General features: G+C 39.9%; 6 protein-coding genes across 9 annotated transcripts; 3 read left to right on the top strand and 3 right to left on the bottom strand.

Annotated features, from left to right (window-relative positions):
* Window positions 1–19,135: 19,135 nt before the first annotated feature.
* LOC116445466 lies at window positions 19,136–40,361 on the bottom strand. Its single transcript, XM_032112053.1, has 8 exons — window positions 40,115–40,361; window positions 29,333–29,454; window positions 28,113–28,251; window positions 27,192–27,268; window positions 25,337–25,447; window positions 21,884–21,990; window positions 20,406–20,496; window positions 19,136–19,358 (listed from the first exon to the last, which is right to left on the bottom strand). The coding sequence occupies exons 1-8, from the start codon at window positions 40,359–40,361 to the stop codon at window positions 19,242–19,244; spliced, it is 1,011 nt and encodes a 336-aa protein (XP_031967944.1). The 3' UTR covers window positions 19,136–19,241.
* Window positions 40,362–40,532: 171 nt separating this feature from the next.
* LOC116445465 (translation initiation factor IF-2-like) lies at window positions 40,533–42,339 on the bottom strand. The gene is made up of 2 exons (XM_032112052.1): window positions 42,318–42,339; window positions 40,533–41,230 (listed from the first exon to the last, which is right to left on the bottom strand). Exons 1-2 carry the CDS (start codon window positions 42,337–42,339, stop codon window positions 40,533–40,535), a joined length of 720 nt encoding a protein of 239 aa, XP_031967943.1.
* Window positions 40,659–56,129, top strand: SRP54 (signal recognition particle 54). The gene is made up of 16 exons (XM_032113290.1): window positions 40,659–40,791; window positions 44,308–44,416; window positions 45,858–45,949; window positions 46,518–46,602; window positions 47,528–47,632; window positions 49,273–49,339; window positions 49,425–49,482; window positions 49,813–49,963; window positions 50,850–50,998; window positions 52,374–52,474; window positions 52,584–52,670; window positions 53,081–53,154; window positions 53,406–53,514; window positions 54,283–54,453; window positions 54,929–55,024; window positions 55,664–56,129. The coding sequence occupies exons 2-16, from the start codon at window positions 44,339–44,341 to the stop codon at window positions 55,753–55,755; spliced, it is 1,515 nt and encodes a 504-aa protein (XP_031969181.1). The 5' UTR covers window positions 40,659–40,791; window positions 44,308–44,338; the 3' UTR covers window positions 55,756–56,129.
* A 3,379-nt stretch (window positions 56,130–59,508) lies between these two features.
* FAM177A1 (family with sequence similarity 177 member A1) lies at window positions 59,509–76,182 on the top strand. The gene is made up of 5 exons (XM_032113293.1): window positions 59,509–59,787; window positions 63,776–63,952; window positions 70,897–70,963; window positions 72,653–72,750; window positions 73,569–76,182. The coding sequence occupies exons 1-5, from the start codon at window positions 59,524–59,526 to the stop codon at window positions 73,779–73,781; spliced, it is 819 nt and encodes a 272-aa protein (XP_031969184.1). The 5' UTR covers window positions 59,509–59,523; the 3' UTR covers window positions 73,782–76,182.
* A 555-nt stretch (window positions 76,183–76,737) lies between these two features.
* On the bottom strand, window positions 76,738–90,449 carry PPP2R3C (protein phosphatase 2 regulatory subunit B''gamma). Of its 2 annotated transcripts, none has more exons than XM_032113292.1 (13): window positions 90,340–90,449; window positions 89,506–89,633; window positions 88,281–88,385; window positions 87,567–87,679; window positions 86,666–86,763; window positions 84,203–84,273; window positions 83,333–83,465; window positions 82,180–82,235; window positions 82,032–82,107; window positions 81,300–81,436; window positions 79,587–79,724; window positions 77,891–77,950; window positions 76,738–77,178 (listed from the first exon to the last, which is right to left on the bottom strand). In XM_032113292.1, the coding sequence occupies exons 2-13, from the start codon at window positions 89,596–89,598 to the stop codon at window positions 76,990–76,992; spliced, it is 1,269 nt and encodes a 422-aa protein (XP_031969183.1). In that variant the 5' UTR covers window positions 89,599–89,633; window positions 90,340–90,449; the 3' UTR covers window positions 76,738–76,989. The 2 variants fall into 2 exon arrangements, with proteins under 2 accessions (XP_031969183.1, XP_031969182.1); XM_032113291.1 differs by having other exon boundaries at window positions 90,336–90,448.
* Window positions 90,450–90,489: 40 nt separating this feature from the next.
* PRORP (protein only RNase P catalytic subunit) lies at window positions 90,490–131,887 on the top strand. 3 transcript variants are annotated; one of them, XM_032113285.1, is made up of 8 exons: window positions 90,490–90,577; window positions 91,076–92,479; window positions 93,580–93,627; window positions 96,976–97,108; window positions 108,099–108,206; window positions 128,832–128,980; window positions 129,596–129,791; window positions 131,489–131,887. In XM_032113285.1, exons 2-8 carry the CDS (start codon window positions 91,479–91,481, stop codon window positions 131,615–131,617), a joined length of 1,764 nt encoding a protein of 587 aa, XP_031969176.1. In that variant the 5' UTR covers window positions 90,490–90,577; window positions 91,076–91,478; the 3' UTR covers window positions 131,618–131,887. The 3 variants fall into 3 exon arrangements, with proteins under 3 accessions (XP_031969176.1, XP_031969178.1, XP_031969177.1); XM_032113287.1 differs by lacking the exon at window positions 90,490–90,577 and adding an exon at window positions 90,648–90,696; XM_032113286.1 differs by lacking the exon at window positions 90,490–90,577 and adding an exon at window positions 90,680–90,757.
* Window positions 131,888–133,921: the final 2,034 nt, after the last annotated feature.

Below are 133,921 nucleotides of genomic sequence, written 5' to 3'. Positions count from 1 at the left end.
ACATCATGTGTGAGGATTTTAATTTTTTAAGTTACACAGCTCCCTTAATCAGCACTTCTTTCCATCTCATAAAAATCAAAGAGTCTGGACTGGGAGCTTCTCACATGTTAAGGCCTTTAGTCCAAACTCCATCTTAAGCACTGTTAGTAAGATCCACACTGGGAAGATGTAGCTCTGCTGATTTCTGAGTGGTATTTTCCCTTGGTTTTTTTCTTCCATTTTAATACATTTATGTAGAACTAAGAAGATAAGGCTCTGTGTGGTATGCCTCGACATGCCACTTGAGTCACTCTGGCTTCATCAAAGCACTGAATTGACACCCATCTTGGTTTACAGTTCTTCTTGTCGCTGCTGAGTCCTCCTTACCGCAATTATTCCACAGCCTCATAACTCAACAACCTGTCCTTTTTCCTGTCAACACAGCTTTTCTCTAAAGAATGCTGTTGACCAAACAAATACCTTCAAAGAGGATGAGACTGCTATTGCATGTGTAGCTTTTTAAAAAAATCAATCATCTGCTGAGGTGATGAGAATTTGGGGAATTCTGTGTTATAAATACACTGATGTTTATAGTACATGTATGGCTTGCTTGTGAGACTTCAGCATCTAGATAGAGCTATAAACAGGTGATGTTTAGTTCTGTCCTAGTGAATTACGTACCAGACACAGAGACTGGAGGTTCTGAGGATTACTTTTGAACAGTCAGGTGTTTGAGTTCTACACCATTTTAAATGCTCAAGGTGAAGCAGGGGCTGGAAAAGGCAGATTCTGGTGGCAAAGGGGAACTTTTATATTATATTGCTGCTAGCCTACAGTTTTCACTTATTGCCTTTAATTATTCTTGAATTGTATATTAGGTATGGCTTATTCAGGTGTTTCTCAAGGGCAATGAGTGTTTTGTTTCAGCAAAGTGTAAAGGTTACCAGAAGAGTGACTCCTAGAAAGTTACAATTAAGTACAGAAATGTAGATTCCATTTACAGGAAACTATTTTTAAGATGTGTCATCACTGAGAGAACAGACTTGGGTTAGTATAAGCTAGTTATTAATGGCTTTCTGATGTTAGGCATGGTAAAGGTCTGAATGTGATTAAGTTAGTAGGAATTCTGCTGCTCTTTGGTGACAATGACGTTGAGTCCTGAACTGAAAAATAAGAACATCTTAGCAAAAGAGTAGCTATTCTGAATAATTGAAGTAAAATATTAGAAAATTTCAGGATAAATGGAAAGAGCAGACCTCAGCATGAGTAATTAAAAAGAACTACAGTTGTTAAGATCTAATTATTATGCAAAACCTGAGAAGCTTAAAAATCCTTAATGTTACAGTTACATTTTCAGTCTTTTGACCACCTTATTTCTAGGTGATGGCATGATTAACATCTGACTATGAAGGCAGCTCAAATTACTTTTAATACTGCTTTACTGTAAGTAATACTATCAGCCCTAGCAGAATCTCTAAACCTAGTTTTCAGCCTATTAGTACAGGAATCATTTGTTTCTCAGCTGTTACTTTGAAACATATTGATTTTTCAGCCTACACATGCTTTCACTTGTTTGTGATCTTATCTTACTCAAATTTCAGTACCACACAATTCACTGCTAAGATAAAGAATGCAAAATTATTCACCTAGTTTGGCTTCAGACAAACAAATGGAACTCAACACAAACAAAGAGAGTTGAATCCAAGCATTATTTGCCTGTGTTCTTAGTATTTCAATACTTTGTAGAAAAAGCAAGTTGGGTAACAAGCTGTTTTGACTTCGCTTCCAGTACACTTTCAGGTTTCTCTAGTCTCCAAAGCCAAGAATCCAGTCTAAAGATGCCACAAAGCTTCAGAATGCTTCAGGCAAGACAGTGCCGTGTTCTTTCGACCTTTGTTGCTATACTTTGGAATAAAATAAAAGTTTTGCTGTAGGTAAAAATAAAAGCAGTCTAAGATGCTACCTAAATTCTTTTACACTTATTCCATATGTGATTTATGCTTAGAGGAAAGAACCTTGAGTTGGAACTGGTTACATTTGTGTTTTCTACTGAAACAAGTTCTGAGCTTGAAGCATGTCATTGGAAGCACCCTGCTTTGACAAAATTTCAGCAATCAGAGCTGAAGCCAATCTCCCCAAAATGGGGCAGTACACTGCCCAGATCTCTGGTGTCCAACCTGTTGGCAAATGGTCTGTGCGTAGAGCATCCAGATCATCCATCTCAATACCAGCTGACACAACTTCCTCAAAGAACAATTGTGATTTTTCCAGGAAAAGCACAAGTCTTGCAAGTGTCCATGTTGGCATGACACTGTTGCTCCACTGCTATGAAGGAAACAGGACCAGCTTTGTAGAGAGCAGCCTCTCGACTGCTCTGGGTTATTGAACTGGCAGCTTGAAAGCCAACCTCCTGCAGCCTGAGAAACATCCTGAGAGTTTGCAAGCCTGAACTGTGGCCCTGTGAAGGACTGCACTTTCTAGCTAAGTAAAATCTTTTTGATTCATTGTCTTCATTTGGTAGCAATTTGTTTGTCCCCATCAGTACCAGAGGACAGGACCTGACTTCTTGAAAAACTTTTGTTTGTCCCCAGCAGGACTTGACACTCCTTGCCCATGTTATGCAAGCCTGGCCTACCCTACACGTGACAACTGAGAATTGTCTGGCAAGATCTACCACCACCTTTCTTGAGAAAGGGCCTTTCTGAGACAGGGCCACTCTTTCAATGCCAACTGAATGGAAAGTGTTTGTCAATTTCTGTTTTATTTTAGTTTCCTCTGCACAGATCTGGAGAGTACCTGCCTATAAATACTTGCTTATAGGGTACTTGGGAAACCACTGTTTTCTCCAGGGATCATGTTTTCAAGTCATATCCTGCCATGGAAACAGAGGGGTAATAAAGGACCTGAATTTAATTTTTCTGCGTCAACATCTCAGTCATTCATTCATTTGACCAGGTGGAAAAGCTGTATCACAAAATAAAGTCTGCAGTCTAAAATGATGGTTTCAGAGAAAGCAGCATCCCAAAGCCAAAGGGCTCACAGTGTAATAATAGAGGTAAGCAATCTTTTCCAAATCAAAATAAGTAGTGTAGTGATAACGACCAAATATGATACTCAAATTTTCAAGTCTTACTATAAAAACTTTTCCAGTCAATTCTGAATGTGTTTCAGACTGGCCTATGAATCAAAAAATATGTATTAAAACAGAGACTAGAATGTGTGACTGAATTCCAATTCAGTCTTTGCAACTGAATTCCAGACATCATAGAATGTTTTTCAAGATGTTATTCAAAGCAATGGAATACGTATCTTAAAGCAAGCTTAATCTTGACTGAATTTTGAATGAAAACATTTGGAAATTCATGCTAATGCAATTTTTTATTACACTTCAATCTTTTACAGTATTCAAGAAAGCTATTGGAAATTAAAGGCTACAATCCTGCAAATATCACCATTAACTTTAATAAAACTACCAGCATGCTGTTAGGAGGGGCTGCTAAACACCAAGAATTAATAAATGTACATTTTCTTAAAAGTCTTTGCTGAACCAGTACAAAACTATGTCAGCATTAACAATGAAATCATTCCAATTTTTCAAGATGCTATTGAAATTATCATTAATTTCTGAATATACACATCAATCAAAACAACCAGTGAAAAAAATTAAGGTTTTGGGAAAGACCAGATCTTTATTTGACAATGTACCACACTGAAATGCCTAGAAGTCCCTGAAATGGATGTAAAAGATTTGCTGTGAACAGCTCGCTGTGCTTTTGAGAAGTACAAGAGACAAAGAGTATTCCCAAAAAAATCACCATGTGTTTCACAGCCCCCAGAGAACACTGAAAAAAGACTTCAGAAATCTGTTTGTCCAGGGAGAGCACATAGTTTCCATCATCTCTGGTAAACCTTGTAACAAGTCTTGTTGTAATATTTTAAAGATTATTTTAAAAAATTAATCTACAATAGTACTTTACAGTACTGTCATTCCTGAGTAGGAATGACTAATTTCTTGGAGCTCTTGATATATGTTTGCTAATTGGAGAATGGTGATCAGAGAGAATGTCAGAAACAATTTTTTTTAATCTTGCACTTTGCTTAGCCCTCTTTCCTCTTTTGGGTGAAAGAGTAGTGGTAGCATTTCATTCTTTGTCCTCATTACTCCAGGAAATTATTATTTTGTGCTTGATCATCTTTCAGTCCAGTTTGTACCTCACTCATGACACCAGGGTAGTAGGAGCATTCTGACAGAAGGGAAAAAAAGCTATAGAAGGACTATCTAAGTGAAAATGTTTGAAAGTCAAAGGGAGGGCATGTTTGACTTCACAAAAGAAAATGCCGGTTTCTGTTGCAATGTTGGTTACACAATCACATAAGGTTTTATTTTTAAAAGCAAGTAAAAAAATCATAGTGCATCAGCTCCTTGACTGGTGTAAATCAAGATGATTTTATTGACTTTGATGGAGCTATGTCGATTTATACCAGATGAGGATTTGGCCTACTGTATGGAGATATTTTTATTTCTCTTCTCACTCTATCAGTTAAGGAAAGGGTAATAATCAGCAAGCTGGAAGCAATTATGTGTGTGTGAGGAGGGGGTAGTTTCATAATAGCTAACTTAATATTATTTCCTGTAAAATGCATCAGGAGAAAAAAGCCTGGAGCCTGCTGACCAGTTTGTTTTGTAAAGAAATATTTGTTCAAATCTGTTTATAATAATTTGTCAAATTATGGGCAGACTCAGCTCAAGCACTTACCTTCCACTGACACCAGAGGCAGCAGTTCTGGAGCTGATCAGGGCACCAAGTGGCACCCATGAGGAAAGGCCCAGGCAAAATTTGGCTTTCACTTGCATCTGCGTAAATCTGGAATAATTCTACCAAAATCAGTGGAAATATTTTCTATTTACAAGTGTGCCTAAAAGCAAAATTTGGCACAGTCTTCAACTGAGCATTTATAAGCTGTTTCTGGCAACAAATGAAGATGGGGGAGGGGAAGATTATTCATTGCAGATGCTTTGTAAGATTACCAGAGGCTTTCTGGTGACAATAAAATCTACTAACATAGTCACTTTTGGAAAATGCTTTTGAAAATGTGATTTGAGGGGGTTTTCTGTCATCCTTTAATTCTTAGATTGTTTCATGGTGGTAAAAAATACTAACCAAGACCTCAAGTGAAATTCTTAAATTTTTCTCCTTATCCTGGTGAGGCAGATAAGTCCCAACCTGCAATTCCAAGTGGACTAAAGCAATCCATGGGAAGCTGTCTTCTTCATGGGAAGAAACCATCTTGCATAAATGCATTTCATAAGATGCAGTTTAATTATTGTTAAGCAGCCACATATTGACAAGGGAGCTGAGGACAAAATAATCACAACTAAAATAAATTGAAAGATTAATGAATTTATTTTTAAGTTACAATGCAGATTATTCTAAAGTACCAACATTAGCACTATAAACACTAAAGTATTTCAACCAGCTTTTGCAATATAGCTCATTCATCTGTTATCTTTGCTCCCAGGAATGATTTATACACATTTTTGTGATGTTTTAACTTAAGAATATAATTAAAATTACTTCCTACCCTGCTGGGGTGAACACAGTTATACTAGGCTAACGATGCTTTTAGCACTATAGCTTATACCCATATAACCACCTCTTTCTGAACTGATCTACAGGTAAATGAATCCCAAAACCAGCATGTAGGTGAACCTTTAAGCAGTAGCAGACAACTCATAAAAGACTGGAAAATATGCAGTTCAGAAATTATTATGCATGAATGCAGTTCTTGTCCCAGCTAGGGAGAGCCCCGAGGAGCTGCGCAGCCCCTCTTCCCTGCACCGGCCCTCTCCAGCCCTCGCTGCTGTGTCTCCCTGGGAAAGGTCAGGTAGCCTATTAATCAAGCTCTGGACTTAAATTTGGAGTATGTATATGTCTACCATTTCCTGGATCCTTCTGAGGCAAGGAAGAATCAGCAAATTTCCAGGGAAAGTAGGTTTACTTATTTTGGGATTCTTTTTTTCAAGAGCTCGAATGCAACAGCCTTAAAACCGAAATAAGGTGTCGTTTCAGCTAGGGCAGGTGATGGCATTCTGACATTGAATTTAAATCCACCTTCCTGTAGTAGAATATGTAACTTTATGTATAAAGTGCTGCCTGGTTTATTCTGTGTGTTGGTTGCTACAATGCATCTTTTGCCCGTTTTCTTACTCAGCTTTTCAGCTATGCATGGAAATTCATGAGGTGTTTTTTCCCAATGAGTTTCAAATGTATACGCTGTTCTACACTGAAAAAGACAACTGCAAGGCCATTATCATCTTTTCTAGTGAGAACACAGAATAGAAAAAGAAATGCATTAATGTAACCAGGAGCTACATTGATTGACTGAATTTCTATGATTATGTGTGTGTATGTAGGGGCATGTGTTATATGTATAAAAGAATTATTCTATTTTTTATAAATACATGCACTGAATTGTTTTTACTATGTAATATATTGCACAAAATATAACTGCTTACAGACAGTATTCCTAGAATCAATACCACAAAATCAATTCACACTAAGAATAATTTAAAAGGATGAGAAAACTTTGATTATTTTTCTGCTTAGGTTTCAGATCTTTACAGAAAAAAAAAATTAAAATATCTCTTTCAAATCTGGTGTATGCTGCAAAGATGATGTCCTAGCTAATGTTGATGTGGACAGAGGTTATGACTGAAGTCAGGAATACATAGAAGACTAAATTCTAAACCATGACCCTGTTTTCATGGAAATGTATTAAAGAAACAAAATAGAATGACATACCTAAACCAAAGCATTTCTAAGGAAGGCATCTGTCAGATTTTTCCATGAGGTATAGGCAGTTTAAGATGTACTGTGATGGTAAGATTGCTGCATTTTAGTGTTGCTCAGCTTTCAGGGTAAGAGTGGTCCAAAGCCTGGAAATGAATTTCAGAGATAAGCTGAACAGTAGCCAGGAAAAAGGTTAATATCACAGTTAATATTAGATTTATATGTGTCAGCTAATCGCTAACTTGAGAAAACACTAGAAGAGGTCATCATTAAATCAAGTGAAGCTTGAAGGTATGAATGAATTTGAGTTTGGTGTTAAACTACACAGAGGATCAGGTACTACACCAGTATCTAGTGCTGTGCATACTACTGGAGTTGGTGCTTAGTGCAGCAGAACTTCAGGCTGTAAGCACAAGTTCTCATGGGGAATATTTGTGGGATGCACTGCATGCCTGTTTTGTCCTAATCAGGGACCAAAATAATCCTGTCACCAGGATCTGTCATCTGCTGAGAGATCTCTGAAAGCCACCTCTTGGGGTCCTGCAGGAACCACTGCTCATCACTTGAGGCTTTGTTCACTTGCTGTTACCCAGATGCAGGAGAGAAGTGACCCAAGTACCAGCTCAACTCCCTAGACAGGCAGGACTAGGGTAAAAACTGACAAAAGTACCAGATTTCCCTTCCAAGTGCTTTAGCCTGATCTGAGAAGAAACAGTAATCATATCTTTACTGTCTAAAATAGAGAAATAGTGTTCAGCAATTCTGAGGTACATATTTAAGGTTCTGGAGGCCTCCTAAGCTTTTTTTGGGGTTATTTTTTGGTTATTTGGTTGGGGTTGGTTGATTTTTTTTTCCCTACACATGTAGTTAACTTGTTTACCAGCTAGGAATAAATCTTTGGAAGCAAGAGGCACCCACCACTTTTCAGTCATCATTTTCCCATGGATATTATGAAGAGTGGAACAAATAGGGCTGGATGGGGTCTCTGAAGGTCATCTATTCAAACACAGGTTGAAATAGCAAACATAAAATTGCTGGAATATTTTCATTCATATTACCTATTTCTAGTGTGTAGCCTGGATCTGACTCTACTGCAAGGTTTTACAAAAAGGATTAGTGTGGGACTTAAGAGTTCCTTGGGAAGAAATGCAAACAGAAGTGGAAGTAACAGAATGACTTCTAAAATGCAGTTGCTCAGCTTGGCCTCCAATTGAGTATCAGTTTAGGAGAACTTTTAATTAAAAAATTCAATTTCATTAGTCTGGTTAGTCCTGAAATTTAAGAAGCTAGTGTCAAGGCCCATAGAGCTCGAGACCAACTACAGTCTAATCACCAGACTGGAATTTTTTAATTACTACAGGTAAGAGTATTGGGGGAAAACTGTCATGATTCAGAATTCAGAAACCACATCCTCCCTATTTTCTGGCCATCCCACTCAGCCTCTGAGAGGGAGAGTTCAGAATGTAGTAAGTGAAGGCAGATAACCACATCCCCAATCTTCTGTCATCCTCAGACAGCAGAATTTCCGATGATGTGCCTCCTGCTTACCAAAAACAAGTGATGAAATCAAAGAGGGTTTAAGTAACCTCACTTGTCAACAGTTGCCTTTGCTATAATTATTCATAGTTGGCCTTTTGCCAACAGGCAAAATTTCAATTAGCTTTTCAGCAAATTTCTGCCATGTCTCCACTTAGAAAACTCAAGACGAATCAGCTAAAATGTGTACAATTTAAGACATCTTAAACTCTACATAGATCCTCTCATTCAAGAGCAAAGGGTCTGCAAAACTCTAATGGATCTCCCCTTCTTGCGGTATCATAGTCACAAAATGTTAGTCTCTTTTGCCAGGTAGCAGAGCAGGATTTGAACATTTGTGAGGGATATCCTCATTTACAGCTTGGTGTTTTTGCACAAGGCCACCATTTTTAATGGCTTGAGACAAAACCCTGGGCTGTGAACGGGAAGGGATGAGGTGTGTTACCCATCTTGTTCGACTCTGCAGGGAGGAGTAGCAAGTTGGTTATGCTAATGCATTGAACTGCTTAGCTAGATTTGGCAGACGTGCCTGTCCAAGTTTTTGGTTCATTATTAGCAGATCCTACTAAATAGCATCAAACTAAAGCCTCTTGTTTTGTACTGGGACTGAATGCATTTTAAAGGCCCTGACAGATAGGCTCTGATGAACTGAACAGCAACAATCTGTAACGCTTTACCTCCCCCATGTCTGCTGTGCCCTCTCCCAGTGCCGTCTGTCCCAGCAGCAGTCCCAGCAGCAGGGGAAAAAAAAGCAGATGCTGATAAGGGCAATTTCTCCAAGTCTGGCTGGTGGACTGTGCGGGCTGAGGCAGCAAGCCCCTGCTTTGGCCACTGCTAGTGCAAGGACCCCGGCAGTGAGGTGGGGAAGATGGGAGGTAGACAGTGTGTAACCATCACTGTTATACCTGACAGGGTTCCACCAGGATGTCTCACACTTGGCTGATTTGCCAAAACCTGCTGCAGCTGCCTCATGTGGCACCTTCTTCACATGCATAATTATTTGACCACAGTCAAAGGTTTTGCTTAAAGCAAAGCATAAGAGAGTGCTGGTGCAGTGCAGGAGGAGAGCAGAATGTGTTTTAAAGCCCTTTCACAGCTTTGATCTGAAACTTTTTGGGTTCCAGTTAAACCCATTTGGCCCTGCCAGCAGCAATCCCCACAAGTACACAAACAAGGGCCCTGTCTCCTCCCTTTTGCAACACTCACACTCCTTGTGTCTGGGCTTACCTGCCAAATTTTGTGCATCTCTGTGTCTGGCACCTATGCAAATTAAGCAATCTGTATCTAATGTATATATTGTCATAAATATGGCTTCTGAAAAAAACACTGGTAGGGGTGGTTAAAAGTATTAGGCTGAGCCTAGGCTTCGCAGAGAGAGCTCCCTCAAAGACCAGGGTCTGAGTGCAGTGGAGATGGAAAGAGCCTTCTTGATAGCCAGACTGGAAAGCCTTTCTGTGGCAAACACAGGTAACAGGTGCACTCAATGGTTCTTACGGGTCTCTTCCAGCTCAGGATCTTCTGTGGCCAATGAGCATAGCAGGGGAAGACCAGAACTTGACAGAGGGCTGTTCCCCGTGGAAGGAGGAGAACTAACTGCTATCCCATGCTGCAGACTCATCAGGTGCTGCCAGTCCTCTGCTGGCTTCTTGCTCCCTCTTCCCCCTAATCTACCTCTTCCTCTTCACTGGATGTCCAGTGCCCTAAAACTGTCCTGGGAATGGGGAGCACACAGAGGAGAAAGGGAAGGCTGTCCATCAGCTGTACATCACCCCAGCTCCCAGGGATAGATACACAGACTCCCTGCCTGGAGCAATTTTCCCCTAATTCTTTCAGAACAAGCCTTGCTGCTCCTGATTTCTCCTACTTTTCCTTCTTGCCTTGCCCCTTTCCCACCTCACAGAAAGTCTGGTTGGGAACCAGCATCCAGGTGAACCAGTTTGGGCAGAAACAGATCCCAGTCTATTGACTTCTGTAGTCCAACTTCCCTCACCGAGGGGTGAGGCAATTGGATAGCTCATGTAAATTTCTAAAAACATTGTAGGAAGAGTAAAGGAGGGAACATGATGGGGGGAGTTGGGATGGTTCTACAAGGCAGGGCAGAGAAAACAGTCTGGGTCATGCTAGAAGCAAAGCGGGAATCTATGGGGAGAAGTCCTGACTGACTTAGCAAACCCAGTGGCTGCAGCAACAGACAGATGGCTGCTCAGGGCTGTGAGTGATGGAAAGGGCTCAGCTGTGGCACAGTGCTGAACAGGGCTTATCACTAGGCTCAGGTCATCATTGAGTCTGCAGGCTTTACCTCCTCTCTGGGGCACCAAGCAGTGTATGACTGCTTTTCCCACCAAACAGCCACCAGGCTGCTCTGGTGATGCTGAGAAATTTGCACCCTGTTTCTCCTGTGCTGTGATCCCAGAGGTAAGGTTAGCCCATTCCCATGCGCTGGAAATACTTGTTTTGGAGCCTAGATATCTGTCAGTTAATTTAGGCTGTGAGCAGGGACGCCATGCACACGTACTGGATGTTTGTCTGCTCTCCTCTCTGCCAAGGTCCTTCATTACTATTAAGGCCTGCATGGGGAGGGGACAGAATTAGTTGCTGACCAGCTGTGCCTTCTCCACTCCCTCCATGCCCTTTGCAGCCACTTGCAGAAAGGACGAAGGAATAATCCCAAGTCTGGGTACCATAACACTGTAGCTACAAGGCAGTAAAATAAAGTAAATCCTTATTACTGAAAGGCCATTAGCTCTGGGTTGAATGGTCTGCTTCAAAGTCTCAGTGAAATAGCTCTTTCTAGCTACTAAATACTCATCCCTATTATCTGTGAGAGCTAAACCATATGCACAGTTACGATTAAATGTGGGTGCTGCAACTAACTTCTGTTAATTCAGAGCATGACAAGCAACTCAAAGCAATAAGTGGTAAGAACATCCTTCTGTTATGAGAGTTTCAGGGTGGCATCACCTGTTCTGCGTGGAAAGTTTGGGTGGAACAGTTGACCAGGAAAGAAAACCCCACTGAACAAAACCAAACACAAAAACAAGAGACAAAACCAAGAAGAGCAGAAAAAATTAATGCAGTGGTGGATTTTATATCATACATGTACTGTAAAAGAGGATCAGTTTGAAAGAGATCAGGAAATTTCACAGAAACCATCTTGTTATCCATGCAAGTAAAACCAAACCTAATTATCAGGCTTGCTCAGTCATGCTGTTCCTGTTAGCAAAGCCCTCTCAGAAAGTGAACAAAAACCAAGTAATTTTAGGGTTCCTCTTACCTGGAGAAAAATCTGAGGACGGAAAGGAAGAAAATAGCAGCCTTAAGACGTACTTTCAGCCTTCCAGACATTAGCTGGTAGTAGAGACCCTGGGATTGCTAACCAGCTCATGTTTGGCTATTCTGCAAGTTAAAGTATTATTTATTTTAATCAGAGCAAGCAAAATAATACAGATAAGGCAGAAATTCAAAGGTACCTAAATCCATTTTTGTACTCTCTCAGCCCATATCTTTGGCTGTAGCTCAGGATCTGACCATCTGTGCATAAACAGGCTTAAAGATCCATCTTCAGAAGTCTCAGTGCTCAGAGTTGAAGGTGGAGAGCCAAATACTCAGATGATGAGAACTGGAGGAAATTCAGTGAAGTCTTGCACACATGGAGTTACACCAGCAAGCAACCAAACCAGCTCCATATCCCTTTAATTTTATCTAACAGTTCCAATGCTCAGGACCATCTAATGGGTCCTGGTGGCTCTTGTAAAGGGAAAATGCTTAAATTGTGTCAATTTTGTACTGCAGAGACACTTCAATTCACTCTGTTACCTGATGGGAAGGGATGAGAGGCCTGCAGCAACCTCATTTGCTGGTGCCAGCCTTTTGGTACGTAAGCTGGCAAGTCTCCCTTTCCCACGCATGCCTGAGGCACTGGTTCCAGGGCAGCAGTGCAGCAAGCCTCATTGCAGAGGCATCTTAGTCGAGGCATGGACCAGAACACAGGCTAAAAACCTCTGGGCATGAGCTGAGGCTTCTCTCCAAAGCTGTCACTCATCAGCAAGCAGTAGGCAAGAGCCTGGGGAGTCAGAGTTAGAAAAAAGCCCTGTAGAGAAGCAGAACATAGCAAAGCTGGCAGCAGCCAGGGACATGCCAAGAGGCAGGATCACACCAGTGGATAGGAAGAGCTGAAAGAGCTGGGACCATGCAGCAGCAGCATGAAGTCGCCCGAAAGCTGGATCTGGGAGAAGATGCTGTACTCAGAGCCTCCATGAAAAAAAAAAAAGCTGAAAGGTAGCTCCCCAGCTTTATTCCCCAGCTGAGCGTGTGCAAGTAAAATGGCAGAGGCAGCACTAGAAGTTGGTATTAACACCATCACAGCTAAATGTCAGAAGTAGCCTAGAGAGGGAATTTCACTCTGGAAAATGCATAGCTGTGAAATCCATCGACAAAACTGATGTCTGCTTCTATTAGTACCACAACAGCAGTTTGACCTAAATAGTAGTTTCTGTTTGGCATTGAAAGACAAACAGGAATAAGGTCCAAAATATGAGTCATTAAAAATAAAAAAAGGCCAACAACATGTACTGTACTCCACAATTAGCCCCTTCCCAAAAGGGGGCCAAAATCTGTACACATTTTGGATTCTTCCATAGCAAATCTTACTGCCACTTCAGAATTTTTGGCTGACACTTTGATGACACTGAAGTAGAGTCAGTCTATGACACAGAGATTTTGACTAAACAGCGGTGGTCCTTACTAATTCCAGTAAGTGCATTAGAAACACAGGCTCACAGTTTTGCAACACCACTTGTTGTACTCACACATGTGGTAGTTTTGACTATAAAATCCTTGAATGCTTGGTGACCCCCTCAGTGCCTGGCTCTGGTTTGGATTTTTTTGCTGATGACCTTTTGGGTTATTGCCCTGGCAGGAATGGAGTGCTGACAATGACCTACCAGTCACTGGTCCAGTCTTTCTAATATACACAAGTGGGAAAGGATCAGTGGGAATGCCTGAGATGTTCCTGTGTAGACTTCTTGAGAGTGACACCCCTAGTGCAAAATATGTAGCACAGTAGTTCAAGATTACTTGAGCTCACGAGCTCAAATAATTGTTTTCCCCAATTGCCACAGCTCCTAACTGAAATGTACTTACTATTCAAAATGCTTTCAAAATTACAAAGCAAATGTGTGTGTTTACTTACATCCTCAGCATGGACACCTTATACAGGACTGAAAGAAAACATGTAGGCATCTGTGATCTCTAGTAGAGAATACTGTTCCTCAGCATCCAACCCTAGTTAGTTGGAAAGTGCTTCTGCAACATCATGCTTAGTCTCATTTTAAAATGCTAAGTCCAATGTTTTGTTAGCTTTCTCTTTAGCTTACTTTTAAAATTAGTAATTTTTCCTTTGTTAGTTTCTTTGTTCAAGCAGTTGGAAGCAGGCAGCTCCACCCAAATTCTTCATTACACCAGTGCCCTTACAATGTTTATCTGTGTGTCAGCTTGGTGCTTGTATTCTAGTGTCTTGTTTTGCCAGGAAGCCGTCAGTAATGTTCTGTCTCCCTCCTTTACTTCCCCCAGTAAATTGTGTACTATTTATCTTTTTAATGCCATTTTTAAAATAGAGATTATTTATTTTAACAGCTATGTATTTTCATGCTCCCAATTTTAAGTCCCTAAAAATACTGACCACAAAAAATACACTCAGCAACCCTACAGACCATGTGCATGCAATTACTTCATTTACACAATCACAATAACCACACAAAATTCAATGCCCCATCTGGTAGATAGGAAATATTATTTCCTTTCTTCTACCTTTATTCATGTACATAACCAACTCTCGAGGATAACCAAAGTCTCATTTTGTGGGTGGATATATATACACACACATACACAATACATACGCTCACACAATACTGCAGACAATCGGGGCCTGATCTCTGTTTGGGCTACTACCAACTCTGGTAAATTATTGGGCTTCAAATTTTGGCATGAAATCGCTTGCCAGCTTTCCCCATCCTTGCTATTTCCAGCTCAGGCTGACAGTTTTGGCTGGCTGCCTTCCCTGCTTGGGCAAACCTGGGGAAGCACAGCAGAGCAAAGACATAGAACCTGCCCCATACATGTTTGGTGGGGCTTGAGCCAGGTGATGGAAAGTAAGCCCTCAGACTCATTTTCACAGAGAAAGGGGCAGATCAGGAAGAACCTAGGACTCTGATGCACCCTGTGATGAAGAATAAAAACTGTTTTCCTCTCTTTCTGTCCCACCAAGTGGAAGGAGTCTCCAGAGAAGCATGAATGCAAAAATCCCCAAGACAGGGTGTCCAGGTAAAGTAGTATCACAACTGCAGGAGGAGCTGGGACATCACACGAGTCATGCAGCAGAAAAAAAGGGGGGAAGCAAATGCTTAGTACAAAAGACTTACAAGGAATAGTGAATTTCTGGGCTTGGGGTTTTAAGATCTCTTCATTGGATGGGGAGTGACTTCACCATGTGCTCACGCAGAGAACTCCTATGTTACAAGCAACAAGGGACTCTGGAGGTGATCTGTTCTAAGCCTTCAAGCATACTGCTACCTTGCTCTTGTTGGAAAAGACTCACCACTAGGGCGACACAAACATGGCAGTTTTTTAAGAGATACAAGCTGCACTGAGTTTCAGGAATTTAAAAAACGTTTGTACTTAAGCACGATGTTCCATCCCTCTTCCTTCCCCAAAACACTGTGCCACATTAATCTGGTCTCAAATAATGAATGAGTGAAAGTATAGACATTTCCAGAAGGAGCATTTAACATGCATTTGTTGGAAAATAAGCAGCACTGCCTTCTTCTCCCACTTATTTCTACAAATACAACCCCCTCTACTGCAGAGGGCTTGTGACAGCCCAAGGGCATATGAGAGGCCATTTGATAAAATGCTGGCAAAGAGTACTGGCATTGTGCATGTCAACTCCTGCTTTACCGAGGGTGGGCAGCAGGCAGCCAGAGCCTGAGTCTGTTGTGAGGCCTCAGAGATGAGATGGAGCAGCTTTTCACGGGAGTCCCCACCAGGAATTCCTGGAGAGCACAAAGCAGCCCCTTAAAAATGTTTCTGCCTGCAGCGAACCCTAGAAGTTGCTCAGCTGAAGTTACCGGTCACATTTTCTATTATTGTCTTCCAGTAACAGAGGGAACATGCAGGCTGCTGCCACACTCAAGCACAGCTCCTGCTGCACCACAGGCTGGTCCTGGCACTGGCAGCAGGGAGAGAAAATATAGCTGGTAAGAGACAAGAGACAGAAGCAACCTAGGAAAAGAGTAGGATACAGATGCTGAGGAATGAAGGAGCTGGATTTGGGTTTTCCCAAGCATGGGTCATTAGCCCCTTCCGGTATTGCTTGCTGTGAAAAAAGACACAGGGAAGATGACACACCTTTGAGGGCCGGGCTGCCCTTATTAGGCATTTGGCAACTTTTTGAAAACGAATCCTCAAAAATATTTGCAATGTTTCCTGTCTGCAAAGTGAATCTATCATTCTTACAGCTTAACAGTTTTGTGCTTTTACAGAAGATCCAGAAAGTCTTTTTTTTCTTCTTCTTCTTTTACTACTACAAAAGTAGTTCTTGATGGGTTTAAATTTCAGATAGCTCTTCCTGCAGAAACCAGGGTACTGCATGGGAAGTTATGCTACTTACTGTGGAATAGCAGAGCTGCTTTCCATGTGTGACAGGAACTCCTGGTGATTACAAGCACTGCAGATGTGCACCTCCCTCATTAATTTTTTCTAATTCAGGCATACAATAGTGAAATGTTGTGATTTACGAGTTGTTCATGACCACAGTGTACTGCTGTTGTAGCTGGGGTTGGGACCTCTGTCAGGCCATACGGAGCTGTGTTTCACAGGCACTCGCAGCACACACCAGCCGTGCAGCCCCAGAGCTGTGTGGGGCAGCGAGCAGCGAGGGCTGGCAGCTTCTGGCAGCCACCGTGACATCTGCAGCAGCTGTCACAGGGCTGCCCTGCATGCAGACCTGAAAATCTGGGTGCCAGTGGGAGTTTGTTTCTCCCCTCTCCCTTCCTCCCAACACCAGTGGCCATCTAACAGCAAGGGAAATGTAAAAACTGAGAGCACTAGGAAATAATTATTTATGCATTTTCAGCACTGTACTATGGTTAATCTGTGCTTCCTTTTCAATGCTGTCAGGTGTAGGAAAGAGCCAGAAAAGTGTCTCAGAGAGGTACTGGTATTTTTTTTGCCTTTCAGGTCTTTTAAATTAGGTCACTTTACAAAGAAGAGTTTCGCTGTTTAATGTTTTTTATATGACAATCTCAAAGCAATTGATATTCAGTTAATTCACAACCTTGCTCTGACTTTGTTGTTCTCATTTTCACTTGGTAGACACCACGGAAAAGTTCAATCACTGGCCAAATACCATGCAATTCAGCAGTAGCAGAACCAAGAACAAGGACTCAACATGGTGAGTATACTCTGGCAGCTTCCTCAAGCTGAACAAGCAAAACCTGACTTGAGGCAGTACACACACTCTCTGGAGATTTCAGCTGATGTCCGACGCCTTCCGAGCATGCACAGGGAGGACTGATTTGCCCCCTTTTACACGAGGTTCTGCTTCATACTTTACCTTTGCTACTCCTGTGTGTGGGAATGTATAACAGGACTAAAAGGGGCCAGAGACAATTACTACCTTCATTCATACATTTGTTGTTTCTACCTCTTCAGTAGGTGAGTCCAGCAGGTCATAACATCCTTAAGAATGGCCCTATAATCTCTGGCCCTATGAAGTCAAGTTAGGAAGAGGCTTCTAAAAGGACAGAGGGGTTGTATTTCTTAGTATCAGTTTAATCAAACCAAACTGAATTACCACCTCCTCTTCTCGGTGAACGTGTCAATGTGAGGGTTTTAACCAAGGACCCATTAAGGGCGAGAGAGGAAAACACACATTTCAGCAGCTCAAACTTACCTCTTGAGTTTCTCCTGATGTCTAAAAAGACAGGGGGACCTTCCCTTTTGCACTCTCTGTTGCATATGAGCTCCAGATGCGTGCATGCTATTTTCAGAGTCAGAGGATACAGATGTCATTAAATATGCTGGTGATCTGCTCCAGTCTACTGAATTTTTTTTTTATCTGAGATCAACACCCAAAAAAAGTATTTGAAGACTCAGCATGAAGAGGGGAAACAACTGCAATGAAAGTTGTAATTCCCATATTACCAAAACAAGGTGCAGGGCACAGATCATACCCAGTATCATGAGCCCTAAGTCCTGACAATTGATTCTGGAGATCTTGCAGGACCTCTGGAAAAAGTAAAAAACATTCCAACATGGTGTTTTCTTCTCACATGGTAGTAGGGTTATGAAGTAACTTTTTATGACCCATTCAGTCTTCCTTTTATAGCAGCCTATTTATACACTCCACTTCAGTCACAGCTTCCACTGTACTGATTACTACAGTGCTCATTTCCTCATTCTGAACTGCGCATGCATTTCTTTTCTCAATTTTTATTCTCTCCTTATTAGATCTATTGGCCTTGCATTACCCCTCCACCCTGTTGCTTAGCCTCTCCCAGGGTTCCTTTCTAGGGGCACTTGTTTCTCTGACAACAAAGTAACCAACAGTTCAGTTATTGTACTTTAATAAAATAAATGTTTTAAGAAAAGCTTTCTATCTTTGTTCATTTTTAAATGCATGAAGATTAGATTCGACACAGTATTTGAACAGCGGTTCAGTATCACTCAAGTTAAAACATCCTTTTCCACTCCGAACAGGCCATGAAAGTAAGACTTCTTAAAACTCACTATCCCTTCTACAGTCCCAATTATTTACTGTGTCGGTGAGTGCCTAAAGGTCACTGATCCTTTTTGCTTACAGCATGTATTATCAAAGTCACTGACCTGTACATCATTTGAAGACTGAAATCCAATTTAATGACTTCCCATTTACACTAGACATAAATTGTGCAGCAAACTTTTTAACAACGCTTCTAAATTCACAACACACTTAGTCCAAAACTCCTGAAGTTAATATTTTTGCACTTGGGATTGTTAATGTTTGCTAAAACCCGAAACATACTTCAGCTGACTAAAAGCTTTACATCCTTAGAACGTAAAATCTAAATATAAATGTGGTGGGCGTATGTGGATATTTTCTCTCTGAGGAGGCTCTGTTACAAATTTCCAATGTTTTACGCCACCACCAAGCCTCTGCTAAGCTGTGACACCTGTTCAGAATTTTCAGCTTCTTAACCCCTTATTACACTTCCTACCATCTGCAGCAGAAGGTGGAAAAGAGTTCCATCATCCCGGACTTGCTGTATTAATTCTCAATGGCTCCTTGGTGTCCTTCAGTATTTTATATTAATATCCACTTTAAGGACAACTAACTAAATGGATGAACTTGCCTCTCTCATAACATATGCCAGTAGATAATCTGGTTATCAAGCAGACCCTGGGAAAAAAACCTACAAATTCCATAGGAGGAACACCAAAGATAATATTGTTAATAATAAATGTTATTACTGATAATAATAAATGGTTTAGAGCAAAATGGAACAGCACTAATCTTTTAACATTATGCTAAATGCATTCTTATCATTCACATTAATAAGGATTCACTATTCTTAGGTTTGATATATTTAGCAAACATTGGCAGTACACAATGCTACTGACCGAAAATTCTTTTAGCATTACTATGTAGACATTCATTCTAACATTTCTGAAAAAAATAAACCATGAGGATATCTCCTAGTTAAAAGTCAAAATACCCTGTTGAGACAAAATGCCTCTGTAAGAAAACCTGTTTCAAAAGACTCCTTTTAATTAAAAACTACACACGAGTCAAATTAATCACAATATGAATTTTGACCTGATTTATTCATACAAATCAATCCAAATTCATTTTAGGCCCAAAATACATATGATAAGGATACTAGTAAATTTTTCCAGGTACTAGAGAATCTTGTATAAATGTATCTGTTCGAGTGCTTCTCTGTCAACATCCTTTTCCATATACACATCATAGTTCAGCTGCACCTCTTCGACCCATTGACTGAGCTGTACATCTGTCTGAAACAATGAAAGCAGAGCCTTAAATCAACACCATGTTTAAAAACAGCAGGAGTTTCAAGGTCAATACAACATTAAGAAGGCAAGACATAATATGAGAGATTAGTCATTCCAAATTATATGGCAATGATAAATGAATTTCTGGAAAACCCATTTTAATTCAAATAGGAGATAACAAAGATAACTTTAAAAATTATCTCAGTCAATAGTCTAGATATTTTGTTAGCATATTCCAACTGCCTTTCTGTATGCATTTGTGTAAGCCTCAAGCATCCTGATCAGAGAGCAACACTCTGACAGATGTGCTGAGGGAGCAGCTAACAGTACCATGGAATAATTGCAGGTATTTTCTTGTTTTACACCCAGGGAGTATTGTATTAAGGCTACAAAGGGCTTGTCAGCTGCTGTGTGACTACAGCCTGCTCCAAGAAAAGTTCAAATGACACCATTGCTGCTCTTGGGTCTGAGGATCTACTTCACCCATCAGCATACAGGCAACAAGTAATTCAATTTCTCTAAAACTAACTAACTACTGTGGCGAGCAAGTCACTTTATACACAACCTTGTCACATCTGATCAGTGTTTTGTTTCCTAACTAAAGCTAGACCACATAATTTGACTAGGTATCACATACATGATCTACCAATGAAAGACGGCACTGTTGTTGTTTCCAACTGCCATTTAAAGCTATGTAACTGATTCAGGATGCCTGATGGTAGTCACATGGCTAGCTGGGAGACCACATCTCTCACTAATCTGTACTTCCAAAAGCTCCTACTGGCATATTAATACACATGATAATACAATGATTCATGCAGACTACTGATACAGGCTGGGATTTTCATTTTCACATGAGGACAATCGAAGCACAGGAAGATGTGTTGGTGGTCAAAACAGAGTCCAGAGTCTTACACCTTTTAATCTCTGCACAAAATTGTATATCCTTCCTTACAGCAATACTGGCAAGCAGCTTACTTCAGCTACAGAGATGCCACTTTGATAGAAAATAACGAAGTGTGTCAGCTAAAACTGGCTGAGGGAACTTACCTGGAGCTTTGAAAGTGATTCTTCAAGACTTGGAACTGTCACTAACAGGGACCCTCTTTTCCTTACATTACAGGCAATAAATTCCCAAGCTCTGAAACATATTTAAAGGTAGATGACCAGTTTTTTGGGGAAAAACCACCCATATTTGATATACAATGAATCTAACACTTTATTTAGTTTTTTGGCCAGAGGTAGAGTAAGCTTAAAGATTTGCAATACATGCTTATCAGTCATTATTAATATCTAAGCAAATGTATTTGCAGGAATAAAACCAAGCTTTGTATTAAAAACACAGGGAATATAAGGTCTTAAAATGTTAGATTTTGTAACTTTTTATTTCCCATACATACATGCATATCATTTGGTATTGTGGAGACTTTCACTTTGAACAAGGGTTAAACACTGACATTTAGTCCCTTTAAATCTTTGGGTTTGAAGAAAATCCAGTCCTGAAGTGCAGTCTTTTATTAAGCTTCACAACAAGCTGCTCTTTACATACATACCTCGTGTACAGTCGTGACAAAGTACTTCTCTTAAGACATTAGTAATCAGAGTATTTAAATATAGCCCCCAGCACTCCTTTTTTTTTGATTTTGCAAGTAAGATAATTTCTCACACTATGGTAATTCAGACTAAAGAGAATTTAATTTCCAGCATTCTTCAAATGTCATTTGTCTTCATGCTACTAATGCAACACTAAACCACTATCCCCAAGTTAAGACAGAATCAAATGAATTCTTAGTCATGTGCCTGGAAACATATCTCTTGGCATTTTGAAACACCCACTATCCTTCACCCATCCACTCTTTGCCTCTCTGGTTGGCATTACCATCTGGTATCCAGGGCAGCAGGGCAAGCCTTAGCTGAAATTGGTACAAAATGTCAGACTTGGCTGGGACCAAGGGGAGACACAGGTACTCCTTCTTTTTGACTGCCCATTCTAAACTTCAGATGATCAAGTTATTTACATTTTAAATGGATGCTGCTGGATTAGCAAAAGCTCATCTGTGAGTGTCTTGTACCTGAAAGAGAACCTTAGCCACATGTTTGTTTGCTACCACATCCTTATGAGTATCTATTAGAAATATAATTAATAACCATGCTTTGTAGTCTGCATATATTACAGCTCTGACATCTGCAAGTCAGTGACCCATCTTACTTCTGAAGATTGAGCTTTATGCTGATACAAAAAAAAATTTCAGATTCTTTAGCAGCAAGATACTATTTTAACATATCAGTGCAAGGATTCAAGCCAAGGTTTGGGTAAACAAAGCAGCAGGGTTTAGTGGGTTTAACAATAAGCAACTGCCAGAACACCTTAGCAGTTAACTATAACAATTAAAAGTAGGCAGTCTGAAACAATTTCCTTATATAAATTATGTATGTGCCCTCAAAAAGCACAACCTTAAGGTTTTCCATAATTCACAAGGTTACACACACACTCCCAAAGAAATAACTTGTTTGGACACAGAGCTTACCTGGCCTGTTCCTGTCTGTCAAGAAAATATTCAAAGACATTATTCATTACAACAACATCAGCCTTCTGCAGAAGTGAGGGCTGAGTACAGATGTCTGCATGAATCACCTGAAGGAGAAAAATTTCCCAAGGCATAAGTTAAGAGACAAATACAGCCTTCAAGTAGTCATGAAGCCTGTCAGCCTAATACAGCACCTGCTACCACCCTTTTGAACCAGCCACAAAACCAGGTATTTCACTGGCTCCCCAGGAGATAAAACTGACATACAAAACCATAATAACCTTTCAAAAACAACAAAAACCCCAAAATCAGATTTAACTCTTCTAAATAAAATACTCAATCCATTATGTTAAGTAAAATAAAGTACATCTTAATTTTGGTTTAGAACTGTGTGCCATAAAAGAGGAGATGATGTATGTGATGGCTGTTATATTCCACTTACCTATATTTTATAACAAATGTCCAGTGATTTCAGGAAAGATGTTAAGCTAGTTGAAGCTATTTTGAGGATATTAAAAGGTATCTCACAGGGTCAGTGGGTTACTGAAGGATTATAGCTAGAAAAGACATAAAGGACCCAGATTTGACAGCCGAATTCTCACAATGCATATTGGGACTGGGAATGCTGGAAAGGCAGGATGCTCAGCAGCACTGGAGGATCTTACTAAACAACTTCCTCTCCAGTCAGCACAGGAGGAGCTGTTTTGATTTCATCTAACTTCACCTACCAAAAAGGATATTAGCACATCATGTCATTTTTCAAAACAAGTGAGATGGGAGAATATGGATGCTCATTAACACTCTGATGTGTTTGATTTCCTCTTAAAGACAGAAAAATCTATCAGTCTGACTTGATGATCTATATGGGTCTTTTTCAACTCAGGATATTCTATTATTCTGCATCCCAAATCTGATGAGAAATGTAAATTGGAATATCTTTTGAAGGGGTAAGTGCTAGTCAGCATGAATTCACTAAAGGTAAATCATGTTTGACCAACCTGGCTGACTTCTGTGATGAACCAACTGCCTGGATGGATGAGGACAGATCAGTGGATTTTGTCTACTTTGATTTCAGCAAGGCCTCTGACACTGTTTCTCACAACATCCTCACAGGCAAACTCAGGGTGTGAGGACTGGATGAGTGCACAGTGAGGTGGATTGAGAACTGGCTGAACAGCAGATCCCAGAGGGTCATAACCAGTGGCACGGGGTCTAGTTGGAGGCCTGTCACTACTGGTGTCCCCTGAGGCTCAGTACTGGGTCCAGTATTGTTTAACTTATCCATGAATGACTTGGATGAAGGGGAGATGCCTCCTCAGCAAGTTCACTGAGGACAGGAAGCTGGGAGGTGTGGCCAATACCCCAGAGAACTGTGCAGCCCTTCAGAAGGGCCTGGACAGGCTGGAGGGATGGGCAGAGAGGAACCTTCTGAAATTCAGCAAAGGCAAGTGCAGGGTCCTGCACTGGGGGAGGAATAACCCCATGCACAGGATAGGATACTAATGGCAGTCTTAATATTTTAGGCCACAGTTCAGAGAGATGCTTGAACTATAGGCAAACTTTGACCGTAAGTTGATGTTTCCTTGACTTGAATGATACTTAAGACTTGACCTAAAATTACTCTGCATTTACAGAGTGGGTGAGCATACTGACCAAAGTGACCTAAGCACCTCATTCTCCCCAAATACATCCTCATTCCTGTTAGGGAATTAGGGACCACATAAGCATGTATGGTTGCACAGTGAGCCAGACCCAGGTACTGCTCTAGTCAAAACTCCAATATTGCTGGGTCCAGTTTCAGCTCAACCAGTTCTCTGATCTGCTTGGCTGTGTGCTGGCACAACAGAGGAAGCAGCAACTGATTTTAAAACTGCCCTGTTGTCCAATGGAATACACACCAAGCCTTTCATGATTACAGGCAATTTCTGAATTGAGGTCACAAGTTTCCTAAGATCTGTTGAACTGTTTACTTTCCTCCCAGTATTTGTTTCCTCAAATGGCAAAAGATGCTGAGCAACCTTCTATGTACTTTAACAAACCAAGTGTTGATCAAAGAAACACAAGGATCACTCAGAGCCACTAAAAATATCATTTCACTTTGCTATCCTTTAGGAACGTATTCTAATAAAAATTCAGAGTATCTTGAGAAAAACAATCTCTATTTAAGAAGAGTCTCTTAAAAGTTTTTCAAACTTGTGTCATGAATTATGACCAGCAAATGGATTCTCACAATTTTTCAAGCTGATATGTACCTCTAGAGAGGATTCATTTGGGGGTGAAATAAAAATCTAAGATTTAAATGTTCAAAGCAGTGTGATAACAGGAGTCACATGACTAAATTAGCATTTAATGAGATTCAAATAGCTAAGTCCTCAGGCACTGCTTTGAAAACCTATTATCTTATCTTTATGCTCCAAAATTAATACTTCAGCAGAATTACAAGGTGTGAAGAAAAACCATAAAAGTTTATAATAAAAAAATACACAAGGCTGAAAAGCATGCTTACAGATCTCCAGCTCCACTGAATTAACATGACAGAGTTCCTAACTGTACTTTCAGTTTCATCACAATAAAGTGTTATGAACACAAAACATATGCAAAACCCAAAGGTTATGGATAAACTGTCAGCAACTGCGATTGAATTGAGCAACCCAATGATACTGCTTACCCTGTGTTAAATATTTTATGTTTATTATTTCTTTCTAGTTTAAAATTGGGTTACCTTAATTCCAAAGAAATTACTATACTCAGCAGTTTGTGTGACTTCATTCAAGAGCACATGCATACAACACAGAATTAAAGCCAGTATTTTACCCAGCATATTCTATTTACCAATTTTTGCTGGTAACAAAATAATGGGTATTGTCCAGAAAGGATTTTTTTTTTCCTCTTTAAAATATTAGTAGCTATTCCCATAATGAAACTAGGGAAATGGTTCCCATAATGATAGCACTTTGTTTGAAACCCATTTTGTTTGTGGAAGGTACATATACACAGACATTCTATGGAAGGAAATACTGATAATTCTAAGTCCTTTAGGAGTCCTTAGATGCAAATTTGCGAATCCTACAAACATCCTTCTGCTAACAAAAGTGAATCACAGACATATACTTTTGTATTCATGACAGAAATTCTTTATACACTCAGTTTCACAGAAGTGAGTGGCAATGATATCATTGATTTTACTGGGAGAATCAGCTAAGATATATCTGTTTTGTGTGAGCCAATGGGAAAGTCCAGTCAGGAAAAAGGCTAAGTGATTCATATTTTGATAATTTCCCTCTTCCTCTCTGCTATAAGATTTCTTTTTTCCTAATGCAAAGCCTTTGTATAGGATCAAAACAAGCAAAGGCAGAAACTTCTCAGAATGCTGATTTACCAGCCACTCACTTAAGCCAGATACCTTGTACACAGTGGTTAAAAATACATAAACTAAAACATATATTTAGTTACCTTTATTCTGTCAATGAACTCGTACTTTGTAATCATCATTTCTTGCAACTGGCAAAAGTCTGCATTCATTTCTACTCCGTGCAGCTGGGAAGCTGAGCTATAAAGATAACCCTACATTAGGAAAAGGAAATTTAGTAACTGTGATGCCTTTTAAACAAGTTCAAATTTTTAATTTAAAAAGAAGAGAATAAAACACAAGTTAAGATTTAAAAAAATTTTAAAATAGTGAGTTGAGAAATGCCTTTCAGTGGATGTGACATATTTTTCAGAGCTACGCCCCTGATCTGGCAATTCCCACTTATGTCGCATGAATTTTAGTAAGAGATCCGAAATGACATGTCAAAAAGACAAGAAGGAAAGCTCCAAGTTCACTTCAGTTGCAAAACATACGGAAACTAGTCTAGGAAAAAAAAAAGGTGTACCAAACAAGTTATGAAAATAGTGTGAAGGGAAAAGACTAAATGTAATTTTTGTTTCTTGGGAGAATTGAAGAAAGTATCAAGAGAAAAGAACAAAACCAGGAGACATAACATAGTCAAAGTGAGTGAAAATGGAGGACAATGTACCAATAATATAGTGGGATATTTTGATACCAAGTCTATATCAGCACCTCTAAGTTACTGTATTACTGACATTTTCAGATGCTTCATACAGGTACATGAGCAAAAAAAAGCTAAACTATGCCTTAATCTTAAGCCCAAAAACCAGTTCAGTTTGGACTAAGATTTTGAGAAGTTGTTCGAAACGTCAGAGAAGAAAAAGTACAAATACTTGAGCATACAGGGCCCGAGCAAAGATACTGCTTTAAGTACCACTGTCTCCACTGAGCACAGTTACACCTTGCCAACAATGGCAAAGGCAAACTGCTGAAGATACAGAATATCTGAGATACACATGTATTACAGCTTCATTATTAAGTTTTCTGAAACCATTCAACTCAGAGAGTAGAAAAGCAACCTGTGAAGGTGAAGTCACCCCTCCTCCAAGGCAAGGACATGTTACAAAGCAGAACCCTTTTTTGAAAGAGTGCTTTGAGAGTACCTTCTACTGTAATAATACAAGCATTTTAATACTTCAAAACAAATTCAGCCTAGCAAAAGTGTTACCATTTAAGGACCCAATGCTGCAAATATTTACAAATGGGAGTAACTTTCCTCATTTGAGTAATCCCAAAATTAGACTATTCAAATGAGTAAAATCACATGCTCAAGTGTTTCCAAGATTGAGCCCTAAACAGCCATTGACTTTTTAAAGAAAATAGTAATGTGTGTTTTGCATTGCTGTTGGCCATATGTTGCACCAGCCATGCCAAAAGCAATCAAAATTGCACTCAAGTTTCTCGATGAAGTATTTTATGTGCATTTTAAAACGCAGAGCAGGACAATATGTTTTTGGAGACAAATTCATATCAAAGTCTTCCTTTGTGTAATTTAACAGTTTGTCAGCTTCATAAAGGAATTTAACATAACTAATCTATATATAGGCATGGTCAAGACATAAGAGGACAAACTTACTTATGAAAGAGACAGCAGGAACAAGTAAAAGAGCAGCATGTGTGACAGCAATATGCTACTCTGTTGGACAACACAGTTTTCCTCTCCATAAGCAAGATCATTTGTCTTCCCTCTTGTGAGGAACAGCGGAAGAACTGAAATCGCTAGTAAACAGCACCTTACACTATTCAGAGAGTCAGATCAGAGGTGCCTCTCAGAATGACCCATCCAAGATTGAGTAATGAGAGTAGGCAGTCAGAAAAGAGGGAAAATGTTTGTCACAGTAATAAAATATGAATTCCTGTGCTGGAAGTTACCGCAAATAGCACTGCACCAAGCCTGGAGCCAACGTCAACCACTACCTTTCCTGTCAGGTCAGGCAGTACATGTTGATAAAGAAACTTCAGTTCCATGAGGGAAAAGGAATGCGAAATAAACTCTGGGAAATAAGAACAGAACAAAGGTGTTGGGTGGGCAGTACTAACTACAGTGTAATTAACTATTGAAATAGTAACCCAAAGAATTATCTTCACTGAAAACTTGTATGGTTTCCCGCCTGCACTAGCGCTGGGCACCCTGGAACACCAGGGTTTGCAGATCAGAGGTAATCTGCCAAGCAATCTGTCCCAAGTCTGGGGATTCTTTGCCTTACATGGAGAATTTTGAAATCCTTCATGAAACTGAATTACCTTTTTCTGCACAGTAACATATGTTAAAGAATACAAAACAAAGTAACTGGGAACTGTTCAACTGAAAAAGGAAATGTGGTATCCAAGGCTCAATACAATTTGTGCATAACGTTTTATGGGCAGACACCTTAATAGCTTTAATTTCAGCGCTAAGGTTTTAATGAATGAAATGTTCTCCATATAAACCATTCCTTCAGTGGCTGTGCTATACTGGCAACAGCACTGATCTGTACCACACCACACAAAAGCTTTAAGACAGATGGTGTTTTCTACTGTTTTTCAGCATGTGAGAGGAGACTGAGGCTACTGCATGGACTCCTACAGTGTTGTCTTCCTCTCCAGGGGTACATAGCCTGCCTCTTACCTGCTCAGTTTTTGTGGGCAACAACCGTCACTCATACACTGCAAATTAATTCAACTTACATGTGTAGGAGGCTCCTTCCACTGGTTATGGGAAATAATTCTGGCCTGTGTATTGCACCAGTCTGGACAGAGTCCTCCATCAGCTGGATGTTGTCTTGTCCAGCTGAGTCACTGCACAAACCAGTTTAATTAAACTCAATTTGTTTCTCTTGTTCCCAAAAGAACACTTACCTAAAGATGCAGTTTTGTATGAGCCACACTCTGTGCAGTAGCTCCTACTCATTTTCCCCTCCTCACACAATGAATCAACAACATCATCATCATAAAGGAATGCATCAACATGAATCATGGGCAGTGGATGCTGGTGTATCTGAGAAGAGGAATAAAACCTTAGAAAGGCATAACCAAGTCTCTTAATTTCATTTACACTGTCACATGTTAACTGTCCCACCATCCTACCTTTCCTAAATCTCAGAGATCCATGTTTTTCCCTATGCAACAATTACAAAAAAAAATTAAACAACAGAAATCCTACATGTAAACTGGGTCATCAAATTCCACTGAAATAACCAGTACGTGACAGTCGACAAATGAAAGCAAGCTAGTTTTGATACCTGAGCAGGGGCCCGATGTGAGTTTTGTCTCCTTAGTGCTTGCTTGGCTATAGAGAAGATACACGGTAAAGGAAGCTTTTCCTCTTCTTTTAATGAGGAGAATGTAACTTAAATTTAGGAGAAAGGTCAATTTGCTTCTCAGCCTCAACTGACTATTTTTAACATCATGCCTTATGCCTCTACCTAGAAGCACCCCTGATTAACATGAGTGTCACTTTCAATCAAAAGTACACCAGGTGGGATGCTTGCCTTCTCATCATTTCAAGGGATATGATCTTCATCCTCCTACTCATCTTTCCTCCCTTTTCCAGGCTTGCTGCATGTGGCCAATCCACTTTTCCCATTGAAGAGCCATACACCACTTTTCTGGGGAATGCATTAACTTTCCTTGTATACTGACAGCTCAAGTAGAAAAGGTGCACTCCCCTCCCACAGGACTCACAGCCCACCTCTTTCTGAGACATCAGAATCTGAAAAGAGCTGGATTATCATCTCTGGGCTGCCCACATTATGGCAACAGCAAAACACTGGCCCTGGGTTCCTGTTGCCTTTAAGGGGGCTGTTAGAGCCTATTATGGAGCCAGCATTAAAGAATCACTGTGACAGGTGCCATACCACACAGAATTAAAGCTATGCCAAATAACTCATGATCAAAGTATTAAGAACTATGAAGAAACTTCCCTGGAGTCATGCAAACACAGAGCAACAGACCTGAGAACCAAACTGAGATTTCCTACACTTCAATCCACGCTCATTCTCTATTATGAACTACTGCTAAAAATGAAATCAGAATAAATGATGTGGTTCAGCAAAAGCAGACCGTAACAGTTAGCTTACTTTCTGAACAGCTTGATGTTCCGAAGTGAACATTGCCTCAACGGATAAACGATTCCGCAAATCTTCAGCGATATTTCTGAGCACAACATCGCTGTTACTCACCACAAACTCATCAAAGTCATCTATAAATCAAGACAAAAAAAACCCCCTGAACAATCACATGCAGATCACGTGGACTAAGTGATGACCAGTACAATACAGTTGCAAGACATAAACAACACCAGATGGATAAAGTTTTTTATTTGAATGCATTTTTCAGCCTTTGTTAGCTTTTCCAGCCAATGACAGTTTTGGATTGTAATAACTTTGCCATGTAAAATAAATGCACTGCTTTTCTGAAATCTCAAATTATTTTCATATTTATAAATTTATAACTCACATATGATGGTCTGGGCTGCCACCAAAGTGATACTGTTTCAGCTTAAGATATAAAAAACATCAAAGATGTTTTTGAACTATTGGAGAAATGACAAAACTCGATAGTTGCCCGAATGCAGGCTCTTTTTTTTTAATACAAGTTTCTTTTTATACATATGATCTTTCTAATAAATTTACAAAAAAATCGGGGCTAATGCACAGTTCAACAGTTCAACTCACAATATATTTTACATTACCTAACCTATCAAAATATTTCAAGTGGGAAGGAAAATAGGAATGGATGTAAACCAATACATTTTTGCAAAGCCAAACTGTAAATTTTTGCTATTTTTCCAGGATATTCCTGCATTACTTTAGCACATTTTTTTAAAAGACATCTAGAAAAAAGATTGAGAAGGAAACCATGTCAAGTCACTAATCTTTTCTTCTTCCAAGGCTCAATCAATACTGTCATTACTTCTCCAAACTGTTCTTTTAAAAATGACTGTTAATCTGGAGACTCTATAACCACCCTTAGCCATCTATTTCAGTGTTTGACTACCCTTAATATTAGAAAGGAATACTCTTCGTAATTACTGATTTAGACTTCTTCTGCCACTACTTATTCCTTTCCATTATATAGTAACTATTTACTTCCCTGAAGACTTATCGTGCATCACATCAGTCTTCTTTCCAAGAAAAAACGAGATTTGCCTATCCAGACCCTTCCTGATTTTTTTTCTCCTAGAGTATGATCATTCTCAACACTTCCCTTTGGATCTTCTGGACTCTCTCATCCTTTATGGCCTGCAGTATTGAGTGCCAGACACACCAGCCAAAGGTTTACTTGCACTTACCAGACTTCACATCTTGCAGCCAATATCCTGCTTACACCCCCCCAATTTCACCTTGAGAGTATGATGCTCCTAACTGGCATTCAGCAGCTTTTCCTGCTATGGTTTCCTCAAAAGGACTAGATGAAATTCCTTTTTGTCTGGACATCCCACTGCTTTGAGGATGTCGAACTGGATCTAAACAAAGGCTCATCTCAGATCAAAGCTACATACCTGTAAAAGACAACAACCGCTACCACCAAAAAGCAATCACTAATCTAATCCTGAAAAAATACACCAAACCCATCTATTAAGTCACATCTAAAAACAGACATGTATGTCCTCTCTTCCCCACCCCTTCTGTTTTGTTTCTTGTTTTATTTAGACTGCCAACATGTTGGGCAGCAACTGGGCTTTTTCATGTACATGCATCACTCACAAAAAGAAAATCTGACAGCTTTTACAAGTGTTTTTAAAAAAAGCAGTGTTTGCTAGCATTGCTGTTCCAGGCGGCAACATTAGTACAGAAAAGCTTGATAGCAAACAGGCTCAAAATAAATCTACAGCATACACTACAAGTTTCTCCATGCTAATATATTTAATCTTTCCTGTGGATCATGGGAAATGCTAGAAAGAGTGAGAAATTTTAAGGCTAGTATAGAAAACAGAAACCTGCTAACCTTTTAAATGCTTCTGAAATGCTTTTTGCTTAAGCACTGTAGTGAGAACAGTATGATTAAAGAAACCATCATTTATTGGTGCAAAATGCTCTCCTCTTAACAGTGCAAATGTAAATGGTTCTTTCAACCCATCCCAAAATGGACTTGAACAGATAATCCTGAATCCCCCTTACGACTGCTGTGTAGTAAGCAGCAGAAACTTTAAATTATCCGTATTCCCTTAAGATGTATTTGGTTTATAATTTATTAAATGCATAGCAGTAATGCTCCAAGGCCCTGATGGGCCATTGCCATTGGTAGTTGTTATACTTCAGGAAGACAATTCACTGCTCCAAAGTGCTCACAGTTGCGTTCTCCAGAACCTCAGCTCCTAAAGAGATGCAGACTTTGCAGTGAGGAACACAGGAAGGATAGAGGCAGCAGCTGCAACAGCAGCAACACCAACACAACAGGTGCAATGTAGCAGCTCCAGCTTGTCAGCATTTTAATTTGAAACCTCTAATGAGCACCCATCCTGTTAAACTAGATTTGTTGTGAACATCCCAGCAGCAGTGAGTGATTTTTCCAATCAGCTCAGGGAAGATTTCTATGGATGTGACACAGCACAGAATAAACCCAGATATTATGGGAAAAGAAGGTGGGCAAATCTAAGTAGCTTAACTGGGACTATCAGCACCACGACATGCCCTCAAGAGTGCCAAGGTGCGAATTGGCTGAGGTGGATAACATCTGAGGAAGCAAGGGGAAAAATCATGCTAGAGACAGAACAAGAGACTAGAAAGCTGATATTAGCAGCTGAACAGATCAGTGCCTGTGGGCAATAAGCCTCTACATCTGGCATTTGCTTTAAAACAATACTATTACTATGCAAGAGAGCTCATCCAGCTGTTATAGTGCCTGTTAAGAGTATCAAATTCATATACAGCATTTAATGAAACGCAGGAAGTGTTCCTAGACCACCAGGCCAGCCACATCACACTGCAAATACAGAACTTCAGCTCTCTTCCTCACAGACCTAGTGCATCAATAGGATCTGCTTCCTCATGGCCTGGGTGACTTTTCCTGGCCAACATTAGTGACTGACAGCTCTCCAGACTATTCAGTGTTCCAGCTCCATAGCAGAGAAACACACACCTTCAGTGGGAGACAGGCAGCACATCCGTCTTCCTCTAATCCAGAATATCCCTTCCCTGCCTTGAGTTCTATCTGTATGCTACCTGTCACAACACTGACCATCTTGCATGGGGCCCTCTGATCTCTTCTTGCAAAACAAAGTAGGACACACACAGGTTCTTGTATGCTCTGTACAAAACAGGTCCTAAGGACAACACACATGCAGACCAATGAAAAAACTGTTGAAACACTGACACTGAAAAATAAATGATGAATGGAAATGCTCCCTTCTGACTATCAGTTAATGCTCTAAAACAAAAAGGAGAAGGACATCTGAACAGACTCCATCTGAGACAACAAAATGGCAGCTGCAGCAGAAGTTGTGTGCGCAACACTCCACACCTGTGTGTATAGTCTGTGACTGAACTCTGACATGGAGAGTCGACTCATTCCTGTCAAAGCAAGAAACAGCAACAGCTACCATAATAACTCATTTACTTTTGCAGTATGTAAATATTTGTAGATTGCCATCAAGTAGGAAAGACCAGTGCCAAATATGAAAATATGCATCTCTGCTGGTATAGTTTTATCAACTCCACCCTTGTGTTTAACAAATTGTTCACTCTTGAGAATCTCAGTATCACCTTACAAGGGATCTTCAAGAGGAAACAAAAATAGAAAACTATTTTATACATCATTTTTGCACTTGTTATATACATAAAATATATATAACATGAAATGGAGAGTGTGCAAGCCAACCTGTGTTCATTGAACAGACAACTAACCAGGAAACAATGTACAGTTCATGAAACACTGCAAGATGAATCACAATCATTTGTTTATGGAGGAAGTCTGAGTGCGTAGTGTTTGTATTTTACTTCAAAAACCGGTTCCACTGGATTTACTCAACATGCATTTATAAAATTTAATTAACACATTGCAAAAAGCCTCATTATCACCCTGGTGCTAGTCAGCCTTTCTACACAACCTAAGAAAACATCACAAAGCTTCACACCAGACAGAGAGCACCACTATACCAACATCTGAACACCCAGGCACTGCAAAATACAGGATTGAAGACAAGCAATGTGTGATTTCCAAATGACAACAGAAGATTACAGAAAGAAGAGGATTTAGCAAAGGCAACCATAACAGCAAGCACCTTATAGTCTTCTAGATATATTCTCCGACTCACAGAAAAGCAAATATTAACAGCCATGTTACTTAATACGAGGTTAATTTAGTAATTCAGCATGTTTTCATAATACTGGACAACCCAGTCAAGGAGGAAGCACCACATCCCTAAAACTTTAGTATCGCCCTTTTTGGCTAAACCATTTGAGAAGCAATATGTGACCTCAGTATATCAAGTACCTCAGGAACTCTAAATATTATTTCTATCCCAAAGCACACATAGCCACTAGTAGAAAGTAACTGGCTTTTCCCAACAGAAATATAACGAGAGCTTATTTTGTTAGTTTAAGTCTTTTACATTGATTAATTGAAAGAAGCTTTAAAGTTAAATTTTAAACAAGGTAAGTCACATGCCTGTTTAACAATCACTAGTTTTCCCCACCACTATTAAATTTCAGTGACTAACAACTTAGAAGTACTTGGTACTCTGGAGACCTCTCTCGCACCAGTATCACTTGTCACAACAAAGGAAATTAATGACAATTCCCAAAGTTGATGATTCATGACATTATACGCAACAACCCATTTTAGTTTACCAAACAGAATAGTGGAAAAGAATTGGTATGGTATAATTTTAACAAATAAATCCATTCCAGTTAATGTGGAAATGCAGTGTTATTTTTATCTCTTCTGAAAGGGTATTTTAGTTGAATAAATCACTTCTACAAGTTTGGATATGAAGCCTTGTACTAAATTGCTTTTTCACATGCACATGCACAAAAGCACATACTATACTTGCCCAATTGCAGAAGCCCAGATTTTCATCCTTTTTAAAGCTACTCATTCCACTTTAGTTCCATTCCATTAAAAGAATCAAGCTTTTTCTTATCCAGTTTCCTCTTCTTGTCTTGTGAAAATTATCATCTGGTAACTTTACCTAGCAGGTCTGAGAACATGCTAATGCCTAGATAATAAAGTACATGATAGAAAATTCTGGACACACTTGGTCTGCTCCCAAGAGTCTGATGAGAAGTCTCTTCTCCGTATGCAGAACACTGTCCTAAAGCAGCACATCCTCCATAATCAGTTAGGTTAATTTTATAAGATACTCCTCCCTCACTGCCTGTTAAAAGCCTGAATTTACAGCACTGACTGCCCTCAACTTTCAAGTCACAAGACTAAATTGTGCTCCAACCTCTTAAACAGCTGGTTGCTCCCAGTACAAGTGAAACCACAAGAAAAAAATTAATTTGTACTTAATGATATGTTTCTTATCCTTAAATTATAAGATTTGTAATGAGATTTGCAAGGATTATTATTCAATTATTATTTTGAGCAATTCTCTTGATATTGGATATTTTGAATACTGTAGGAACAATCAGCAATTCAGACCAGTATATCACTTCGAAATCTTAGCTTCAGATTTAAAAGTTTCTAAGGCAATGCATAGATTAGAATAGGTTTGTAACAGTGTTTTATTACACTGTTACATGAGCTAAAAAACCTTTTAAGTTAGTATCAAAACAGTAAGTTTTAGCCCTGATGGAAAAATATTTCAATCTTAGACCCCATGAACAGAACACAAGAAGCATAAAGGGTCTTATCACCGTATCTGTGCTTCACTGACATTAACTAAGAGGCAGGCTTTGTAATCTACATTTAAGTGCTAAGTACAGCCGAAGTGTTCAGTAGTTGCCAGTACGTAGAGTGGTTTGGTGACTTCAATCTCAAACTCAAGATTCAGATTCCTGTATTTACCTCCCCTGATTCCTGTCTTCCTGTTCATGTAAACACATAGCTTGGTCAATTCTTTCACTGGTTATCTCCTCCAGCACTCATTCTTACCAAATGCAACCTTTTCTGCTACTGAAAATTTTAGAATCTCAGCAGTGGAGGTTCAAGTGGGAACATGACATACAACAAATGCTGGACCCAACTGAGGGGAATCATCAGGGGGGTTTCCCCAAGTGGTTTGAATTAGCTCTTGGGCTTCACCCAGGTTTTCTTAGCCGGAACTTCTGGAACATGGTTACTGCAAAAGGATATTAAAGCATTAATCATCCTATTATAAAAAAGTTAAGACACCAAAGGTTCCTGTTCTTTTTTCCAACTCTTACTATTTTATTTTCTTTAAGATCTAAGACTAACTCAAAAGAAAAGCTGGAATGCAAGTCACCGTGAAATGACGTACATTTCACTGCAGTGTGTGGGAAGAGCTAGCTGATTGTGAAACAGCCAAGCAGTGTTGCTAAGCAGCTGTTTTAAAACAGTAATGTCTTCTTCCATCACACATAAAGATTCGGAATGTCTAAAATTCTCAACACAAAAAATCCCCACATTCATACAAAGAAAAAACGAATAGAATCTTGCATTCACTTACATTCCCATAATTACTAAGGAAGGTTAGTCAGAAATCATCGCAGTGAGAACACGTTCAGTGTTCTCTCAGTTCAAAATATGTAAGGCTTTACTTCAGGTAAGATAACTGGCTTTACTATAAATAAATTTGTCTCTTCTACGGAAGTTTCTCAATAACGTTTCATGCATTCAGTGTGCGAGTCAGAAAACACCAACTAACCAATAAATAAGGCTGTCTTTGCAACAACACTAATCCTAAAGGTCAACCACTTTATGCAGGACTTTAAGGATGCATGTACACTTTAATTCAGAGAGCGGCGTGATGAAGGAAAAAAGCCTGACTACAGCTAACACTGGAATCATGCCCAGTTCTCCTCAGCTGGAGGTAAAACTATAAGCTCAACATCTTGACAGAAACAGGAATGGGATTCAGGAGGACGAGGTGGGGAACTGATACACCACAGAAAAACAGTTTGTCTGTGGGGATACCATTTTTGTTTCCATTTATCCTATCCTAGTTTTCATTCAGAATATTATCTCTCCATCCCTACCACTTTTTTTTTTTTCTTTTGTTCATCAGAGGCTTGTTTCTTTCCTATGTCTATATCACCAAAGACTAGGCTTTTATTTCCACGTGGCAAAGAGATCTGGTAATTTTACATCTTCCATAAAACAGTCTTTTCTCTGCACAGAGAGAACACCATATTCCCTAGCTGTATTCAGGGTACAGCAGCAGAAACCTCTACCAGCTCCTCATTATCCTCAGTCCAACTAGTATTAATTATCACAGGACTATCTAGGTATTAAAATGGGCAGTATAATTACTCAAATGCAACAATTCTGAGGGGGAAAAAAAAGCCACAGTAAAAGTTACTGCCAGTATGCAGCCACAGAAGTAGCTCAGAGAAACAATCGAAGAGAAGTATCATCAAGAGTGCTGTGCTGGGGACATCACATAAAATATTTGCATCTCTGAGGAAACTGCACAAAGGCTAAAGGAATGTGACCTGCAGGACAAATGCCTCTCCTCCCTTACCGTTCAACGCTGCAAGAAAATAAAACCAGTAAGGGAGATACTGATCTTGTACTCCAGTCCTGTACTCATCAGGGTGAAAGCTAGAGATAAAGCAGGACACAGCCATTCAGACAAAGGAGATTAGAAAAACAGGAACAGGTTAATGACCCAAAGAGGCAATGAAACATATCTTGATTGTTTAACAATGGAAAGTTTTTACACATAGCCAAAAAGCTTTCTAATTCCCACTCTTTTACTATGTAAACATAAACGTATGTTAGAGAGGGAGACTGCAGCACCGAGAGAGTACAAGAATTGGACAAACATTAATACTTTTCCTTAAAACACCATAAGCAACAGATTCAGAAACTGGTAACTTCTACAAGCATTAGCATGAGACCAAATCCTATAGGCTCTAAATTCCTCCACAAATGTGGCAATCAGGGAAATATGATTTAACTAAGTCATGCATTCTGAATGACACACCTGGGAACAAATATGGTTGCCTATAATTCTATACTGCATCAGCACTTGACACAAAGTGTAAGCAAATGCCGAAGATGCAGATGCCTAAAGTGCAACTTGATTTCTCAGAATATTAATTAATAGCATCCAGCCAGGATATTAACAATGAGCATTTTTTAAAAGAGAAAATTAGCATAAAATATTACCAGAGCACAAGCCTGTAAAGAAAGAATTCTAAACCGAAAAAGATTCTGAAGATGGCCTGACAAGGAGACTAAAGAGATGAAATTATATTAATTACTTCAGCTGCTTGATCCTGATTGCCCTGTCCACTCTGTTCTCTGATCTGCAGCATAAGAGCTGAAAAGCCATTGAATGGCAACTGTAAAGCTAATTATGTTTAAAGATGATGCACACAGTGAAGCAGCAGCAATCACTACTGATGTGAACAGTATAAAAATAGAAGGACACAGATTGCTCAGATGTACCACACACAAAGTAGATCAAAATTTGGAACCTAATTTACACTTTGGCTTGTATCTTAATTATGAAGAGCAAAAATGAGGCAAGAATATATGTGTCCTTTCATTGAAAGGACTAGGCAAAGAGCTGCATCATTAAAATTCAGGAAGAATATTTGAGAGATCATAATCTAACAAACACTAGGAACCGTAGCATATTATCTTTCACAGAAACCATCTATGGTAAGTTTTGGAAGCTGCAACATAAAAAAAATATTAAAATGTATTCATTGACAAAGGATTTTGGAGTCTACATAAACTACGCCATTGGCTAAAAATTCCTATGGCAGAAGTAAAACACGATCATAGAATCAAAACAGAGAAAATAGTAAGTATTAGTTTCCTAACTGAAACAATTCAGCATTTTCAAGTTTCACTAGTAAGTTTCTATGTGCTTTACTGTATTTGTAAAGGAGTCAGGAAGCTGAGAAAGCCATATATGCACACCACACGAACTAACATAGTGTATAGGAGCTGTGATGACTTCTGTTAAGTGAATAAGCAATATGAATGATTGCATATGAAATTCAATGAGATTTTTATATTAGAGCATACTGGATAGAAGAAAACCACCTCTAACAAGATTATTTACAGTAACCCAAGCCCTGTTTAGCAAGCAGAGCATGCTACTGTGTCCAGACAAGACCTCAAAAATGGAAGGATGAAGTGCTTACAGCCAATTGCTCCAACATTATGTCTATACACACATGCAGATGTATGCATGTGTAGATATATATATACACACAGATATGTATATGTACATACACACACAGAGAAAATTAGAATGTTTAACCACAATTAACACTAACTACTTCCATCAAAATTCAGCCTTCAAGTTCTAGGGAGGCCCATCTCTGCTCTAGTCACGGCAGCTGACGCCCAGACGCTCTGCAACATTTGGCAATGTCTCTTCTAAGAAAGTACCCGTTTGGGTGGGAGGGCTGCATGCCTGTCACTGGACAGTAAATGCTGTTCCTAGCTAGCTCCCGTCCCATAAATCCAGCAGAGGGCCTGCTCCACCTGAGAAGGATCTGCCCTGCCTCTCCGAGTGACTATGGGAGCCGCAAACCACAGGGCAACGATGAGTTTGCAGTTCCAAGTACCTGGACAGCTGGACAACTTCTTGGTGTCAGATGTACCTTTGTGCCACGGTGCCTGTGTGTTGGCTTATGAAGTTTTCACCTTGAAGTGGAAGTGCTGGAACAAAGACCCAAACAGGAAGCATAACCCGAGCACAGCAGGGCATGACTTGGAGAAGTATTGTTATCATATGATGAATTTCTCCTAACACGTGATCATCAGGGTAGATTTATCATCCCAGGAGACAATCATTAATAAACAGGACACACACATACTGGATGCTTGGGACTGGATCACAAGACTGAAGGGGTCTTCCAGATTCCTATTTGCAATGGCAAACTGCACATATATCCTGAGACTAAGCAGCGTTTAGACTTCATTCAGTATGGCATTGTGTGCGTACAGCTTTAATACACTGCCTATATTGAGGTTTTCCGTGTCATTCTTTGTGTTCAGTTGCAAATTAACAGCTTCTGCACTGACCCGTATTTCCCTTCTTCATCTGCCACAAAATGCTTGATTGCAGCACACTGATGAAATTACATCCAGGCATAAACAAGGGAGTAAACAGAAAACTATGTTAACTTAAGGTGACATCAAGTGGCGAAAGTAGCGTTTGTAAACTAGCTCAAACCGCTATCTCCAAACTTGTGAAAGTCTGCTGTGAACACGTGTGAAGTTAAACAAGACAAGCCTAATACCCAAAGACCTCTCGGTGCCGCAGGAGCAGGGTGGCTCCGCACGACCTGCGCCGCTGCGGGGCTTGCGGGTTACCCCGCAGCCCGTCCTGCTCCGCTGCCGGGCGCGCCCGCGCCGCGACACCGCCGGCCCCGGACACGGCACCGGCACCCCAGGCCGCGGCGGAGGGGGCGAGCGCGGCCCGGACCCGGGCAGCTGCGGCACGGCCACCCCCGATCGGAGTCGGGCAGGGCGGGCGCCACCGGCCGCGCTCTGCTCCAGCCTCCCCGAGCGCCGCAGCCCGGCTGAGCCGCCCGGCCGGCACCCGCCGGTACCCTGCGAGCCGCGTGCACCCGGCAGGGCCGGAAGGGGGCGGCGCCCCGGCCCGGGCACGGTGCCCCTCGCCCAGGGTCCGCTCCCCCCCCCCCCGCTCCCCGCCCTGGCTGCCGCACCGCGCCTCACAGCCCGACCCGCCGGCAGGGCCGAGCGGGGTGTGGGCCCAGCCGGGGACGCGGGCGCGGTGCGGGCGCGGCCCCGCCGGCGCTTACGGGTGTTGCGCATCCAGTGCAGCAGGCGCGGCAGGTCGGCGGCGCGCGTGCCCCGCACGGCCGCCAGCACCGCGCGCCGCGCCGCCTCCAGCTCCATCGCGCCGCCGCCGCGGGGGGGCGCCACGCGCACCGCCTCCCGCACGTGGGCGCCCCGGGAGAAGCCCCGCCCCCTGCGCCCCCACCCAGCCGCTGCCCGCGCGTGCGCAGGCGGGAGGGCGACGCCGACCGGAAGGGGCCCTTCTCGCATGCTCGGCCCCGCCCTTAGGCGCCCTCCCTCGGCGCGTGCTCGCGCTGCCGCTCGGCGCCGCGCCCGGCCCCGCCCCGCCCCACCGTGACGGCGTGCCACGGGGGCGGAGCTCCGCCCTCTCTGACCCCGCCCGCGGCCGCGCCTCTCGCCCGGCCATAAGGCGGCGAGGCCCTATTCCCGCGTGTGCCGCGCCGGGTGCGGGTGGGAGGTTCTCACGAGCCACCTTAACGGCGCAGCGGGCCCGCGCGCGTCCCGGAAGCGGAAGCCAACGGGGGCCGGTGGGGCGACGGCCAGTGCTGACGTTTCCCTGGTCGGCGGCGGCGCGACTCCTCGCGCTTCCAGCGGCGTCTCGCTGGGCGGCCTCGCCCCGCGGGCTGGGCTGGGCTGGGCTGGGCACGGCTCCGGCCGCGGGCCCCCCGCCGCTCTCTCGGTGAGTGCTGGCACTGCCGCCGCAGCCGCTCCGTAAGCGGCACCGCGATCCGCGGCAGTTTCTCGTGACGCGGAGGGGCCCCCGGCCCAGTCCCGGCGGGGAAGCAGGAGGCACCGCGGCTTGCCGACCCCGGGGTTGGGCGGCGGTCTGTCCTGCGGCAGCCCGGGCCGAGCAGGGTCCTCAGTCCGGCGGAGCTCCGCGGGAGCAGTTCTGGGCCTCCCGGACCCAGCCCCCGCTGTCCACAGCACCGGGACGGGACTGGCCCAGCCGGTGTCCGGCCGCTGTCTGTAGCCAGCCCTGGGTGCCTGGGGGAAAGGCAGCGACCGGCCATGTATCCCATCTTTTGTCTTCATCTCTTTTCCCGTGAAAATGAGGGCGTTGGGCCATAAGCGAGACAGCCGTTCCCTGCTGCTGCCTTGGGGGCGCTTCCCATCGTCAGCTGGAGAATTTTAGGAGGTGGAAGCTCGTAAGTTGAGGTTGAGCGTAGCTGCAGTAGCTTAAGGCATTCCCACCTGTGAAACAGCCTCTTCTCTGTTACAGTGTTGGACTTGCAGTTGGTCTTAATCCATGTATGTGTACATGTAGTATAACTTTATTGTACAATTTTTAAGTGTTTATTTTGCTTGTTTTCTTTTAAGAGAGCTGTTATGTTTTAAAGCAGCTGTTTAAACTGCTTTTACCTGTTAGACCTATGTTTTTTTCAAAATCTTGTACATTGGAGTATTGCTAGTTTAACTAGACAGATTTGGTTGGAGGTTTATGCTGGATGGGTGGGCAGGGATGGGTGGTCTGTATCTTCAGAGTTGCTTCATTGCTGGTTTGCTATGGCATAGAAAGACATCCGCTATTTCTGCTGCCCCTTTATTCCTGAAATGCCCATTTACGGCTGAAGCACAGAGTTCTTGGGACTGCAGCAGCACGAAGACCTGGGAGCTCAGTGTGGAGGTGCCCAGGCTGCTGCTCATAGAGGGGACTCGGACAGCACAGAGCTCGTGGCCTTGCTCAGCACGAGGCCTGCTCCAGGCAGCCTGGCTGTGTCCTGGGGGGCCCTGCCGGGTTTAGCCCTGCTCAGTGTGTTTGTGAGGTGCTGCATTCAAGCTAAAGTCTCCAGAACTAGGGCTGCTCAGTACATACACGTTCTGCAGTGCAGTTACCGCTAATGCTCTTCTGGCTATCTGCCAGCCCAAGCTGCCTACCTGCTAAAACATCTTATGTGTGTTTTTGTCTGGAGTGTGGCTCTCGACTTGGATGGACTGTGTCACAAGTTCTATTAATTTCTGTATTTGGCAGCCTTTAGAAATTCTGATGGCTTACGATTTCATAATGTGCTACTGAGAGCAGTTTATATGAAAATGCTTAAACTCATCTCGTTAAGCAAAGGATTTGAATTATTATTATTTTAGGGCTGTCAGAAGAAGCTTTTGGAATTCTGCAAAGGAAACATTCATTTATTAGGAAATAATTAACCTTCTGTATTTGGAAATCTGTAGAACTCTGGAAATTAATTTTAAATATTGAGTATTCACGTGACTTCTGTATGTTGGTCATCCTATCAAATTTCTTAGCTGATATATCCAAGCATTATAGTTAAGTTTGTCATTGGTTGCCATTTTAGCAGCTCAAGCTTACTGAGTTGCAAAGCTATTTTTAAAGGTTTGGGGGGTTGTTTTTTCTTACACATTGTGATTATCCAAAATGACCTGGAAAACGTTTTGAACATCTGTTTTGCTGAGACCCTTTGGTAGAGCCTATTGATAATAATGCTTTTTTAGAATTATCCTGCAATAATGTGACTTGTATGCCTTGTAAGGAAACCTTGGAGTTTTACCACTTCAGATATCATGTAGAAATCCCCTTCCAGCAATGTAAGAAGATGGACATCCATTTCTGTTAGTGTACTGGTTTGCAAATACTCTACTGGCAGAGTTCCTTAGGAAGCATAGACTAATCTTTTAATTAATATTGAGATGGTAAGGGATATCATTGCTTGTACATTCAATGTACATTAAATTTAAAATGTGTGAATATATTTATCTGTGTCATTTGCCTTACCCAACTCCTGCATTTACACTGGGTTTATTTATCCTATGTCTTCTGAAGCTCCTGGAGACTTTGTTCTACGTTGTGGCCTCAGTATCAGGGGAAGGTGGGTTAGACTGGCAGTTGTTTTGGGGGCTTTGTTGTTGGTTTAACCTGCCAAGTTGGTGACAATAATAACTCTCAATTAGACAAAGCAATCTGGAGGTTGTCTTACATGGGTGCATTGTTTCAGCTCTTATGGAATCTATCTTTTATTATTTATAAACACATTTAAAATGCTTTTTGGGGTCTGTGCAGCTGGTAAATTTCGATGTGTGTATACAGTGAGCTGCTTTCTTAGCCGTGTTGGAGCCCTCTCTCTTAAATAAAATCAGAATATAGCTAATGGTGCATTCTGAATTTCAATAAATGGACTGGCCTTTCTTCTCTGTTTTCTTTTCATTTGAGGCAAGGGGAAGTCCCAAAAATCTTTGAAACTCTCATCTGTTTTGATTACAGAGGCTCCCATTATTGGGAACTTGGCTTTCAGTTCTGAAAGGAGGAGTTCAAATGTGAGATTCTGATTTTGGCTGTCAGCAAGGGAGTAGTTTCAGTTGAGTACAAGAAAGCAACACTGTAAGTGGAAGATAAGAAGTATTTGAAGTGCTTCATTCCAGCAGTAGCTGTGGTGTTGCAAATTTTTGCTCTTCAGACAAGTTTTGGTTTGCCCTTATTCAGAATTTTAGATTGCTGATTCTACCATGCGTTCTCCTGACTATCTTGCCACCTTATATAGGGGGTGGAGTGGTTTAGCATGTTAACTAGAATGTGTACCTTTCAGAAATTAACTTTTTATGGTTTCCTAACTGTAAGTTATGGTATGCTTTAGGCTTATATATGAGATTGGTGTTTCTAGGGAACAAAAATAGTCTGTTTTTCCAATACAGCTGTTAAAAACTACTATATTAATTTTGCTTATCAAAATGCAAGTATGTTTGTAGGGTTACTGAAATGGGAAATTCAGTTTGATTTAGTGGAAGCTGGATAAAATGCAACTGATAAATAATGTTGAATTTTGCTAGCAAAATATTTTGCTTCTGGTCATACTGTTTTTGCAGGATGCAGAGTTTCTAGGCTATTCTGCTTGATTTTATTCTGTCATGTAGTATATTGCTGATAAGAGGATAAAAAGCATTTAGCATTCTTTCTGGATGTCTATCTGGACTGGTTTTTTTCCATGGTGAATTCAATGCACATTTCTTCTACACAGTGAAATCCTTCCTAATTGAGGTGTGGTATCTCTCTTTTTAAGTAGGCCATCAGAATTGCCTAAAATTAACTTCAGGCCAATATTTCCTAAAAATAACTTTCAAAAGTAAAACTTGTGCACTTTCTAGAATGCAAAGCAGTATTCTTACCCAAAAGTTACTTGAATAATTAATTTGTGATGACATAGCTTCAAATAGTTTAAAATTTGATTTTTAAATTTTTTTCCAGATCCTTCTGAGTTGTACTTGAAGCCGCCAAAATGGTTCTGGCAGATCTTGGAAGAAAAATAACTTCAGCATTGCGCTCACTGAGCAATGCTACAATTATCAATGAAGAGGTATGTAGTGTACAAATGTGGTGGCACTAACACTTGAAAAGTTCTGAGAAAAAGCTCTCAAAGGCTGATGAGAAGCTTGAAGTAGGCTGATGTTCTCCCTAGACTTTTTTTTTTTCCTTCACGTAAAATTTCTACTAGAGGTTTTAAGCCCCTAAGAGTACTGCCTGAACGTAAAACTAGATTTATACCTGGATCATCACCTCAGACATAGTGGGTCCCGTGGTGAAAGGGTCCTTGAGCCTGGTGGCTGTACTTAGGGAGATTAGTGTTCTGTGGAGGTAATGCTGGAGGGAGGCAATGTGTACCTAAGTTTGGATGAAAGGTAGGTGCCTGCTCTGATTTATGTGTGTGCACAGGCAGACTATGGAGATGTGTACTAGGCTGCTAGAAACTGAAATGTGGAAGAACAAATATGTTTCAATGTAAGCTTTGCTGTCTGAAATGTGAGGGATGTTTTGCATTTGCTGCCTTTATATTCAAGCCAGTGTGTGGTTCAGGAAGTTTGTTTGGCTTGGTATGGTCTGTATTTTTTCTAATTAAGAGGTTGAAATTATAACTAGGTGTGTTCTGTCATAGGAGTGCAATACAAGATGGAAAACTAACTAATGTGATGGTTTCGAAGTGTCTCTGAGTACATAGATTGCTAGAAACGCTTTTCAGGTGGAAAGATGGGTGGCTTAAAGTAACTAAAAAGTAGGCTCATTGAGAGCTGTAGGGTTAGAACTTATGCATAGAGAAAAACTTCTAATATATGTTCTTCTGGGAGACAAAAAATCCTTAATTGAAGCAAATACAGCCCAATTAAATTTTTTTAGCTATGGAAGCTTTTATCCTGCAAGAGCTCAAGATGTGAAAATGAGATCATTTATGCAGGTGTTACTTTCAGAAAAATCTTTCTGTTCAAGACTTTGAAAACTCAGAATAAACAGGGTTTCTAGCTGAGGCACCTGCTTACCTAAAAGGCATACAATCAGAGCAGCAGTCCAGTTTCTGAAAATGCAGCTAGCAGGGTGTCCATCTTACAGCTAAGGAATATTGTTATTTACAGAAATGGGGTTGTGATCTGAGATTTTTTTTTTGATGTACTCTCTAAGGAGTACCCAGAGGGAAGTTTAGGAAGTCTTGCTGCCATATGAGCTGCTGGCCATAATGCAATAGGAAGTGTTTTGTGTTAGTGTTATACAGTGTGCACTTGTTAAAATTGAGAACCCTTCTCTTTCAGTATTACCCTTTCAGATTTAAATTGTATTTACATAGGAACAAATGCACAGGTTTTTTTTGTGACAGTTGATTTAATGGTAGGACTACATGCATTTAATTTGTGAAAGCCATGGTTGTATCATAAATAGACTTTAACATTCTTATTTTGACCTAATAGTGGCCTAGTTAATGTCTGTGTATTGTAAAACAATTTCTCTAATTTTTCTTTTATACTCCGAAGGTTTTAAATGCTATGTTAAAAGAAGTATGTACAGCATTACTGGAAGCTGATGTTAATATCAAACTTGTGAAGCAACTCAGAGAAAATGTCAAGTAAGTGAAATAGTGAAAATGCATTTAACTTCTGATATTTGTAAAAGCTGTAATTTGAGTTTACAAAGAACAACTAATTTGTAACTTTATATGTTGGGGTTTTTTTAGACACACTGAGTTTACTTTGAACTAAATGTTTAGCCAGTTCCATCAAAAGAATCTTCAGTCAAATTTAGTCATTTTTTGCTGTTACAGGCTTGTTTCAAATATCTATTGCTGTCATCAGTTGAGTTGTCTGATAAACAAGTTCTTCATTACTTCCTAGACACATCATCTTCACATGTTCTGTGCTGGCTATAAATAGATACGTGTATGTGACTAGTACTGTTACGTTGCCTATTTTCAGATGTGTAATCTAAGTAAATGCAAGTCTGAAAGATGCATTTTAGAAACCTGTTTTTGTCCTCCACATAAGAATGTCTCCCATGCATGTCACTTCTTAAGTACATCCTATCTGAAAACTCAGAACAAATCAGGGTGCTGTTGCAGTTGCAAAAACTTCGTTTATTACTAGGTTCAAGTGATGCATTCAGTTATGCTAGTTGTTTCATGGTTTTCTTAAACTCAGGTCTGCAATTGATCTTGAAGAAATGGCATCTGGCCTTAACAAAAGAAAAATGATCCAGCATGCAGTCTTTAAAGAGCTTGTTAAGGTAGGACTTAAAAATTCTGCATTGCATCACTTTCCTTGTACAGTCTGGGCTTGGAAGTAGTGCAGTAGCAAGCCAAGATTTTGAGTGGTTATGTGGTACCTGCAGTTATGCTTTCTGATGTGAGGCTTCTTACTATTGCAAACAGTAGTATTCTAATTGAAACTACATCCTGGGCATTTCTCAAACTAACTTCAGTTTAAGCTTTAAGTTCAATTGTTCTTATTCTTCAACTGGAAGGTAAAGACAAGAGTAAAGTACTGCTAGCTTCTAGACTGTCTTTGGTTGTCCCAGAACACACCTTTGCTACCCTAATATTCAGACTACTTATAAGTCTTTGGGAACGTGTTAAGTAATAACCCAACAGCTCAAAGCAACATTTCTCATAAATCTGCCTTCTTGGTCAAATCAGGACTTGGGTATCCATATTCTGACCTCTGTCCAGTTAACAGTGTAGTCATTTGTTCTTCTGTAGTCTGTGCCCAGACATATGGTGGCTCTCAGGAATGTATGTACCTTCTACTCATTTCACAAGTGAGGCTGCAACCCTAAAAAGCCTTCTATGCTGTAGGATTCTTACTAGAAGAAGCCCATCCTGAGCAGTGACAGAGGGGCAGAGGTCACCTTTCTGTGTTGGTTGTTATCCTTTTGCCATATATACAGGCCACCCTGACTATGCTTGGTGTTAGAAAGAAATTAATGCTGTTATTGTGGCAGAATTATCATGCAGAACATTATGTAGTATAGATATCTTGCACGGGCTGTTGCTGTTCACTGTAAATCAACAAGAACCTAAGCCAGATTAAGATGACAATGTGCAAAAATCGATTTGCTCCTTTGAATATGAAACCAGGCACCTAGCATGACTGTGACACCAGCTGTTCTGTGCTTTGGAAATTTGCTACCTATATTACTCTTCGTTCTTTAGCTTGTAGATCCTGGAGTCAAGGCATGGACACCTACCAAAGGAAAACAGAATATTATAATGTTTGTTGGTTTGCAAGGAAGTGGTAAAACAACAACTTGTTCAAAGGTAACATACAGTGAATCTCTTTGCATCGTTTTTGGTTTGTTTGTTGGGGTTTTTTTTGCCTTGGGGAAGCTGGTGGTCATTGGACTCCTTAGGTAGGATTGGCTTGTGATCTCTGCTGGTTTTGTTAGTAGGAAAGCTGTAACTCACTACCATGTAGAGATACATTTGCAGAGGGGTTTCTGAGATGAGATGAATGTTCAAAGTAATATTCTTTTGGGGCAATTTATGGCTTGTAGGACTCCCTTCAAAACTTTTTAAACGAAACTCTTGATGAAACAATACCCTATATGGATAAGAGTCTTTCTATTTGTCCTTGTACTTAGTGGAGTTAAACCACAACATTGTAATTCACTTTCTAGGATTAAGACTAGTATTAAGACTGGATGCTTATTCTATTACTTATTTAGGAAAACGAGAGGAATTTGGCCTTTGTATTAGATACCTCAGTTAAGTATAAATGGGTGATATGAAACCTCTTCCAGCCCCTGATTCATTGAGAAAATTTGCGTTTGTATTTTTTTAAGGCTAAAAAAGAAATGCTCTGAATCAACATATCTTCACCTCTCCAACAAGGCCTTCCCCGTTTGTTAGTGTAAGGTCAAACAGCACACCATTCCTTGTGGGATCATTTGCTACCTGTGACAGAAAGTTGTCATCTGTGCTTTCCAGGAACCTCCTGGATGGTTTGTGCTTCACTGCATTGCTTCTCCAGCAGATGTCAGGGTGCTTGAAGTCCCCCACAAGAACCAGGGCCTGTGACTTTGAGGCTGCTTCAAGCTGCCTGTAGAAGGCCTCATCCACTTGCTCCTTCTCATCAGGTGGCCTGTAACAAACACCCACAACATCACCCTCACTAATCTGCCCTTTTCTCTTAAACCATAAGCTCTTGACTCGCTCATCATTCACCCCGAGACAGAGCTGGATATATTCCAAGTTGTGAGGAGAAATTATCCTGTGGAAAAAGATGCATCTTTGTTGTTTTTTGTCATCTCCTTTTGAGATTTACATATAGTGATAAACTCAGTATAGCCTGCTCTGATTTCAGAACACTTTAATGCTTCTGTAGGTGAACTTTATTTTGAACATTTGTCTTTGGTCAGTCAAGTGTTTTGTGAACGTACATAGCACCAGTGAAGCTGAGTGTTGTAAGAAGGTTAAGGATTCTATCCACTGCTTTTAAACATGTCCTTTAAAGGGAAATATCTTTGTTCCTGTGGAAGAACAGAAACATAGAGCTGTACAAGTTGTAGCCATTATGGTACTTGATATTGAAGTATTGCTTTGGGTAGTTTCTACGTCCTAGTCCAATCTGCAGGATTAATTTATCTGCAGTAAGAAGAATTCAGGAGTTAGTAAAATGGGAACTTAAGTTATTTGTAGTCATTCCTAGAAATTGTCATTTCAAGAAATTGAAATCAGAAACAGAGTCAAGCAGGTGTTTCCATCTTGCCATTAATAATTATTTATAACGTGCTTTTCTAAATAATGGCCATGCTAACAGTGAACAGTCTTACTCTGTGGCCTCAGTTATAGAAAGGCTGGCTTGACTTTGTGTCCTCTGTGTGAGACTTACAAGATGTTGGAAGTGTCATGTCAGTGGGACTTTGGTGTAACTACTTGTTTTGGATTTTATTTCACAGTTAGCGTACTTCTATCAGAGGAAAGGCTGGAAGACTTGTTTAATATGTGCAGACACATACAGAGCAGGTAACACAGACTTTAATGATGTAGTTCTCTATCTATAATATTATAGATTTTCTTAAGTAGTCCCTTGACTATACCTGTCTTACAGGTGCTTTTGACCAGTTAAAGCAGAATGCCACAAAAGCAAGAATTCCCTTTTATGGGAGGTAAGCATCTTTCAGAATCACTTTGGAGAACAATTCAACTCCAATTATGTATTGTTCCTTATTGAACATTTTGCACTAAACCCCATCTAGCATCACCTAATTTGAGGGAAGGTGTAATAGAACTTATTGCAACTTCCAGCAGGTGAGACAGACTTCAGTCTTTGTGCTTTGGTTCACTGAACAGTAAGGGTAAATGGCTTAGGAAAGTGTATTTTTAACCAATTTTCTCTTGGCATAAGAGGAATTCCCTCTTGAAATCTAGATAGATTTATAGTTAACAAGTTTATAGTCAAGTGACAAAATTCTGAGTCTCTTTCTCTTTTTGACCAGTTATACAGAAATGGATCCTGTAATAATTGCCTCAGAAGGTGTTGAGAAATTTAAGAATGAAAACTTCGAAATAATCATTGTTGATACAAGTGGACGTCACAAACAAGAAGACTCTTTGTTTGAAGAGATGTTACAAGTTGCTAATGCCATAGTAAGTAGTTTTGAGAAATACAGTAACTTGGCATAGTCATTTGATGACAATTGATTGATCTTTATTCTAATGTTCTGTGTGCATTTTGCTTTAACTCCTAGATTATATTAGAAATTACAAACAGGTATGAATAAGCAAGGGCTGAATGAGCAGTGCTTGTTAGTTTTGTGTCAGTTTTAATTCTTCTGTTCTTCTGTTCAAGGATGCTTGCATATAACCAGACTGCCATTCCTGCTTTAACTTTTCCGGATCTTTGCATTGAAAAACTAGATAAAAGAACTAGTCTGATCTGGTTTCCTTGAACTATGAATACTAAACTTTCTGTGATTGTCACAAATAATTGCAGTGAAACAGAGAAGATGATTGGATAACTTTCAACAGTTTTGATATGTAAATGAAGCTGGTGTTTCTATGGCTTTAAAAAGTCTGGCTATTTGTTTGATTCTGTGGTCTTGCATGACAATATGACACTTCCCACACAATTCCTGCTAATGGCTGATTTATTTTTAGAGGAATGGATGTATTAAATATCTGAATGTAAAACCAAATGGAAGATGTTAGCTATTAATTGCTTGTAGATACTAATTAGCTTAGTGGCTCAAGATACTGGCTAAAATCACTTGAAACATAACTAATAAGCACAAACCTATTAAATTGTAATGTTTCATGTTATAGATAAATCATGTAGTCATACAGCATCAGAATTTTTTAAACGGTCCTTAGATAATATTGTTCATAAAACAGTGATTCTGTTTTAAACTCTAGCATACAGCTCTTGTATACTGTTATTGCAGTAAGTTCTGCTACTGAACATACATAATAATAATGCATGAACATTGTTTTGTAAAGCAGGAATTGATTATTTTGTGAATCTCATTTCTCCTAGCAACCAGATAACATTGTTTATGTGATGGATGCTTCCATTGGCCAAGCTTGTGAAGCTCAAGCTAAAGCTTTCAAAGACAAAGTAGATGTAGCTTCTGTTATTGTTACTAAGCTTGATGGACATGCCAAAGGAGGTGGAGCTCTTAGTGCGTAAGTACTGTGGTATAATAGTGTCCAGCGTCTGGCCATGCACAGTCAGCCATGAAATGCGTTTGTGTCTCGCAGAAACCTGTTCTGTGGAAGTGTCACTGTCACACTGCACAGAATCTAAGTCAGTCACATTTAGATTCTTACCCTTCTTCTGGTGGGTAGGATCACCTGTTGATATTTAATGTCAGAATCAGATGATATGATGTATTTTCAGTGCAGTAGTATGTATTGTCACAGGTCAGACTTTTATCTCCTGAAATCAGCATCAAGCAATATTCATTGCATATTGTGTATCAGGCATTTTTCCAAAAAGATAAATCTGGGCTCAATAGATATGACTGACATGAAAAGTTTTGCACCCCGAGAGTTTTTTCCAAAAGGGGAAAAAGTGTACCTTGTCATATCTAGTGACCTTAAAACTGTGATGCAAATTAAACTTCTGGATTGGCAGCGTCCAGAAACTTGGTGAAAAGTTGTCTGTGGTCATACTTAGGTGATTCCATTCTTGTTGGACTTCCCATGTGCTGTATCTTGGCAGAGTGTGGACTAGAAAATGTTACATTTTATCTTCAGCCTTTTATGATTGTTCCAGCTGCCTTTCAATGATATAGTTTGTATGGAGCTGAGATGATTTGTCAAAACAGTCAAAATTAGCTGACACTGACTTACTAAATCACTGCCTGTCTTTGATCTGAAGTGTTAAGAGTTCCTAAACTGCCATATGTATTTTGCTTTTTTAATAGCATAATGTTGGAAGACTAAAGCTTTCCATATTTTCATTTTGCTCATGCTCTAGTTGTCATGTGCTTGTGTGCCTTAAGTCTGCTGTGTTTGCTCTGTACTGTCTGTGGACTGAAAGCTGAGTTTTAGATAAAAGCTAGTACAAATGTGGTGGAAAGGTTCTGAGTTTTCTTATGCTTGAGCTTTTTCCTGTATTGGAAATGAGATTGTCTTTTGTATGAGGTACCTTGAAGAAATTGTAATCAATACCTGTCATCTGACAGTATTATCATTAGTATCAGTATGGATCAGTAATATCCCAGTATAAGGATAATTTGGAGATGATTTGGTTTTCTTTCTTTCCACTCAAGTTTCTTAAACTCAGCAATGAAAATAAGCAACTTATATTTTTGTTGATGATTTTTTCCAAACAGAGTTTGTATTTCATAAAGTACTAATTAGAGAAAAATCTTTTTAACTACTCTGAGCTAAACATCCCAGTGCTGGATGTTTTTTCATTAGTAGTTTGAGGAGTAAGGCAGATACTTCAGACAGAATGCATAGTGTTGATGCTGCCTAGCTGATTATGTTAATAGGTGGTACAAAAGATAGATGGTATTTGAGAGGCCATTTCATAAAATATATTTTATTGCAGAGTTGCTGCCACAAAGAGTCCTATTATTTTTATTGGAACTGGCGAGCACATAGATGACTTTGAACCCTTTAAAACACAGCCTTTCATCAGCAAGCTGCTTGGTATGTCTTATGTACAACTGTACTTACAAGACACTTTTAATTGGATAATGGAAAGTCAAAGTGTAATCTTAATCTTAATGCTAATTTCAGAGCTGTTTTCTTTTTCCAGGTATGGGTGATATTGAAGGATTGATAGATAAAGTAAATGAGTTAAAGTTGGATGATAACGAAGCACTCATAGAAAAGCTAAAACATGGTAAGTTACTCCCAAGGCCTGAATAGCAGATGCATTACAGTGACCTGACTGTGGCAGGTTCTCTGCGACGGAGACCACTGAATTAATTTGTGCTGTGTGTAGACAGAAACAACTTGTTCATGTGCACAGTGAAGAATGGTTATTCTTTCTCCAGTAAATGTGGCGGCCAAGTAAATTGAGTTGTGTTTTTCAAATGATAAGTCTGTCAGACTATAACTGCAGAGTGACTAGCTTAATGGTTCAGCATGTGCTATCTGAAACTGTTTGGCCATATTAGAGGTTTATTTATCCACTTATCTATGTAGTATAGTATTTACCTTATAAACATGAAGAATAATTGAAAAAGGAGAGTAAGACCAAAATGTTAATGTGTGACTTCTGCTAACTTTTCTTTTGTTGTTGTGCTTCAGGTCAATTTACATTAAGAGATATGTATGAACAATTCCAAAACATCATGAAAATGGGACCATTCAGTCAGATCTTGGTTAGTTATCCCCAAAATAATTTTATTTTATCAGATTTTCATTGATATTTGACAAATTTCTATAAACTTAAAACTCTTAATTGAAATTTGTTATAATCTGTGCTCTATGTTTTTCAAAAAGGTGAAATGATTTGCCTACTGCAGTATCTAACTACTGAACTAACAGTTGCTGTCTGTATATCTTTCTGCTTAATTAAAGTTATAGCTTTGCCTATTCTGACACAGCTTTTGTTTTCCATTCTTAAAACAAGGGCATGATCCCTGGTTTTGGAACTGACTTCATGAGTAAAGGCAATGAACAGGAATCAATGGCAAGGCTAAAGAAACTCATGACTATAATGGACAGTATGAATGATCAAGGTAAAACAAATTTCACTGACTATTTTTTAATTAATTGTTGAACAAGCTTATTTAGAGAGATCTTCCTGGAAACAAAAAGACATACTGTAGCATGTACAACCACAGAAAATGACAAGCATTTAACATTCTTGGAAATAGCAAGGAGTACCTGTGTCTCCAGATTTCTTAATAAATCTAAATATTTAGAGATACTTTGCCTGTTGCTGCTCTGTCTTGTGTAGAGTAGGTAGAATTTTGAATAATTTCCATTCTATTGGAAATTAATATATTTTTATTTTTTGTGTTGTAACTGTTCATAAATTATTAATGCTATACTTGCAAATTAAAAAACTATGTTAATCTGTAATCTGGCATTGCTGTCTTTTTTCCTACCCGTGCTCAAATTTACTTGGTGACATAGCCTGATCTCTGGAATTCAAAGTGTTGTTTCTAATCCACCCATAACTCCTGCAGTAGTATGCTCTGACCCTTGTGCTAAACCCATTAATATGGCTTAAGACCAAGTATGCCAAGAGCATAATTTATTCACACAGCTTTTCTTCTATCATGGTGATTAACATATGACTATAAGAGCTTTTTAGTATTACTTCCTAGAATATTATGTCTCAGTGATTTATGTAAAATTTTACATTGTCACTTCTAAAACTATGTTTTTATTCTCTGGTTCAGAATTCGATTCTCAACAATGAGAACAGGTTTACTTCCAATTGTAACAGTTTTTAATGTCAGTAACTCAATGGATTTTTCTTTTCCCCCCTGTAATTGCAGAACTTGACAGTACAGATGGTGCCAAAGTTTTCAGTAAGCAGCCAGGAAGAATCCAAAGAGTAGCAAGAGGATCAGGTGTTTCTACCAGAGATGTTCAGGAGCTTTTGACCCAATACACTAAGTTTGCACAGATGGTGAAAAAGATGGGAGGCATCAAAGGGCTTTTCAAAGGTAAAAATCCTCAGACAAACAAAAGACTGCAAACCAAACACCCCACCCTAAAATTTATTAACTCATTGGGGAGGTCACTTGATGTGTGAACACAGAGGACATGAGAGCATACTGATTAGGGAGAGGAGAAAGTGAGTTGTAGCTCACTCATTCTCATGATGTTTGAAAGTTCTTTCATGTGACTGGTAAGAGGTGCACTGTTCTTCATGCCACCGATGTGTAACTTAGCAAGGAAAGCTACTGTATTTCTATCAATGCAGACTTGATTACTGCTACAGTACTAACACTCCATTCTGTTATGTGGAGTGCAGGGACTGCTGATCCTAAATGGACTTTTAAGTGGCTGATGTAGTAACTTCTAATAATGGACTCATTGATTTGAGTCTAGAATTAGGAGGTAACATTTGGATTTATTTTATTTCTAGCCCCGCATGTTAATCCGTTTTCTTACGATTGCTCTTTTCTTTTTATTTAGGTGGTGATATGTCCAAGAATGTAAACCCATCTCAGCTGGCCAAACTGAACCAGCAGATGGCAAAGATGATGGATCCAAGAGTTCTTCATCATATGGGTATGTACTGAATTTTTATAGCTTGAAGAGAAGACTGCTAATTATGGTGGAGCATTTGAAATATAGAAGTGAGGAGGGGGATGGGAGACTATATGCATTATATATCAGTATTAAGTATTTCTAGGGTTTTCTAACAAGAATCAGAAAATTTAGTCCAAATGCTTTGCACTTAGCAGTGCTTAATCTAGTCTTTTCATTTGGATTCAGCTCTCAAAATGAGCAATTGGAATGGTGTCTGGGAATAGTGATGACTTGAAGGATGTCTGTGGTAAAACAAATCTTCCTAGATTTCCCTTCTCTTCTAAGATTGCCTCAAGTAATTAAATTTGACAAGAGCAGCTTTAAATAAAGACCCCCCATACCTGAACCTTACTAATTGATAATAGTCATTCCATCAAGGTTTTTTCTTTTGTCTAGTTCTTAATACACAAGTCATCTTAAAGCCTGGTGTTTTGCAGACCTTTCTGTAATTAGTCACTCAGTTCTTTATTTTCAATAGCTGTTTAAACCTAGTTTCAGTCTTGGGCTTCTGCCTTTGTAAATTACTGGAATAGTGTGTGTACAGTAATGGTGCCTCAAGCAAGAGAGCTGTGCTTCAGAGTTAATTAACACATTCACGTTCTCACTTATTTTCTCCAGGTGGCATGGCTGGTTTGCAGTCAATGATGAGACAATTTCAACAAGGTGCTGCTGGGAATATGAAAGGCATGATGGGATTCAATAATATGTAAAGAAGCCTTAACACAAATGGACTTGGTTGACTCTTCATTGCAACCTGAGTAAATGAATTTGCTTTCTTCCTTTTTACAGTGATGAGAGAGTGGTCTTTTGAAATCTTATCCAGGCTTCTCAGTTTCTACATCTAATTTCTGAAAACTATTTTTGCTTAAATTAGTTCCTCTCCACTAATAACTGATGGCACAAAGAGTAATTCAGTTTAATAAAACAAAATCATGATGTAAAATTTTAATATTTAGAGACACTTTTTAATCGTTTACATCAAATGGCAGCCATTATATTTGTAAACAACCCTGATCTTTGGTTATAGTAACATAAAATGTCACAAATATACTGTAAAATAAAATTTAAGTGGTTATAAACAAGGGAATGGCCTGTTTCTTCAGTTCCTTTTAACTGTCTTTTATCAGTATGTAATGAGATTATTTCCTTAGTTTGATTTGTTTCTAAAGACTGTTGTAACTTACGTTTGGCATAGATACTATAAGACTGTGTCAGTACCTGAAAATGTGCTGTTGGTGCTCAGCTGTGGAGCATTTTTAGAAAGTAGATGTGTTGTGCTCAGGTTTGTACAAGACTTTGTTGTAAAGAATTTTATCATTCTTCCCCTATACACAAAGAATCAAGTGACTGAAAAAATACAGGTATGCAGATATCAAACTGTCTCATATGCTAAAGATAATCTTCATACCAGGCTGCCAATTAAGCAGTTCTTTTGTTCTGGAGATAATTTGTAATGCATATTCGGTGAAATTTTTTGCTGGTACTGAACTTTAAAACAGCTGTATCTAACAGAACATACTGCCCCAACTCAGCTACAGTCTGATCTTCATTTCCTATAGCATTTGTTTAGTATTTCAGTTTACTCTGTTGGTCTCAAAAGGGTAGAATCTACAGGCTGGCTTCAGAACTAGGTGTAGACCAAGATGAACCTTGAAATCCAACATAGATCTTGGCAAATATGGTAAGATCTTTTACCCTTATCTTAGGGTAAGAGGGTGTATTATAAATTTTAATATACTGCAGAGTGCTTGGTTTGTAAATGGACACCTCTTGCTGCTGTCTAGATAAAAGTTGAGTGCAGTAATTAAAACAAGTGGGTCCCTCTGTCAGCCAGTTCTCTGAGATAGTGGCAGCTAACAGGGAATATCTTACATAGGAAATTATACTCTTGCACTAATAAAATGTAAGGTATGCTGTAATGTGAAACTATCTCCTGCTTGATTAGTGGTATGTGTTCAATATATGGAAGGTGCTGAAAAATCTTCAAGTATGCCATCTCCCTAAATGCACTGCATTTTATGCATAGCATTAATCTGTAAACTGATCAATTAAGTTGAATCTTTGTATTTTAAGTATGACAAAAGAATGAGTCTTTGCATATCACCAGTTTGTAGGGAAGCTGTCCTCAGCTACTGAAGTGGTATGCTTACTAAAACTTGATTTTTCTTTTTTATAGTATTTTTAGTTCTTGAGCAGTATAAAGCAATGCAATATGCAGAACCATGCAGTATGAAATCTTGGTTTGAAATGAAGTCCTTAGGGGAGAGTGGATGGTTAATGTTTTTGATGGAAATCAAACATGAATAGGGATATTGAGGATGAAGAGTGAAGCACTGTGCTCCAGGACAGGCTCAGTCAGACTTGTCAAGTTACCAACAATTAACTCTTATGTTCAGCTTGTGGCCTACATTTAGTTTTAACTTTTAGTTCACCATTTCCCAAGTACTAAAACTGCAACCAGATAGGAAGAGCTGTCACTAGCTGAGTGTTGGCAGAGACAAGGGCAAGTAGAGAATGCATTTTCTTTAAAGTATAAGATATGTCAATTATTACTTCTAAGCTAGATGCTGGAATGAGTAACATGTATATTGCTCTCACCTTAGCAAGCCAGGCAGAAAATACTTAGGAGCCTGCTTAGAAAAATTGCCTGATGATCCCAAGTCTGGAAAAAAACCCCACATCCATGATGGAGACACTAAGAACAAGAGTTCAGCTGTATAGGAGTACTTCTAAATGGATTGGTGACTTACATGGCCTCTCACAGCTTGATGCAAATACAACTCTCCTGGCAAGTGTGTAACAATACTCCCAGCACCATTTTCTTGCATTAGGGGTTTTTGTACTCATCCTCTACAGGATCTCAGAAAAGTCTGCAGAAAAGTTTTCTCTGGCATACAAGAACCTTGAAGAGCTAGAGTCAAGCCAAATTCACTGGAAATGCTTAGAAGACTGAGGTCTGTCTTCCTGTGTATATCTTGCTGAAAGCTGTTGCTGCTGTCAGACAAGCTTTTAAAAGTCTGAGCTGTTTGAGCTCAGTCTGCTGCTGAGCAGCCTACTGAGAGGAAATGGTTATAATGGTCAATAGATAGCTGTGTGATAGAAGCTGGACAATTAACTCTTAGCACACACAAATAGTTACGGCTTTATTTGTTAACTCTCTACCTTTCCACAGGCCTTTCAATATTAATGTGCTAAATGTATTAAACCTAAGTTGCAAATGCTAATTTTTCTGGGAGGTGAAAGATTAGGTTTAATATGACTATACAGCTGCTAAAATCACAGTAGAGGCAAAGGAAAGCAAGTTGGTTAGTTGATGGTTTAATGCTCTTGAGGAGCTGGTTACTCTATTCCAACCAGTCCTTTACTAAACAGAATGTCCCAAGTATTGGGACTTGGGGGTAAAAAATATCTGGGGGTAAAAAATATTTATGTACCCTAACATTAGTTTGTTTCTTTGCAACTTTAAGTGATGTATGTTTGTTGCAATCCCTTAAGCAGGTATTCAGCCCAGTACTGTCTAAAATAATACTCTAACCTTTCCTTCCCATGTTTCTGTAATTATACATTGTATGTCAGCCCTTTTCACAAGGGAGCATTTTCTGCCTTATGCTAGTATAATTTTAAGTCTGATGTGTCTGTACTTTCCCTGGGCTTTTGTCTTGTGCTCTGGATAATGCTTTGGTAATATGACTAAGAAAGTGTCTAAGAGCCCATATGTGCTATAGAGTGTAATGTGTTGGAAACTATTCTTAATGATGTAGGATTGAAAGATGGCTCTTGCTGTCATGCGAGTGCATGTTACAGCCATTGGTTAGATCCCCCAAAAATTAAAACGACTCCCTTCTCAGTCCCATAAAAAGAAGGTTTCCAATACTTCCCCCTCCAGCTGTTTTCACCGGCAGTTGGCATTTACTAATGCCCATTTTGCCGGGGTTAGCCCTCCTTCTCTGTTCAGGCCGGGCCATTCCCTACAGCACGGAGGCCTCAGCACATACTGGAGACAGAAGGGCTCTTCCCATGAGCAGCGGAGCAAACCTCTCACCTGGCAAACACTTCTCCTACCCTCCTGGGCATGCATGTTATTTTCTCGCCCAGCCGCAGCCCAGGGGCCAGGGCACCCTTGGTGTGCATTTCTTTATTGTTCAAGGGTTCGTTACTTACAAAGGGCTGAGTTGCCTGAGCCAACACCCAATCCTGGAAAGCTGAGCAAGGATGGTCCTGGACGAGCAAGACCCCTAACCACTGTCAAGGAACTCCATCTACTTCTTAAAATATTGTTCTTTTGCAAGGTTTCACACTGTTTTGGGAAGATGATGTGTGTGTTGCCCCAGAACTTGTACTTTTCCCTCCGTGCCGCGGGGGTATGCTTCAGCCTCTGTGGAGGTGCGTGCGGCTGTCCCTGGCAGCCCGGCTGCTTCTGGCCTCTCCCCTGCCTCCCTCCCGGCTCCGGTTAATGCCGGGCTGCGGGGAGAAGCGAAATGACCGAGGTCAGTGTGCCGAGCACCCCAGTCTCCGCCGGGCGCGTTCCGGCTCCTGTGCGCGGCCAGCCCCGGCGGGCCGCAAGCACCGCCCCGGCGGGCGGTGCGAGGGACGGTGCCGCCCGGCCGCTCTCGCCTCCCCGGGCCGCGGCGGGCCCGCTGCCGCCCTCCCCCGGCGCCGCGGCGGGCGGGAGGATGGAACAGGGGCTGTCCGCCATCACCCTCTACTGCGCGCCCGCCGCCGGCGCCATGGAGCCCGAGCAGGTGAGCGGGGCCGGCGGGCGGCACTCCCGGTCGCTCCGGGCGGGCGCTGGGGCCCGGGCGCAGCCGCTTCCGGAGGGGGGCGAGGCCGCGGCGGGTCCGGCCGAGGGGTGGGTGGTGGCCGCGGCCTGACCTCCCGGGGGTGTGCGGGGGTGGTGGGAGCCCCCGGTTCCCCGCTGTGGCGGTGGGGTGCAGTGGCCCGGCCGCGGGAGACGAGGTCTGTCTGTCAGCCAGTCTGCCCTTCCATCCAGCGCGCTGTAATTACAGTCAGCGCGGCGGGCACGCGTGTCTCCGGTGTCTCCTGCTCGTCGGCGGACAATGCCTCAGACAAACGAGCCTGATGAATATTAAAGTCAGACAGGTTTCCACTTCCCTCCGCGCTGTCAAGTTGGCGAAGGCGTGGGAGGTGTTCAGGGACAGCAGGTCTTAATTACACTGCAGCCCGGGCAGCTCGCCTGTCACTGCCGCGGCCGCTCCTCGCACCGGCCTCGGCTTCGCCCTGGGTGTTGCAGGCGCTGCCGCTGCCCCTTCACCGGTTATGGTGCCTTTCCGAGGCTTGTTGGGAGGGTGTCTTTTCTAATAGTCGTCCTCCGGGTCTGTCATCTCGTTGTCTTTTGTTTCAGAAAGACTCAATGCTGTTTAATTTCAGTTGAAACAGAAGGGTGGAAAGTCAAACAAGCAATACGAAAAAACCCGAACCACCCAAGCCTGAACAACCCCCCGCCCACCAACCCTAGCCAAAAAAAATTATCAAAAAAACCAGTAAAACAGTCAAGATAGCAGGGTAGAAATATTTTTCAATAGCTATTACCAGCATTCTAGTGACTAGCAGTACCACGTCAGTAGACCTGTGCATATTGAATTACTCATCTTCCTCAGGGAGAGTGGACTTCACACACTTTATAGCTTTGGGTCATAAGCTCTCACAAGGTTAAAGGATGCCAAAGTGAATAGCCTGATATCCCTATTACTTTTTGCTTTTCTTCTTTGTCTTCCTGTGTGAAACTTTATGTTATTGCATCACCTAATATTGCTTGTGTCAGCTCTCCCTGCAGGTGTCCAGGCACACCTTATCCTTAATTGTAGTTTATTTATTTGGGCATTTTATATGTGAATTAAAATTCTGTTGTGCTGGGTATTGTATCAACACTGTCAAAAGATGCCCTGCTCTCTCTTTGTTTCTGGACAAAGGGTGAGATAGAGTGAGTATAAAGAGGGTAAACATGAACATGAGTTTCAGATCCTGACTGCCTGACAGACAAGGTTTGTATGTGTGCCATAAAGCCAAGAAAAATCCCAAGAGGGCATTTAAAAGAAACAGGAAGTCGCTTTACAGTGTTTACCGAGTGCCTTAAGAGTGTTAGCTGGTGTGCCAGAAGCACAAGAGTGACCAGCCTTGGTGTCTAATAGTTGCCAGAATAGAAGCCAAAGTAAATACTTCTGTGACGTGGGGACAAATGCTGAGTCTTTCAAGACCATATAATATGCTAGAGAAGGAGGAGCCTGTGGAAAAAAAATGAGGTCAGAAACTTGACTAAAGCCATGCACTAGAAGAAAGATCTTTTTAAAAAAACTTCCCAAATTGGAAAAGAAGATCAAATTTGTTAAGGAAGATCAAAAGTATAAATTTTCAAACAAGAAATACTGTAACATTTGAGCTATAAAGTGAATCTAGCTGATAGCTCTAGAATAGATCTCCATTACCACAGTTTTGGACAGATAAAATTTATTGGTGCTGAACTTCCTGGTCGTACCTGGGAGAGCTGGCTTTTATTGGTGCTGAGCAGGTAAAACTTAAAAGGCCAGTGTTGACTAAAACCCACACTCAGGTTTGTTGACTAGGTAATAACCAAAACAACAGCTGATACTTTATTTTATTTGTTAATGTAAGACTAAGGGAACCAGATTCACTGTTCCTTGGTGAATCCTTACTGTCTTGAAGTACTGCATTTGTCTGAAATGTTGTAGCAGTACCAGCTGTGAAGCTGCTTACTGTAGGTTGTGTGAATGTGGGATGGGTGTGCAGGGAACTAAAGCTTGCTTTTTAAACTTGAAATATTAAACAACATTTTTAAAAAGTTAAAATATTTTAAGCATTTGCACTAAATGAGCCTAAATCAGGTAAAGAGACTGTGCTTTTAAAGGAACTCTAAGGAGGGGCTGACATTGCTTGCTGTTATTAATCACAGTGATATTTATGATGTAGTGTTTGCAAGAAACAGTGCTCTTCAGTACTGTGACTAAATATAAAAACAGTCATTGTACGATGCCAATAAAGGAGTGTGGAATGTTCATAAAAAGCTGATTCCGTGGTGCTTTTTGCACAAGAAGATACAGAACCCCGTCACGGGAAGTGGCACCTGCTTTTATAATGCCAGCAAGGAGTGCTCCCTGTGCTCAGGTTGCTTCACTGTTTTCAGCATTTGTGTTTCGTGTCTTGCTCTGTTCCCAAGACTGATAGCAGAGAGATTGCACTGGGCCCCAGACAGTCAGTTTGGTCTTTCTACATGAAAATGTCATTCTGCATGAAAATACAATCCTGTTTCAGCTGAATTACCCCATTGAAAACTTGCTGCTGGATTCTGCTCTGCTCCTCCAGGAAAAAGCCTGAAATGTGCCACCATGGCTTGAGAAATGCTGGGGGAAGCTGAGATGACTTGCAGTTTTGAGAAGCGGTGGTACAGGGCTCGGAGAGATGATGAATGAGTGCGCTCCCTCTCCACACTAGAGCTCAGCACGTGATCTTTACCTTCCCTCCCTCTTCTCTCTGGGCATGAGAAGAGTCTGTGGCTGGAATGAAGGAAGCTGTTCTGCTCCCCGTGATCCCCTGCTGCCCCTCTCTCCCATGCCCACAGTCTTTCCCAGCTAACCAAGCCTGCTTGCCTTGCAAAGCTGTGTTGTGTAATCTAGTGTGAGAGATGGGGAATGGTGATGGTGCACTTGCAGTGATTAAGGGATGTCTTACAACTGTGTGATAAAGCATGTATTTTTATTTATAATTTTGAATTGTGCTCTGTGGAGATCATTAGGTCTGTATAGGGAAGAAGTTGGAAATTGGAATGTGCCCATTTTATGCAACCTGGATTCTGCACACACTATGCATGTCATTCCTTATACAGTTTCAAATTACATGAGCTCGTGCATTTTTAAAAACCTTCATGGTACATTAAAAACATGTGGTTGACATTTCCTAACCTCTGTGGCCTTCTCTACATGACAGAAGTGTTTCCAGCAGTTTTGTGCATTTATTGCAGTAGCCTCTTAAAGCTCTACCAAGATGAAGGCTCTGTTTTGATAGCTGCAATACAAAATCTTACTAAAGTTCTCTGTGGGCAGGAGTGACTAGCCTAAAGATTTATTGACTGGCCTTTGAATTAGAAGTATATATTCATAATGCTTGTGACCGAAAGACTGCATTGTAGCATTCAGCAGCTGGAAGAACACAGCCAGACATTGTACTTCTCACTTTGTATGTTCTTAGCCACAAAACTAAGTGTTGTCCTTTTACCATGGTCCCTTGTACTAGTCATGGTTACTGATGAAAGTCCCCAGGGGCAGATTCCTTGGTGCATCTTTTTAAAGCTTGAGCCTGGCTGCTTAGTTATTCAGTTCTCTTTTGTGCTAGAGGTGTCTGTCTGAACTTGCAAAGAGGTGGCTACAGCCTATGAGCTTCTTGATTAATTTCATTAGATATTAATTCCAAACCCAACAATACTTTTAAATATTAAAATTTATGTGCTTACCAAATTAGTTAATGAAACGTGCCCCAACAAGAAACCTTTTTGTTACTTTTAGAGAAGGGATCAGTTTTAACATATCTGCAAACAAGAATGTTTCAGTCTTTTACCTACAGGCAAATGTCTTCTAAATGTCCACTGGATATGATAACCAATCTAAAATACTTTTAAAATCTCATGAAGTTTGTTAAGGGGGAACTTTCCAGTTCCAGAAGCGTGTACTTGAGATAATGATTTTTTTTTTTCCTTTATAGCAACTTTCAAAGGGAGATAGTGGCTTTGAGAATGTGGAGCTGGGTGTCGTAGGAAAGAAAAAGAAAATTCCAAGGAGGGTTATTCATTTTGCAAGTGGAGAAACAATGGAAGAATACAGCACAGATGAAGAGGAAGATGAACAAGAGAAAAAAGACCTGTTGCCACCTGTAGATCCTGTAGGTATTTTACTTGATAAATTGCTACTTCTGGTTTACTGGGTAACAACATTTTATACTTAATTTTTTGTGTCATAAATCTGATACAGTCTTTACTATTATAAATTCTAATAATTGGATTGGCTTAAGGGACTTAGAAATCTTTGAAAAGTATTCTTGGAAAGTTTTGTCCTGGAGTTCTCCTCCACTAAAGTAGCCTTACTAATTAGAAATGGGTTTAATTTCTTCACAGTTCTAGTTTGTCTTCTCCAGCACGTCCCTTTCTAATAATATTTGCCTGGTATCTCCTTGATTTGTACTGTTGTTTTAAAAAAAAATGTTGCAGGGGAGACTTTTTTTTCCTTATGTTTGTTGACAGTGGAGAGTTAAACCTGTAGTTTAGGGTTACCATGCCAACAATCCAGATTTTAAAGGACCTGCCTAGTCCCTGTAGGTAATGTTCATCTGTCTTGTAAGCTATTGAGATGTTGCTCAGCCTGTGAATGGAGTTTCCTTTTATTGGTCCAGATTCCAGTGAAGTCTCAACAATTAAAGCTGGTTGTGTGCATTGTAGCTGCTAAAATGCATTTTTCTTTTTGTAAATGATTCTGGATCTATACTTAGAGGTAAAATGAAATATCTAATCTGTTTTATTCTGTTGGCCTGCCTGATGAACTATTTTGCAGCGATAGTGTGATTGCAAAGCTTACAGCTGCATGTGCCAACACCAGCGGCAGCAGCTCCCCACCCTCTGGCAGTCAGTCCCAGAGAAGATCCACATCCTGCTCTTCATCTCTCCACATGCCCAGTCTCATGTTTCTTTTATGACAACCCCAGAAACTGGTGTCCCAACCACCTCTTCTCTTACCCTTGTACAACAATCCTGGCCCCAGTAAGTTGAGTCTGCAGTCCTATGTCCTGCCTGCTGGTGGAGCTCTCTTCTTGGCCCTCTCTGTGCTTGGGTGCCACTGAGGTGGAGACTCCCAAACCGGCTGGATCCTCCCTGATACGCTGGAGTGTGGTCAGGCAGCCAGGAGCCAGGGCTTCATGCAGCAGCTAGTCCTGCCTGGTTGCATACTGAAGGCAGACACTGGTGTAGAGCTGCTTCTTCCCATACTTCAGAGTCCCTGCATGTACAGAAAACAGCACCCTGCTTTCTACTTGACATTGCTGTTGAAGAGACTCCTGCACCATTCTTTCGGAATCCATAATTAAGAAATGTTGTGGTCAAAGCTTTCTATTTACTCTCCAGTAGTAGGCCCTGTATTTATTAATATGTGTATCCATCTTGGGAGAGCTTGGCTTTCTTGAAGGGACTGAAGGGTTTGACTTTCTGGTTATGCTCTTCTGAAGAAGTGGTGAACCATAAGAGGTTTGCTTTGACTGTCAAGCAATACCTCTCTTCCCCTCTGTAAAATGCATTTATTTTGAAGAAGAAAAAAGGTGGATTGAGGACTAAGTTCCAGTGAGACTATGGGAATTTAGCTGGGATTGGGGTTCCTAATGACTCACAGGTTAAGCTGTTGCATTGCGTTTTGCATGGATTGATGGCAGTGCTCTCTTTCTTGGCAGGAAGTTCTTGTATACAACAAAAAATGACATTAGCCTGATAGCAGGTAGGATATTATCAGTATAAAATACACATGAAGTTTATAGTTGGAAAAGAAATGTATTGTAGTCACAAACAATGAGTAAAGTGTTAAGCTGCCTTGCTGGGTACTAGGGTGTTTTTTTCCTCCTTAAGGATCTTCTCAAAGAAATGCAAGAAGTGTGAAACTTACTGACTATTATGGTAATGTTCAGGTATCTTCAGAGTGAGGTCTGTTCCCCACTAGGCAGTCATGTCAGATACCTGTGAATGTCTGAGATACTTTTTTTCCCAATTATAATGAGCAGGGAACAAGTTGTGTATAATTTTTTGTGCCATTTTCTGACAGTCGAGGAGTTCTGTGGTGGTGCAGTGATGGAAGGCTCACGAGCCTTGGTGTAGGTGTTGTGAGGGCAGAGACATGCTCGCTGCTGTGCAAATGGACACTTATCTAAAGAGCCCTCAAGTATGCACAACAGCCAGAAATGCTGCATGATTGTTCCCCTCCTTTCCTAATACCGATTTCTTTTCTGAATACCAAAAAGTATATTGTATGGTGGAGTTAAGATTGTGTTATTCTCCTTTCATAGTTTATTAAATCCTTAATTTTGAATACACTTTTTAATAAAAGGACCCCCCAAACTACCAGGAGTAGTTTATTGTGAAGCACACTCTACCTTATTATGTATTGCTTTTTACCTCGGACAGAATGAACTTGATTAGAGCAGGGGTTGCCATTAAGTGAGGTTTACTTTATCTCCTGCATGCTTCATGTATCCCAGCTGAGCCAGACAATTGAAGAAATGTTAGTCCAAGCTGAGCTTTGATGTTTTAGCCAACAGCTGCTTTTAAAATGTTTTTATTGTAGGATTTCTATAAAAGCAATTAAATAGTCTGTTTGCTGAGACCAGCATGTCTAAAACTTGTTATCTCAGTTGGGATACAAAAACGTATGTTGCAAGTAATAGCTGTTTCTGGACCAGTTTATTTTTAGAAAAAGCACATTTAGTATTTTGAATAGAACTTTCAAGAAATTTCAAAGCTGTGCTGTTATTAGCATCCTGGCAGCTTTTGAATGAGTTTAAGGGAAACAAATATTTTGCTGTGTTGTAAAGAAATGTCTTAAGTACCTTGGTTTAATTGTCTTTTAGAGCTAAGCAGGCAATGACAATGTGTTTCTTACTAAGCAAAGTAGTATGTATATATCCTGGTAATACCATAGCCAGAGCACTTGGTGGGGTGGATTCCTATTATTCATAACAAAACAAATTCTCAAAAAGAACTGGGTTTTAAATTTTCTTTGAAACAACTTCTGGTGCTTCTGTCGGTCAGCACTCAGTTCATTAACACTGTTGGACTGGGGTGTCCATTCTATTATGTTTTATATTTTTTAATCCAGAACACATTATTTTTTAGATAGTAGCATTCAGTATTATCTGAGTGTTCTCACATTGAAATTCAAATGCTTTAATAGCATAAATGTATTTTTGATTCTTTTGTCCTAAAATGTAGATATTTGCACTCTATATGTAAATTTGCTTTTGTCTACCAAAACTTTATTTTGTATTAATTAAGAAGATAATCCTTCTGTTTATCCTTGGAGGGACACCTGGTGGTGCAGCACTTTGCTGCATTCACCTATTAGATGAATAGGCAGAAGGTGGAGTGTAAGTCTTCACAGAGGAGCTGTAAGCAACATGACTGTTGGTGTGATAACCTTAGAATTCATCCCGAGAAGACATCTGCAACAAAACTCCAGGAGAGATTTAACTTTATTAACCTTCAATGCTCAGAAAGATTGAAACACAACCTTGCAGGAAGGTTATCTTGATATCCTGTAGTCACAAGGGCTTTAACTTCAAATAGAAAAAAGTCTTCTCTTGAGGACCGTCCAACTCTGATTTTCTCTAACAATTTGGGGATGAAGGAGAAAAATAGTCACTGACCAAGTAATAACTACTCATAATATGGTAGAAGCTCTTGATGGAGGATGGTATGCGTGTTCCTGATCTTGTTTTCACTGGCTTGTCCTAGATGTCACAGTTTTACGTGGTGCATACGCTAAAGAACCTATTATAGCAATGAACAGGCAAGGATTAAACTAATTAAAAATGTATCTTGGCATGGTAATCAATGAAAAAGTATCTATTTGGTGGTGTATATTAACTACTGAATACAGGATTTTGTTTTTCTGAAATCAAGGAAATTATTATTTTTCTCATTTTGCCATTTTCTCTGACAAAAAGAAACCCTACATACCTTGGAAAATTTAAGTGTTATTAGGGCTGAAATCTGCCAAAAAAAAAATATATATGGATTGTTTAGGAACATGGTGCACTCAGAAATTCAAGGGAACATGTGTGCTCCCTTTGGCAGCCCCACAGTAGGACACAAAAGCCTGTTCTGTTATTGAACCAGAGGCCTCTTGGTTTTATCAGTGATTGAATCCATTATGTTCATTCCTATTTAAATTAAAATTGTACATTAAGATTTTTTGTAATTTAAAAATCAGTTGTCAAAACCATTGTGTTTTCCATTTTAACAACAAAATAAAGTCAGGGTAGCTGAATAATATAATTAAACATCATAGAAACGTATACTAAAGAGATGGATTGCAGGAGAAATACAGTAAACCAGTGTACTGTGTTTCATACTGTCCCTTGTTCCCAGTCAAGAAATACAGTACTGCTGTGTCCTTGAGTTGATTAAAGACTGAACATTAAGGCTTCTCTGGCTGGCCAAAGGAAGCTGAAATACAGTATCTGGGTATGTGGTTGTGTAGGTCTGTAGGACCTGACTTGGGTATGGTTTTCCAGTTTCCAGCTCAGTGCATTAAAGCTACTTCACAGGCAAGGATTAATTTGATTAATTTGTACTGAGCCATTACTTAACAGCCCTCTTCATGTCACTTGAACAGTTCCAGTTTCCCCAGTACCAGTTCTTGCCTCATATCTGCCATTTCTGCTTCCATCTGAGGTGCTCTGGGAAGGCACCCAAATTTACCCTGAGGAGGTAAAGGGGGAATGTGTAGAAAAAGAAGGTGACTCCTTGGATGCGTTCCTTTGTTCCTGGTTGTTCCTGGTGGTTTGCTCTCCGTGTCATCTCCTTTCTCCTGTTGAATTTCTGTGGAGTAGCCTCTCCCATGATTTTATATTGCCTCTTGAGACACTGGAAAGAAAGTTACCTTTTAAATTGAGGGGTCTGGCAAAGCCTTGCTTGTCAGGGATGAGGAAGTGTCTGGTTGGGCTTTGTCAGAAAGCAGAGGTTCCCATGAAGCTGAACTTAGAAGTGCTTCTAATGTACCAAACTGATTTTTAACTGTGCTGGGGGAAGAGTAGAAATAGAACCTCTGTGTCTGCCGAGCCTCAGCTGTTACCCATGTTTGTGTTACCACAAACTCGTTAGAATGTTCTGGGTCTGAGTTTCTTCTGTCACGTTGAAGTTCAGCTTTGTCTTTCCACTCTGAAATGTTACGGGGGTTCTTGTAGCTTCTTTCTTACAGCACACAGCAGGCCCTTGTTTGTCCTGTGCCCTGCGTGAATGCTTTTTAACCCTGTCACCTCATCATGAAGGATTGTACAGAGCCCTGTCAGTGCCATTATTTGCACCTGTGGCAACAAGCTTTTCCAGCACTTTTTTTGATTTCTTCAACTGAACAAACTCCTCGTTAGCCTGTCTGCCAACTGAGCACATAATCAATGAGCTGGAGGTGCTTTTGTGTGAGCAGGATAGCAGCTGATTTTGCTTACACTTTTACCTTGGCAGGACATTTTCCATATCCACTGCCAAAAATATATAACATCTGGCTTTTTGTCAGCCTGCCCAACTTGAGTTTCTGGCTTGACAGACAATTTCTTGCTGCAGTGATTTGTAGAGACTATGCTTGGAAAGCACCAACGTCTGGTAGCTTGTGTACATGCATACTGAGGCCATACCAGCTAGTTTCTGTAGCTGTATTATTTACAATAATATTGGTTGTTCCTGTACAGATATCTATTAAATAAGAAAATAGAAAAAGGTTACTACCAAACAGTTCTTATAGAAGTTATAAATACTTACGTATGTGAGTAGAGCTAATGTGTTTCACGTAATGAAAGCTGACACTTCTAATTGCTACGTTCCAGAAGAAAGTACTTCTACAGAGATCTTTTCTGGGGGGAAATACGTAACAAAGAGCTTGCTTGAATACAGCAGCCTGTTAACTATAAACATGTTTTGGTTCACTATGAAAGTTGAATTTGCCTTTTCACAAAAATGAAAGCCTACAATTTTTTTCCTCTTTACCTTGGAATCTGCTTTTCCCCTTTTCCTTTTTATTACATGGTTTTGTTTGGGGATTTTTTTAACCGATACAGTTTCTTCCCTTGATGAAAAGCATAGCCTGTGCATGCCCATTATTTTATAATTAATTTAATTCTAAATCTTTAATTTACAATGTGTGTGTGTGTATATATATATATATATATATAAGTATCAGTTTGTCTGGAGGCTGCAGTATTTTTCCTGTAGCTGTGAATACACACCACAGTTGTGCAAAGAGCAATTCCCCTTCTTTGTCTTCCCGGCCAGCCCTTCCTCAAGAGTCTGTACCCCTCCACAGCAGCACTCAGTCCATTCACCCCATCCCTGGGATCATGACGAGATCCTACCCCTGCAGCTGCACACAGATCTCCAATTCCTCATGTTTATGTTGTGTGCCCTGGTGTGGAGGCTCTTTGGAGACACTTCCTCACTCACATGCAAATGCTTGAGGTGACTCCACTTGAGCCCTGTTTTACTCATCTTGTGTTCCTCGTGGTTCACATCACCCCCGGCGCTTTGCTTGGCAGCATCTCCACTGCTCCCTCAGAGCTGTGGTAACTCTCCTCCTCCCTCGGTTCTCCTGGTTTTGTTTTTCAGGTGCAGTTTCAAGGGATAATTCCTATCTGGTTGTAAATGTTTGAAAGCAGCCTCTTCCTCAGAGGTTTGAAGGTTTGGTTTGATTTTAAACAGTCATTTGCAGTTCAATCATTATTGTAATGAGAGACTACTTTGTTACCTCACTTCTCCTCTTGGCCTGATGGAATTCAGAATGTTGTGGAGAGCTTTTTCTAGTCAGGGATTGAGTTGGCTGCTTGTCATTTCCCAAGTCTGGGAGCAGGAAACAAAAAGCAGTGAAAGAAATTTTCCCAGAGGTAAACCATGGCTATATTTATATCTTGTGGTGATACTTTTCTTCATTTGTCTGGTCTACACTTATTTTAAAGCAAAAATATTGTAGTAGCTGGAAAACAAGACATTGCAGGTGTTTCTTCTCAAGCTGTTTGAGGTTTTGCATGTGTTATTTTGTGCCATGAACATACAGCTGTACGTATTCATACTACTCTTGTTCCTGCAGACAACACTCACGTGGGGACCCTACTTGTGGTTTCACATGCTGCGAGTTGCCACATCAACCTTATCAGGTACTGCTTTATTTAATTCTTGGGTAAACCAGAAAGGGAATACTGAAAGTCACAAAGTGATGTTGACAGACTGTAAATCATCTTTGGGTTCTTCTACTTGCTGTTTTTTCAGAAGTATGAATCAAACTGTACTTAATCTGTGGAGATGTACTCTCTTGCCTTAGGCACTTTTAAAAATTTTTTTTTACTTTCCATCAACAACCCTTGCATGGAAGAATGACTGGAAAATACCCTTTTGATGAGCACTTCTCCCCCTTTTTCTTCGTATGGAGATAGGTTGGTGTTGGCAAGGGAATGTATCAGCTTTCTGTTAGGTTTTGTATGGAACCATTCTTTGTGATGTTACCTGAAAAGAATGCTGGCTGGTGTGACTAAACTGACAGTTTTTCTGAAGACAACTAGAAATTATCCCAAGGACACACCCAGTTGTGTGGCGTACGATGAACTTCTGGGGTTACAAAATAAGCAGGACTATTGTCAAGGGTCTTAAACTCACTGCACAGAAATTTGTATGACTCATGGACCTCTTAGAATTTTGCCAAGTTTTAAAAATGCTTGTCATAGTCTGTGTTCTTTCCAAGGTGTAAAGTATCTTTATTGGCTTTTTTTCCGCAAATCTTACGGAGTTTTGAATATTTTAAAATTTTCTGGCAGTCTGTTGTATTAGTTAACCTATCTTTATTTTTAGAAACACTTTTTCTCTAATGTGCAGTGTAATTAAATTCCTTGACTCATCTGTTCTTCATACGCAAGGGTAGGTAATGCTGTCCTTTTTTCAGAAGTCCTTTATGAATTTGAAGGTCAGTGCTTTCTTCTTCGCCCTTCATTTTTGGCTCTTACATTTGTAATTTGAACTGGTCTTTTGCCCAATGCTTGGGATGCCGGGATATCTGTAAAATTAGTTATTGTGAATGTTCATTGAAGTAGTCAGTTGCTAACTATTAACTTTTTTTCCCTGAAGATGACTAACTCATTTGCTTCCTTGGGGCAGATTTACAATTTGAAGTGCAGTATATTTGACTTCTTGATTGCCTTTACTCAACCAGTGCTGTAGCCATCACCACGGTAGAGAAACTGAATGACACAAACTTCCCCCTGTTCCATACTTTTGACTGTGCCCTACCTGTTTTAGCAAAGTAGCACTGAATGTAGCCTACAGCTTGAAAATTGAGGCAGCTGAAACATAAATATTTTATTAATCCATTAGTACGCAACACAGAACATTGTTAAAAGTGACTTGAAGTATGCTTGTATCAATAAATACTGTCTAGTTTGCTAGTACCACTAGACTGAACTGCCAGTACAGCTGGTACCCATGTACTTTTGTCTAACCTTAATTTTCAGTTGAAGTTCAGCTCAACGCTTACCCTTTAACTGATTCCTAGCAAAACAAACTTAGATCCAAAGCTGAAACGAGCAGAATTCAAACACTACCACCATATATATTTTCATTGAATTTCATATCCTTCTCCTTTTGTTCATTCTTTATCCTAAAGAACAATTATTAGTATATTCAGCTAATAATTACCTATAAGGAGATTAACCTCACAGATTTTTGTTTTATTTTGTGAGTGAAGTAGGACTACAGAAAACCATTCAGGAAAGATGGTGATAATTTTTATAATAAAACTGTTTTTAAGAATTTTCTTCTAGATCCTAATCATATGTAAACCTCTCTTTATTTTTCAGTGTGTGATTTCCTGGGAGAAAAGATTGCATCTGTTCTGGGGATAAGCACACCAAAATATCAATATGCCATTGATGAGTATTACAGAATGAAGAGAGAGGTATGTGTGAGAGATAGGGTTCTTGCACTCCCTTTTCTCCCAACTTTTCTTTCCTGGTATTCTAAAAAATAAAATTTTTATTCTAGCATTAAAATGAAGCTTTAGATCCTCAATTTCAGCTTGTCTCCAGTTTTCATTGGATGCATGATTAACAATTTTTTATCCATCAGCCTTTTCTCTCCAGCTCATCAGTCTTAGAAATGGGTGGGTCCTGACCTCTGCTCTGTTTCTCTTGTACAATTCATTTTCAAGTCAACACTGTGACAAAGTTGGATGGACAGGGGCTGAACACTGTAGAGGTGGCTGCTAGCAATACACTTTCCAGCTGTAAAACTTGTTCAACACAGTGTCATGGGTAAATTGAACACAAGGTTACCATTTGTTCTAAAGCATAACTGGACAACACTGATAGGTAGCCAGTGCTTTCGGCAAAAAAAACCCTTAAAAATCTTCAGTTAGAAGAGATGAAAAACATATTTAAAGCTTTATTAGTTATTTTTTTTATTGAGAGCTGAAAAAGCTTTAGAGGAGGCAGACCAATCACTATTGCTATTAACTAAAACTGCTTATCTAGGTATGTGTCTTTTTTCTGTGTTTAACAAGGTTTAATCCTTCACTTTTGGTGATTTTTTTTTTTTTCCATAATGGGATTTCTAGAATGTACCTCATCTTACAATCAACTGTGACTGTTTTCTAGTGGAACAAATGTCCTTGCCTTGTAGTAGCAACTGGTATGCTTTTATGGAAAGGCTTCAAGTTAATCTAAGTAAGTGGTAAATAGTAAATAGTAGCATATGAATCTGGTTATCTCTCTTCAGGAGGAAGAGGAGGAACAGGAAAACAAAATGTCAGAAGAAGCAGAAAGACAGCATCAGGAACAGCAGAACAAGCCACAAGCTGAAGCTCCTGTCCAGACAGACCAGCCTGGAGCAACAGCATGCTCTTCATTCGTGAATGTAAACTTTGAAAGTGAGGGAGATTGCCCGCCCATTGCAGAAAATAAAGAAGATGTAGTTCCTGTCCCTCCTTAAGTGTAAAGCTCTGTATAATGTAGGAAATAAGAACTGTCAGGTGTCACAATCTGCCTATAAACAGGAAAAATAGGATTATACTTGTTCAGTGAAATACAACTCCTACCATTCTTATTGATCAGGAGAGAGCTAGGTGATGTCTGTTCAGTCTGTCTGCCTAATAAGGCTGAGGCATTCTGCCAAATTGGCACTTCAGTTAAAATGAAAATTGCACTACAAACATTTGGTCTGAAATTGAATGTGTGAGCTAAGTTCTGTGTAAAGCAAGTAGAAATGTCTTTTCTTTGAATTGCTGTGTCTCTCAACACTTGTGGATTGCAGAGGCAGTGCTGTTTCCTACTTCTAAAAAACTGATTTGCACATTGTTTGCAACTCAGCTCTCTATGAATAGATTAATAGGAATTAATATCCTGTAACTCAAAAGTAATTATAATAGAGTCTTACTTCCCCTATTTATTGTCACTGTTGTATGCATGTATTTTTTTCTGTTGTTAACACAAGAGAAAAATGTTAGATTTAATGTTAATTAGATTTAAGGGTCCACTGACTTTTTTTTTTTTAAGTAAAGAAATTCCAACTTTCCAGGAGGCTATAAGCACCCTTAAGAACTTAGGACAAGTACCACCACTCTTGGAGGCTAATAGTGCTCAGCTGCTCCATGCAGTGCTGTAGCAAAGTTCAGAACTAACATCAGTGTAGGATGTTCTCACTCCTAACCCAAGAATTAAGAGACCCGTGTGCTTAAATGCATGCTCTCAATGGTCCTGGAAAGAAACTAAAGTCTTGCTAAATTATGTTAAGTGCACTGGACACTCTATGTAGTACCAGTCTAGAACTATGAACTCTTCTGGACATCGATTACCCAATTTAGGAAATAAAGAGAGGTTTACGTATGATTAGGATCTAGAAGAAAATTCTTAAAAACAGTTTTATTATAAAAATTATCACCATCTTTCCTGAATGGTTTTCTGTAGTCCTATTTCACTCACAAACATTAGGTTACTGTACTTCAGTAACCTAAACAAACTGTGTCTAATATTAAATTACCAGGAAGGGATGTACCACTGCAGGTGGTTTTCACCCTGTAAGCACAGAATACATAAATAACTGGAAACAACAAAACCAAACTTACCACTCTTTCCTTCTCTTAAATAATGTGTTGTGATACTGCACTTGGAACAACAGAAATTTTTGTCTAAATGAAGTGCAGGTAGCTCCAGAGCAAATAGCAATTAAGGCTCTTTTAGTGCAATGACTGTTGCACCTGTAGCTTGTAAAAGGTGAATGGTTTACTTCGCAACAGTCAGATGTCATTGCCCCAGTCATTTTCTGTGGACAACTGTTGCAGGCAAAGGAGCAGAGAACCTGCACTAGTTAGTTAGCATGTAAAACAGTACTTCTGTCCTTGAGATTTCTAAAAAAAAATTTAAAAACAGTCTTCAGCAAAACTGGGTTGTTGGGTATCATGACGTGTCCCTGGCCTTGCTCCCACTGCCAACTGAGGAGCCTGATGTAACACCACAGGCCAGGTAACTTGGCTCTTAGTTTCTGGAATGGTTACATATTTCAGATGACCCTGTGCCTGAACCAGTGTCCTGTACAGCACAAACTCTTCCTCTCATCTGTCTGTGGCACTCCAGCACCACAGAAAAGCTAAGGAGGAGGATTCAGTCTTCAGCTCTAGGCCATCTATTTAGATACTCCATTCTTTGCCTTTTCTGAATTGTAAGACCGAGGGTGCTGACCACTGTGTAAAATCCCTCCTTAGCCCTGAACATCTGCAAGAGACAGCTTGGTTCAACACCTGGGGAATACACAGAAAATGAGCTTGTTCTCTTATGGAGTTAAGAGTTCTCTTAAGAGTTCTTAGAGCGTCAAAGAAAGAAAACCTCACATAGCTTGAGTAATACCTTGACAGCTGGAGAATACTTTGCTTTTCTTCCAAGAAATTAATGTCAGTTGGTTTTTTTATCTCCTTTCCCTACTATTTCTTGCGTAACAAATGCTCTCACTGCCTTCTTTGTATAAAATACTGTATTACTCACTGTGCCTTAACTTAATCCTTCCTTTTTTGCAAACTGTATGAAAGTGGTTACTTTCATATTGGTTTAATTTTTCTGTAAATGCATTAATTGGTTATTTTATATTTAATATAATTTTTGAACTGGAAGTTGGCTATGGATTTTCCTTTAAAACTGTGTGGTCTTTGAAACTTTATGCCTGTACACAGGTGTGCGTGGCTGTTTACTGTTGTCATCTTTACTAAGTCACACATCGTGGTTGAATATTCAGGCACCAGAATTCAAAATATCATTTTACCCCCACCCCTTCCTTAGACTCTTGTGTAGTACTCTGTGTTCAGCACTACCTCAAACTAATAAATCATGCAGAATTGCAAACATTTCTGGCCTGGAGCTATTGTAATTCTGTCTGAAAGTTGAAACATTTCTATGGCTTTCTTAAGGATTAAGGGACTTTCGCAGCTCTAACTACTGCTGTAGCTCAGTTGTACAATTAAGATAGATTACATAAAATACTTGCACAGGAGGTTAACTTGTTGAAAGCCTCTGTACAGGTGTTCGGATTGTTTGGATTACTTTTAACTAGATCTAAAGCTAGTGCAGTTTTATTTCTGTTAATGAACCTCTTAAAAGTTAGGTGTCCAGTTATTTTAATTTTTAATTTACTTATCATTCCTGTTACACACTTAAAGCTGGTCATGCATAGAAGAAAAAGTCCTAAATTCTTTACTTCTTACTGAAAACTACTGCTTTCACAACAGAATGTTCAATGGTGCTGTCACTAGAGGAAGCCATACAGAATGGAGTGGGAGGCTTGGGATGGCTGAGTGGATATAGGCCAGTGCTGAAGATACCAAGAACCACATTCTTACTTTCAGGGAAATTCACACTTAGAATAAGGTATTTAAATAAGAATAGGGCTTGGTACACATGAAAAAAGTCCAAAAATATTTATTTAAAAAACAGGTGATTTTTGCCTCTTAAACAACACTTGCTTTTTTGGTTTCAGAAATTAGTTCTGTGATTCATGTATGTACCACATTTTCTATCTTACGTGGGGGCAAAGGAGGAAGGGGGAGAAGTAAAATGGATGAGGAATTGATTCAGATAATGAATGCTTCCAGCTTCCAACAGTTGGCCCATCAGATTGAGATCTCTCTATGGGTACAGTCTGCTCCCATTCGAAGTCATGTATCATCAACATCAGCAGTGTTGTCATTATCGCTTGCCACAAGGACCTCTCTGTTCTCGTATGTCCAGAACCCATTCAGATCAATTAGAATGCTGGTAACAGTGTCTCCTTGACTGCTATTGATCAAGTCTTGAAGGGAGATTTTGTAAGGGTCCTTAGGCTTCACCATATCAAAGATTTCATCCTATGAAAGACAAGTCAAAATTGGGAGAAAAACCCCCACACATTAATGAGCAGAATAATGGCTATTTCATACCATACACAGAATGATCTTTGGCTAACTAGTGCCACCCACACCAATTTACAAAAAGCAGCTGTTAAGTCCCAAAGCATTGAAAATACAAAGCACACTGACTGATTTGCTACAGTTCGGAGCAGTGTCCTCAGCTCCCACATCTCAGCTAAGAATTTGATTTTGTGGGGAGGCTTCAGCCTCAAAGTGGTAAAATGAAACTCAGTTCACTTCTATGAGCTAAGTTTTGCAGAAACTCCTGTACTTTTTTTTTTTACGTACTAAAACTGCTAAATATAAAGTAGGCAGTATTTAGTTTTATAAGCTGTTTTTTTTAATTCACTAGTCGGTCCCCTGTCCCCCAAGGAATGATCCTCAGAACTGTGAAATGGACTTAGCAAGTACCTTCAAGTGTAAGAAACAGCAACATGTATTTAACAGGTAATTTGTCTATTATTAAGGAAACTACTAGAACATATCAGTTATTTTGGAGAGCAACTGCTGACCAGAAAGGAATTTTCAAACCTATGAGTAGGACAAGTCTGCTTATTTCTACTACTCTGCAGGTAAGTATACAGCAACCTACAAATGATGACATAACATAATTAAATCATTAAATGCTTATTCAACGATTATACATAGTACTCCATTTGGTAAAGCTAACCTTGACATCCTGAAAAGAAACTGGTTCTTGTCCATGAATTTTCATTTGTTCCTGAATAGCCTAAAAAAAAGAGAAGTTAGCAATGGCTAGTGCAGTATTATACTGGCGCTGTATGGAAGTTTTTTAATGCTTCTGCATCTTAAGCTGCATTGCCCTCTAACAAAGCATTCATGGTACAGCTTGCAATTGCTTTTCTTCTACAGGTGAGGCAGGGGTGAGCTACGGCATTATCAATGATATACATCTCTAGGTTCACAGTTCTTAATTAGTATGACATGAATCTCACTTTCATTATGACCAGTGTTTGAGAAATTTGCATATTATCCTTCAGCACTCAAAACTTAAGATATTCATACACTCGAACTATAAGGTTACATTTTCTGACACAGTATGAAATACAGGCTAGGAAAAGAGAGAAGGAAAATGACCAATCAGCAGAAAGACAGATTAATTCTTTTAAACACCTGCATCACCAAACCTGCATCTGCAAGTAACTGTGAACAAAACTCTTTCACTAGCATAAGCTGCACAGCCTTGTCCAGCACAGTTCTGCCAGCACAACCTCTGGAAGTGCAGACCTACTGACACTTAATGCTAGCAGAAAAGCAATCATTCAGAGTCAAGAGGAACTGTTCTGATTTCAAGGAAAACTTAGAACATTCCCTGTCCAAAAGGAGACTTGTTACAATATAGAAATAAGGTGGATATAAGATTATGCCTTGAGCAGGCCTGAATGCTTTAATGACTAATGAACTACGTACATTGTTCTTCATCCTTTAAGCATACAGCTAAGTACAATGACATTACCTATTTTTACAGTTATAATACAAAGATACACATAAAGAAATTTGGAGTGCTTGCCCATGTCTGAATAGATATCACTGAGGGGATCCTGTACATGAATAAAGCATCAAGCTCACAACTCAGCTGAAACCACCCACAGCAAAAAATACGATTTTACTGCATAGCACTTCCCTTCCCAAGATATCTCAGGTATCTTTTAGAAAAACAAGACAAAACAACAAAATACCTGCCCCCTCTCCAAACCAAAATCACCACTAATCAGAAGGAAAAAAACCCAAAACAACAAAAACCCCATCACACACAAACCACAGTTTGGAGGAAGATTTTACAATCTTAAGTTAATTTTAACAGCAACTAAAAAAAAACTAAGCTTAGTTTAAATCTATTTTGGAAGCAACAGGTAAAAATGCAGACTATGAAAAATGCAAGAAGCTTTTTGCAAGCAAAGCACTGAATGAAAAATCCCACAGCTGTACAGGCCTATCAATAAATTTAATTTTCTTTTCTTTTACTGAATTTTAGGATTACAGTTGAAATTAAAACCATGGGCAATAATCAGTTAGAACCATCATAAAAAATCTTAATAGGTAATCATCACGCAATTTTAAGACAATTCACATTTAAAAAAACCCCAAATCAATAGAAAATATTTTTCCTAACCAAAATCAAAACAGTTAACTTCAACTGCAGATAAACTACTGAAAATACCTTTTGAAATCTTTCCAATTTTTGTCTTTTTAAAAAAAATATTTTAAATCTTCTTAGAAGTCATTACTAGCCTGCCTGTGGCTATTGGTAATTTAAAGTGATTTCCTGCAGGTCTGCATGCAGAAGCACATAGGCTATAACACTAGAAACACAGAAAATGGCCTACTTGAATAAAGAGACTTACCCTAAAGAAATAATTAAGGGAAAAGACATTCAGGTGTCCTTTGTTCTCTATATCAAGCAGTTTGAAAATATATTGCAGAGCTGCAGGCTCCTTTCTGTTTTCTAATGCAAGCACAAAGTCCAGGTAGGTTTTATAGTCCTAGAAGTAGATACAATCATGTTTATTATAGTCTTCTTTCTAAATTGATTTTGTAAGCAGGAACTCTCTAACTGGCAGCTATTTCATTGTAGGGGATCAGTCTATTTTCTGAAAAAGACAACATGAAATAGAAAATGGCTGCTACAACTAATGTGCACAGGAAAGTTACTTTTTAATGACTGCTGATAATGGGAAATCCTGCCATTTTAGAGGCAAAATAGCATTCCAAGCATAAGTCCAAATTAAACATGCCATATATATGTTTTTAAACAATGTTTAATATATCTTTAAACTGCTGAACATACCCAACTAGTGAAGAAAAAACATTAAATGTTTTCATTACCACAAATTAAATGTCTAGCAGCAGCGAGCCTGCTGTTACCAAATAGCTAATTAAGTATATAATCCTTAGACCAGAGTCAGTGGTTTGGCAAAGCATGTGCTAGAAACATTGGTCATGATTACAAATAAGTATCACACTTTTCTTTTTCATTAGTACTGATTCTTGGTTTCCCAATCAAGATACAGTTGTGACAAGGGCAGAAATCCTACAGCCCTGTGTGTTTAATAACCCTGTTTACCTGCAACATCTGAGAGTTGTGCTGTCATTCAGAGGGAGCTTGACAGCCTGGAAAAATGGGCTAACAGGAGCCTCATCAAGCTGAACAGAGGGAATGCAAAACCCTGTATCTGGGGAGGAATAACCCCATGTACCTGTAGAGTTGGGGGCTGACCAGTAAGAAAGCAGCTTTGCAACAAACAGGCCCTTGCAGCAAAGGCTGCTGAAAGCACCCTCAGCTGCATTAGGAAACGCTTTGCTGGCAAGTTGAGGAAGGTGAGTGATCCTTCTCTAGTCAGCACAGCTTACACTACATCCAGGCACTGGGTCCTGCTCTGGTCTCCCCCACACAAGAGAGATGAACCTACTGCTGCAAGTCCAGGAAAGGACGACTAAGAGGATCCCTCATGACCTCAGTGGCAAAAGGGCTGTATAGTGAATTTGTAACTTGTCACTGTACACTCCAGTCATCTGAATGCAGACAAGAATAGTGGCTAAACATTAAGTAAACCTTCAAAAAATATAAATATAAGGTGTTACTTTAACTCCTTTTAAATTAGGTAGACTTCTCATTTTTCACAGCTATGGAAAGCTTACAATGAAAAACACAACTGTCTTCATGAAGAAGTAGACAGCTTAGCTAACTTGCACTGATCTCAAGTGTGCCACTTGTCTTTGGCTCTCTTTAAAGCATTACATTTAACTAAAAAGTACTGCTGCATCTACACATTTTTTCAACATGCACTTTTGTAATTGGATCTACAAGTGGCCTTATCCTAGCCTGTCTGGATTCTGTATCACCTCTGCTTTTTCAAACAAGCAATTTATTTTTAAGCAATCACCTTGCTCTTAAGAAAATTAACTTTCTAGTATGGTGCATGGTCATTTGTGTGCACAATGATAAACAAAAGTTACCTCAAGCTACTCTTTCTTTTAAATATACTGATTATTAGACATTTCTCAACTCAGTAAGCCGAAGCTTTTATGCTGTGGACAAAGTGAAAATATGTGATTACCATTTCACCATCATAAGTTAAGCATTCTTGAAAGACACGATCCAAAAATATGTTGGTCAGAGTCCCTGTTCCATATCGGGACAGTTCTTCTTTGCTGAGCATGCCATTGTGATCTTTATCAAGGTTTAAGTACTGACCTAGGGAGTAGATGAAAAAATCCAGCCATAATATACCTCTATCAGAAAAGAACTGTTTCAATCGAGAAAAATAAACACTGAAATTTTGTCAAATCCATAACAAAATTAATGCAGCTAAGTGAGAATATGCTAGATCCACAATAATATTTATAAAGCATTAGAAATAAGTGCAGAACATGGAGGGAGAGGAAGTGGGATTCCCATAATGAGGTGTTAGTAGTTCTGATCTAAGTTAATAGCTGTGGATACAGAGAGAGGAGCAGAAGACTGAGAGCATATTATTTTATACAAATATGCTGTAAGCATGAAAAAAGAGCTAAAGACAATTCAAAGGCATGAACAGAGCCAGAAGAGAAGGTTACACAGGAATCTTGTACCTTGTGCAATAAGGTGACTGATTATAAAACCATGATAAAGAGCAACAGCAGAGAACCAAAACTATGAAGAAAGTCAGGAAGATATACTGGAAGGGTGGATACAGGATTTGAAAAGACGAGTTAGCAGGAGGGTTTAACATGACAAAAGCAGAGGAAAAATACAGTAATAATGTGACTAAGTCATACAAGAAAGAAGTGTTGACATAGAAAGGACCTACCATAAACTCTTAATGCAGAAGGAGCAGAAAACCAATTTGTTTCCTGACTTTCTTTAGAAAGTTCTTCATCCCTTAACTAAGTGAAACATAAAGTTAGAATTCAGAAAGAGTAAATTAAAATACAACAGTATATGTTAGAGACCTTTACCTCCAGTAAATCATCCAGGAAGCTGCAAGCTAAAATATCCTGTATCTTTATCTTCCCTGTAGCAAGAAAAGGAAAATACATTTTAACAGTTGTTCAGCCATTTGACTATTCCATTTGACTATTCTCATTTAAGTGGTTCTACTTAAGAAAGAAGTATTCGGAGCAGAAAAAAAAAGCCTTTTTAAAAAACCAAAGCTAAACAAAACCCACATCTAACATCAAGGATAAGACTCTAATTTCAGAGATAAAATAAAATACCTTTTAAAATGACTGGACAAAACTAGCCTGGTATAGGCAGGAGTTATCCTGAAGCCTTAAAAGCCAGAAAACTTGATTAAAATAAATGTGAGTGTTCAACTCAAAATGTAAAATAAAAAACGCAAAGAAAGCATGCTTAAAACGTTTGATGAAATAACAGTCTCCTAAGTGACATGATATTCTTACATCTTCGAAACTACAGATGTGACACAAAGCTAAGGTAGCAGAATGCACTTCTGCTGGTGCAGCTCTGACTGGTGCACAGACACTGTGCTCACCGCTGTGCAAAATAATGGCGTTGTAACTTCCACACACCCTCTCCACACGTTTGTAATTACCTCTGTCAGAGGCTGCTGCCCACACAATTCTGACCTTTACAAGGGGCACAGCTGGACCTTGAAAACACATGCAGTTTGCGATTTAAATCGAGGGCATACAAGGGAGCTGCACCTGTAACAAGGATTATCATACCTAACTGCAGACCTTTTCTAGTGGGTCTACACAGCGCACACAGATTTAATCACAGGAAAAGCACATCACTGCAACCATTCCTGACCATCTCCAGCTCTGCGGAGGTCCTGACAAGCAGTTGTGTTGTTGGTTGCAGTGTTTTCTATTCACCCTGAACACTTATAAAATTAGCTACTGCTAATGGCTCATTATGATGAAACAGTATCTTGTTTCTCAGTTTCTATGAGATAAATCTATAGTACCTCAACTGATGGATATCTCACAGAAATTCATTAGCTGCAAAAGTAGATTATTAGATCCACAATAAAGAATTGTGGTCTTCAGTGGAAATGAATCTTCAATGATGAACAAAAGCCTACAAAGATAACTACATATTACTTTGAAAACACAAGTAGCTTCAGTGGAAACATTTCAAGAGACCTACCTGTTCTGAGAGGATCCAGAAAGAAGAAGAACTTTCTAACTGCTGTGCAGACATAAAAGGAGTAAAAAGATTTTTCTAAGCCATCCAGTTGTGGCAAAGTAGGGATGAGTTCCAAAATATAGTTTTCTAAATCCTGCAGAATTAAGAAAGAAAAGAAAACAAGCATTAAACACCACTATTGTTGCATCTTTGCTATATTCCTCCCTGGCTTTCAAGTGTATTTTATTAAAAATAAACAGTCCTGAAACAATGCAGAAAAGAGCAAGAAAGCAGGTAAAAAAGCTTCTGTCTCTGTGCAAGAAATCCCAGATCATATACATGCACCTGCAATCCTAGGGCTGAAACAATCTATAATAAAGCAGAATTTAACAAAGTACATGATATTTATATGTAAATATAAATGCAGTCAACTGTACCTTTTTCAAATATCAATGCATAACTCCTGACTGGATTATCCCACTGCTGAATACTCTTTAATAAAACTTTTTTCTTTAAGTTGAGCAGTAACTAGGACATTTATATTTATTTTATAATATTACCTCCCGTTAGAGCAGGAGAATAATTCACTGAAGAATAATTTGTTATTTTTACCATATCCTAATACATCTAGTAAAGTGCTAATGACATGAAATCTTTATAGATACAATCCCCTTTTCAGAAAATTACCCATATATTTGAAAGGCTAGCACCACTCTCACCACCAAATCTCCTGAGCACATGAATTGCAATTTATCCCAACAAACGTGCCCACTCCAAATCTGTTATGATACAAGCTTTTACAAGACAAGACTAGAAAAAACCTGGAATCTTTCTGATGCTCTGTCATTTGATTCTAAAGAGAGACATTAAGTTAATCAAGAATTTACTTACTGATTCTCTGAGGTACCCTTGTCCTGCCACATCATATAAACTGAGACCTATTCTTGTCTGATGAAGCCATACTGTGAAACAGAAAACAGAATCACAATGCAAGAAACCTATGGGGCTTTTGAGTTCTTGCCAAAATTTGAAGTTATTCTAGAGGCCGCAAGGCACAGCTGGATTTTAAGTGCCTCTTCCCATTTTTCTGAGATTTAAGCAAAGCCATGTCATGTACTGCTTAGAAACACTGTTTCAGTCTCTAAATTTGTAAAAGTCATTGGCAATATACTATAAATATACACTTTATAAATATATACTATTTGTAATATAAATATGCACCGTTGCCAAGACTGCCTTATAATAACTAGATGTGAAAAATGGCTGAGCAGACACCACATTTTATTTGGTGTATCACAGAATCATAGAATGGCTAGGATTAGAAGCAACCTTAAAGATCACCTAGTTCCAACCTTCCCTCACCATAGGCAGGGGTGCTACCTACCCACTAGATCAGAATGCTCAAAGCCCCCTCCAACCTGGCCTTGGAACACTTCCAGGGATGGTGCATCCACAACCTCTCTGGGCAACCTGTTCCAGGGCCTCACCACCCTCTGAGTAAAGTATTTCTTGCTAGCATCTCCTCTAAAATGTTTCCTCTTTAATATAAAACTGTTTCCCCTTGTTCTATCACTATATGCCTGTGTAAAAGTTGCTCTCCCTCCATTTATACGCTCCCTTTAAGTACTGAAAGTGCACAGTGAGGGCTCCCCCACAGCCTTCTCTTCTCCAGGCTGGACAACCCCAACTCTCTCAGCCTGTGGTCATAGGAGAGGCTCACATCTTTCCTGTGCTGACTCCCGGTGGGGTCTCACAAGTCTCAGAGCAGAGGGCAAGAATCATCTCCCTTGACCTGCTGTCCATGCTTCTTTTGATGCAGCCCAGGCTTTCCAGGCTGCAAGCACACACAGTTGGCTATACAGAATCATATGGATTTGTTCTCTCTCACTGAATTAGAAATGTGTAGCAGTGCACTTTCACTGCATTGAACAGCTGTACAATGTCATATACATATAGATTGCTACAACACCTTTGTACAGCACCAGACACTGCAGCTACAGCCGAAGATCCTGCCCTCACTTCTGAGCTACGAGAATTAGAATTGCACAAATGTCTATTTTGTAATGAGAAAGCACATTAATTGGACAATCTACAGGACAATGTGCTTGAGGCCATTATTAAAGCACTGGAACAGTGATGGAGAATAGATTAGGCATAAAAACTATTATTCACAAACGCAACATTAAATTTAACTCTCATTTTATGAAGAAACAGTTCAAAAGTTCCTCTTATGCAATATGAGCTGTCCTTCAAAACATTCACTCTTCAAGGTAAGTGTTTCTCATGGTGGGCTAAGCGTCATTCAGATGGCAGAGGTTTTACAGTGAGGCTGTTTCTTTGTTGGCTTAAGTTTAAAGGTAAATGCATCACACATGAAATGATTTGGTGGTGGCAGCTATTATTATTATTATTACATTTGTTTGCTTAGAAAAAAGGCATAATCCTAAATACACAAGACTTAAAACTTCTGGGTGAAACAAAGCTCTGAAAAAACCTCTGTTTGTGTCCATCTGGTTGGGCCTTTTTGAAACGCATACAATTTTAACAGACTTTGCAACAAGTCTCCTATCCTGCAGCTTTTGGGCTCGTTGTTGGAAATGGGTCTGTGACTAATTTCTTGCATATTGTACACACCTGCACATCACATTTCCTGCTTAACACATTTCTCATCCCTTGCACCACAAGATTTTAAGTTAAGCAGTCTGAGCTGCTCAGAGAAAGGTGCCGTTCTCCTCTCTTGAAGGCTCTAGCAGATCTAAGAACACAGTAGCCGGGGCAAAAGATAATAACACAATCTTCCTTTCTGCTAGCTAGCCTAGTGTTTTAAACAACGTGTAATACAGATTTAAAAAAAAAAAAATTAAAAAGGCATTTTTCAGCCCAAATGGCTATTTATAATAAAAAATAGCTGAAAATATGGTAAGGCTACAGTGATAAGCACAGAAACATACTCACATATTTAACAATCAGTTAGAAAACATAGACAACACCACTCTGTAAAAGGACAAACAGCAAACAAAGCTATCTGCCTGATCATAGTGGTTAAGATCACACCTGCCATGGAACTTTATTGTTTTGCACTTCACAACATTGCCTGAATAAAGGAAATCAGAATGACAATATACATAACAAACAGATCAAGGATAACTGTGGCCAGGGAGAGGTGGATTTTAGAGGTATGGTGGACTCCCACCTTTTAGTAACCAGAAAAAAATCCCAAGCCTCAAGAAAAACAGCATTTGCAGTTAAGCGCAGATCTCACTGCTGCTGAAGGGAACATCAAGTAACAAATAAGGCTGAAAATAGCCTTAAAATGAAACAACTTCTCTCTAAGCAGAAGAAGCATCCACTAACCTTTTCGCATGACATAATTGAAAAACTGCATGATAGATATTCTCCCATAAGGATCATTATGGAGTAATTTAGCAAAGATCTTCGCTGTAAAGAATTGTCTGTAAAACATAAACACAAAGCTACTTCTATGCATCCGATTACACTGCACTGACAAATCCAGTTACAGTATCTGAAATTTACAGATCCTGTAAAATAATGTTTTAACACAGAATATGTTAATATGCTTCATTACACTCATCAAGTGGGATCCTACCAAGTAACGACAGTAAACTCAATAAAAAGCAGCTACCTTTTCTGCTCACGAGACTCTTCATTGATGTAGAACTTTTGAGAGCTTTTATTCAATTTAATTTCTCTTTAGTACAATATGTTTGGTAGCTTCCAATCTTCAACAACAATATGCTCATAAAAGAAACTGCCAGTACTGACAAATAATCTGCTTCTGCCCAAAACTCAATCACAAAGCCATGTGCACAACAGCCATCTCCAACAGGAGCACAAAGAAGACCATTCATTGCATGCTGTGCACAGAACATCTGGTAGAAAATTCTGCATCAGAAGGTATTAGGGAAGGTTGGGCAATATCACTAGAGACATGACTTCCAGTTCAAATACATAATGTGCTATTTGCTGACCACTAACATCATAAAAATGCTAATGCTGATAAAAAGTTCTTCGTCAAAAGGATGCACTACCATTCTTTCATGCACCTCTGTTAAAAGTCACCTCAAGAGATGCAGAGTACACCTTTGCAAGGATGTCAAGCAACCAGTTCATCAGTAACTACATGGATATGATTTCTTCTCACCATTAAACTGTTCCCATCTATTTTAGCAACTGAAAGTTACAGCAGCACTTAGGTTTAGTCAAAATGAGCACATACAACAGAAGAACGCCTTACTTGCATTTTGGTCCAGCTTTTTCACCAACTTTCAAGAAGTTCTCATAATTGATCATTGCTTCTTCCCCAATCATTGGTGATGTCTGATGTTTGTCCAGTAGAAACCATAGATTCTTAAAAGTTATTTATATTTGGTTAAGAAGGTATCTCTAAAGAGATGTCAATGTACTTAAGATACAGTGTTTTAAGAAACTCGGCAAAAATGTGGGCTTGATGCAAGGCTCTCTCAGTTAATCAGTACACACAGTCAGTTCAGCCAGAAAAGTGAGTATGCACTACTTCCACCGCCTTACATGCTGTTAAACACATGCACACTCTCTCTCCCTCACTAGGATTTCTAGGGTCACACCAGAAAGTCTAGGGTCACTTCTGTCTTTGCAGTGCAATAAAATCAACCATCTTCGGAGTGTCTCTCAGTGATACATAAACAGAACCTATTTCATCATCTGGGCCCACCAGGGGAATCACTGCAATGCTGGAAAACCAGAAGCCATCAATTTAGTCCTCACATACATCATAACGAGGAAGCTTCATGCTGGCATTACCAGCCCAAGGCTATGCAGGACTTCAGCTTTACCTAGTACTGTGTGCCCAAATACAAAGCATCTTACCACAAGATTCTGTGGGCGCACAGGAGATAATCAAACTCTTGACAGGAGATAATCTAAATCCATTCAGAAGCCATTACAAGATATACAGAAAATAATTTTCTACCTGCAGCTCTTCATTATCCAACAGTTCTCTACTTTTTCTTTGCAGAAAGACAGCTCTAGATTCTTCTCTTAATTTCTGAAGCAAGACTTCATCTTCAGCTGGCAGCTGGAAACATTGTGGCATTTAAATTTTCTGCACAGTGGTAGCATTCAAAAACTACACATACAGCAAGTAGTCTTAGGTAGTCTTGAGTCATACGCTCTGATTGAAGTTGTTTACGTGACAGAAGACAGCCAGTCTACCAGACTTGCTTCTGCTACAAGGGATATCACTTGCATACTGTCTCAAACCATTTCAATAATGAAGTATTTAATTAAAGCAGGACATCGTTAACATGAAAGACACTCTAAGTAGCTCATACCTGAGGTACCCATCCAGTAAGCACTTTCCCATGCTAGATATGAGGGCTCACACATAAAAGACATTTACTGCTGTGTTCTACTTGGGAGAGAGCAGCACATTGTATTTTGTGGTAGGCCTGATTCTCAAAAGTGTGAATGTCTACTAGACGTGTTTTGGCCAACAAATAAGATGAAAGAACACCTAGTGTAAAAATTCTGCCAATATTTATGTGCCAAACTGTACAGCACCACCAGAATTTGGAGAGTTGCACATATATCAATCAACTGAAACATAGGTACTCCAGAACTTAATTGGCAGAAACATGAGATCCTAAGGAATACATGACCATGAGAGGTTTGACAAAAGCTGAGTGGTCAAGTTGATGAGTGCCAGCAATATCAAGATGTCAACATGTGCTCCCATCCCAATCTGATTCATCTCACAATTAGGTTGCTAGACCAAGCATTTCTGCTGGATGATGCAAGCAACAGATTTATCTTTAGTCTGCAAAACAAAAGACCCACCATTTTCATTAGGCAGCATCTCATCATGTCTAAATAGGAACCTGAAGATAGATATGTGTAACACCAGGACATCAAAATTTAGTTAGAACATGAAGTGCCTCTGAAAGAGAACTTCCTATCTTTACCAATCAGGCTGATTAGCAACCCATTTCACTGCCTTTGGTAAGATTCTCAGTAATTATTTAAAACTAATGAAATTCACAATTGAACAAAACAACAAATTAGACTAATCAATCCACGTCAGTCAGATTTCAATCTGCTTTAGCTTCTGAAGGTGCAGGGTCCTTGTGAGTGACAACAACTTTCTTTACAACACAGAATAGCCTCTTATTAAAAGTTTATCTGGATACTTCACTTACCCTGTAGTAAAATCGTGGTATGTTTGCATATGATATACTGTCACTTTTTTTCCCTCCTTTCCATTCCATGTAATATTTTGTGAACAATTCCATTTCTTCATCCTTCAGCTCTTGTTCACTCTTTTTGGCTGATTGACACAGAAAAGAATGTTCACGTTGTACTCCAGAGTTCTAACATAAAGAGAGGCTTGAAAAATACAGTTAATACTGAGGCTTATCCGGTTGCGCGGTTTAGTAACACAAATATTAGGTGGAAATGAGTGGAGCACAGACCAATCATATAAATTACGTAAGAATACATAACATAAGTATTTTGAGTATATACACAGCACCTCTTTCACTGAATGACTGTTCACACCCGATTCACTGCAAGGTACGCAGCGCTAGCAGCTACATGGGGATGCCTGACAGAGCAGCAGCGCTCTTGCTTCAGTGGCAGCCCTGTTTGAGACGCTGCGAGGGGCGAGCCGCAGCTTCAGACCGCCTCCCCGTGCCGGGCCGGGGACGCCGCTGCGCACCTGCGCCAGCTCTGGCTGCGCTCACCGCGAACACACCGCTCCCAGCCAAGGCCGCCGCAGGGGCAGGCGCTGGGCAGCGCAGCCCTCACAGCTCCTCACCGCTGCCTCTCACTGACCCCTGAGAGATGGCAGTTTGTTTCTGAGGAGGGCGACTGCGGAACCCGCCCGGCCCCTGCGGCAGCCCGGACACGGCGAACTACGGCAGCACCGGAGAGGCCGACGCTCGCCCCGCCGGCCCTGCCTCCGCCCCGCCGGTGGCTGCGGGCACCCCGGGGCGCTTCCCCCGCCCGCTCCCGATCCCGGGGCACTCACGCACGCGGCGCGCGGCCAGGCGGGCCCGCAGCCTCCGCTCCCAGTCCATCTCCCCGCGCACGCGCGCTGCCCTGCGCGAGGCGCCTCCGTCCTCCGGCGCTTCCCGCCCGCACCCAACATGGCGGACGCCGCCCCGCCCGGTGAGGCGCGATTGGCTCCACGCGCTTCCGGGCCAATGGGAAGCTGGCCCGCCCTGCTGTGGGCGCGCGCCTGCTGCGCGTGGGTGCCGCGCGCGGCGTCAGGTGGGCTTCTTGCGGAGGCGTGAGGGAGGGGGGATGAGGGAGAGAGGGGGCAGCGGGAGCGACTTTCCCAAAGGCTGGGAGTTCTGCGGCACGGCTGGACCGGGCCCGCGGGGTACCGGGTGAGGAATGTGGGGCCATGCGGGGTCACCCCGTGAGGCGGACCCGCCTGCGGATCTCCCGGTATTTACCTGGATAACCTAACTTGTACCTGGGATTTCAGTATAATTAGTGCCCGCAGTGTTGCTCCGCCTCTGCAGCGGCGTTACCTAGGATTTGGGATTGGGGAAACAAGTCATAGAGAAGTTTGTCACCAGGTGAAAAATGTGAGGGAAGCAGTGTAGGAACCCCGTCCTGGGACTGCCTGAAGGATCAGGATTGGGATTCCTCACCTGAAATCATCGAGTAACCTTGAATTTCGTGTTTGCTAGCATGCGGATGTAAATATCACAGGAAACCGCGGAGCAGGTCATGATGTCGTCGTGTTGTTTTGATTTTTAGGAAATCTCCCGACTTGGACAAAGGCAGGAAGAAAAACCCGGTGCTTTTGCATAGCTGTATCAGCGTTGCCTTTCTGCGTACAACACAGACAGTACTCATCATTGCTGTAACCAATAAACAGGAATCATAATATGCAAAAGATCTTCTCTAGAAGAAAGATACCCTCATTTTGGATGATTGTCCTTACAGTCTAAGAGATTAACTGTTGTGAAAAAAGATTTTACTGTTTTTTGTGTCCATAAGAGACAGAAAGGACTCAAAGAACAAGCATTTTGAAACAGAACCTTATACAGCTTGACAGCCCTTGGGCTTTTATTAATAAACATGCCCATGCAAACTGTATTTTTCATTTTATAACTTCATCAGATACAGTGAGCTAATAGTGAGATAATTTCGTCTTGTGATGGCACTCTTTTCTCAAACTAGTCAGCAGGGTTTTCAGGCTTTGCTATGGAAATGTCACATGTTCTGGCCTGTTTCAAGATGCCGACAACTGTTTGCTGCCTCTTTCAGCGTCCCCAATAGGGAAAAAACTAACTATCTCAGTTTTATGACATCTTCCAGCACTGCATTACCAGTGGACCCCAAAGAAACTGACGTCTTACCTACCAAGAAAAGATCTGAAATTGATTGCAAAGAAGGAAAAGGATGGGATGAGGAGACTAAAGAAATACCTGAAGGGAAATTCCGCTTCTCTTCCTCTCTTGGAGCTGCAAAGAAGTGGTCAATGAGTCATGTTCAGTCAAGGCATAAGTTTAGCAATGTACAACCTCCAGAAAAACCTTTGCAGGCTGAAGAATGGAACAAACTAAGGGAAGATTTCCAATCACCTGAAATATTTGAAGAGGTGATGCTGAACAGTATGATCAGGTGCAACAGCCCCATTGATGTGGCCAAGTCCTTGCTGACCCACCTGGCAAAGCGTAATGGTGACATTGCATATAATGTGTTGGTCAAATACCTGACACTGTGTGTCCAGCAGAGACAGGTTTCAGAAATCCGTGATGTGTATGATATAATGAAAGTCAGATTTAAGATTTTAGAAAGTGGTGCTTACAACCTTCTAATCAGGGGGCTGAGCAACTCAGATCAATGGAGAATGGCCTTGACTCTTTTGGAAGAAGTAAAAAAGATTATGATTCCCTCACGGACATGCTATGAATCTTGTATCAAAGCAGCCAGCCGTCACCAAGAAATGAAACTCGCCTTTGAACTGTATGATGAAATGTTGGCTAAAGATGTGATCCCAACCTTGGATGTCCTGCAATCATTTTTTGACTACAGCAGGGGTATGAAAGATGCTGAGTTACAAAAAGAGCTCTTTGGTATCCTCTTATATTTGAGAGAGAACCAGATATATCCTCACAAAACATTTATGCGGAGTATAAAGCTATGGTTTGAAAGGTAAATAATGTTTCAATAGCAAGGTGCAGTTCATGAGGAGGAGGGATTCAGATTTTCCCACAGATCAACTCTGAGACCCCTCAAGGTCTCATTTTGATTTTTGCTTCTCCACAAGAGACTTGTTGTCATGAAAAATTGCATTTTATTTTTGCTCCCAAATTATTGTGAAAGTTTAAAATTTGTACTGATTTCATCTTTTCTTTTACCTGTTAAATATTACTCCTTGGTACAAAAATTAGGAAATCATGGTGGGTCATGGCAATTCAAAATAGCTGACTTCTTGTCTTTCTGGGGTGGTACATGAGGAATATTGACAGGTGTATGAGGGCTTTGCCTGTAATTTATTGAAGTGTAGAAGTAGTAAGCTAGTTGAAAGTTGGATAGTTTCTTTTTTTAAATGAAAGAGGCAGCAAATTCCACTAGGTAAAGTGAAGATTAAATGTATTGACTTTGTTCACCTCCTAGTATTCTATACAATCTTTATAGGAGGCTCTTTGTTTCAGCACGGTATTTAGCAGGTCACACGGTTTGTTGTCATGAGAAGTGTTTGTCAGACTCTGCAAATTACAGCTTGTTACACTGTGCATGCACAATGGGGTTCACCTGAGCCCATTCCATTTTGTCATGAGCTCGTATGTGAGCCCATCTGTGATTTTTTTTTTTTTTTTTTTTTTAAACTGTTGGCTTTGATTTGTGTGGGCTACAGAGCCATTTTACAGGTTAGTCTTCCTGGATGGAAAATGTGGCAGTGGGAATGCACTACCATTTTTGGAATGGTTTATGAATGTGTAGGGCAGTAACTTAAAAGTTGTCAGTGCACCCTGATTGTTTGTATGGTTCTTAAAATTTGGGGACAACATAAACTGTGGAGGTTGATGGTGTTAGTTCTTTGCATGCTGTTAAATGCTGGTTCTTTATATAATATTTCCAGGTGTTACTAAATTAATATGGATCTTTGTGTAATTCCTATGCAGGGTAGATGATTGTTTGGTTTTTTATTTCTAAATGTTGACCAAAATGTAATTATTCTGACAGGTAATTCAGATATCGTTAAATAAGAATCTAATGTTTTTATTTATCTTTCCCTCTGTACATATTAGTATACCAGGAGGGAACTGGAGAGGACGCCTGACCAACATTAAAGACAGGTAAATGCAACATTTTATTTATAAGTGAGGTGTTGTCTTGATTATTCTATCTTGAAATCTTCTTTCAAAAACAAAAATAGTTTTCCTTATATACGACAATATTTTAATCCTTGAGGGTATGAGCCTTTGTTGTGACATACGATTTCACAAACTTCAGTTTCCAGCTCTTTCTTGTACATTAAACAAGACCCAACATGCACATTTGGAAAAGAGTTATGCTAAGCAGAGCCAGGATGGAAAAACACAGCAAAATATAAGATTTTTTAAGTAAAAAAGTTTTACTGTGTGGCTTATTTGTCTACTGTTTAGGATTTAAAGACTTTATTTTTTGTTGGCTTTATAATACTGTTGTTTAACATGATATATAGCGGAAAAGCTTTGGTGTGTAAAGTGTTATCTTCTTGAAAACTGATACTGTTTGCACACTGCAGTTAATTGGTACAGATGGAAGGTTTCTCCCTTCCTATCTGATTATCAGTGAAGACAAAATGGTTCTTAGGTTTTCACAGGCATAGCTTGGATGTGTGTTTCTATTACAGTGCAGTTTTCTTAATGTCTGAAAACTGCTATTTTAAATGTTATTCTATTTGAAACCTTGTTCTATGCTTTTGTAGCAATTTGGCAGCTATAAATGTATTAATTAGGAGAATGTTTCCAATGGATTATGGGTTTTTTAGGTGGTTTATAAAAATACTTTATGTTGCATACTCTGAAGTAAAAGCTCGTATAGAGCCTGCAGCTTTTGAAGCCCTTGAAACAGCAGCACAACTCACTCTTGAAGAATTGTTTTCTATACAATAGGTTATTATTGTGTATGAATGTGTGCGGTACTGTACTCTGTTATAATAAATAATATTTTAGACAACCTTTTCCAGCCTTTAAGAGCTTCAAAATTCTAAAGTCATTTGTCTTGACTAAGAGCTGAGTCTGTTTTCTATCTTACTGTCTGTAAACAGTTAAAGACTTTGAGAGCTAAAACTGACTTAGATCACCTCACCTTTTACCATGGATTAAGAATCTGTGAACAAAGTGATGACAAGTAGTTACGTAGTAGTTATGCTGTTAGAACTGTAAGAACACTTTATTTTGAACTAAACAAGTTTGAGGTAGCCTACTTGGATAAGTATTTGAATAAAATTAAAATGGTTTCAAGAAAATAAAAATAATAAAAGAGCTTTGTTTTTCTTAAATAAAATGGATGCTGACAGATAAACCAAAAAAGAGTTCATTGGTTTTGTTGGTGTTTTTATGTGGGCTTGGTTTTTCTTTTTGGCCCTAATCATAAGGGACAAAGCCCTTAATGTATCTCTGAAACTCATGCAGTGATTGTTACTAGACTCTTCTCTGCAGTCAGCATAACTGATGTCTTAAAACATGAGTCTTGAGTTAAAAAATCCATGGTTAAAAACTATTTTTTCCTAAACTGACTTTGGCAAGGTAATAGGCTTATTCATAGGTTATTCTGATTTTGTATAAATACTGGCAGTTATATCTAAGATGCTCATATGCAGGATATTTTCTTCTTCCTCTAGCACTGAGTTCCTAGTTTCTTTAAACAGTGATAGCCAGAAACTTGAACCCCCTACAAATAAACCTTGAAATTTGACCATTTTTTCTTTCGAGAGTTACAAGACTTTTCGTCTGTGGCCTTTTCCCAGTGCTGGTAAGGTTTTGCAGCACTCGGTTGGTGAGATACATGGTTGTGCCTCTTGGCAGGCATGGATCTGAGTGTTCTCTGTAGTGTAACCTTGCTCATGCTGTTCTGGAAAATTGTTCAGGATCTCTTGCGACATGCCAGCACTCTTCTTAAGGAAACTAAAGAGTTTGAGGGCTGTTTCTTCACATCCCCTATTGTTCTATACTGTGATCTTTTCTTTTATGGTGGATTTTCAATCTCTTTGATATTCTAGTCTTAAAAAACATGCATGGACTAATCAGTGGAGAGTTCTTGCATGTGTCAGAGACAAAAAAATGTATGATTTAGGATTTGCAGACTGCAGTTGCTACCATAGCTGCTGGTCGTGCAACAGGGAAAAAAGAATACTGAGAAGTGGATGATGTAAGTGATAAGGAAACTGTGCCAGTGCTTGCAGTCACACAGTCCCTGACACAGCTGTGCCTCATGGAAGTGTTTGTGGCTCTGGGAAATGAATGCCAGTTGGTGGCATTGGTTGACTGTACCTGCAGAGCTTTTTCTTCTGCAGCAGTCTGCATTTCTAGATCCGTGTGAGACTCAGCCTGTGCTGCAGAGCAGGAATGGAAGTATTTTAGCAATAAACAAGTAGTGATTAGTTGTCAGGAGACAGCAATGTAAAGCTGCTTTCTGTTTGGGTGCAGTCAGCCAGATATTAGAAAGTCCTTGGTGTTATGGGGCATCGTACAGGTATGCCAGTGTGACTTAACATTCCTGAGAGCTTTCTGAGAAAAGAGTATTTCTGTCTTAGTCCCATTCTGCTCTCAGTCTGTTCTCTCTGACCACCTTGGAGAGATCTGAGCAAACAGCCTAGAATTAAGGGGAAGTCTGGTAGTGAAAGACAAGTGGCACAAATAAGTCAGTATTGGTCACTATTTGCTTTTCCAACTGTACAACAGATTTATGTTACCTTTTCTTGCTTTCCTTGTTTTTTTTTTTTTTTTATTTTTCCTTATTCTTTTGGGCAGGGTTATTCCTATACCTGTGGCAGGTTTGATTATTCTAAACCTTGATAAACCAGGCACATATAGCTTAGCTTTTTTTGTTAGGAGCAGTCGTTGGCACAACAGTGGAGCATTTCACTGGTGCATTTTCTTGTTGTAAGACTTCGGAATGGATTTATAGCTAGATCAAGGCTCTGCGATGTGCCTGCTAGCTTCAACTAACATGTCTACAGCTGTTTCATATATTCTGTTCAGGCCAGTGCAGCAGGCTCACCTTCCCACATTGACATCAGAGCTCTGTGTGTCCGTAATGACTTTCCTGTCTAGTAGGGAAACTTTTGAATGTTTGAGATGTGGGAATTTGTGGTAATGCTTAGGATAGAACTCCTATCTCTCAAGGTATAAATAGATGCTGAGGAATTAAATATTCTGTTTTCCCCCTTGCTTTCCTGCAGAGTTTTACTGCTAAGTCTTCAGATGTCACTAGAATTAAATTTTTGGTGCTGATCCCACTAAATCACATAAAAATAATTCTAGTGACTTTAGTAGGGTTTGGATGCATCACAGAAAGAGTACAGCTGATTTTCTGATGATTGTACTCTGTTGGGGTTCTTGTAAAGAATTGTGCTCGTTGATAAGTTAGTAATATTTAAGGAGTTTCTTATTTAAAAGCCTTTTTCCTTTTATTTTCTTGTTTCGCTATTACTGCAGTGGACAATGCCCAGTTTGCAACCATCAGCTGGAGGATAGTAACCTCACCGAAGAGGAGTACAGTAATCTCAGCGAGAGAATAGTAAGGGATGTGATACATGGAACCGACACTTTTAGAAAGACAAGTCCACAGGTAGGTCTTGCACACTGCCAGGTTCATTGGCTACAAAGGTAATATACAAGTAATGTTCAGACACTTCAAAAACACTACAAATTTTTTTCTTTGTTTTAAACATTGATGGGCCATTAGATACGCCATGAAGTATCCTATGTGTCTTTTTCAGTTGTGTTTATAATTCAGGTCTAAATCTCAGCATCTTTCATATTTTATTTGTTCTTGTATCTTCAGCCAGGTATTAATGAATGCTGAAATAATTAAAGTGTGGGGGTTTTAATGTTAAAAAATTAAAATATTTTAATCCTCCAAAAGCTAAATTTAAAATATGGAATAAAACCCAGTAAATAGAACAAAATAAGACGTCTAGTATTTTGAGCTTGCAAAAAAGTAAAAGAACCAGTTGTAGTTTTGTTCTGTCACCTTTCACGGCCCACCAACCAATCAAGTACTCCTCAGTTTTAAAGATACACTTTCATATTTATAATTACAGTATACATTAGCTTTTCAAAGGTTGTGGTAAACTTATGAGAGGGCACAATTTCCAGACACTGTAGTATATTGCAGTTCTGTGACTTCAGTAAAGCTTTTGACTTTGCCTCACAGCATTCTCCTGGGGAAGCTGGTAGCCCATGGCTTGGACAGATATGCTCTCCACCAGGTGAAAACCTGGCTGGATGGCCGGGCCCAGACAGCAGTGGTGAAAGGAGCTACATCCAGTTGGCAGCCGGTGACCAGGGGGGTTCCCCAGGGCTCAGTGTTTGGGCCAGTTCTGTTTAATACCTTTGTCGATGATCTGGATGAAGGGGATCAAGTGCGCCCTCAACAAGTTCACAGCCAACACCAAGCTGGGTTGGGAGTGTTTATGAGCTGGAAGGTAGGAAGGCTCTGCAGATGGATCTGGATAGACTGGATCAGTAGGTCGAGGCCAACTCTATGAGGTTCAATGAGGCAAAATGTCAGATCCTGGACTTCTGTCACAACAACCCCAGACAGTGCTACAGGCTGGGGACAGAGTGGCTGGAAAGCTGCCTGGAAGAAAAGGACGTGGGGGTGCTGCTTCACAGCAGCTGGACATAATCCAGGGTGTGCCCAGGTGGCCAAGAAGGCCAGTGGCATCCTGGCCTGTATCAGAAATAGTGTGGCCAGCAGGACCAGGGCAGTGATTGTTCCCCTGTGCTCAGCACTGGTGAGGCCATATCGCTAATCCTGCATCCAGTTCTGTGTCCCTCGCTGTAAGGAGGACATTGAGATGCTGGAGCGTGTCCAGAGAAGGACAACAGAGCTGGTGAAGGGTCTGGAGAGTATGTCATATGAGGAGTGGCTGAGGGAGCTGGGGTTGTTCACCCTGGAGAAAAGGAGACTCAGGGGAGACCTTACTGGTCTCTACAAGTACCTGAAAGGAGGCTGCAGCCAAGGGGAGGACAGTCTCTTCTCCCAGGCAACTGGCAACAGGGTAAGAGGACATAACATCAAGCTGTGCTGGGGGAGGTTGAAGTTGGATGTTAGGAAGAATTTCTTGACTGAAAGGGTGGTAAAACATGTAATGGGTTGCCTAGGGAGGTGGTAGAGTCACCGTCCCTGGAGGTGTTCAAGAAATGACTGGATGGTGCACTGAGTGCTATGGCCTAGTTGACAAGGAGGTGATCAGTTGGATTCGATGATTTTGGAGGTTTTTTCCAACCTTAATGATTCTATGATTCTATTTCTGACACATTTTGTGTGGAGATAACAGATTTGGTGGTAGTGATACGGAACAAAGCTGAGCCCCACTAGATGGAGCCCACACCACATCTCAGGGCAGGTTTGCTTTATCTTTGAGTATTGATTTGGGATTTGTTGCAGCTGGCACCTCAGTTCTTCACCAGCTTTGAAAATATAGAAGAGGAAACCAGGTTTAATTCTTCAGGCTTTCTGCAGGCACAGACATTAAACATGCTTATCAGTTACAGAAACTTTAAATAATTAATCTTGGGGTGTTTGTAATATGTGCAGCCTATTGTGCAAACATCTAATTTCCACACAGATTTTATTTTTGGTTCAGGACTTTTGATCTGATCTAGCTGTGAATTGTACAGGAGAAAAAAATTATCCTTTAAAATGTAGCAGTAATTTTAAGTATTTAATAGGTACTGGTGTTCTATAATATCATAAAGTAAACAAAAGGCTGTGTTTTATCGAATGCTGTATGGCTTGAAAATTTCAAATGTGTCAAGTAGGCAGGGCTAGATTGGCAGTACCAGTTGAAGGTGGGGAGATTTAGGAAGGGAGTTCTGGGTAACAGGACCTTCACACACAATCTGAACAGTAGTAGAAATTATGTTCCCCCTGTGTGAGAACCTGATTGATTAAATGAATGCAATCTAATGAAACAAAGACTCAATACACTATATTAAATTTTGATGTCAGTAGATTCTGTTAGTTTGTGTGATAGCTGAAATTCCATCAGTTATCACTCTGGGGCCACCTACTTACTAGTTTCAAACTCAACTTGTTCCAGTTCTGTATCAGCAGGCAGTCCCTGAATGGAGATGAACTTGGTGAGTTTACTGTTGTTTGTACAGCTTAAAGCCTGCTTCTTCAGTGAATTTTGAGTATGGATGTGGGGGTAGTGGCAAAACAGTGTCATGATGTATCAGATGTTTCCAGAAATAAATTTGGGACTTTTTAATTGCCCTTGTGCTGTGAAAGCAGACATGTGGTGATGAAAATACACTGCCCATTTTAGGTATGTCAGACTGTGTGACTTCTTCTGCAGCCAGGGGCTTCCAGAGGGGAACTAGGTGATGAGGCTGAAATAAGGATGTAAGCAAATATATCTGAGAAGGCGGGGGGGGATTCATTTTCCAGTCAGTCACTTTTTTTGTAGTAGCCATAATTCAAGTAGGAAACTTTAGCTTTGTATTCCTTCTTCTCTCCTAACTAGTTTTCTTTAGTGCATCTGTATTTCTTGCAATGAAATGATTAATCAGGGAAACAGTTTGTTTTGAGCTCAGTATTTTTTTTCCAACAGTGTTTCAAATTGAATGTGTAATGCATTTGGTCTTTTTTTCTTCACTGAGGAACAGTCTTTTGTCTTACTTTTGCAACAGCATCATTGCTTTATTTTATTTCTGTCACTTAAGAATAAATGTGATCAGAGTAGAAAATTAGGAACAAAGACCTGGTTTGTTGAGGATCCCCCAAAAGTGGTTTGTTGTGCTGTGATTAAAAAAAAGAAACCTTTTTTGTAATTAGTTTTAGGAAAGAAAATCAAACAACATGGGTTTGTACATCAGAATGGTAGTGAACACTGTTTACAAATATGTTAAAAAGATGGCTTGCATGAACTATGATTATCTGTGATAAGGAAATGTTACACATTAAAGTAGGCAGTAATTCAGATCCTTATGCATAGCTTCTGGAAGGTCTGTTAGGCTGTCATATGATGATCTCATACAGTGAGCTGTAACCTTGCAGGCTGCCATAGAAAGAAAACAGTTACAATAAGACTGTCACCTTTCATACCAAATTTCTATGTGATATTTTCAGTCAGATGCTTGTTTACTCTGGCTGCATTTAATTGAGAGCTATGCCATTGAGCCTGGGAGGCTGTAATTGGTGTGCTGAGATGCAGAATCAACTTTAGCTGTGATGACTTTCATGTCGCAGCTGCTCCTGGGTGTTTACGCAAATGCTGAAATTTCATTCCCTTTGTGGTCCTACATACCTCTGATAAGCCTGAAAGGACTGTTGTGCAGTGGGAAGGAAGCTCATTGGAGATGTTTATGTGCTGTCAAGAAGGCAGGAAGAGATGGGCTTGTGGATGGGATGTGAGTTTCCACACTAGATCTGGACTAAGCAGGGATTTTACATATTCTTCTAGAACATAAGGGGAGGACAAAGAGGAAGTAGCCCATTCATCTCAGCTGAATGAGGCGGTATTTTTTCCAAGGAACCTTGAAGATAAAGTTCTAACTCTTACCTTTTAGATTGATACTTTTTTTTTTCTGTAAAGCTTTGGTTCTCCTTCCAACTCCATGATTTGCTCCAAAGGCTAAGTGACCCAAAGGGGGCTTTGGGTACATGTCAGTCTTGTTCTGAATGGAGTAATTAATTACTTCCAAAGCCTCTATGTACTAATGTTTAAGAAGCCTCTGTCTGACACATTCTGCTCTAACCCCACCTGGTGGTGCCTTCACTCTCAACTTCCACTGTGATCTTCTCATTTTTCTACCTGCTTCGTTGACTCTCAGCTTGTGGTCAAAGTCAGCTAAATTGCCTGCACTTTAGCTGTTTGCAAGGTGAGCTACTCTTACTTGCCCTGAGATGCCTGGGTGATTATGGCTGTCCATCTTGGATGTCATGGCTTCTTTGCTTGAGCTCAGGAAGGCTAGTTAATTCACTTAGGCTGCTGTGTCTCCTTGGAAGATCAGGGGCTATGAGGAGAAAAGCGCTTGCAAGCAAACAGCTGATACTGTGTGCACAGTATGTGCCACAGCCCAGGATACGTGTGCCATTTACCTCCTCTGCAGTATTCTCATGTGGGTTAGCTGAGTCCTGTGCCGGCCGTGCCCGCTGCGGACAGAGGCTGTGCACGGGCAGCACGGCACACATCGCAGCCAGAGTGCCTGCAAGCACCTTCCTGTTCATGACCATGCCTCTGAAGGCTACAGCCACAGGAGTTCCTGACTCTGGGATTATTTGTAAACTCAGAGACGCATGTAACAGGCCAAACAAATCGTGTGCAATCCAGGCTACCTAGGGATACCATACATAATACCGAGAAAAGCCTTCCTGTTTAGAAGGGTTTGGAGGGGATTTCCAAGCTTTGAAACTGTAGGGGAAGTATTCAAACCCTTCAGGCATAGGAACTAGATTTAAGAGTGCTCCACCAAGGCACCTTAAAAAAAAGAACTGGCTGGATTTCAGTTTGACAGCTGAATTTTATTTCTCACACTTAGTATTCATTCCTGTGTTTTTCTTCTGATATCAGGAAACATTGCTGAAAACAAAGCAACCCCCATAACATTGTATTTTATGAAACTGTTAAAAATTGAATGTTTTCACTTCTCTGAAAGCTGCTCTTGTGATACTGGAATACACCCTGTTTGATAATAGGGATAGTTAAATTATAATTAAGTGCAGTATAATATTTGGTTAATTAGAATTTGCTCTTTCCTTGCACTTGAGGATATTGTCATTTAACAAGAGGAGAAGCACTGCTTCTGTTGTACAAAGCTTAAACTATTGTGACTTCCTCTTGAAAAAACACACGTTGAATATTGTAGTTTTGCATTTTTTAATTCAACTAGTATCTCTCCACCATTCCTGAAGTGAGTAAAAACTTTATTGTTTAGAGGAAGTGACAAACAGCCTTTTCTGCAGTGATTTGAATAGGTTTTAGTGTAGTTTTTTTTGTTCTTAACACTTAGAACTGTTACAGACATTAAAATTATTTCAAAATACTAATGTGGATTACTCTCATTGCACTTGCCAAGGGACATGCTTGTTTAGCTATATTTTCTTTGTTTTGAAATATTTATTTATGTTATCATGTTTAACATAGTGTCTGTAAATGCTAGTAATGAATTCCTTCCCTCATTTTTGTTGTGGTTTTGAAGCTTGTAATCTGTATGTGCACTAGTATGGGAAGAAAAACATATATTTCTGTTCTATAAAGCTATAGATGTATTTACAGAAATAGTATTGTCTTACCAAAAATTACTATTTTCATATTTATTACTACTGCTATTTCAAATACTTTTCACTGTGCAAACTAGACTTTTGAAGTCTGAGGGTACACTTACTTAAGAAAACACCCTTTAAATGAATTATTTAAGGTAGCAAAACTAGTCTTTTTATTCTTGCTTGCTTTTTCAAACAATAATTCCTATAGTTCTTTTTATAAAACCAACCTCTCTTGCTTTTCTGTAGTATTCCACGCTGGGAGTAACATTTCATAGAATGTTGTAGTTTCATAACTTAGTCAGCATAGTCAGGGCTACCTATGGGAAAAGGTGATCCCAGTAGTCTCAGCTGTTACCAATCTCATTCCGTATTCTGGCTGCATTTTCATGCCAGGACAATCCTCTGTGTTGTAACCTCAACAGGGGGACTGGTGCAGACTAAAACTGTTGTATGGGCTCAGTTCATCCAGTTGAGTCTTTCTCCATGTGCTAACATGTGTGCATAGGTAGGTGAGGGAACAAAGCCAGGAATGAATGGCTGAGGAAAGGGAGAAGGTAGAAACACCCTTTTCTGGGGCAGCACCAGTACATACCAGTATAAAATGATGGTGAAATAGTGCATGAGCCATCCAGCTGGTGTGAAATACAAAAAAAATGCAACTCTTTATGCTTTTGCCAAGATATGAATGGACTTGAGCCACCCACACCCTAATGATTAAACAATTAATTATTTTAAAACTCTTAAATTCTTTACATCAATGTAAATTCCATCATGGGTTTGGTTATAGCTGGCTTTTTCTCTCAAATTGATTTAGTCAGTGTGTGTCCGTTTGTGAAGAAAAGATTTTTTTAATAGAAGGTGCAGTGAATCATTTTTAAAGGTTGCGTAGTTGGCCTTCCTCCGTTTTCCCAGTAAGGCAATGAATGAAATCAGGTGGGTTTTTTAAAATTCCCTCTTCTTTTGTTCGTGGTGTGAAACAGGATATCACTGGAGCCACTGTGAGCACTGTGCTGTGCTGTGCTGTGCGTGTGTGTGGGGGGAAGTCCTGCAGTGAGGTAACAGCCCTGCTGTATTGCAGTACTTCTCTGCATGACCGGAGCCTTAAGAGGGTCACGTCAATAAGCAATACAAAATGTGGTTTTAGTTTAGTTCCTTCAGTTTGAGTCATGTTTTTGAGGCTGGGAAAATGGATTTTTCCTTAAAAACTTTGTGAGATGAACCCAGTCAGAACAAGTTAGAAATTAGTGTAAGATTTGCTGTGTTTGTTTTGGTGCTCTTACCTGGAGGATGGGGGGGGAGGGAGGGGGCAGGGAGAAAGAGAGAGGTGTGATTTGCTACTTGTTGGCTTATTGAAGGAGTTAATCAGAAGTGCCCTTTGTCTTGCTGAGCAGGATGTTTCCATGTAAATGCTCCTGTGGCATACGCAGGGGTACGTGTAGATCATGTTGCAGTCTCCATTTGGAAGGGTAAGCCTTTGTGAATAGCTTGCTTTTTTTTTGCCTAAACCAACCTGGCAGGGTGCAGGGCCAAGAGTTGGACTCAATGATCCTTGTGGGTCCCTTTCAGCTCAGCATATTCTGTGATTCTGTAACCTTCACGTCATCCTTGTACTGCCTTGATGGCCATCATGTTTGGATTCTCTTGATTAGTTGTACCCTAACTGCAGCTGTGCTCTACTTCATTTACTGCTTAGAAAGAAAGCCTTTAATTTCTTCTAACAGTTAGCTAATGGGGGAGATATCTTTAGGGAACTGTGGATGAATCATCTGTTTACCACTGTGGCTGAAATAAGATCTACATAAAATCCAGACAAATCCCAGTCTTTAAAAGATCAACATCCTTTGAATTGTCTCCTTTCTCTCTTTGTGGTGGGTTGGTCTTGGTTGGACACCAGCTGACCACCAAGCTGCTCTGTCACTCCTCTCAACAGGACAAGGCCAGTAGGGGGAGAAAATGAGATGGAAAAACCCTTGTGAATCAGGTATAGGTTTATTAAAGGAAAAGCAAAGGCTGCATGCAGAAGCAAAGAAAAATAAAATATTTATTCTCTACTTCCCATTGGCAGGTGATGTCCAGCCACTCCCTGGGAAGTAGAGCATCACTATGCATAGCAGTTGCTCCAGAAAACAAAGGTCATAATAACAAATGCCCTCCCCTTGCCCCCTTCTTTCTCTTAGATGTTCTGAGGAGGTGTCATATGGATGGGACATCCCTTTGGTCAGGTTGAGTCAGCTGTCTTGGTTATGTCCCCTCCCAAGATTTTGTCCACCACCAGCCTACTGGTGAGGGGGAATGTTGGAGACACCGCCTTAATGTAGGAGCACTGCTCAGCAGTAGCCAAAACACTGGTGTGTTAGCAACACCTTTTTAGCTACCAGTGCATCACACAGCGCCGTGAGGGCTGCTATGGGGAACATTAACTCCAGCTCAGCCAGACCCAGTACACTCCTACAGTGTAAGTCTTTGGGTGTTTGTATTATTTCTGGATGAGGTAGCCTGCTGCTTATTTCCAGGGTTTGCCCTTTTTTCTTCCCTGTGTCCAGACAGGATGAGAAATATGGCAGCTCAAAAACTGTCTCTCATGGGAGGAGACCTTCTCTGTCATTCTTAATGTATTTTTTTTCTGGAAAAGGAGAGAACACACTCTCATGTGTTGCTGGGGAAATATGGGTGGTGAGGAGAAAATGAACTGTCCCTTGGGATTTTTTAGTCTGTCTGAGGCTTTTTATTGGAGTCTTCTGTGTTTGGTGACATGAATTAAAGTTGGCCATTTGTCTTCTGCACTTTGCTATTAACTCCTCATCTCCCTGCATGGATAAGTCTCCTTGCCACCAGCAAACCTTCTCTCCCTGTTTTGCACAGTTTACTCATAAAGATGCACAACGATTAAGCTGATCTGGGAGGCTGGCAGGCTGCCTACTGTCTTGTCAGGCATCTGTTGAGAATGTTAGGAGATATGGGCAGGAGGAAATGGTGGGGAAAGGTGGAGTGGCCAAAGGAATGACACTGAAAAAGCTCCAGCATCTCCCCAGCTCCAGAAGAAAATCCCAGAGAGCCAGGAGATGGCTTTCTGAGGAGTGCTGAGCCTATCCTGGTGCCTCTCAGCAGGACCCTTCTGACAGCCTCGCACCATCTGCCCTTCTGGGAGAGGAGAGGGATCCAAGCAAAGAGTGGGCAGAGTGCAGACCCACTGAACCCCTCTGCTGCTTCCCCAACTCATGCTGTAGTATTCCCTGAACAAAACAGTCTACTCTGCCCATCAGGGAAAACCACCTTTTCAGGAACTGCTCTGTAACTATTGTTCCTTGAAATAAAATAAAGCTTGAAAATTTCTCTGCAAAGTGCTTGTTTTGTATTGAACTGAGCCTGTAAAGACAAGGTTACTTGTACAGCTTGCTTCTAAAAAATGTCTGCTTGACTATAACTATGTTACTTCAAATAATATTTCCATTTGTTGGCATTGAGAAAATAATGCTCTCTTGGAGTATTTACCACATGTTTCACCTGCTTCCACTTGTTTTGTCTTCTCTATTTTCACTCATCTTTATCTTACCTTCACTTGGGCTGTGTGTATTTTGCTTCTTTTCGCCTCTCCCACATTTCAGACAGCCATCCAGTATTGCAGTGATGACTCACCAGATTTGGAACCATGCGGAGGTCCGTGGATGGCGTATGCCCGGAAGTCAGGAATCCATGTTGTTTGGCTTTGCACTTGTTTCTACCTGCCATCCCTGCCACTGCCTTTCCTAGTGACTTCCTTTTGTGTCTTGGTGTCCCTGTCAGATGGCAATGAGAATTTTTATTCATCTGTAGAAAATATGTTGAGATTAGGGCACGGGGCTGGGGAAAATACTTCACAAGTACCAACAATTCATTTTTGTTTTAGGTGACAATTTCCTTGGCCAGCTTTTTATATCAATAGTAACATTTATTTAAGCAATGGAGAAATGAAAGATCACATAAAAAGTGATTGATTCCTAGGTGCTAGGCTGAGCCCTGTGTTGTCTGTATTCTTATCACTGTGCTTTGACTGGTACACCTCTGTTCACTTGGAAATTATTCCTGAAATTTTAACAGCTGAGTGAGGCATCTTATCTTGCTTGGTTTGTACTCTTAATACAAGTAACCCTTTTCCTAGTATAATTTGTCATAAGCATTCCAACTAAATTTGAAGTTGGTGATCGTTTGTTACTGCCTGACAGCATTGTAGTTTCTGGAAAAATGAATTCTTTCTTTCCTTTTTTCTCCAAGGAAGAATTGTATATGCTGTATGTGTTTTTGGGTGCTGAGGCAGTGTTTTTTATGTAGACATATGTTGCCATATTGCTGTGTGGAAGAAGGCAAGATTAGAAGAGTACTTCTTGAATCCTTTGCAGAAGGCATGAAATATTAATTGTTTTGAGTTCCTGTGAAAGTTAATTTATAGCCTGGACTTTGAAAGCTCTGTCAGTGATAAATAAATCTTATTTGTTACTAGAAAGGTAATTTATGCAACTAGGTCATTGCCCATCCAGATAGTGCAGAGTTCTTGTGCTTCTTAAGAACAGTCAGAAGCAAAAAGTAGAAATCTTATGCAAGTGTCTGCAAAAAAACTACTAAATCTTTCCTCAAAAATCAAGGGAGAAATTCCTGAAGATTTTATTATAGCTTTGTAGTCTGTTCTCCTCTTATGGACTCTCAAACCTAAAGCAGTTGTGGTTTCCTTCTGATGGAAAAACTGGACGGATGCTGTTGTTCTGCTCAATCAGTGCATTACATTTCTGACCTAGTAAGAAAGTTCATTGTTTTAGCCTTAAAACCACGTGTTTCTCACAAATGGAGTACTGTCTTTCTAAATGAATGTTTATTTAAATACTGAATGACATTCAGAGATTTCATAATTCTTCCATAGAACCTAAGTATGATGACTATTTTACATTTGGATATGTTAAGAGCTAGTAGTAGTGAAAGTGTCTACTGGTCTGTAAAGTTGCTTTGTTTAGCAGCTGCTGTGTGACAATGACTATAGGATGTATCTTTATATAAAGTGTACAGTTCAGATTGTAATTCTGAAAATCTGGATGTCTGTAAAGTTTTGGTTTTCAGTTGTAATGTAATTTTTGGTTGGAATGATTTTATCGAATGTATCCAATGTAGGACTTACGGTTTAAAAGATGGGGTGGTTTTTTTTTGGTGTGGTTGTTTTAGGAAATAAGCAAGTAATGATGTGAAGTGTAGCCAGCAAAGGAAAAGTGAGACATTTGGGCTTTGTTTCCTTTTTTAATAAAAACAGAATGGAATTTCTTTCTGTTAAACTCGATGTATTACTCCCCTGTGTTTATTTATTTATTTATTTCAGGAATTTGAGGCCTTTCAAACATTTGTGGAAAATCGACTTCCGTTTGATATTGTTATTGATGGACTCAATGTTTCCCACATAAAATCCAGAAAGATGCAGTGTGAAAATGTAAGTGCTGGTTAAATATTCATTAAGTGTTTTGTGTATACTGATTGTAAAACAGTGAGTGCCTCATTATTAGTTATCCTCTAGAGAAAATGAGCAAATACTTTGTAGCATGTCACAGTGAAGTTCAAAGAGTTACCTAAGTTTCACAAATTAAAAATTATTAGTGGGGAGATGCTTCTTCTTATATATTTGCCTGTATTAGCTGTAAAATGTCATACATTTCATCATGTATTCAATGTTTATAGTTACAGCTAAGGTCTCAATAATAACATTATTACACAAACACTGTGTGATTGTGTAAGTTTTCATAGTAATAGGGATTTGGGGGAACAGGGTAAATCTGTGTAGAAAATTTAATCTAATATAGTTATGCTGATAAAAGCTGTCATTAAGATAAACCCTTACTTAGTTCAAACCTGTATACATTTAAACATTATTTCACTTCCTATTGCCTTGAGACTTGAGTCCTGTTTGACAAGGGCAGCTCAAACTGGCTTCAATTCTTTCTGTTTGATGATCTGTAGGAGAAAAATCCTGCTCTTTGTCAATACCTATGTTTGAGAATTCTTGATACTCACACGTAGCATTTCACTAAGAATTGGCTTAAGGTTATTTGGAGTTTTTTGTCAATCAAATATTTACTTTGAATTAGGAGTAGCAAAAGAGCTGCTCACATGTATTCCAATGCCAGAATTTAAATTTTCACACTCTTGAAATTAAATTGAATTTATAAATGAGCTTGATAATAAAAGAAGAAATTCACTTGTAGTAATTACAAGAAATGCATTTTTGTTCTAAGAATTACCTAAAAGCTATTGTTAGGAAGTAGTGTATACTCTCATATATGTAGATAAAAGTGAGCTAGGGAGGTTAGATAAACCTCCCTAAAAGATGTTTCTGAGTGGCAGTGAGATACTGTCTCACAAAGAGGCTACTTTACTTAGTACAAAAATAGAAAAAAATGTTCACGAGTTATTTGGGTAGGATCAGGGAAGAAGTTTTGATGATCTGAGAAGGATTTCAGGCAGAACGTAGAATCACATTGTTTTAGGATCTAGAAAGACAGATCTGTGCTGCCAAAGATGAGGAAGAGAAAGGAATGTCCTTCCTCAGGACAGCTGTATGCCTGTCCCTCTGGGGGAACTCTAAACAGAGTTCTGTGTGGTTTGTAGAAACTGGAGGTGATGGAGCTAAGAGCCAGCCTGGTTTTGACAGATCATTACTCCTGATTTCTGATCAGAAATGTTACTAGGTGGTATTAGCATGCTGAGCAGCATAAATTGCCTTTGAGTTTCTCCTTAGCTTATGCTGTAATGGAAGGACATTGGGATCCCTGGTGCCAAAGAGCTCCAGAAGGACTCTGTGGAGGCATGAACTTTCACTTAGGTTGTTCCATTTAGGTACATGTCAAAGTTCTTTTGAATCCCAGCTGTTTACTGATTAGGGGATTTTTGGGAAGACCTGCCTTTCCTTCCTACACAACAGAACAGTAACTTGGGCTCACCCCAGCTTATCTCCAGAAGGTTCTCTTAGCTAAAATTTACTTGTCCTATGAGCTATGTTGCTGTTTATTATTATTACATTTTGTAATGCACAAAAAATGTTAATCACTGGGTCTTCTACCAGCCAGTCTTTTGCTGCTCCTGTTTTCTGGATCCTATTTTTGGGAGTATGGAGTCATTATATGAGAGACTGGAGATGCCTGGTATTTCTGCCGTAGACCTGTAGATACTCACTGGCTAAGTAGTACCTGTGTTGGCATGGGAAGTGTATATTTGCACTCTAAGCAACAAAATAGCTCCTTCATTTCCCAAAAGAAATAATCTTCTAGACACATGGACTACTAAAGACTTTTTTCTGCATTGTTCCTCTCAATTAATGCTAGATGTCTTTGTACACAATTACAGTAATAACCATTGAGTTTATAGATTTTTCCAAGTGGAAACATTGTTTAAATGCGAGATCATGCTGGATGCTAGTGGATCCTGTTTAATTTCTTCATGACTCTGAACTTCTGTGTTGTAACGTGTCAAAAAAGGACTATGTCTTTGTTCTTATTTTGGATACTTCTGACAAGAAGCATGTATTCTTGTTTTCTGAATGTTTTTTCAAGACTGCTAAAAACAGAAAGAAACCCACAAAGCAGAGCAATCATTTCTTCTGTCTCCAAACTTCTTTCAGAGGAGGGAAGGGAAGGCCACAGTAATCTGGTCACGTGTTGCTTTTCTGGTTACGGGTGTTGCTGCCAAGTAGTCCCCCATCTGTGAATGCTGACCTCCCTCCCTGAATGCTGTAGTCTTGTCTTTGAGGGCTGACTCTGCTACAAAACATCCTCTTCTGGAGGCTCCTATCCTCATGCCTTTGACAGCCAAATGGAAAATGTGGAGTGGCACATATGGGGCATTTACAGCCTGCCTTATTAAGTTCTTCAGTTTATGTAGGGAAACACAGTGCCGAACTGAGAAGATGGAGAGGAGAAATAATGTGAGAGAAGTGACAGGCAGAGCACAAAGGATGGAAAAAGCCAAGAGTGAAAGCTACTGAGGTCAAGCTGTCTGACTAGGGTAGCATGACAGTCCCATTTTGGAGAAGAGAGGTATGCTGTGACTACTTCTGCTTGACTAGAGAGGTAGTAAATGAGCAGTGTTTCTGAGGACCTGTATTAAAGCTGTCCAGCCTGTCAAAAGGTAAATTATTTTACTTGTCAAGAAGTGAAATTATTTTGAGTCTCCAGGTATGGGTGAGTCTGTGTTCTTTTCAGGGGTTCATTACTACAGCTGTTAGACCCAGTCAGGATATTGTTTTATAAAATTTATTTTGTTAGAGTGTGTAGTTAGTATGCAGCATGGTTGAAAGAGAAAATGAGATTGTTGCTCTGTTTCTAACACACTCTTAAGTGTTACTATTTGCAAATTATTAGTTTCTTTGGAGCACGTCCCTTATGTGATTTAGAGAATAGCAAAATAAAGGGTGTTGTTAAACACAGGAGAAGGCTTAAGATTTATGTGACAAAAACATGGTAATTTAAATGCATTCTGGTCTTAATTTAAATTTAACAAAAAGTACTGTTTAACTTCATAATTTAGAAGTCTTTCCAGAACTGCAGCTGTTCCGATGAAGACCAAGACTCTAAGTAACTCTTATTCATATGATTAAAATAAAAAAACATTGATGAAATATTCCTCTCTGTTTCAAACAGCCTAGCATTTGTAATTCCGTTTAGGCATCCCTTAGACATCTTGGAGAGGGGCTGGGTTGTGTGGCAAGGCACAGGTACCTTGAGGGATGAGAGGAGACAGAAAAAAAGCAGAAGTTGAAGGAGTAAGTTTTACTCATTTAATGCCCAAAGTGTTCTGACATTCTAGAAAACTAGATATGTGACTACCCAGGCAACTTCAGTCCTCATAGCCAGCACTTAGCAAATCATCATGAATATTACTGACTTGGCAGATTTACTGGAACATCCTGTGGCAGTTTCTCAGGTTTATGACACTCTTGCTTTGTCATTATAATCCCCAATCCCCCTTTTTTCTAGGTGGGTCTTATGCTAGGTCTGTTTTGTGGTAGAAATCACCATGTGGCTGCATCAGTTACCAAAAAAAAAAAAAAAAGGAGGCAGCATGAGGATGGTAACAAAGATTTTTTGAGGGCTAGGAAATGGTGAGACCATTTGACTTGAAGGCATTGCACACACAGTGACTCTAAACTGTAAAACTGCAACACTGGACAGCACCTCCTTTCAACCCTTTGCTTCCTTACTGTAGCATTGTAAATTAGACATTAAAGTTGACTCCTTAGTAAAAGATATTATAGAATGGAAATTATTTTTGCTATATAATTCAGACAGTAGAAAAAAAACCCCAAACCTCCCTAAAGTCTAAAATCACTCAGCCTAGTCTTCTGCTGCTGTTTAAGACTGTACCTGATGCGTATTTGCCTGACTTGAGTCAGTCACTGTGCTGCAAACGTGTGGTTTGTAAATGGAGATATCCTTGCAGTTTAACTAAGCAAAGTTGATTCAGGCTGTATCGTGACATGTAGTTAATCCTTTCCTCCAGATGTATCTAATTACATAAATCCTTGCCCAACACAATCATATTTTGGTACTCTCTGTCCTCTGCTGCTGTAACTCTCTGTAGTGCTCTCACCTTTCATCTTGTAAAGGTCAAGAGAGGGAATTTCCACACACTAATGGTCCATTTCTCCTACTAAACAAGCTGTTACATAGTTCTTAAATGGATGTTTTCCTGTTTATCACAATTTTCTTCAGAAGTATTCCTTGGAAGTGAGAGGGAATCCCAGTGCAAGCAGGATATCTAGGCTCTAGAGACCTCTCTTTGGTTGCGAAAGAGGAGTGAAGGCATTTTGCTCTGCTTCAGTTACCCCTAAACTGTGGAGGACCAGGGTGGGAGGTGAGAGAGGGGTGAGAGAGCATGATCTGCAAGAACAATTTGAAGAGTATTTTGGTAATTTTAGTTTACAGTGAGTTTGGTATACTGTAAATTAAGTATGCAGCTAGGTCCTTTTTTTTCGCTGTACCCATCTGGTGTTAGAAGTAACTGAACATACATTTCAAACGTGTGTTGGATCAAAGCTAACTCACAATTCCCTTCTTCAAGCAGTTTGGCAGCTGGGATCAGCTCTGCCCTAACTTTACCCTCTCTAATGTCTGTATTAAACTCAGACATCTAAAAGATTGGTAAAATAGTTCCAGATTGAGTTACTCGAGGCTGACAATGCACAAAGGAGTAGTTTTTGCTCTTGGCAGATAATTCAAAGTAGTTCCTCCTAAAGTTAATCAGCACTTCTAGAAATGGACTACATGAGTTTGTGTAATTCCCATGTAAATTGCAGTAGGCCTGTACAATAACTGAGGAAGCCAGATCCTTGCTGCTCCACTCCCTTCCCATCCCGATCTGGTGTCAGCAGCCAGCATACCACATCTCTGGCCTGAAGCAGCAGTCAGCTCCTGCCAGGAAAGCCACCACACCTGCCCTCCTGCACCTCTCACAGGCTGTCACAAAAAGCCAGGCTGTGACTGCTGTAATTCGGATTGCTCTGTGACAGGTGCAGGGGACACCTCATGTTTTGCATTTATTTCTTGTCTCTTCCAGGGAAAGAGCAGCAGGCTTGTTGAGTGGAGATTGCTCTCTGAATTGGGGAAGGGACTAAGTGAATTTTGTGGTACTAATAGTTGTGTGTAAACATATTATTGCATTTTGTTTTTCTGTATGTTAAAGATTTAAAATTACATTTAACAAGAGGATTCAAGGTTTAAAACTAATATTATCATTTTAGTTATTCTAGTGGTTCTGTAATAGTTATTCCTGGACTCCTGGCTGCATTAGCAGTAGGGAAAAGAGTGGGTAGAGAGAAGCTGCAGTTTTGAAAGGAAAGCTGGTAGTGAAAAAGAAGTTTCATCAAGATAAGGGAGAAAAATAGGACATAGCATAGTAGTCTACAGGAAAATGGTGAATGGTCCTGTTAAATTTTTGAAAAAAAAAACAACTTTGGCCGCAGAATTAAAGAACCTTGATGAATTATACTTTGTGAATTCAGCTCAGAGCCATTGCTTTGGTATGTACTTTATTCACATTTGCAAGGCTTATTTTCCAAATATAAAAGACAATTATCAAGACAAAAAAAACCCCATCAGCTCATCAAATGAAGGCAAAGTTAAAAAAAAGAAGGAAAACAGAACATCTGTGACCCACGATTCTCTTGGCTTAATAACCCAAATAAATTTTGAAACATAATTTTGCTTCTTTGAAATCTCTGCCTAATGCCTATAAGTCCTCTATGATGAAACAAGGAGAGCAAAAAATGTATTGGAGCTTGTAGTGTTTGAGAAAAATAGTGAATGAAACTTTCTCTCCTGAGCTCCAGTTACTAAACAGTTTTTGAAGCCGTGAAACACACAAGAAAGTTCCTATGCATACATAGTTGACAAATACACATACTAGTATGCTCAGGTTTTCATGTGGTAATCTTTTTGAGTCTTCAAGTCTGTCTTAACTGTGCAATGTGCCTAAAAGATCATCTGTTCAGTTATTGAGACAGTGATACTTTGTACAAAACATTAGCTCTACTGTATGAGCTGTCCTACAAAACAAGCAGTTATTAATAATTTCGACCCCAAAATCTCATGCATGGAAAAGAATTTTTTTCTTCTCTGACTCCTTTGGCAGCATCTGTGATTTGTTCAAGTACTTTACTGTCTGTAAATGAAGCAAGAATGAAGTAGATCCATGAGTCATTCTCTGTTCAGAATCAATACATCCAACAGAGGTCTTATTTGTCATACTGTGACAGTTCATCAATTCTTCCTCCCAACAACTCTTGTCTTACCACTCAACAAAGCAGTCAGATATGTTTGTTCATTTGCTCTCAGCCTGTTCCATCTCTTTTTTTTTTTTTTTCTGTCTTCTAATGGTAGTTCAAGTTTGCATTTCCATGATAACAAAACATTTGGCCTATTGCTCAAGATTGGAGAGATTTTTATCTTTGCAACATGTGTTTCATTCTTTAGACCTGTACTTTCATTTCCTGTAAGTATTGCACAAAGCACAAAGATGAAGATTTTTGGTGTTTTCATTGAAAATCACCTTCAGCATCTGTAACCTGATCTTAGAAAAGAAAGATGCTCAAGCAGTAAGGGGTACTCTTGAAACTTCGCGTATTTTTAGTGTTAGAGATTCATGACTGAAATATTCAGCATTGCATCCATATCTCATCAGTTAGTTTCTGGGGGTTCCTTGGATATCCCAGCAGAAGAACTCAGTTCTTCTCCAAAGACACACCTCAGAGATTGATACCAATCTGCTGAAATCTTCCCCCTCTTCTGTATTGGGGCTATCCTAATATAGCATAGCTCAAGCTCAAGAATTTTTGTCACCAGATGCAGAAGAACAAAGCTGTTAAGTTTCTCAGGAGAGCTGAAGGAGATAGACTCAGTTGCCAGTGAAATCTAGAGGGAAGGCCTGGCCTGCAAGTTCTCCTCTCCCTGCAGCTCTTCTGAAGCCCAGCAGTTCCTGATTGTGGCTAACAGAGAAGTAAAAGGGCATTTATTACGTTCAACTTTGTATACCTATACACTGTAAGTGAAGATGGATTGGACATCAGTGTGTCAGAGGTTTTAGAAGTACTCCTACAACTGGTTGGCACGGGTGCTTCCACCAAGGAAATGCCCGTGTTGACTACACACCTTAAAGCCACCAAGTCTGGCTCTTTCCATAAGGGTATGCTCCAATGTCCTTCACTGCTTCTGCAACACTGGGACAGGAGAATAGGAGGTAGATGGGACATCTTAAGAAGGGAAGCACAAAGTCAGACTGGCTACTTGTGAATACAGTGGAAACTTTCTTAAAACTTTAAAATTCCCAACATTGTGAAATGGGGGAAGGGAAGCTGACAGGATTCCCTGAGTAAATGCCTCATCAGTCGACTGTAAGCAATTACTTTTCCTTTCAGAGGTTTCCGCTCTGGTTTTGCGCTTCCTGGTGAGAATAGAGCAGCAGAAATTGATCAAGTTAAAGAAATCTGACTATCAGGCATTTTGACAACTTCTCCCTGTTACTTTCTCTCAGTCAGATTCTTCTTGGTGCTGCCTCCCATTACTATTTGTAACCTTTGTATCTGGCTATAAATCAATGAAGCCCATGTGGTTAAATTAATGATCTCTATTGGTTTCCATTTGGTGTTTGTGATTTTTACCTTTGTATTTGGTGATAATAGAAAATCAACAGTTAATGTAAGTACAGGAGCACCCAAGCACACCTTTTTTCTTTGCAAGTGAATTTGCACCACATATGTTTCATAACAAGATTCTTCTAATCACTAGGAATATAAGCTTGAAATTCAGCAGACCAGAGTGAACCTGCCTTGATGCTTCATGTTCCAGTGAACTTGGTAGCTGTAGCAAATAGGTTGGTTGTTATCTGCTGTAGAGAAGTCCTGCTAAAATCTAGGTGATGAAGTCAAATAAACATGTCTTCTGACCTGGATGAGCTTCTATCTTGCTGTTTTCACTTCTCCCTTAGAAACCACAAGATGGGGTTTTTTGTGCGTAGCTCAACTGATTCACATAATCATGGAATTGTTATCAGTGCCGCAGTAAGAGGTGTTGGGCCTCCAAATTGGAAACCTGTTCTTTAGGGAACTGAACTGCTTCTTTAGAAGTGATTCTCATACGAAAAGCCTGCATAGTAGTGCAAGGCTACGAGAAGCATGCCAGAAAACGTGAAGGTTGGGTTACTATAGGCCAGTTCTCTGTAAGAATAAAGATTTTATTTGAATGTGAGAAGTGCTGGTTTACTGTCATCTTAAAGGCAGCATAGATAATCCTCAGGACAGTGATTGTGTTCATTCATGTACATCTGGATTTATTTATATATTTGAAAAGCAACCAGTTTTGGGTTCATGCTTGGCTTTTACATTTAATATGCTATTTCTAGTAAAAGTAGGAAAGAAAACATATTTGAAAGTTGTGTTATCTGAAGGAGAAAAGGTACAACATAAAAAAAGCCTAAAGTCCATTTGGATTTGTTTATAAAGCCATGAAATCCTAATTTTTTTGAACAGTATGTTATTCCTAGGGATTTCCGCATATTCACATGATGTTTAATGATCCAGCAATCCATTAAGCTGCATTTTTTGTTTTTTCTCTAGTTGCAGGATTGGAAGAGACATTTATTTATAAGTAAATATATTTAAATTGAGATTATTAAATTATTATAACCTGCAATGAAGTTTAACACTGAAGTTAAAGTAATTTTAATCTAGACTCATAGAAAATCAAGTACAATTGTCCACAGCTTTTAATCTAAATCCCTTCATAAACTGATTATTTTGTGTTGTCTGGAACATGGAAATAGGAACTCCTATTTGAATCTAGGAGACTGATGTCACCAGAATTAAAATTCTATTCTGGGAATGACAATCATGCTGGCAGTATTCTTGCTTAAAACCAATTCACAAGAATTCCTGTTTCAAACTGAACTTCCGTAAAATGGTAAGAAGTCTTACCCAAAATACTGTTGCCTATTAGAGGTGACATTCTGTATCAAACACTTCTTAATGCAAACCTCACCTTTTGCCAGTATTGATTTTGTACATCAGATACAGACATGAAAGGGAAGAGGCTATCCCTATTCTACTTTTTACTTATTTTGTAAGGGTACATTTATGTAGTTCTTCCAAATAACCGAGGAGAAAGGAGGCAAGGCAAAAAAACTAAGAGTCAAAATAAAATAGTCCCTATGCTAATTCAGATTTATGCTTTTATCTGGGGTGTTAATCTAAATTAGATCAAATCAGATTAAACTAATATGTTTACTTGTGTTCATATAAAGAGGAGATCTCATTCAGGTAGCTGCTGCATTGTCCTATCCTTGCACAATGCTTCCTGTAGTGACTGTTAAAACTGGACCTGTACTTCTGTCATATCATTGATACCAATTTACCTCTTAGATAAATCAGAAAGTATTAGTGATGCTTATGTCTGTCCTTATCATTGTCCAGCTTTTATCCATTTACCTGCTTGCTTCTATGCTCAACAAAAAGGAAGCAGTGAATTGGCAGTAATATTTCTTCTGCCTCTAATGTTTTGAATTTTTGAGTCTTGAGTTTTTAAGGAGTCACGTTGACATGGCTGAGCAAGCTGTGTACAGTGTGTGTGTACTAGTTTAAAAACAAACCAGTGAGAGGCACCAAGTCAGAATAACAATTTGATGGGGAAATTAAAGAAAAAAAAAAAAAAACAACAAAAAAAACCCACACTGGTTCAAACTGACAGAGTCAAGATACAACCTGACACCCTGTTAGTCAGGGTGGTGGTAGCAGTCCAGTGGAATGGTGGCTGCAGTCCTGAAGCGGTGATTCTATAGAAAAGGGTCTGCTCTTCCTCAGAAGGTCCAGTGGTGACTATGTAGCTCCTGTCCTGTAGAAATCCAGTGGAAAGGTTGTCTCTGGTGTTCAGAATCTCAGATTATATCCAGGATGGAATGCTTGGTTCCTCCCTCTGGGTGGAGCATCTCACAATGGGGTAATGAGTCATGAGGCAAAGTGTTGATTAGGCTCATTAACAGAAGGTGGTCCGGAGGGAGTTACCTCTGAGTCGTGAGGCATGGCATTGATGGGCCATTAACAGAAAGATAGTCTGGGGGGAGGAGGCAAGGAAACACTGCCCCTCCTGTTTTCAACAGCTCATGAGGATGGTAATAGAATACACTGCAACCCAGGACAGTTTGCCATAAGCTCTCTAACGGCAGCTAAAAGCCAGTTCAGTTCCAAAGGTTCTGAAGCTGTTACTGTTCAGAAGTTGTTTCTGACTTACGTGGTATACCAGTGTGGGAAGATCAACCTTGCTGCTGCCTTCTCTCCTTGTTCATTTCCTAATTATGTGATACTTTGGTAAGCTAGGTAGCGCTTACACTATACACTGGAAAAAAAAATAGTAGAAGTATGATGCAGGTGTTTGTTAGAGCTGTGGTTCACTGGAGTTTGAGCTTCTACACTCAGTGCAAGCTTAAGAAAAGTACAGTGGAATACCTATTTCTTGAATGCTACCTATATCTGATTGATTGGTTGATAGGAATTAGCTTCCACCACAGCCCTAAGTTGCCACACATGTGAATAAATAAAATTAAGTAGTAGTAAGAGGGCTGCAAACAAGTAGTCATAGAGCAGAACCAGTCAGTCTTAATGATGTTGATTTATCCTGCTCCTTATTAGGACCTTATTAGGAGTAGTTACCCTGGGCTCTTCTAATGTTAGTGTCACTATGCTTCTTTCATCATCAGAAGTCATGTACATGGTCTCACTGTAAAACATTGCAATGTGCTCTTTAAATCCATTTATGTGGAATGGCCATAAGACTCAATAGTGAGAGGAAGTGTCTTAAAGAATTGGAGGGTTTTGACATTTTCACTTCTCATTGATATGTATCTGCATATCATGCCTTAAAGAGTGAAATTTCTTAACTTTCCATTGAATGGGCATTCCCAAATGGGCTTTCAGAAATCTGAAATGCTATAGGTTAGGGATTTCTTTTTTGTCATCCCACCCACTCTCGTTTCCACAAGCCCATTTAGCCCACCAGCCTAGTTAACATAACCAGTAGTAAAACAGTTTTAACCATTTGCTATCTGATAAATTTGGTAAACAAAACACTTCTGATATTACAGTTCTGTCTTGCACTTGAGCACTGCTGTTCAGTCCTGGATGCTCCAGAGTTGTTAGCTGGGTATCTGCATCTTTTCCATGGAAATGGACAAAAGAGGGAAAGATGCAACATAATTCCTCGGAAGTGCTGGCTGGTATAGTCATATAGATACCTGGAAAGCATAACTCTGAGTCCCCAAGCCACAAGTTGCTTTAAAAAAATAGATCCTTTTATGAAATAGGGGTGGGGCTTGGGAGTTGTTCTTATTTGGCTTCTGTTGTCCAAGCCTTTCTGGTGGTCATATTTTCATATTCTCAAGCTTCTTTCTCTTGACAAGGGGAAAAAAACGGCTAAGTAGACAAAGTTTTTCATATAACCAGTTGTTCCCAAGGGGTTGAGCCTTTAGACAAATGGCAAATATTATCTGTAATTCATTTGTGTGAGCTGACAATATTATCTATTTGTCAAATTTCTGTATCTTCTGAGTTAAAGAAAAATACTTCAGATAATACAGTGGCCTGCCCAGGGTCCAGGTATTGAGTATTGCAGACTGCTACCAATATACTTGCATTAAAAGCATCAAAGTAAAAAGATTCGATCTTGTGGATTTTAGCTATCATGGTGGGCTTTGAGACTTTCACTGCCTAGGATGTCCAGGCATGGACACTGCTGGCAGTGTTACTAGTAGTAAAATGACCTGTCTTCAAAGATTCACAATCAAACGTAATGGCTGTCAAGATAAATAATGCTGACCCACATTTTACATCAGCTGCATTGCACTGCATCACATTTTTGTTGGTTTTGTAGGAACAGCGGGTTTCTTGCCAGGGTAAGCCTTGATCCAACTGAGACAGTTGAACCTCTGTCTCATGGTACTGGCAGTGCAAGGTGTACTCATGTATATGAAAGTGCCCTGGGTTTTCTCCAATCTGGTAAATATAGTTATGCTCTTATCAATATTAAACAGATTCCCTCCTAGGTTCGTCCTTGCTGAAAGCTTTGGTTTCATGGTTGACTCAGGACTGATAGGTCGGACTCTGACCACACAGCTGCTCCTCCCTCTCAGACCTTTGTGCTTTAGTTTGCTTCTGCTGATTTTTATACTGTTGAAGAAGAATATTTTATATGTTCTCTTTCATATTAAACAAAATTTTCCTGTTCCTGACCTTCACAGAGAAATCACCACTCATTTCAGTAGTGTTTGTTAATGTATTTATATGTGTTAAGAGCTGCAAAGGTTCTTACTGAAACAATTGTTTTAGAAGGTGTATAAAAGTTTTGAAGGTAACCTCTGTATAAAAATCTGTAGCAGGCAACTGGAAAATAGTACTAATGAGAAACAGCAGAAAGGCAGTGTGAAAATTGTGTTATAAATATTTGCAGCATGTTGTACTCTGATGCTTTTTTTCAACTGCAAGTTGTCAATTTACTGATGTTTCCTTGGTTATCATGTCATTCTACCTGGATGTCTGCTATCCTGTGAACATAGAAAGAGTCCTTATGTTAAAGTATTTGTGGAACTCTCAAGTTTATTAAAATCTGGGATGTCTCTGTAGAAGCATATATTAATATACCATAACAGCATCATGCCTGTGCCTGCTGTTACAGTGATGTCCCCAGCTGCTGCAGGACCTTTTCTCAAAGAAAAAAAGTACTGTCTGGGACTTTTTGAACCACAAATAGGACACAGGGAAAACACTTAACAACACACTAGGTCAGTCACGCTGTACAGACATCTGCATAGGACAGTGGTGAGAGCTGAGGTGTTTGTACCTTTTAAACTGTCAGTTTCAGTCTTAAAAGCTGATTTCAGTCCTGCACGAAGTTATTTCCTATCTGTGGAAAGGATCAGTCAAGCTTGTGCTTTCATTTTCATAACATCCCATTACCACTGCCGCCGCCACCACCACCTGGAGATTCTGCTCACATTCTGGATTTTCAGCACTTAAATATAACTTGTGATCCACTCTATGAAAATCTTAAGACTGGCACAGCTCCATTGGGTTCACAAATGTTCCTTTTTAACAGCTACATGGTTTCTAGTTCATTTCCAATAGCTAGATTTTTACATTGTTTCTAAAATGAAAAATGGTAAGAGAAACTGCCTTATGTCCTTACTTCTTTGTATACAGTGCTCTGATAATAGTAGAAAAGCAAGACTACCAATGTAATTGCAAAGACTAGCTTTCCAGTGAAAGAAGGCAGACCCCTGAAGCTGTGACTTCAGCAGGACAGTTATTCCATTTACAGTCAGTGGCTCTGACAGGTAAAGTTTCACATCTGAAGCTTATGCAAGAATAAGAGTAAAACCTCCTACCTGTTCATTTTTATGTAACTTTCTTCCTTAAGAGTATAAAGATGATGTATGTGTAATATTGGTGCAAGAAGCAATGTGTAGTGATCAGTAAGAAAATACTGTTGAAGAAACAGCAGTACAGGCAGAAAGAATTAAAGGATGAGAACAAAGGATAGTATTGATATGTGGAAATGCAAAGGGAACACTTGCAGGTTTTACACATTTCTTTTCCTACTTTGGTATAATCACAGAGACTGTTACCACCTAACTCCTCTCCTTGGTGTGGCGAGTTGATACTTTCTAATCTTTTGTAAATCTCCAGGTTTTGGTACAAAATAGTAGGTTCTCAGGAGATGTCTGGTTAAAATCGAATCCACGTAAGCTGCCCCTTATATATTGTCAAGATCTTGGTATTTATTCTTTTTTACAAGAAAGAAGATGAGTAAAAGGAGAGATAAAAGTATACAACAGTATGAGCTATGGAGAAAAAATACTTCAAAGAAGATCAGAAAAGGACAAATACCTTTGTCCTTTTACATGACTCTAGAAAGGAAGACATTCAGAAAATTTAAGTTCATGAACAAAAATGGTTTGGTGCCAGTCCACAACTAAAATAGAAAACTCTAAGTTTTAATTAAAAGAGAAAAAGTAAGTTGTTAGGACTGGGCTATAGTTAATGGTGAATTGGACATTTCCCACTTGCTATCCTAGCAGAATGCTGCTTTGGATTTCAGATTCATCCTTTCTCCTACATCTTTATTCCTACTTCATAATTGCTGACACCACATCAAAGGGTCTGCTTGTACATTTAAATCAATATTACATTTTTTAGTAAGTGCTTGGGAAAGAAAATAGTATTGTAGCTGATTAACAAAATTTTTGGATTTAGAAACTTGACTGGCACTGAAGTAATTTACAGTATTCAACTTCCAAAAATGCAGTTAGACAGCTGAAGAATATTTTTTTGTCTGTGTATTTCTTGAATTGTAAGAGTCAGAAAAATTTGTCTGTTTTTCTCTTTTGCAACTTGTACTATAAAATTCAGCAATTCCCCAGCTGTCCATATCTTCTTTAGTCATCATTTCTAGAGTTCTTGGCATTGTTCATTTAATAGCATGCTATGTTAACTATTGTCACTACCCATTTTTCTTCCTTTTATTTGTGGTTGAACTTCATTCATCTAAAGATCATGGTGATGAAAATATTGCCATTCAAAAGCAGAGACATTCAAAAAGCGTGAGCAAGAATGTTCACACTAAAAGGTTTCTCAGGTGTAAGGTTTGACAAAGTGGCTGAGATCTTTCAAAGATGACAGTCCATTCTAAAAAGCCAGATTCCAAAAAGCTAGTGGCTCCTCCCCCTGATGATCCCCCACCTACCTCCCCATTCTTCATGTCATATACACACTTCAATTCTGTGTTTAAGTTGTGTATGTATTTCTTCGCTCTCTGCATGCATCCCACTGTGATTCTGTTAATTCTCCTAGGAAATACTGCTTCACTGCTGGTCAGATTACTCCTTGTGCCTTTTGAGAATAAGACAGAGCAGAATATGACTGTAATTAGATAGAAAATACCTATTTCAAAACATTTTTTTCTTATATGGTTCTCTGCTGGAAGGATAGGCACCTATCCCTCCCTATCAGCACAGGAGAAATTCATAATAGTCTTACCAAATCTGAAGTTGATTTACACAGTTTTGGTTTATATTGTGCTGTTCTCTGAGCTCATCAGTAGAATAAAAGACAGGGGTGGCTCTGTTTGAAATTGGAAACTTTACCTACAATTTATAATACAGAAGAATGTAGTCTCATTATTTACAAACATATTCCTTCTACATTCAGAATTGTTTCAGGGATTATCTTGAGCAGATTGCATCTTCAGTTGAAATCAAATGGAGTTGTAATTAAAGATATCCCCATTACTGGTATAACAGCCAGGATACCATGAATACAGAAAAATACAAATTGTGCTGTTGCTTCTGTATCTGACCTGAATATATTTACAGCTACTCTGCTTCATTCTCCCCACTACTCAGGATACAAGATGGTTCATTAGCTTGGTCACACAGCCCATGGGGTATTGTTGTAGTTAATTTTGACCTGAAAGGAATGCATTTACATTCACCCAGTGTTGCAACTGAGCCAAGTCCTCCAGGCAGTGGGAACACTGGACTGTGCAGGAGCACCAGGTGTCTTGGTACACACTTGATACCAGTTAGTTTGGACCTGACTGCAAAAGCATCTTTGGCCTCTGAACACAAACTTACTCTGCAAGTAGCAGAGCTATATTTAGGCATCACCTCATCTGAGCAAACTGAGGCTACTGTACCATCCTCAATTTATATTAAATCAACTTGGGAATCTGCTTCTGTGGTTTAGTTTTCCTGTTCAATCAATAATCTGCCTTTGATTAATAGTGTTGACTGTTAAGAGTGAAAGCTAACATCTAAAAATGAACTGCAAATTTTAATGAATTGTGATAGGGAGTTAAGGCATATCTCTAGTGAATGTGTCAAGAGAGGATAAGTCAATTCTAGGTGCAGAGTCAATGCAGACAGGTTAAAACATGTTAAACATTGTGTGATTGCCATCATTGATGTGTGAAGTGCTGTCACTGGTAGAGTTTTGCATCATGATGTGTTACATCAATCTAAATAGTTTTACTGTAACACAGGATACAAATATTCCCAACAAAATAGTTTCTGCAGTATTGCAGAGATCCCTGGTGTTGTAAGGGATAATTCCAAGGGTTAGCTGTTGGCTGTCTGAAGAGCAGAAAGTAAACCAGGCTGATTAATCTGTGACTGTTACTTACTCATCCATCACTGCTTTCCCTTCAAAGTAGCTACTCCCTTGCTAGTCAGGGACAGGTAATCTCTAGGGAAATCAAGAAATGTGTATACTGCCCTTGTATTTGAGTTAAGAGGACTTGAGACTAATTTATACTGTGTCATCAATAATAATGTGGAGAATATAAGCAGCATTTGTATTTGGTGCTGTGGTAATGGTATTGAATGTGGTTTGGTGAAATTACCAGGCTCAGTGAGAAAGTCCAGCCTTTCTTGCAAGCAGCACACATGCCTTCCCTGAATAACTGGCTGTCCTGTGGGAAAAATCTCTGGCTTCTCATCGTGTCTCTCTCCTGTGTGTGGACTAAAGTAAACAGGTTTTTCTTGAGGTTATTTTCTTGGTCTACAGTATGGAAAAGGGGAACCAAAAATGGTGAAACTCTTAAATAAATGTGGTGGTGAAAGGAATTCATTCATAGAATCATAGAATGTCCTGATTTGGAAGGGACCTATAAGGATCATCAAAGTCCCAACTCTTGGCCCTGTGCAGGACACCCCAAGAATTGCACCATGTCCCTGACAGTGTTGCCCAAGTGCTTCTTGAACTCTGTCAGGCTTGGTGCTATGACCACTTCCCTGGGAAACCTGTTCCAGTTCCCAAGCACCCTCTAGGTGAAGAACCTTTTCCCAATATCCAATCTAAAACTCCCCTTACCCAGCTTCAGGCCATTCCCAGGACATGGGTTCTGTCACTGGTCACCAAAGAGATCAGTGCCTGCCCCTCCTCTTCCCCTCAAGAGGAAGCTGTAACTGCAGTGAGGTCCCCTCAGTCTCCTCTTGTCCACACTGAACAGACTGAACATGACCTCTGTGCTGCTCGTACGGCTTCCCTTCCAGGCCCTTCACCATCTTCATTGCTCTCCTTTGGATGCTGTCAAACAGCTTAATGTCTGTTTTATATTGTGGCACCCAAAACTACACCCAGGACTCGAGGTGAGGCTGCACTAGTGAAGTGGGACAATCACCTCTTTTGACTGGCTCCAATTTCTTGCTAAACTTTGGAGACAATGCTTATGCTTAGCCCTGCCTGACAGAGTGCAGTAATGGCAGCTCTGAACCTGTGGTCTGTGTTGGAGTTTCTTTTGCAGTTTCACAGCTACAGTTGGGTGGGAGGCAGCACTAACAACAGGTGTAAATAGAGCAGTTTGTTGCTCTTACTAGCAGATAACCTGTAGGTGAGTTTTGCTTTTAAATGGCGGTTAGTGAAACCAAATGTTTAAGCAATGTTGAGCATGATTTATTAATAAAAAATGTGATTTAAATATTTTTTGGTGGTTACTTCTTCATGCTATAGGTGTATACAGGTGAGTCACTTTTTGCTGAATCACTGAGTGGTGTGCCTCCCAGCAGCAGTGTGTAGGGATTTTCCATTTCACAAGTGGGAATCTACCAGTAGTACCTAAGGAGAAAAGCTGTCCTACCTCCAGGTGACCTTTGAAACTGGGGACACATGGCACAGTGTGACCTAGTGATCAGAAAGGGACTGGCAGTGAAGTCTTAGGAAATCCATATCCTGCTCTGTAGATAGTTCCTTGTATGAGTTAGAGTAATTAATCTATCTTCCTTGTGTTCCATTATACACTCATGTAACTTTGGGAAATACTAGATTAATAAAATACTCCTGACTTTTAAAATGAGAGATCACTACTGCTGTTTTTGTATTAACACCATTATGTTCAGTTAGTTTCCTCTGTGACTGAAAAAAGTGTTACTGAGTGTCTCACATCTTCCTTTCTTGAGAAGCAGCCAGGCATGGGAGTAGACACACTTAGGAAACCCCCCATGTAAGTTCTGTGACTCCTTTCAGACCACCCCCATTAAGTGCCCAAGCCTAAAGTGAGATAAAATGCTTTTTGCTAAAGTTGTGTCAGACTGGGGGGGTGTGCAGTACAAAATTATTTTTATCTTAGGAAAACAGAAATAATTTCTATCTTCTGTATTTTAGTTGTGTAAGATTAATATCTGTGTTAAGTAGAGGAGGGACAGTGGGTTGTTATGTAAGCAGGAGTTTCAAAATGTTAAAATGTTGACTCTTTAATATTCCTACATTTTAAGCCTGGTTCAAGTTTTTCCATTGATGTAGCTAATGTATACCAGCCTCTCAATTTTTTTCCAGAAGCACTTCACACTAGAAAACCTCATATATTAATAATATGTAGGACAAGGAAGTCCACATGACTAACAGGTACAAAGTGCCACTAGTTATAACCTCCAGAAAGAAAGACTTACAGGAGCTGGATCCAAGACACTTTAGGTCTTTCATAAACTTGGGAACAGCCACTATTGACCAATCTGTATCTGGAACAGTTTTTTAACTTCGTTTTTCACATTATTTTTTGCTAACCTTCCCTTAATGTAGCAAAGCATTAGGCAAAAAGAAAAAGTATTTTCAGTTGGAATTTGTAAGGGTTTGCTAAAGTTACTCATGGTTATTATTTCTTCACTGTTGACTTCTGTACATGAAAATGTCTGTGGATGCAGTAGCTACATTCCTAAGTTTCATTAGCTTTAATGAACTCAGATTAACCAACTTAATTCTCCTTTGGTATTTGTATCCAGCTATTTGCAGGCCTGGTTCAGTGCATGAGAAGTTACTGAATTTGACCTTTTCCTGCTCATGTTATGTTTTGTTTGTTTTAACTAGGGAAAAGTAGATTGTATGCATGTATAGCCAATAGCCAGTGTGATCTCCTGGAAGCAGGAAGCCAGTTCCAATAGGTACTGTTAGGTGTTTGTGCTTTTCATTAGCACCAAGCCCCTATATCTGTATGAAAACAGAGCCTTTAGTCCCTCAGAATCAATACTGGCAACAGCAGCTTGTAGCTCAACAGTTTGAATTAATGTAGAAAATCTTCTGGCCTTCTCTCCTCGATCTCAGATCCAGATTCATGGCATAAATTTGAGCCATCTGCAGGTCCTTTCCGGTGAAGGGCAGTCCCACACTTCCTGTCCTCACCACCTCCAGCAATGTGTTCCCATCAGTCATTGAACCTTTGACTCAAGTCTGTCTGTTGGGTTGCTGCAAGCTCAACCCTACAAAAAAAATGTCTTTTGTTGGATTAGTGAGCTTGTGGGTAGTTGTGACATAGATCTGACACAACAGAAGTAGTGAGAATGTGCGTCTTGAGAGAAGACTGAGTGTTGAGAGAAGACTGAGTGGGGCCACTCCTTTCTCTTGGTACTTGAAGGTAGATGAAACAAAATGCATTGTAAAATGGCACACAACAGTTACATGAACAATTCTTTCCCTGAACCAAAAGCGAGTGATACCAAAAAACAATAAGGATCACAAATAGAAGAAAAGGAGGGAAAAGAGCAAGAGGAGAAGGGCAATTGAAGGTATTACAGAGAGAAAAAGTAACAAGGAAGAGAGAAGTAGCTAGAAAAGCAGGAAGAAGGATTAAAGAATAATCAGGAGATTGTATGTTGACAAATAGTGGCAGCAAATGCAGGTAAAAATTAGGAAATACCTTTCCCTGGTGGTTGTGCATACTGTCCGTGTCTTTCAAATATGAGAGATATATGAATCTCAAGAAAGAATTCTTCTGTCTTTCTGGGTCGAACTGAAATGCCATTGTTTGTGAGCATTCCACAGTAATAACCTGGATGCTGAAAGCCAGAACCTTTGTCCTCCCTGAACTCAGTCTGGGTGAAGCAGGGAGGGAAAGTCCCGGGCACAAGTGTCTGTCCTGAGAAGTACTTGCTGCCGAACAGGCACAGCCCTAAGAGGCTGCTGAAAGGCCCCTGTGAACACACCTCAGTGTGTTGGCTCACAAGTGGCCGGCCAGTCTGGATGTGGTTTTCATAAAGCCTTAATCCCGCGGTCAGGGATTTCCATCTCCTGCCGCTCGCTGCTTCCCCACAGGGCAGCTCGGGCCGTGTAGTTCTCCAACTCCGCCAGCAGGTGGGGCTGGAGAGGCGGTGTGCTCAGGGCTCCCGGTGCTCCGTGATGAGAAACGGGCATTACTTAAATCCCAGCGTGATTCACTTCCCGCAGCTGTCTTGGAACTTCCTGACATCTCCATACAACTCTGTCCGAGGTCATTCATGTCATTTAAACTGCAAGAGCTGGCGTATACAAGCACTGTATTTTCTGTCTGGTTGAGAGCAGCTTCCTTCAATGAATTGGTTTGTCATTTCTTTTTTTTCTTTGTGATTAGGGAATTAAATCGGTTAACTGCCTAATTCATATTGCAGTTAAGAACTCTGTGAAACGAGAGTAGTCTAGAAGTCCCTCTAGTTGAGACACACATGAAAATGTTCCGTGTCACTCTGTTTTTACAGCTAAAAAAATTTGTGTTTGCTTTGTTTTCTGCAGCTGTTTGATGCTGTCAACTGCCTGGCAAAAGAGAATGCCCGGTTGCTTGTGCTGGGCCGCAAACATATGCTGATCAACTCTTCAAATTGGAAAAGAGAGATTATGAAGGAGATGCAGAATAAGGCAGACTTCTTCTTTGCTGAAAATATGTAAGTTGAAGAAAATGGCTCAATATAATAGAGACCAACACCTGATTTATGTGCATTTTGCTCTAGTTTTTAGTACCATTACTAGTATCTCTATCTCTGTGTGTGAAAGAAACATATCCCTCGCTATACTTGCTTCAAAAATACATAAAAGGTGACTTTCATCACTTAGAATCATATTGACAGCTGTGTGGTTTATTAGGATTTATGGCTGATAAAACCACTGCCAAGAGCACAGTGCCTTGAACTTACAGAATTTCTGGTAGCATCAGTGTGCAGTTGTGGTCTGCTGCTGTGTGGGGGTACACTGTTGAGTTTTAGCAGTTCTGTTCCACATTGCATGGTACTCTTAAACTTTGTGGCAGGAGATTTTATTGTCCTATTATCAGATTGTGATAAGAGAAAAAAAGTGCTATATGTAGCATGCAATTAATTTTTATTGCACTCCAGTTTTTGGCACCCTGTGGTAAGTAATTTTTTATTTTACCAGGGAACTAGAGTAGTGGTGGGAATTTTCAGTGTTGCTGATGAATAAATCTTGATCAGCATTTGAATCACTTCCTGCAACCACTTACTGCCGTGTGAATGATGACTGTCTTTTCCATTTGTTTTGTGAAGCTCTGAAGATGATGCCTTCTTGTTATATGCCACTCTCCGATCAGGCAAGCATTGCAAGTTTGTTACTAGAGACTTCCTCCGGGATCACAAGGCTTGTCTTCCCGACAGTCTGACACGTCATCTGTTCCGTAAGTGGCAGCGTGGACACCAGATAGTGTTCTTCCCTTCTGCAGAAGGAAGGAGTATGAAGTTTTTGGTAAGTTTTCCCGCTGCAGTCAGAAAACACACAGAGCATATTCACTGAAGATACATTATTTCAAACTCTGGATGCCAGAATATCATGGTTAAGTCTAAGAAATAGATCTGTTGCAATGTGCTCAAAACTCCCATGTTAACTGAAAATTTACTGGATCCACAGAGCATGCCACAAACAAGAAAATTGTCAGAAAGCCAAGAAATGCTACCTAAATGCTTACAGTGTAAATATAAATAAAAGTTTGTGTATACAAATCTTTCCAGTGCTGGAAACTCTGTAACCATTCCTGGCCTCATTAAAACCTGAGTGTCAATGTTTTAATTTATTTAAACTTTGAAATCCCTTATTCTCCTCTGCAGCACTATTATAAAATATCATGCTTCTAATTTTACAATAGAAATTATTTCATCTTTATTTTAAAGAAGCAGAAAAATACAGGTATTTCAGTATTTACTGTAATAGTAATCTAGCATAGGTATAGTTTCATGAGGGAAAGCCCAGAACAGTCAGGTTTATAGTTAATATTCAGCTGCAGAAAATGCAGTAATGTCATGTTATGGCAGAATACTACTGTTATTGTCTAGGAGACATGTATCCTTGTGAACAACACATTAACAGGATTGCAGCTGTTTTAAGATTTTTCTAGGGAAAAATTCATCGTGACATTCTACATGCAGTTTTTTGTTATCTGGTCTGTCTGGTTATTCCTGGCTTAAAGGAAAACTGCACCTATGCAGATTAATTTTCTTCCTTCTCTGGTTAAAATTGTAAAATAACATTCATAATTACAAACAGAGATAGCAGTCTGTAAGAATTACACAGCCTTTCATTCAGTGTTGCCATATATACATTTCTTCTTATGGAGCCATAATGAATGTTGGGTTACCTGAGGTACACCTTGTTTCTTTCTTTTGTACAAAGGGACTACTAATTTTCACATCTGAATTCCCATAGAAGTGATTTGGATGATTGATATTCCCAGTCATAGCTGTTTTCTAAGTTATTCTGGAAGCTACCACAGGAAAGTAGATTTCCAAGATTATACATATGGAGTGATAGTATGTCCTGACAACCATAATTACCAACCAGTAATGTTTCTTTTGCATTTGTCTTATATATGTTGAATTAGTATACCTGTAACATAATAGAACAGAAAAATTGTTTATTCTATTTGTTCAACCAGATGCTTCTGAAAGTGTTAGTGATAAACCCTCTTCTTACATCTCCTTTTCTTACATCTCCTTGGGACAGAGCAAGTCAGCTCTGTAAAGAGAGAGACTGGGAGAACAAATACAAGATGTCATTAATGTCATTAAATCCTATGTTCAAGCCTATAAACTCCACATCCTGAGTAATTCCCATATGATTTCATTTAACTGAACAGAACAACAATCATTTTGCTATTTCTAGAACTTGAGTGCATTATGCTGAAATCATTAGTATCTGGTGCTGATGGAAGATAGAATTTATAATGACTCTTAGACCACAAAATACTGAAAGATAGTTTAGTTTTTTCTCCAGTACTAAAATTTAGAATTTGTTTTGTGTAAGAAAATAAAATGAGAGTTGTTAAGACATAAAACTATGGAGACTTTTAAGGTAAGCATTGGAAGTCATAACTACCTGTAATTGATATTTTAATAATATGTTGTATAAAGTCTAAAAAAACCCATTTTTCCTCTGTTTTTTCCCAACAGCCTGCTTTCCATTATGACTGTGTGGTGCAGACTACAGGTGATACATGGCATATTCCCTATAAAGATGTTTTTGAGGAAAAATACTCATATCAAGTACCAAGAAAATGGCTCTGCATTCAACAGAAATGATGAAAAATGGAATTGGACAAGCTGAAGCTGCCTTTTTTTTTTCGTAATTTCTGTTGCTGGCTAGGAGAACTCAGCAGGACAATTATGGGATTAATGTGTGAGGTGTGTAACTAAAGAAAATTCAGTGACTGGATTTTGATGAAATCATTCCTGCATACAACTGTTAACATCAGTGGGGCCCAGGGGGGATGAATTAGGTCCATTATTTACATTTTTACAGGCAATTTTTGTGATTTGAATTAAAACTTGATTTTTCCTGTTGGAATTACAGCTTGGACATTTTTATCTTTTATTTTTCTCAAGCTTTTCATCTACACTGAAATGCATAAACACTGTATGTTGAAGAAATTAAGCAGGACTTGCAAAGTACCTTCAAAGTTTGTGGGGCTGGCGTTGCAACAGAGTTGCACAATGTCTACCTCTGGTCAGTGAAGCTAAGGGGGACAGATGGTGCATTTATCATTCGCCAGACACACACAGACCCAATACTTCCTCCTGATCACATAGAATGCAGGAGGTTGGTTATAGCAATAGATAGCAATAATTTGTTTGGAAGAATGAGAAAACAACCTGTGGAATGGTCTGTGGCTCTTTCACACTCCTAAGTTTTCCGTTTCTGACAGGATTTGGAATCACTGCAATAATTTGCTTATGGAAATGCATGGATTTTTTAAAATTAAAATTGATAGCTAGAAATTCTTAAAGGCAATAATAGGATGAAACTGATTCTTGTACATTTCTATAAAATCTGTCCCAAGTTATAAAGCAAAAAAATAGTATAAATTACAGGAAAAGTGTTCTAAGTTATTTGTAAGCATATGTGTGGTAAACGTGTATGTTTATTGCACCTACAGCTTTAATGCAAACCTTTCTCCCCCAAAAACAGAAATGCCACATAAATCTCAGATGAAATATCCTGGGTTTGTCACATTTGTCTTGTACAAAAATCGTCTGTTTGAAACTGAGATGAACCATGAAGATCTTTTTGTATAGAACTTCCAGTTCTGAGCTCTTGCAGGACCCCATGACAAGCTCCCTCAGGACTCAGCATTCAAGCATGTTCCTTGCTATTTTTTTTCCAGGACAATCCTGGCACATGTTCTACTTCTGCTATCAGTTTGTAAACCAGCAGGTGTGATTTGCATACAGTCATGTCCTTCAGGTACAGAAAGTGTAGAGGAGCTGGGTGCCTCTTAAGGTAACATAAAACCTTGGCTTTAAATTCATCATATTGTTGGTAGTGTTCATCACAGACCCTTTCCTGACGGAACATAACAGCTCCTATGAGTCCATTAGGGAAGGCAGAGAGATTGGATCTACTTCTCTCAATCCTCAATACTTTTAATTTGTCAGAAGATTGCTTTTACAATTCTTTAAGTCAGAGAACTGCCACATCTCCTTTAAAGTGGAAATACTCCTTTCAAATTAGGTGTCTGCTCCTGTACAGGACTGCTTAGTTAGTAGCTACTGCTCTGTACGAGGCTGCCTCACCCTCTGTATGAAGTTCTGCATGGCATGAGCTGCTGTGAATCAGCGCTGTTACAGTCCTTGTTTGGTACTAGCTCTGATGGTCATGCAGCCCAAAGCAATGCAGAGCTGGGCCTTAAAAATTTCTTTTGGCTAGGTCAGAATTGGCATTGTTACACTCAACTAGCACCATTGCACAAGTACTGGAACCTGTGTGGGAGTGGGGTTCAAATGTCAGGCTGCAGAAGCTGGGTCCCTGCAGCAGCTCTGCCTTAGGTCAGCCCTAGCTGAGCAGAAACTTCACCTTCAGGATATCCATCATCTGTTAAAGTTTGTATTTTACCTCACCCTGATCATTAACAGACATGCATAATATCCATATATAACTGTAATAAATGCATCCTCTACTTCCTTTTTACTGAGGACATGTCCCTAATCAATCACATGGGTTTCGTACAAATGTTTGTTCGTACAAAGATACCGTAATGCCTCCTAAATAATAACAACACTTCCTAAATACACATTACTAGTATATTTAGGGAATGATGGAACGGAATATGGAATTTACAGTTGGAAGGTGTTACAACATTGGTGTCAGATTTGTGACTTCTTTTTTCTATGTTTGCTGATAATACACTTCTCTATAGATCCTTGCAGGGAATTAATGGCTTCTCTGGAACCAGAGGGGAAATATTAGTGATGAACATACAGACTTTATCAGCTGTATACCTGTTACATACATGCACATGGTATCCAGAGGCTCAGTTCTGACTGAGGTTAATTGTTTTAATTTTATTTAAGACTCTGTGAAATAACATTTTTGTGTTGCTCTAAGTC

Source organism: Corvus moneduloides, chromosome 6 (assembly GCF_009650955.1).
Source record: "Corvus moneduloides isolate bCorMon1 chromosome 6, bCorMon1.pri, whole genome shotgun sequence".
In the NCBI taxonomy this organism is placed as follows: Eukaryota; Metazoa; Chordata; class Aves; order Passeriformes; family Corvidae; genus Corvus; species Corvus moneduloides.
This window is presented reverse-complemented; position numbering and strand designations above follow the sequence as displayed.

Excerpts from the sequence above, each read along its gene's own strand:
- LOC116445466 (XM_032112053.1), bottom strand. The coding sequence starts at position 40,361 with ATGCGAGAAGGGCCCCTTCCGGTCGGCGTCGCCCTCCCGCCTGCGCAC. Across the intron at positions 20,497-21,883 it reads GACAGACAGGAACAGGCCAG|AGCTTGGGAATTTATTGCCT; the intron begins GTAAGCTCTGTG and ends AATATGTTTCAG. Across the intron at positions 19,359-20,405 it reads AATCACTTTCAAAGCTCCAG|ACAGATGTACAGCTCAGTCA; the intron begins GTAAGTTCCCTC and ends TCATTGTTTCAG.
- LOC116445465 (XM_032112052.1), bottom strand. The coding sequence starts at position 42,339 with ATGACCAACATACAGAAGTCAC. Across the intron at positions 41,231-42,317 it reads GACCAACATACAGAAGTCAC|CTGACGATGGGAAGCGCCCC; the intron begins GTGAATACTCAA and ends AAAATTCTCCAG.
- SRP54 (XM_032113290.1), top strand. The coding sequence starts at position 44,339 with ATGGTTCTGGCAGATCTTGGAAGAAAAATAACTTCAGCATTGCGCTCA. Across the intron at positions 49,340-49,424 it reads TGCAGACACATACAGAGCAG|GTGCTTTTGACCAGTTAAAG; the intron begins GTAACACAGACT and ends CCTGTCTTACAG. Across the intron at positions 52,475-52,583 it reads TTTCATCAGCAAGCTGCTTG|GTATGGGTGATATTGAAGGA; the intron begins GTATGTCTTATG and ends TTCTTTTTCCAG.
- FAM177A1 (XM_032113293.1), top strand. The coding sequence starts at position 59,524 with ATGACCGAGGTCAGTGTGCCGAGCACCCCAGTCTCCGCCGGGCGCGTT. Across the intron at positions 63,953-70,896 it reads TGTTGCCACCTGTAGATCCT|ACAACACTCACGTGGGGACC; the intron begins GTAGGTATTTTA and ends TTGTTCCTGCAG. Across the intron at positions 70,964-72,652 it reads TGCCACATCAACCTTATCAG|TGTGTGATTTCCTGGGAGAA; the intron begins GTACTGCTTTAT and ends TTTATTTTTCAG.
- PPP2R3C (XM_032113291.1), bottom strand. The coding sequence starts at position 90,384 with ATGGACTGGGAGCGGAGGCTGCGGGCCCGCCTGGCCGCGCGCCGCGTG. Across the intron at positions 86,764-87,566 it reads AAAGCTGGACCAAAATGCAA|ACAATTCTTTACAGCGAAGA; the intron begins GTAAGGCGTTCT and ends TATGTTTTACAG. Across the intron at positions 79,725-81,299 it reads TAACTTATGATGGTGAAATG|GACTATAAAACCTACCTGGA; the intron begins GTAATCACATAT and ends ATCTACTTCTAG.
- PRORP (XM_032113285.1), top strand. The coding sequence starts at position 91,479 with ATGGCACTCTTTTCTCAAACTAGTCAGCAGGGTTTTCAGGCTTTGCTA. Across the intron at positions 108,207-128,831 it reads GAAAGATGCAGTGTGAAAAT|CTGTTTGATGCTGTCAACTG; the intron begins GTAAGTGCTGGT and ends TGTTTTCTGCAG. Across the intron at positions 129,792-131,488 it reads GAAGGAGTATGAAGTTTTTG|CCTGCTTTCCATTATGACTG; the intron begins GTAAGTTTTCCC and ends TTTTCCCAACAG.